A 139,647-nucleotide genomic window follows, 5' to 3' on the forward strand; every position below is an offset into this window, starting at 1 on the left:
GTTCTGAGCATCACAAACAATAAGGCTGTCCCATCCACAGTGCTGGTTAGTCCTCGTTGATGGACATTTCACTGATCTTTTTTTCGTGGACAGTGATGTCTCTGAACCTGCGCCTTTTCAAGTGGCAGGTGGGCTTCCGGACAGACGCACGTGCGAGTGGGCTTTACTTTGAGGTCTGCCTCTGCCGTCCTTCACAGAGTTCGCCTGATACTTGCCCACGCCAGTGGTCAGCTGTTTGTCCCCCACACCCCCCCAACATAACCATGTTAGGAAAGCTTTGCATCTTTGCCAATCTAAGAGCAACCCTGCTCTTCAGAATTCCATTTCTCCTACCATGAGTCAAGTTGAACAGTTTTCATGTATTTTAAAGTTGTGTTTTCCCTTGTTCTGTAACAGCTTTGACTCATTTTTTTACTGGGTGGTTGGATCTTGTCTTATTGATTGGACAGGCTCTTTACCTAGTAAGGCTTTATCCCTAAATACTTACAAACACTTTTCCTCACTTGTTATTTGACTTTTGCTTTATTTATCTGAGTTTTGCCATGTAGGAAATTTTAAATCAAGTGAGGTAAGCAGTCTTTCACGATTTGGGCTTTGTGAACTCGTGGTATGCTCTCTATGCTCCCTTCTAGTACTTTTATGGTTATTTTTAAACATTTACATCTTTGACCCATTTAGAATTTATTTTGGTCCAAGTTAGGGATCTGTGTCAGGGTCCAGTTAGAGACACGTCATCCTGGAATTGGGAAATTTGAGGAGAGCTGAATAAAGGGATTAAGATGTGGTCAGGGTATAGAGCAACTACTCAGGAGAAGTGGGGTCCACCCTAGACCTGAGGGAACCTGAGAAGCCTGCCCAACAGAAGCTGAGACCTGGGAGCGAGGCCTGTGCAGGGAGGGCCGTGGGGCTCCCGGGGGCTCCCTGTTAGCCAGTCCCCACCAACAGCCCACTGGCCCACCTGCAGGTCACCCCGGCCTGGGCAGGTGGGACTGGCTGGACACTGGACAGAGCACAGGACGGTGCACCAATTATTGCGCCATCACACTGACTTGGGAAGGCGTGGTTTGAAGAGCTCCTCGGGGGCCTTGGACAGAGCACCCTAGGGTGCAGGATGGGGTTGGGGCTAGAGGGCTCAGAGACCAAGGGAAAGGTCCGTGTGGAATGAGCTGACCACGAGCTGTACCCACCTGTGATGGCCTTTCCTGCTCGGGGCTCCCGGGTGAACTGGTCTTTGGAGCAGTGGGGGCCTGAGGCTGGTGTGTGAAACTGAACAGAGCAGGGTCTCTTGGGGTGGGGAGGGGTCCCTGTTCCTCCCAGGGGGGCAGTGCCCTGTGCTGCCCCTTGAGTCATACTCTCTTTTGTTCATTTGCTCATTCAGCACACTTGTGTCGAGCCCTTGCCAAAACGTTTTGCTGCTCCTTGACATAAAATTCAACAGGAAAACAACATGAAGCTGCAGTCTGTGTAACAAAGCCCCGAGCCCTGATAGTTTTCCCCAGGGTGACTGTTTGCCGCTTTCTAGGGGGAAAAAAAGCCAAATTCTTAAAGCAATTGTTTTGGCTCTCTGCTTTGATGATTCCCTAAGACTGGCCCTGACTGTTAAAAATTCAGTGTCTAGGCGAGGACCTCATGGGAGGGGCCGTGAGGAGCAGAAGTTGGGGTGGGAGGAGGAGCCTGGGTCCAGTGATGATGACTGATCACTGGCTGATGACTGCACCCTGGTGTCCCGGGGAGGGGGACCCCAGGGCCATTGAAGGTGGCAATGAGCAGAGTGGGGACAACGTGGGATGTGGTGCGCAAAGGAGTGCCCCCCACAGTTCCCGGCTAGGTCAAAGGAGAAGATTCCCTGGGACGCCCGTGGGAAGGGTCCAGGATCCACAGGAGGCCACCAGTGCCCTGGCTGGGGAGGGGACCTGGGGACAGTGTCTGGTCCTGCTGGTGACAGCCGCACTCGGGGAACCAGAAGGCGGCTGAGGGGCTGACCCTGTTTCGCCGGGGCTGTCCGGACACCAGAACACCAGGACTGTGAGGCTCCCTGGGGACAAACCTGTACGAGCTGACCACACACTTTGTGTGTCTGTTCTGATGAGGCTGAGCTGGGTGGTAGCTGCCTACCTGCCCCCGCCCTGTGTCTGAGGGCCTGGGGTCCCCTGCCCCAGACCAAGGGAGCCATAGACACAGAGGGCTGCCTGCTCCCAGGCAAAGTGTCTGCCTCCGTCCTGTGGGCCTACTGCCACTGGGAACCCCCTTGTTCCCGACACAATTGTCTGCACACCCTGGGCCTTAGCTGTCCTCTGATTTCTATGGTGGCCATGGCCCGGTGTTTGGGGCAGGAAGGATGGGTCACCCATGCGTCATTTACCTAGAGTGAGGCTCCTAACTCCTTGCTCTGCATTTTCATGGTGAATTTGTTTTCTGAGTTGCTGTTGAAATTCTGGAAGCAGAGAAAATGCATTTGCTCCATCACTTTCCGGATGTGACAAGTCCTATAAAATCTATTAAAGCCTTTAATGAAATCCCTGCTCAGAGCTGCTCTGTGAATGAATGTGGAATCAGAATTTAAATTAAAATGCTGTTTCTGTAGTCTGGAGGCTTTGCCTGGGAAGAAATTAAAGGGACAGCTCACCTTTCTGCCATCGTTCAGGCTTGATGGGCGCTGTGTTTGGTGGCCCTCTGACCGGATGTTGGGGGCCTTCCTCCCACTCTTCCCACAGAGGGGAAGGTGGGTGCACCTGTCGGCCGGTAGCCACATGGGGCTGGAGATAACACCTCTGCTTCTCAGCCCTGCACTGACAGAATCCAGCATAGGTGTCAATTCCCAGAAAGCAGAGCGGGAGCATTGCCAGGCTGTGGGGTGGGGGTGGGGGGAAGCTAGGAGGGTCAGTCTGGGGTGGGGAGGACAGGGACAGGGGTAGGATTGGGAGTGACTGGACTGTGAGCAGCAGGCACATTCCTTCTCTCCCTGTCAGCTGAGTCCTGCTACCCTGGGGACTCCTAACAGGATCAGCTCCCAGGTCTCTCTCAATCCCCTCCCCACACACCACCCACCTCCGTGTACCCCTGCCTGGGGGGAGAGACACAAACTTGCACAGCCTGCCTCAGGACACCAAAAGGTACTTGTTTTCCTGTTTTCTGTGTGGCAACATTGCCTGTTTCCTTCTATGATGAAAAATTCTAAAAAACACCCAGAACACACGCAGCAGCAGAACCAAAGGGCGATTCTTCCAAGAGGAGGCCCAGGGAGCCTGCCTTGAGGGCAGGGGGCCTGCATGGGGAGGAAGTTCAGGGGTTAGGGTGGAAAGTTTCATGACTGAAGGAAGGAGGGGAGCCCCATCTGAATGTGGATATGCCAAGCGCGAGTGAGTGGATGCTGCGGTGAGAGCCTTGCCCATGTACCTGGGCCACCGGAGGTACCCAGGGTCATTGGCTGCACCCAGCAGCAGGGAGACAGGGTCACTAAAAATGGATTCATTGTGACAAAAAGTGGACCTGAGCAAGAAAACACAAGTGTGGGTTAATGTGTGGGTTAAAATCAACCAGGTCAGCCCTGATACACCTCAAAAATAATACTGAGCAGTAAAAGTAAGTTGCAAAGGATTTTGTTCAGCATGATCATATAAATGTAATCTGCAGGGAATGTTATGCGTTGTTTTTGGTTATGTATGTAGGTGGTAAAACAATGAAAACATGCAGAGAGATGATACAAACCAATTTCAGATACTCTCCCTACGCGGAGGATGGCAGAGGCCTGAGTGTTTATCATCATCTCTGTTTGAATATTTTCATGCTCAAAGAGTATGGGGGATGGGACAAGGAGGCAGCATGCTGAAGGAAGCTGACCCCCAGGTGGTGGAGGGAGTGAGCGGTCAGTGGGGGCTGGGCAGAGGGAGGACTTTGGGGGTTTCAAGCAGAGTTAGGAAGAAAGAAAGCTGAAGAGTCCAGGGCAAAGGCATCTGGAGGAAGTGGAGAGGGCCAGGTGGGTTGTGCTGAGTGGATCACATCCAGGCAGAAAGGGCACTTGGGAACCTGGAGCCCAGGCGGGATGTCACGTAACCAGCACTGGGAGCAGAGGCTACAGGGGCCCTGGGAGGGATCAGTGGCTCTAGTCCAGGCTTTGGAGGTCTGGTACTGCTCAGAACAGGACTGGGCACAGAGAGATGGGTTTGAGAGGGCTGGAGAGCTGAAGAACGATTGCGTTCCGAGGCTAAGAGGGCCCTTAATTATGCATTGTACACAAGACGTTTCACCAAGTAAACAGAGTTTTAAAGGCTGGCTCAATCATGGAGAGCTGTTTCCTGTGGCTCAACAAGTTTATAATAAACACAGTTAAACTTTTATTTATGGCACAGCTGCTAATTGCACCATAAACATTTTTTCATCAAGCAATTGCTGTTTACTCACTTGCCAATCAGCTCCCTCTCCAGCTCCCTCTCTCCGTGTTCCCAATATTCCCACTTTCCGAATCTGCTGTTTGAAATGTCTGTCTCCAGGTCCACTGGCCCCTGGGCCATGCCTCCCCCGCTCCCACCCCCGACCCCCGCCATCCTGGTGGGCAGCCTTGCCCCCGCCCCAGCCCACTCTGTCCTGCCATCCCTGCTCTGAGAGTTTCTCATATCCGTCTGGACCAGGCCCAATGCAGGAGGCCCTACAGAACGGCCATGCTGACCTGTTCTGACATTTCCCCTCTCCTGGTTCCCTAACCTCAGAGCCCCAGGCAGACCTCACCTTTTCTCTGTCCCCACCCCTATCACAGTCTCCCAGCGTGTTGGGGGTCTCCCCATCCACCTCTCTACAAGACCGGGAATGACATAAGCTGACACCTGGGTCCCCAGGGCTCACCATTTCCTTAAGCAGTGACCCTAGTGTTCGGCTCCTGCCTCCATCCCCCCTCCATCCCCTCGGGAGACCTGCTCACACCTCTGTCCCACCCTGACCACCTCCTGTGTCCTGGACAAGCTGAGGACCCTTCTCTAGGCTGGACCCTTAGGGGCTCAGGTCCCCCCTTCCTGTGGCCCCTCCACAGGCTGGCCCCAGGGTGAGCCTGTGTGGTGCTGAAGCAGAGTGGAACTGAGCTATAGACCCTCTGGGTGGCCCAGGCCTCCCCGGCAACATGCAGACATGCTGACCCCTGCCCCCACCAGATAGCCCCGGGCCTCAGTGTCTGAACACTCTGAGTGACCTTCTGGGTGGGGTTTCTAGAGTCCTCTCCAGGCATCTCAGGACAGACACTGGCTGGGTACATCCTGTGTGCAGATCCCCTAGGGCCCCCCTCCATGCTGGGGGCCCAGCAGTGTTGCCAGGCCAAGTTGGGAAGATAGATTTGCATTATTGGAGTCTCTCAGGAGGAAAGGAGTGAACCATTCCCACCCCACCGGCCCCTTCATTTCTTAGATTCCACATGATTGGAGCACCTGGATGGCTGGGGGGGGGTTGTCCAAACTGAAGCTGGCTGGTGGGAAAGGACTCCAGGTCCACTGCCCCCCGCAAGAGGCTCACTCCATTAAAAGGGAAAGAGACAGGGCCTGGAGACCAGTGGGTATATTTAGTGGAGTCATGTGGGGAGCCCCCAGGCTTTGGCTCCATGCTATGCTTAAGCTGATCATAGTCATGACTCCTGGCCCCCCCAGTGGCTGGGGCCGGGTCACAGGGCTGTGCAGGTCCCTAGTTCTACAGCGATGCCTGGTGGCTGTGACTGGGGCAACACCATCTGGGCTGGGGCAGGACTGGCCCTCCCTGGACTGGGCAAGCCCACTGCAGTTTTGGGCAGCTGAGTTCACGTGTCAGAAGAGAGGCTTAGGAAGGAAATCATAGACTTAGTGCTGACAGAGTGTGTGGAGGCTTGCACACTAACTGGGGAAACAAAACCCCAAGCCTGTCTTTGTGCTTTGAGCTGGTGAGGGGTCATTTCCTACCCACTCCCTTTCCCACTCCTGTCCCCGTCCTTTCTTTTGGGCTCCAGGGGACGGTCTGAGGCAAGCTGCTTTTCTTTCTTATTTTAATTTTGGCTGTGCTGGGTCTTCATTGCTGTGTGCAGGCTTTCTCTAGTTGTGCTGAGTTGGATGGGGTTATCACTGCAGTGGATTCTCCTGTCACGGAGCACAGGCTCTGGGGCATGTGGGCTTCAGTTGTTGCTGAACGTGTGTGCATGGACTTAATTGCCCCGTGGTATGTGGAATCTTCCCAGACCAGGGATCAAACCGGTGTCCCCTGCATTGGCAGGTGCATTCTTTTTTTTTTTTTTTTTTAATTTTATTTTATTTTAAACTTTACATAACTGTATTAGTTTTGCCAAATATCAAAATGAATCTGCCACAGGTATACATGTGTTCCCCATCCTGAACCCTCCTCCCTCCTCCCTCCCCATTCCATCCCCCTGGGTCGTCCCAGTGCACCAGCCCCAAGCATCCAGCATCGTGCACCGAACCTGGACTGGCAACTCATTTCATACATGATATTTTACATGTTTCAATGCCATTCTCCCAAATCTTCCCACCCTCTCCCTCTCCCACAGAGTCCATAAGACTGTTCTATACATCAGTGTCTCTTTTGCTGTCTCGTACACAGGGTTATTGTTACCATCTTTCTAAATTCCATATATATGCGTTAGTATACTGTATAGGTGTTTTTCTTTCTGGCTTACTTCACTCTGTATAATAGGCTCCAGTTTCATCCACCTCATTAGAACTGATTCAAATGTATTCTTTTTAATGGCTGAATAATACTCCATTGTGTATATGTACCACAGCTTTCTTATCCATTTATCTGCTGATGGACATCTAGGTTGCTTCCATGTCCTGGCTATTATAAACAAAAATATGGAACGCTTCACGAATTTGCGTGTCATCCTTGCACAGGGGCCATGCTAATCTTCTCTGTATCGTTCCAATTTTAGTATATGTGCTGCCGAAGCAAGCACGGCAGGTGCATTCTTAACCACTGGACCACCAGGGAAGTCCCAAGCTTCTTTTTGGCTCTCCTGATTGGGTGGGGGAGCCGAACGGTCACACAACGCCAAAGTGCCCTAGTGAACAGAGGGCTGAGGGGTCTGAGTGTCCAGGAGCCCTGGTGCTCACCCCTGGGCCTGTGGCTGATGGGTGAGGACTGATGCTTGTCAAGGGATTTGGTGGATGGGGGTTGGGCTGCATGCGACCCCCAGGGCCTGATGTTTCACCTCAAACCTCCTCGTGGATTCTGTATGTGTAAGGACACTGAGTCCTGTCCTGTCCAGTCAGCCTGTCCAGTCCAGGTTTGAGTCTGGCCCCTTCCAATCTGGCAGGGGCTAGGGCTGGGCAGGGGGTCAGGAAACAAAGAGCAGCCCTGGCTGAGGCCCTGGGCAGCTGAGGGGTTTCAGCTTGGCCTGGGGGATGGGCGCTGAATTCTCCAGCCCATCTTTCCTTTCCTTCACCCCCTAGGCTCTGTTTTCAATCAGTTCAATTAGTACAACTTTAAAGCAATTAGGGGGAATCAGCTGAATGAGTCCTGCTCGTCCCCCAGCCCGGCAGCTGCTGCGCCAGCCTGGCCCGTCATCTTCCTTGGAGACTCAGCTCCAGCCTCACATTCTCCAGAGGGTCTGCGGTGGGGTGGGGGTGGGGGCAGACCCTGAGACATGGCCGAGAGTGGGAGTGGGTGGGGGCAAGGAGTAGAAAGGGTCCGCCTTCCCTGGGATCCGGGGCCTGGGCTTGCTAACAGAGGGGCCAGAGTAAGCGTGCTGGTTAGAAGCTCAGCACTTGAGCCAGGATACTGGGTGCAAACTCGGGGCCCCCTCCTCTTGCCTCTCCCGCCTCTTCCTCCCTCCCTTCCTCTCCCTCTTCTCTCTGGCAGTGGGAGGTGGGCACGAGGGAAGGAGAAGGGGGAGGAGGAGAAGGGGGATTAAACCTCTGCTGAGGGTACTGAGTATGTGACATTCGTGGTCATCACAGCTGCTCCCACTTCTGTGTCGCTGGCTGAGGGAAGAGCCTGCAGCAGTTTTCTGAGGAGGGGGGATGTACCAGCCTCTGCCCTGACCCTATGGCCTCCAGGGGTTGCAGCTCAGCACCCCTTGGTGGGGCAGCCTCTGTTCAGGGCCCTGCCCTCTGCCTACAGGGCACTTTTGCCCCTGCATGTGGCAGAGGCCTTCTGGGCTCCGGGGGGCTGCCTGGAGGAGGTGACCCCTCCCTGCTGGGGACACCCTTCGAAGGAGGCCTGTGCCTCCCCTCCAGGGTGTGGGTGGGGGCAGGCCAGGTGCACGGATCTGACTTCACAGAGCCCTTTGTGTTGGTGCCCACCCAACCCTCCCCCCATCTCCTGACCCCACCCCACCCCCAGCCTCTCAGCAAAGGCCTATCTGGGGGGCCTCTGCTGGGAGACCCCCCACCAGCGCAGCCTCCCTCAGCAGTCTACCTTCTGTCTACAGTGTCCTGTCTTCCTTCACCTGTCCACCTGGCCCAAGACTGGGGCAGGCCCGCAGCTGGGCATTGGGTGAAACAGGCCCCTGTTGCCCCCTCTTCCCCTGGGAGCTGGATTCTGGAAGAATGATGACACAATTCTCAGTCATCAGTGATAAAGGACCCCAGGAGGAGGGGCCGGGCCCAGGAGAACACTGCAGGTGCTGACCTAGTCTGGAAGCGCCTAGGAAAGGAGCTGCGTGGGGCAAAGCCTGGCAGGGGAGAGGGAGCTACCTCCTGTATGTGGCCCCACTCCAGGGAGGGTGGGTGGAGGCCTGTGCTTTACCCTGAAGCCCAGGGGCCTGGCGGGTGGTAGATGCTGTTGGCAGGGTGCAGGGAGGTGCTGGGGGTGGGCCAGGAGAGGGATAACCCTCCACCGCGTTCTCCAGCTAAGGAAGGGCTGATAGGGTTCCCTGTGGACACAGGGATGGTTTGGAGATGAAGGCAAGTGGCCCACCCCCAGCTGCTAACCTGACATCTATGTCCATCCTCCCCGTCCTGCTCTGACTCTGCACCCCTGGCACCAGCAGCCTTCTCTGGGCCCCATCAAGCAGGACTGGAACATGTCCTGTGCCCCACAGCTGCCGCTTGAAGAAGGACGTGGCAGCCCAATCCAGCGTTCTTGCCTGAAGAATCCCATGGACAGAGGAGCCTGAAGGCTATGATCCATGGGATGGCAAAGAGTCAGACACGACTGAAGTGACATAGCACACACTGAGGGGGCCCCCCAAAGCAGGGACGCTGAGAGGTGCAGGGGAGCAGAGCTCACAACCCAGCAAAATTCTAGGGAAAAGCTGCGACCACCCGTGGAGCTCCTTTCTGACCTGCTGTGTCTGTTCCAGGGTTTAGGGCTTCCTGGTGGTGAAGGGCTGCTTCCTGTTCTCCTCTCCACTCCTCCAAGCCTCCTGCACACACACAGGAAGGCGGAGGGGTCTCCGGAGATGCCTAATGGCCAGGACATTCTCTCCCAGTGCTGGCTGTCCCCGTTACAAGGTTTTCACTTCCTGATGAAGCAGTTTCCAACATACTGGCCCCAGGTCGCTGGGTGAATGTGAGGAACCATAAGGAGAGGCAAGGAAATGAGACACTTGGGGATATCGTCTGCATAAGGCAGTCAGCTGCAGGCACCTCTGGGCTGGGGCCTTGTATAGCCTCTGCTCAGGTTTGGGGGAGACCCCTCAAGCACAGACAGGCACCCAGCCTGAGCAGAGCAGACCAGACGCCCACCTCGTGTGGCTCCTCACCCAGTGGGCAGTAGAGGCAGTGCAGGGGCCACCCCCAGGGCAGGTGTGGGGCGGGGGCTCTGACTGGTGGCCTCAGGTTTGTGGCCTGTTCCTTGGTGTGGACAACTGTACCTGTCAGGAGGCACAAGGGCTGCTGGGAGCTGAGACCCAGGACACCTTGCTCTGGGAGGAGCTCATGGCCTGTGTGGAGGAAGGCCTCACAGTCTAAGGGGGTTATGTAGGCAACACAATGGGCCCTGGGTTGCAGGCAGTGGGCATCCATGGACCTTGGCCTGAATCTGGGCGCACACCAGTAGATGGCAGCTGATGGGGGCGGGCCCACACGGGGCCCTCCCATGGTGACGGGCTAGACCTGAAGCTTTTGTGCTTGTTTCCAGCCACTCCCCTGCATAGGGGCAGGAATGGTGTGTGCATGCAGGTGTGCATGCACACGCAAATGCACAGATATGCAAACACAGGTGGGCGCACACACATGCACAGATGCTCACACAGTGACTACCCAACAGGAGGCACACACGTAAGTGCACACACACTCATAAATGTGGACTCACCCTTGTGCAAGGTGTGTACACTGTCACATGCCCACCGACGTGCCCAGGCAGAGGTACGCACAGGTGGACATGCACAACTTGTACTCGAATGTCCCGCAGGAAACACACAGGCTCCCAGTTGGAAAACGCGTGAGCACCCTTCTAGGCATGAGGTACATCGGAGGTTGGGCAGGCCCTTTCCAAGGAGGTGCTGGAGGACAGTGGGCCCTGCCTTGTGGAGGGAGGGACATCCCGTGGGACGTGGTCAGGCTGACACACACAGCTGAGGTCACGGGTTGGGGTGACTGGACCAGTGACAGGGCTCTGTGTGGTCTTAGGACTCTGTGTCTGTCTGGCCCCCACCTCCCAAACCCCAGGTGTGCACGGTGTGCACATGAGCATCTGTCTTGCACTCCTGTGCCCCACGGGAGATACTGGGGGATATTGGCATGGTTTTTGACTTTCCAAGGAGCCCATCTCGGCTGAAGCAGGACGGTGCACTGGGCCGTGGTTCCCCCGTCGCTTGATTGCATGACCCTCAGAGAAGCTCTCTGACCTCTGTGAGCCTATAGAGCAGGTCAGATCATTCTTACCTGAAGTACAGTGACATTGCACTGAGTAACTGTGTGGGCATCTGCTGCGGGTGCTTACTGTCGCTGCTCTTCCTCCTGCCTCTGTTGGGCACAATCTCAAATGGGCCCATCGTGGTGTTTTCATGCAGCTGTAGCTTCAAGCTCAGCAGGGATTGCTGTGCCAAGTCACAGCAAGCCCACAGTCCGAGTATCCTGTCCCTCAGCCACAGGGTCTCCAGGCCCAGGGCGGGGACCACAGCCCCTGCTCCTGGGATCCTACTCATCCCTTTTGGGGTGGGGCCTTTGGCCACTCCAAGCATATGGATGTCACCTCAAGGTCTCCAGGGTCTTCCCTGAGGCTGTCCTCCTCCCTAGCACTCCTCCCCCTATGCTCTGCGGGATTTGCATACAGGTGCCCCCGCTTGGTGCAGCTGAGGGGTTGGGGGTTGGGGGTGGAGCCAGCGGCCATGCTGGGAGGCCAGCAGCACGGGAGCACAGGTGGTGGGACAATGGCCCCTCAGAAAGTGGGTTTTATTCCCTCGCTGCCAGCTCGAGCTGCAGCCGGGCCCCGTGCTGTGGGGGGGAGGTGGGCTCTGGTGTTGGTGGGCTCTGAGAGCCTTTCCACATCAGCCACTGTCCGAGCCTCAGCACCTGGTCAAAAATGGGGCAGGGGGATGGGGTACAGCCCACCCGGGCTTGTGTGAACTGTCGGCCTGTGTCTGCTTGCAGATGGACGGGTGTGTGGGGGGGTTCCCTACAGTTGCCGGAGGACCCTTAGCCCAGTCTGCACTTTCACAAAACCTTCCCATGAAGACTTCTGGGGCTCCCCCAGGTGGGGTGGTGCTCAGCCAGGCTGGTGAGCTGGGCAGGTCTGTGGGCGACAGCACCATCTCGTCTGAAACGTGTGTTAACCCAGCACTTATCTCATGAGAAAGCTGACCGTGAACTGGGTGAAATGTGAAGGCAGGTGTCGGCGCACACCCTGAGTTTTGTCACACGGCTTTGGCATTCTCTGTCTTCCTACAGCCTGGAGGCCTCCTGGTTACCACCCGGGGGAAGGATCCAGGTGGCTCCGGGCTCATGGCGCCCCCTCCCAGCAGCCTCTTCTCCATCTCCTACCCCAGCTGTGCTCCTGGGGCTGGGGGTGGCCATGTTTGCCAGCCTGTTCCTCTTGTCTTGCAGACTCAGGGATGCCTGATGTGTGGGGTTCGGGTTGATATTGTCACACGTGCCGCTGGCACTGGGTGGCCTTGCTTGGATGTGTCTCGGGCTCTGGAGGTGTGTGTAGTGGAGTCAGGGTCAGGGAGATAGGGGCACACCGGGGTCTAGGGCCCAGTAGATTGTCACACTGTGGTCCCCAGTGAGATACGTCCCCGTGCCTGAGCTTGCACGTAGCCCTTTCCATTTGTACTGATCTGCACCAGCAAACCTCGTGCTCATCCATCCATCCATTCATACATTTGCTGTCCCCCATCTGTCCATCCATGCATTCACCCACCTACTCACCCATACTTCCATCCATCCACCCACCCACCAACCCATCCACCTACCCATCTATCTATCCGCATACTCACCCACGCACCCACCCACCCTTTCACCCATCCATCCACCCACCCAACCATCATCTACCCACCCACTCACCCACTCATCCATCCATCCACTCACCTCTCCATCCACCCACCCACTCATCTATGCATTCATTCATGCCCTCATAGCAGAAAGGTCAGGGCTATTGATGGACAAATCGAAACCTCATCCAGTAGGTTCTGGGCTCTGCCCTTGTGTGCAGGGGGGGCAGGGAGGACAGTACAGGGTTTGGAAGGTTCCCAATTGCTCTAACCAGTGAGAGTCTCTAACCAGATGGAATGTCTAGAGCGTGAATTTGGTTGGGGCCCAGGGGACGCTGTGGCCCTGGGACCCTGGGCATAGTTGCTAGGCCTGGCTTAGTCTAGACCACCTGGTAAGTTGGGCAGTCCTGGTTCTTGGAGGCCCTGCAGTCCATGGTCCTTGGGGCCGCCCTTGTGGATTTCCTGCCGGTGCCTGCCCAGCCGCCCTTGTGGATTTCCTGCCGGTGCCTGCCCAGCCCCCCTTGGCCATCTCCACTGCCTCCCACCTCCGGCTCTTCTCATGCTCCATCAGATACCTTCTGCTCGCTCCAGGCAGGGACCAGGGTGAGACCTCAACACCACCCACTTTGTCACCCTCTCCTTGCCCCATTCTCCCTTGGGAGCCTAAGGTAGGACCTTCCTCACCCTGAAATTTTCCACAACTTGGAGAAGGGGCCCCCGAGGCCCCTCCTTGTGGGGCCGAAAGCCCAGAATCAGGATTTGGCTCTAGACACTCCTGGGCTCCAGTCTTGGCTCTGCCCTGGGAACAACCAGGTCTGCAAGGGGCCCCCAAACTGTTGGTCCTGCACAGAGCGGGGCTGCATGGCTCCCCCTCCTCATGGGTGTCCTACCTGGCTCCTCAGATGGGATTCCTGTGCCTGTTGGGGTGATGAGGGTGGAGGGAGCTTCCACCAAGATCTGTCCCCTGGTAGCAGTCCAGGAGTCCCTTCTCCTTCTGGGCTCCAGGACCCTGGCCCTAACGCCAGGGCACTGTGTGTAGGGTGGGGCTTTACTTCTCAACTCACCAGGGAAGCCATCCGGTTATACCAGAGTGTGGCGCTGACACCAGCTTGGATTTGGTTTCCAGTTCGGGGTGCAGCTGGAACCACCTGGCATCAGTGTGTCTGGGTCAAGCCCAGGCATCTCAGGGCTGAATCTTGGGGTGGGGGTCCTCAAGCCTCCCAGCCTGTGACCAACCAGTGCCCACTGGTTCCTCCAAGATCCATTCCATTCATGCTGCTGTGGGGGCTGGATGTCCAAGTGAGGGTGTCTCCCCACGGGGGCTCTCTGGAGACTCCCCTCCCCAGAGCCCGTGTTGACATTTGTGGGCCGTGCTCTTGTGGCCGCTAATAAGCAGAGGCCACCGGCTCGGCCTACCATGGCAACCGCCAGGGCCTCGCTCTCGCCCAGGCTCTCTGGCGGCTTTATCTCTGAGGCCATCTGTTCCGAGAGCAGAATTCCAAAGCCTTTTAAACAGAGCCTGCAGCTCTCTGTCCCCCTGCTTGTGTGCACACACATGCACGCGCACATCAGATGAGACACGGCCCCTGCAGGGTGCAAGCCCTCGAGAAGGACAGGATCAGGGGAGGCACCTAGCCCACCCTCACTTTTTCCTGGGGCAGGTGCTGGCCCCGAGCCCTGGGGCCTGTCTCCCACCTACCCCTTTGCAGGCACTGGCCTTCTTGCTTCCCTCATCTCTGTCCATCTGTCTGAGCCCATCTGATTTCTGCCTCCTCTCTCTGCTGCTTCTCTCTTGTGTCCCTGTGTGTCCACCATGGTGCTCATTCCTAACCCTGGACTCCACCCCACACTGCCTCACACTCCTGTTCCCGCATTGTAGCTGTACGTCCTCCTCTCGCCCCTCGGTCCTGGCAGTGCTGAGCCCTCAGAAGGCTGTGGTCCCTGAGCAGCTGGACGTCCTGCAGAGTCCATGGGCCAGTTGCTCGCTCCTTCCCTGGTCTGGGTCCCTCTGTCTCCTCTCTTCTTTCCTCCCTTCCTTCCAGATGGCCTGAGTTGGAGGCGGGGGGGGGGTGGCAGGCGGCTACCAGACTCTGCTGTCAGCTTCCTAGGGCTACACACCTGGGGGTGGGCTTTGAGCTGTAACTACACCCCCTTGCTGTCTGAGCCCCTTGCTCTCTGATGCCCTTACTCTGATCCCCTCACTCTCTGAGGCCCTCACTGTGAGCTGGCAGCCCTCTGATACCAGACTGCAGAGAGGGGACATGAGGCCTCTCTGGGTCCATCTGGACCCGGATGATGGGTTGGGCTGTGTCCCCCACCTCAGTTACCACCCTGGCCTGAGCTGAGTCTACTGAGAGCCCCACAGACCCCAAGACCACTGGGCTCCAGCCTCAATCTAGAGGCCTAAGGGTCCTGCAACCTGCAATCTGGGAATAGCTGCTGTCCTTGGGTCAATACACACAGAATCCAGCCACTTCAGGGCCTGTGTCCCCAGGAGACGGCTCTTGCTAGAGTGCTGCCTCTTCTGCCTCTGAGCAGCAGGCAGGAGTGTTCATGGCTCAAGTCATCACCTCTGAGCCCCCTCCAGCCTGTGGAAGCAGGGCGGTGCCTGGGGCCCTGCAGGTGCTAGCTCTTAGCAGAGCCAGTAAGGGAACCACAGGGCACACCCCCGGGGACATCTGGGCACACACATGAGGGTCTCCTAAAGCATGACCAGAAATGGTGCTGCTGGCCACGGTGCCCACTGCCCTGCCAGCCCACTCACCTTGTGGCCCCAGGAGCCCACACCTGACCCTTGGAGCAGGTCCCTCTCCTGTGTCACTTTGGTCCTTCAGGGCTGTGGCCTGTGTCAGTCTCACTGGGAACATGGCCAAGGAGCCCGAGGGCTTGCCTGGGGTGGAGTGGCTGTGCTCAGCAAGTGACCTGGCTTCTGGTCAAGGGAAGGGAGGAGCTATAAGTGCCCCCACCCAAGAGAGGCTGGGGTGGCTGCCATGCTTGACAGCCCTATGGGCAGGGAGCCCTCCCAGGGGCCATTGCTCTTCAAATGCTAAGGGACCCGCAGGTCCCCTGGGGTCTTGTTGGAATGTGAATTCTGACTCAGTCCTCAGAGTTCACATCTCATTTTGGGACTCCTGTGCTGCTCCCGCTATTCCTGAGCACAGTGAGTTGGGGGAGGCAGAACTAAGGAGTCCAAGGACCTCCTGCAGCCCCCAAGCCTTCAGAAAAGACACTGACTTTGTCTTAGCTGACTCTGCACTTGTCCAAGGGCTTTTGTCATGTGCTGGCTTACAAGGTCATTTGGTTTTATTAAGGGAAACATCACAAGTGTTCCTAGGCTGCTCCCGTTATTACTCTGTCATCAGCCTTACTTAACTCCATTCAAGGATGCATTTCCCCCAAGGTTTGGGAGCCTAGTGGACTCAGAATCGCTCACCGCAGGGACCTGGTCTCTGTGGTGCCAGGAGGGAGCCTTTTGGTCTTCCTGGTGGTCTCCCAGGTTGGCAGGCCGGGGATGGGAGGTGATAAGAAATAATCAGCAACGACTCAGCACCAGCCAACAGGTGTGGCCCCATCTGGGGGCCTGCAGGGCAGTAGGCAGTGTCCCTGATGCCCTTGCTTTACAGGGGAGTCACAGGAGGGTTGGATAACTCGATGGAGGTAACTTCTCTGTAAGCATATCTCTCACTGCAGATGAGGGACCGTGACAGACATGGAGGGGACCTCCCAGCCAGCCCCAGCCTCTCTTCCCTGTTTACCCCTGTTCCCCATGAGCCCCTGTTCACCCATCTGCCCCTGCCCTTCCCCCTCCTCCCCCTCACTAGGCTCTAAGCACATTTTCCCCTCCCCTTGCTGCCCTCTAACTAGGTGATTCACCTTTATTTCTAGTTTTATTTGGCCCTGAGCCTCCGACTGAACCCATGACCTGGGGATAGTAGGGCTTTCAGTTCCCACACGCCTGCTCTCCCTTGTCTGCTCCTTTCATTGCCCCTCCCAGGGCTCAGGCCAAACCCTGGAGTCCCCTGTGTCCCTTGATTGGACCCAACAGACCCTCAAGGAGCCTGGTCCGTCCCCCAGCCTGTATCCTAATGTGCGCAGCTCCCCCTAGGACCACATGCTTGTCCATTTCCTGCCCAGCTGCCCTCACTGGAGGCCTTACAACAGGCATGGAGACAGCTGTTTGCTGGTGGTCACAGGGCTATTGAGGGAACATGGGATAGCCTGGGTTCTGTCCAGATTTCCCTTCTCCTGGCTTCAGGAGAGTGAAGCCCGGCCCCAGCACCCATCTCTCCAGCTTGTGTGGTAGCCTGGGGCCTGTGACTCACCACTCTCGGGCTTCGTAAAGAAGGGTCCACAACCCCAGGGACCAGATTTGAGGCCTCTGCCCTCGAGGAATGTCAGAGGGGCCCTGGGTATCATCTGCCCTTCCCACCTTTACAGGGGATTGTTCTCAGGCCCATCTCCTGGGCCTCCCATGGAACCTGAGTGTGGCCACAGGCTGTATGGGCCTCACCCATCAGGGGCAGACAGCCGCGCACAGACGGCGGAGTACTCAGGCTGAGGGTGGGATGGAGACTTGAGCTGTCACCTGAGGGGTGAGTAGGCGTTTCACCCAGCATCAGGGGAAGCCGGGGGGCTTCAGCCAGGTCTGGTGATGGCTGAACTTGTTGCTCCAAAGACTTCCATGGGCATCAAAGGGTCACGGGCATGGAGTGGGTCATGAGGGGTCACCGCAGAGAGGCCTAACCCACTCCCCACCCACACGTACCCTGACCCCGCCCTGCTTCTGTGGTCCCCCTCCTGACCCTCCATCCCTGAGGGAGCTGGTCCTCTCTTCACCTTCCCTCTGCCCCTCAAGCTTCACACCTGGGTGGTGGGGCATTCATTGTTCAGGGGCTACAAGGGCCTGCCCCCTCATAGTCAATGTTAGTGTTGGGGGAGGTCAAGGCCAATTAGACCTGACCCCTCCCGCTTGTCCTGAGTGGTCTTCAGCCAGGTTTCTGACCTAACTTGGTCTGGGGTGAAGTGGAGGGAGAGGAAAGTGAGAGGAAGAAGAGGGGTAGGGATAGGGGAGAGCGAGGCAGGAAAGTGGGGAGGAGGAGGCTAAGGGGAGCACCTTCAGGACGGCCCCTCCCCTCCCTCACTTATTGGTCCCTTAGTGAGAAGAGGCTGTGTCTCTGCCTCCTCCCACCTGCAGGCAGGGCTCATTGTCTGGGGCCTGGGGCCCCTTTGTGTGGGGAATGGAGCCTCATTGGCAGGGCATCAATTTGTGATTATTTGCTCCCTGGCCCCCGATTGGCTGCACGAGAAGGGAGCTCTCCAGGGCCCTGGACACAGAAGTTTGTGTCACAACTTTTGCAGCATGAAGTGACCGCACAGGACAAGTTTCTGAGTGGAGGTGTGCCCGCTCAGCCAAGATGACACTCTGCGGGACCTTCCTGGGTGCGTACCCCCCACCACCCCCACCCCTGAGTACCCCTCCCCTGGCTTGTTCACAGGTTTCTGCCAAGACGCCAAAGGGACTAATTAGCTGTGTGTCCCCATCAGCTCTCAGTGCTCTTTTCTGGGCAGCTGAGGAGGTGACAGACACACGCTCCCTTCAGAGCAAGGCCAGGGCCCTCAGAGACTGATGGAGGGGCTTGCAGAGCCCGTGGAGGCTGCCCTGTCTGTGGGAGGTGGGGGGAGCAGTGGGTGGGGGTGTGTGTGTGTGTGTGACCTGCCTGTCCACACGGGACTCACTGCAGCAAATGGTTCACTGGGGCCGCTGGTGCTTGTGTTTCCATCACACACAAAGTTACTGTGTGTATGGGAGACTTTAACAATGTGATACTCTCCAGATCAAGTGTGTGTTTGTGTGTGTAAGTGTGCACACAGTGTCAGAGGGTTGGTGTGTTTGCTGTCTCAGCACGAAACACTCACTCTCCATGGTACAGCCAGAGTGTGTGTGAGTGTGTGTGAGTCAGCCCAGGATGCTGGTGAGAGTGTTCTCGGTTTTGTTTGCTCCATCTGCCAGAGCCTGCCTGGGGCAGCGCCCCCCCTCGCCCTCAGCTGTTCGTATACAATATTAATGCTGACCATCGCGGCTCCACACACAACAGCCCTAATTGTCGTCTGCAGCTTTAAGGCGGGCGCCCATCTGCAGGGACGCTTTCAGAGGGAAACAAGAAAACTCTCACCCCCAGCTGGTCACCGGAGAAGGTGGTGCCAATTACAGATGCAGAAAGTTTAGACCAAAATTACTTGAAAGAGTTTTTATGAAGCAAATGAACTGACACTTGGAATGTCTGTGTGCAGATTTGCACAAGTAATTACACTTTATTTGAAATGATCTTACTAGCTAAGCCATCTTTGAGCCTGCCTCCCCAGCTCCCACAAAACACTTCCTAAGCGAGTGCTGCAAGTTTGCTTTTGCAAATCTGCCCATTTTTCTCCCCTGTGGCATTTGAGAACCCTCCAATCAAGCAGAGGTTGCTTCCCTGTGGATCTTCCAAATTTTAAAATTACAAGTGTCCTCCTCACAGATCTTTTATGAAATAAAGCTTAGAGGAACAATGTGCTCCTTGCTTAATTATGGCAAAGGAAATATTTTATGATTAAAAAAAATCCTGATAGTTTCCCCTTGTGTAAGAGGGAAAGTTTTCATGACACCTTGCTGCTGTCACTTACACGCAAGGCTGGGAGACTTGGTTTGGAATCGCCTCTCCCGCCGGGCTCGGGGACTGTCGAGTGCCAGTCCTGACTGCGCGAACAAAGAGCCCTCGGGCGAGGGAGCGCTGTCCAACGTGCTGATCAGATCCAGGCGCGTCTGGACCCTACCACTCAGGCTGACAAAGCTGCGAAACCTTAAAACTTGTGGCTAAGTCCCTTCCTGGCTCCCTTCCTTTGTTCTCTTGGTGGAGTGGGAGGGAGATTTTGAACCTTTACTCATCAAAACCTGTCTTCTGAACCGGCTCTTGCAACGATGACCTCCTGGGGTTGGGGGGGAGGCTCCCAGGGCTTCTCCCCAGGTTCTCGGAACAGGCAGCAATTTGAAGTTGCTGAGCTCGTTGGAACGCTCCCTGAGCAGACTCAGGTGGATACCAGAGGCCGCACTCCGGACCACCAGGATGCCTGCCTAGGGAGCCTGTTGTTCAGTGGGCAGGTGTAAGAGCTGCAGGTTCCTGAGTGTGTGAGCGGATGCAGTCTGTTACCTGCCATCCCAGGTCTTTCTGTCACACACACTGATCTCTCCCTATGTTACCTCTTGCTTGCTGCTGTTTCCTGCGTCTGAGTGTTCCGTGTCTGAATTACATGCTTTCATGAAACACTGGGTATTGTGGGGGAATCGGCTGATTCAGCACTGGCTCTCCCTTGATTCTGTCTCCAGCCTGGAACAACAGCGTGCAGGGCTGTCTGAGCCTGCAGTCTGCCGATAAGAGTTTAATAGAATTTCTGAATGCCAAAGGTTTGGGATGTAAAATATCCCAGTTCTTGCAGTGTGTCCAGAGGAGGCAGGAAATGGCTTTTCAAGAGAGCTCTTAACTGAACGTGTCCTTCTATGCTAATGGGTGTGAGCTTAGGAAAGAATAAAAACAAGGTTAGGCAGTTGTGGCCGGGGCCACAAGCTGTTCTCATCTGGCTGATTAATATTTCATCCTCAGTTTGACCAGTGAGGGCTTGCCTCTATTTCCAATTGCTCAAATTAAGAGATTGCTTTGAGTGCATTTTGTCTTTTATTTGTTGAGAATAATGTGTGTGTAAGAACTGAACATACTTATTTTCAGCATGAATCTCCTTGGTTTACATGCAGTGTGGGAGCAGCTCTGCAAGTTGAAAGTAACTGCTTGTGGAAGGGTTTTCGCTGCCCTTCAAAAACGTTCTCTTAGAGAAAGCTAAATGTTTTGGTTCTGTCTCACTCGTGTTTTTGGTGGCCCGAGCCCTTCAGTGCTGATTGATGTGGGACACACACACATTGTGTTCCCGCATAACATACCAAAAACCGATACTTGCTGTCTGTCGCAATCTCTGCACTGAGTTTCTGGGCCACGGGTCTCTCTGGCCGTCTCACTGGTCTGTGACAGTCCATTCTGTGCCAGTGTCTGGAGTTCGGCATGTGTCGTGTTTCACAGTGCAGTTTCTGACAATTGGATTATGATAATGAACAATTGTTTGCTAGCTTTGTCTGTAAGAAGAGGGACTTCAGATAATAAGCAAGAATTCCCAGCTCCTGGGTACTCTCACTGAGGAAATTCCTACATTTATCCCTAAGTGTGGAAAAAAAAAAATCAAGCCTAACACCCAAGAAAGTAGACAGTTGGATTACTTAAAGAGTGGGTGGGCACTTCCATTGTGTGTGTTATCAATTTTTTCTCTCCTGATTTTCATTGGCTAGCTCCTTGCAGGCAGTTTGAAAAAAAAAAAAAACTCAAAAAGATGGAACTTGAGTGGTGTGCTTCCTTCTGGCTGGGAAAAACTCAGTGGCTTCAAGGTATGGGATACATGTGTCTTCCAGAGTGCTCAGGCTTTCTGTGAGAGCGTTTTATGATTTTCAGACTGGAAACAAAAAGGAAACGTGTAATAAAGGCAAAGTCTCTTTTCCTCACCTGCTCTTTGTGTATATGACTCTTTTTTGGTCTGTGGCCATAAGAACCTTATGCACTTAAACAATATATACATATCCATTTAAGTCACTGATACTTAGATATGCAGATGAACCACTGTGCACCCCTCCTGGCTCATCTGAGTAATAAATTCTGCAGTCCGCTCTTTATGATGGTAGGTCATATTCCTAACCACCAATAAATATTGTAAAGTACTTTCGCTGCAGCCGTGCTAACCCAGGGCATCTGTCATTCCGGTTGCTGCTATTAGGAATTATTGGACTGAACCACTGGTGGAGAAAGCAGAGGGGGGTGAGCCTGGTGGTTGTGACGCGTACTGCCCTTTTGTGTGTTTTGCATAAAAAACTCCAAATCGTGCTGCATATTAATTATGAATCAGTGTGGGCAAACGCGGGCAACTTCTGCTGGCTGAGGCTTGGAGCAGGAGACAGCGGCTCTGAGGGCCTGGGCACCTCTCGCTCCCCGTCAGCAGATCCATCTTTCTGATGCTATACTGTAAATTTATTTCACCTCGGAGAGTAAACAGATATATTGGAGCCCCAAGGGTTCATGGGTAGCGTATTTACAAAGGAGTCTCTCCGCCAGCCCGTGCCACCGCTGCTAATGAGAGCGGTCATTAAGTAAATGAGACGTCGCCTTCAGCTGGCTTAGGAGTTCGCACACTAAAGGGAGAAGATATTTAATTGAAACCCGCACACAGGCTTCCCCACATGTGACCGCTGGAAGCGAGGCAGCCGCCTCGCCTCTCCTCCCGTCCATCCGCACCCCCCATGTAAATTTCATGATTGCTTTCCGTGATGTCATTTTGAAAGAGGACAGACAATAGCTGTGGGGAAAGGTAAGTCAATGTTATGTTCTTTTGCTGACAAAGGCAGATGCCCAGTGCTTGGCTTTTCCCCTCGGGTGGAGATGGGGAGAGGGCGCGCGCAGAGTTAATTTCTAAGATGAAGGCTTTCTTTGCTGGAAGAACAGGTCTGAGGATGGCTTTTTAAAGCCGCTCTGTTGGACCGAGGCTTTCTCCTCCTCCTGGGTCTGCCGGCGGCTGTTTTCCTCCGCGTTCTCTGTCCCTCCTTGGCTTGCTCACGCGCTTGGCTTCTCTGAGAATTTAGTGAACACATTGTGCGTCTGACAGAAAAGACATTGGGGGACCTGGTGTTGAGACGAAAACTTTATGTGCTTTTCTGGAAGAGGAACACAGTTGTATCTGCAGCCAGGGGATCTAGCAGCTGGGTTCCCTGGGAGAACGCTGGCTCCTTAGGCAGAAGACCGCTCTGCAGCGGGGACGCCGTCCGGACCGCGTTTGTGCCCCCACCCAAGACGGAGTAGAGATGGTCATGTGAGCGCCCTGTCTTCGCGTGTCACGTATTTCTAAACTTAAGGGTGCGTGTCTGTGGGATAGACGCACTGTTCCCTTACGCTCCTTTTCTCGCTATGTGATTGGGGTCACGAGTGTGTGTGTTTATGGCGTTAGTAACTGGATTTTTGTATTTAAAACTACAAATCGGGCTTAGCCAAGAAGTCTGGGTGAGCCTTGAAAGATATGATGCCTTTGCCTCTAAGGTGATGTGTTCTGGGCCGTGGACTTTGTCCGCTGGGTTCACTTTCCTCTTTGTGAATCAGGAAGATAAACAAGCCGCCAGCAGCTCCTGGGTTATGGTGTGGTGTGCCCTTGTCGCGAGAGTTGCTCCTTCTAAGTCACAGAGGGCTTCTCTGCTCTCGGCATTACCTTTGCGTCCAGGGACATCGTTGGCTGGTAAAGTTGGGCTTTAATTTCTGAGACAAAACCTCTGAGAGGAGGGTCTGGTAGCAGGGTATGGGCTCGGTCCTGAGCCATCAGACTGTGTCACTTTAATGGCGATAACGGCCGTGATTGTTATCCTTTTGGGAGATGGAGTTGAGAAATTTTGCCCCAGTGGTTAAAAGAAAAAAATCAGAGAGACCTGAGGACTGAGGCCAGTGGCTGAGTGAACAAAAGGCAGGAGAGCTCTGGGGCAAACCTGGAGGAGGCGAACCTCAGTCTCGGGTGAGTGGATGTGCCTGGACTTGGCCTCCTGGCCCAGGGAGGCCGGGCGGGTGCTGGGGAGAGGCCCAGGTTCCTCACCACCAGATATCCCCGCCCTGGCCCTGTGGCTGTGACTCTCACATCTTTCCATATGGCCCTGCTGATTAATGGTAAACAAAAGAACGGGGGAGCAGCAACTGGAGTTTTGTGGTGCTGGTGGGGAGGGCTGGACCGGAGTTGTTGGCTGTGCAGAGGAGGCTTGCTTAGGGTTTATAGGGCAGTTTGTTTGCAAAGAGAAGGAAGTAGCTTCATGACCCCTCTGTCCTGCAGAGCTGGAGATGGGGGCCCCAACCTCCTGGGCACTCACAAGGGTGTCTGCTGATCCAGGGGCTGAGCGGAGCCTCAGAGCTGGCCATGGAGGCCTTTTATTCTGCAACTCCTTGGGTTCTGGCCCTTTTGAATGATGGCCCCAGACACGGGCATGGGAACTCACCCAGGGCAGAGGGGCTACCTAAGTAGGCAGGGCAGGGGGTGATGTAGTGGTCCTTGTGACCTCAGGCATTTCCCACAGGTCTGGAGGCAGCTCCAAATACTGGGAGCTGATGCTCCAGGCTCTCTTGAAAGGTTCTGGCAGGAGCAGTGGTCACCTGTCACCCTAAATGCTTCTGATGCCTGAGGGAGGAGGACCTGATCTGAGATGCCCCCACACAATGGGCAGAGTCTTTGGGGTTGTGAAGAAGCTCTGTCCCTGGGGTCACAGAAGATTGTCCTGGAAAGTTCTGTCTGTGCCCATAGGCGTCAGGGAGAGGCCAGCAGAGAGAATGCTGGCACAGGAGCGTGCTCTGGGCACTCAGACCCCACCAGGGAGCTGACCTACAGCCACCCTTTCTGTGTGAAGCTTGGCCTGTCCCCTGGCCTTGGCTGGGGTGGACGTTCTCTCTGATGCTGCCTAGAGTCAGGGGTCTTCCTCTCCGGACCCCACTGTCCTCTTCTGGTCTGGAGTCACTGAATGTGCCCACAAGGACCCGGGTGACTCTGTGTGATGGAGTGAGGGCACAGGGGGTCTGAGACAACTCTGGTAACTGGCTTGGGGGGCCTGGGGTGTGTGTGTGTGCAGCCCACCCCCCTGCTGGTGGTGCCCAGCCTGGGCGATGGCTGCATGGTTTGGAATGCTGATTAGCATGGCCAAGCATTGGGCAGAGAGGGCAGGATGAGGAACCTGCAGACTGAGAGAGTGTGAGAAGTGCCCCTAGGCCTCCGGCTGCTGCCCTGATGGCTGGTGGGGGCTGAGGCACTTCAGCTCTGGTGAAGAGAGAGTGAGGGAGGGTCTGCTCACACCCTCCCCCTCCTCCAATGGCCTGAGCTAGGGAGGAGGGCCCAAAGCGACCAGAACACCCAGGTCAGCACTAGGCCTGGAGTGGACAGAGAGGTAGGGCCCAGGGCGGCGGCTGGGAGGGCGGGGGCTGCCTTGTCACCTGACCCCCCACTTCTTCGGAGAAGGGGATTGGGCAACCAGTGAGTCTTGGGTGCTAGAGAGAGAAACGCCATCCTGGGCTTGGAAGACCCGTCTAGACACACTTCTTGCTGGCTGTTACCCTGTGGAAAGCTGGGCCTGGGAGCTGAGAGGGGGCCTGGCCAGGGGCCCTCCCCCCACCAGCTCCCAACCCTCCTATCTCCTCCTTCCATGTACGCTCACTCATGAATAAACCAGAAGCTAGTTGTCTACAGAGGTAGTTTAACAGGAATTTTACAGGGACAGTCTTTGGGAGTGGGCGTCATCAGGAGATTGGTCAGCCTGGGTGGAAAACGCCGTTTCTCAGGAGTGGGAGCAGTGCCCTGAGCTGCCCCCATGCCCGCCCTGCTCCCTGGAGACCCCGCCGCCCTCTTGGGCCCCTCCTGAGTGCTGGCCAGGCTTTGGGATCCTCAGTGTACATCCTGTTCTTCACAGATGGCTGAATTTTCCCCAAATGTTGCTTAAAAAACCCTCAAAACAAACCGGGAGGCGTTTTCCACCTGACTTACAAAAGCTTTGCTCTCAGACGAGTTCTGGGCTGGTTCCAGAGAGAGCAGAGTGGAGACTGCTCGCCAGCAGGGAGCACCGTTCTCTTGGTCGGCCTCCCTCTTGTCAGAGCTTGCGTCTAGGTGTCCATCCTCCCTTCCTCTTTCATTTTTATTTATGGTTTGTAAACGCAGTGTTAGTTTAACCAGATGCACTGAAAGTAAGTCCAAGGAGGTGTAACCTGCCTCCATCAGGATTACTCCTGGATGGAAGGCCAGAGCCCTTGCCCGAGTGCTGGCACTCTGAGACCCCAGGACCCCTTCCGCTGCTCAGGCACCTGGAGGGGCCGCGTGGGTCTGTGCGGACATGCCTGATGTGAGGGATTTCTCGGGATGGCAGACTGGGAGCAGGGTCGTGTGCGTGTGGGGCGTGCCAGGGACAGGCCTTAGGCACCGCGGGGTTCAGGGTGGTGGGCAGGGCGCGGCGTGTGTCCATCCGGACGTGCCATCTGGCTGAGTTGCCGCCAGACAAGCCCTCACGCCTGGCTTCACACCTTGATCCCGGTTGACGTGGGTTTGAGGGCTCCAGTGGAAGCCACCTGGGGCCTCTCCTTTTCTCCCGTTTCGTGGCCTAAAAACTCCACACTAAAGCAGCAGCTTGAGAGAGAGCTCCCCAGGGCTCCAAGCTGGATGGGCTGCCCTCCCCTCAGCCTGCATTCAGCACCCCCATCTCTCTCAGCTCAGACTCCAGACCTAGGGCCCTCCTGCCCCTCCAGCTTCTGTCCGAGGGGGCAGGAGCTCACTGCTCTGTTATTCCTCACTCCTGTGCCTGCTTTTCCTGAGCCGGTCAGACACCCTGAGCTGCAGGCCCAGGAGGGACCCAACTTCCCGCACATCAGGCTGAATCTCTTCAGTCTTCACTTGACTACAGGGTATAAAGTGGCTCAGCCACTGTCCTCCCCATGAGCTGCCCAGTGCTTTCTGAGTGAAGGGGCTGCCACGAGGCATCTCACAGACTCAGAGCTGACCTGTGACATAACTGAGGTGCTCGGGGACAGTGACTGTCCTAGGGGTCCCAGACCCAATGGTTCAGAACGGCCTGCTTGCTCACTGGACTCCGCTGAGCAGTAAATTGGTTTGTTAACCAGTGATTTTCACGTGTAATTCTGCAGCGTCTCATATGAATTCCAGACCTGCACGGCCTGACTTCCCAGGACCCTAGACCTCCCAGGAGGCCATCCGGATCACACTGGCCCTCACTGCCCTTCTTGGTGCTTCCCAATTGCCTGGGAGATGTCCTTAGTCTGTCTTCCAACCTGATTTTCCATCCCCCATCCAGGCCATGCTGAGACTCCTGGCCCATCTCCTGTCTCCTTCCACCTCCACTGCTCTTTCAGCCCCAAACGGATGCCATACGGGTCCCTTGGTGTCCCTCCCAGGAGCCAGTCATGCCCTAAGTGTTTAGTTGTTGAAACACCTCTGCTATCACGTTGCATCAGCCTTGCTGGTGTTCCCACCTGCCTTGGAGGGGGGCCTGCAGGCCACCAGGTTTGGGGTGCCCAGTGTGCAGTGCCCCCACACTTGGTTCTGGTCCACACACAGGTACTGGCCTGGGTGCCATTGTAATCTCAGGCCCTGGGCTGTCAGTGCTGGACTAGACACAGCCAGAGAAGCTTATGAATCCAGGTGGGAAGAAGAGCTACCTAAGGGTCCGCTTCTGAGTTTTTCCTCCAGAATCTGAGTGGATATGCTATCAGCCAGGGTGGAAAGTTAGACTCCGCTGTCCAGGCTGAGGGGTGTTTCTTTCTTTATTATTATTATTATTTACCCTTCTTTTTATTATTTTTAATTAATTAATTATTTCTAATTGGAGGATAATTACAATATTATGGTGGTTTTTGCCATACGTCAACGTGAATCAGCCACGGGTATACACGTGTCCCCCCATTCTGAACCCCCCTCTCACCTCCCTCACCTTGGAGGGGGTGTTTCTGTTATTACCTTTTAGTGATCTGGTTGTGCTCTGGCTAAATAACTTAGATTTTTGTGTATCTCCTTTTATTTCACGAAGCCCAGCCCCCAACCCTAGCTTCCCGAGGTCTCATTTTGCACCAGAGCAGGTTAGCTGTGAGGTCCCCTCCCCCAACACACATAGAGCAGCACTTTTCATGATGTGTGAGCGTCGTGAGGAGCTGTGAGTTCACCCGCCTTCCGTCATCCTGAGGCTCTGATGCTTCCGGAAATGCCACTGAAGCCGGCAGAGAAACCCGCGGAGACCTGAAGTCAGTACATCAGCCCAAAGGGAGAGGAAAAAGCGGGTTGGATTTGACCTTGAATTGCAGCTGACAAACTTTTTAGACCCCTCAAAGGCTCCAAAGTGGTGTGTGATGGCACGAGTGAAGACTTCTGGGTCCTGGCTTCACTGAGCCAGCTGCAAGTTACACGTTGCGTCTCTGGGTTCAGAACCTGCTGCCTGGTGTGGGAGGCCTGCGCTCTCATGCTCAGCCTGCACCTCTGGTGTCTGGGGGACCCGGAATGGGCTCTGCTGTGACAGTCAGAGTCCCACTCCTGCCCTGATGCCGTCCCAGAGGGCATTCCGACAGCTCCTGAGCATGCGTGTCAGCGCGAGGGTGCAGGTTGAGGGCACAGGGCCTGGAGGGGCTCTTCCCACCCCACCATGCCCCTTCCTGGTGATGGACCCCTTACTGCCCAGAGCCTTTTGGAGGCAGCTGCCTCTGGTCAGTGTGGTTTGCGTTCTCTTCACATTCTGCCTTGTTGACGTCCTGTGTGCTGTGCGTGCCCATCCAAACTGGGAAGCTAGTGTGTGCAGCCCCCTGATATTTCTCACTTAAAGGCAGGAGAGAGGGGCTGTCCCTGAGCAGTGCAGGAGGCTGATAGGTGGACATCTCTGCTGGCCATGCCTACCCTGAAATCCAGCCACCGTACGGGGGCCACTCCGAGCCCTGGGTCTGGGGCTATGACGTCAGCCCCCCGAGCTTGCTCTCCTCCCCCAGACAGGAGTGCGTCCATGTCCGGAGTTAGAGGGATGGGGGTAGGAGAAGGCGAGTGAACTACTATCAGAAATCCCTCTCTCTGGCTGCGAGGCCCTGGAGCTGCCTGGACCTCCTACCCTCCTTCCTGGTCCCCTCTCTTTCTGAACTGGACATGAGCCAGGGCAGAGACAGGCCTCAAGGGACCCTGGAGAAGCTTGGTTTTATTCTGTTTGTACAATGAGAGCCCGTTCTAGTCGAGTTAACTGCAAGAGCCTAAGTAAAGTGTGTGGTTTCCAGGAAGGGGTAAGTGGCCATTTTCCCTCTCCTGGGCCGGACAGTTCTGACTCCTGCAGGGAAAATTCAGGGGACCATGGGAGCTGTGGGTGGGCACAGGCCATGACTGACACCTTCCCTGGCTCCTCCCCGCCTGCGTCCTGACTTGGTCGATCAGTGGGTCAGGGGAGTGGGGAGAGGCCCCCAGCCCAGCGCCCCCATGCACCGAGTAGCAGTGCTGTGCCTGTTTCCTGGGCTTCTCTAGCCCCCTGTCCTCGTCATTCCTCTTGGCCTCAGGGGTTGAGGGAGGGCAGAGAGCTTCCCATGAGCTGCCTGCCCCTGACTCCTCGTCCGGGGGTGAGGCGTGTGTGCCCAGATGGAGGTTGAGGTCGGGATCCTCGTCCTGACCCCTGGTGTTGAACTCCGTCTGTGTGGGGAGGCTTTCTGAGAAATCCTGTGCGCCTGCCTGGAGCGCACAGCCTGCCGCCCACGCTCCCACTCCCTTGCACCTGCCTGGGCGCCCGAGTCCTGGCTTCCACCATTGTGCCTCTCCCAGGACACTCAGCCCGCCCTGCGGCTGCGAGGGTCCCCACCCCTCATCATCTGGGGGCCCTCCCCTGCTGGCAGGCTCCCTGACAGGCTGCCTGGAGAGCCAGTCCTGTGATGGGGTTTGAAAAGTCATCATTACTGCCCGGCTGTTTAGCTGTTGTTTTTACAGCGTGGGTAAGTTTAAAAGAAATAATAATAATCATATAAGAAAGACTCAGCCACAGTCAGCCTGCAACATGCTATTTGCATTTTTAAGGAAACACTTCTTTGAGACAGCCTGGGTGAAAGGTCACTATTTGCATATAAATGGAAAAGAAAGTGTACGATGCTGGAAGTTACATCTATATTATTTTCTCAGCAGTGAGCTGCTGTTGGAGAGATTAGGGGACGTGGCTTGCGTTTGGCTTTTATTGAATAGAGAAAGCACCAGCGAGGCTGATTTAGAAGCAAAATAATGAGAAACGTGCAGAGCGATGGAACTGCCAACTCCCCTGCCCCCACTTCTCTCCTCTCATTTTCACCTAAACTCAGCAAAAGCAGGTCTGTCTTTGCTCCACTCAGCAAGTCTTCATTTTACTTCTCTCTGAATTCCAGCAAAAAAAAAAAAGAAAAAAGAAGAAAGAAAAGAGCAAAACTTGCCCTCATTTCCCCATCAGTCCTGTTTGCATTTCCTGCCAAAAGCTGATCTGATGGGTGGTACACCAGGGCTGCCTCCAGACCCTGGAAACCAGGTCACAGGCAGGCCTGGAGCAGAGAAGGGGGAGGGGATGGGGGAGGGGGAGGGGCCACCCAGGTCAGCGTTTCTGGGGGCGCCAAGCACCCCAACCTCCTGTTCCCGCCCAGGACCCACAGTGTCCAGGGCAAGAGTGCCACTCCCTTTTGGATTTCCAGGCTTGTCAGATTCCTCCGAGAGCCTGCCCTGCCCTGGCTGTCCCCGGCTCTCCAGCAGGTGCTGGGAAGCCAGCCTTGACCCAGGACATTTCAGCCTTGCTGTCTTCTAGGAACAGTCCTGGGACTTGGGAAGCAGGAGGGCCCTGAGGAGACCCTGGGGCTCAGCTACAAGCTCTCATCACAGATGCCTCCACTGACTGTCTGTTACTGAAATCTCACCCCCAGCCATGTTATTTTAAAAAATATTTATTTATTTACCTGTGCCGAGTCTTAATTGCAGCAAATGGGATCTTTAGTTGTGGCACGTGGGGTCTAGTTCCCTCATCAGGGATCGAACCTGAGCCCCTTGCCTTGGGAGCTCGGAGTCTTAGCTACTGGACCACCAGGGAAGTCCCAAATGTTTTTTGAAACAATCTCAAATTCACAGAAACTTTTCAGATACAAAACAGTTTTTTTCTGACCCACTGGAGGTATATCTGCCAATCTGTGCTCTTTACCCAGAGGGGTTTCCAACAAAGAAGTTCTAAAGAACTTCTTCTCTAGAACCATCCATCACTTGGGTTATCTGGTCCTCGACAGTGTCTCAACAGTGGGCTCAGGACCACATGGTGTGTTGGTCTTGGTCAGACAAGACTTGTCTTGGCGACACCCACTGTAGCGCTTTCCTTGGTTTGGGTGTTGCCATCCCAGTGTCTCTAGCTGCAACAACACTTTCCCCTTTGCGATGAATAAATATTGGGTTGGCCAAAAGTTCATTTGAGTTTTTCCACTAATCCTAACACCTTACAGAAAACCCAAGCAAACTCTTTGGCCAACCCAGTTATTTTGGGGGGAAATGCCGAATTCTTCCTCAAACCACCAATTTATTCATTTTTATTGATGTCTGAATAGACTGACGATTTATTTTATCCAGTGGATTATAATCATTATTTTGATGCTAAGATTGTTCAGTGCTGGCAACTGTGTCCTTCTGATGTGCATGTGATTCTCTGAGCTCTCCCAGACTCGAGCCTGGAGCCACCCCTGGACCTAGTGTGGACGTGCTCCCAGACTTTCAATGCACATGTGTGTGACATGCACACACACCTAGATTTTCTTGAAGACCACAGGTTCATCCTGACAGCTCTGACTCCAGTTCCCCCCAGGATACATTCTAGATTTCTCCCTCTCCACCTGTGTAACTCCTTCCTCACTGCTGTGAGAAATCAGGCTCCTTAATATGCTTATTATTTGATCAGCCTAGTTTCTGTGCTGGGCTGCTCCTTACCCTTCCACATGCACTTGCCGCGTCTGTAGGCTCCGACACTTGCTCTTGAAGGACGCCCTACACTCCACTCCAGGCCGGGCCTTCAGGGACCCCATTTGTCCGGGACTGTAGGTTTATGGGATGTGGGGCAGGACAGACCCAGCAGGACTCACAGCCTCAGGACCAGACTCTTCTGCCGCTGCCAGCTGCCCGCGTGATGCTGAGAATCATCTTTATTCATTTATTTTCATTGCTAGGGCAATCACACACACCAGATTATTTCTCATACAAGCTTTGCTTTTCTTGTAGATAATTTTCCTGTCCCTTGCTAACTTTCTTAGGGTCCAGTGGGAAGCGTGCTTTTGAGACAGTCTGGGAAGGGTTTATACTCTGTTGGGTTGAGATGAAAGTAGGAGAGAATTTTTCCTTTTGAGTGGGAGCTGTGTTTATTTAGTTGTCCTTGGGACTCTACGGGGGATTGGGTTTGGGACCACCCATCCAGGATTCCAAAGTCCATGGATGCTCCAGTCCCTTGTATGGAATGCTGGAGTATTTCCTGTAACCTACATACATTGTCCTTAAATTTCAGACCATCTATCTCTAGGTTACTAATAACACCTGCTACAATGTAAACGTGGGCTTCCCTAGGAGCTCAGGTGGTAAAGAGCCTGTCTGCGATGCGGGAGACCTGGATTTGATCCCTGGGTTGGGAAGATCCCCTGGAAGAGGGCATGGAAACCCACTCCAGTATTCTTGCCTGGAGAATTCCCATAGACAGAGGAGCCTGGCGGGCTACAGTCCATGGGGTCAAAAAGAGTCAGACATGACTGAGCGACTAAGCACAGCACAGCACAGCAGAATGTAAACGCTGTGCAAATTGTCGCAAACCAAGTATTCTTTTTGGAACTCTCTGGAATTTTGGAGGGAGTGTTTTCTATCCATGTTGGTTGACTCTACGGATGCAGACCCTGCAGACATGGGGACAACTGTACTGGATTTCAGGGCCCAGACTTTCCGTGGGTGTGGTCACTTCACGGCTTTAGGGCGGGGTGATGAGCTTCCAAGGGTGCCTGAGGCCTGGTGAGAGCTGAGGAGGCTGGCCTCTCCAGGCCAGACACACAGGTGGGACACAGGGCCTGTCTGCCTGGTTGGCTTGTCGTGGGAGGAGGGTCCTGATGTGGTGGAGGTGGGCTGTGTGCGGTGCTCTGGGCCTTGGTGCAGCTGCTGTGCAGAAGCGCTGGTCTTCTCCTGGCCTGCGTCCCCAGAGTGGTTGTGGGGTGGGGTGGGGTCTGAGACGCCTCTCCCTGCCCCCGATGGCCCATTCCACATCCTCTGCCTATACCCCTGGACGCAGCCCTACCTGGGCTGCAACTGGCTCTCCTGGTTGGCCCCAGATCACAGGCTCACAGAAGCCAGGCTGGGAGAACTAAAGGCAACCCACCAGACCTTCTTCCCTTAGGAAAGTCTCCGGGGGCGTGCGGTGGGTAGGGGGTGGGGAGCGAGGCTCGCTGTCCCTCCCCCGAGACTCCGCACCACTAATCTAATTTCTGTTTCTATGGGTTTGCCATTTCAGGACATTCCGTAACTGAGGAACGGTACAATATGTGATCGTTTTCTCTGACTTCTTCCACTGAGCCTGATGGTGTTGAGGTTCACCCACTTTTTATTGCTAAATAGCACTTGGTCATATTTTATATTGTCCATTCAGCAATCAATGGACATTTGGGTTGCTTCCTTTTTTTTGGCTAGCGTAAATAAACCTGTGATGAAGAGTTGTGTACAGGGCTTTGTGTGGACATGTATTTTCATTTCTCTTGGATCTGTATCTGGGAGTAGAATTGCTGGATTCTGTGGTAAGTCTATGTTTAATATATTGATGGACCACCAGACTGCTTTCCAAATTAGCAGTGCCACTTTATCCTCCTGCCAGCAGGCTACATGGGCTCCAGTGTCTCCACATCCTGCCCAATACTTATTGTCTGTTTTTTCTTTTTTTCATCATAGCCATTTTAGTGGGTGTGCAGTAAGATCATGCTGTGGTTTTGACTTACGTTTCCCTGATGACTAGATGATGAGCAGCTTTTATTGACCATTTATATGTTGTCTTTGGATGAATGACTGTTCAAATCCTTTGCTCACTTTGTTTTTCGGCCACACCCAATGGCTTGAGGGATCTTAGTTCCCCAGAAAGTGCCAAGTCCTAACCATTGGCCTTCCAGGGGATTCCCCTTTGCCCACTTTAAAATTGGGTTAATTTGTTTTATTCTGGAGTAGTATGAGTTCTTTCTATACTCTAAATTTCTTATTGTTGTTTGGTCGCCAAGTCATGTCCGACTCTTTGTGACTCCATAGACTGTAGCACACTAGTCTCCTGTGTCCTCCACTATCTCCAAGAGTTTTCTCAAATTCATGTTCATTGGGTTGGTGATGTTATCTAACCATTTAATCCTCTGTTGTCCCCTTCTCCTCCTGCCCTCAATCTTTCCCAGCATCAGGGTCTTTCCTAATGAATTGGCTCTTCCCAGCAGGTGGCCAAAGTATAGAGCTTCAGCATCAATCCTTCCAATGAATATTCAGGTCTGATTTCCTTTAGGATTGACTGGTTTGGTCTCCTAGCCGTCCAAGGGACTCTCAAGAGTTTTCTCCAGCACCACAATTCAAAAGTATAAATTCTTTGGTGTCCAGCCTTCTTTATGGTCCAACTCTCACATTTGTACATGACTACTGGAAAAACCATAGCTTTGACTATGCAGAGCTTTGTTGGCAAGGCGATGTCTCTGCTTTTTAATACGCTAAGTTTGTCACAGCTTTCTGTCCAAGGAACAAATGTCTTTTAATTTTGTGGCTGCAGTCACCATCCACAGTGATTTCGGAGCCCAAGATCTGTCACTGCTTCCACTTTTTTCCCCTTCTATTTGCCATGAAGTGATGGGACTGGATGTCATGATCTTAGTTTTTTGAATGTTGAATTTTAAGCCAGCTTTTTCACTCTCCTCTTTCACCCTTATCAAGAGGCTCTATATTTCCTCTTCACTTTCTGCCATTAAAGTTATATCATCTGTATATCTGAGATTGTTGATATTTCTCCTGGCAATCTTGATTCTAGTTTGTGATTCATCCAGCCCAGCATTTTGCATGATGTACTCTGCACTGAAGTTAAATAAGCAGGGTGACAATATGCAGCCTTGTGGTACTCCTTTCTCAATTTTGAACCAGTCAGTTGTTCCATGCCCAACTCTGTTGCTTCTTGACCCACATATAGGTTTCTCAGGAGACAAGTAAGGTGGTCTGATATTCCCATCTCTTTAAGAATTTTCCACAGTTAACATAGTCAATGAAGCAGAAGTAGATGTTTTTCTGGAATCCCCTTGCTTTCTTTATGATCCAATGAATGTTAGCAATTTGAACTCTGGTTTCTCTGCCTTTTCTAAACCCAGCTTGTACATGTGGAAGTTCTTGGATCACATACTGTTGAAACCTAGCTTGAAGTATTTTGAGCATTACCTTGCTAGCGTGTGAAATGAGTGCAATTGTACACTAGTTTAAACATTCTTTGGCATTGCCCTTCTTTGGAATTAGAATGAGAACTGACCTTTTCCAGTCCTGTGGCCACTGCTGAGTTTTCAAATTTGCTGACATATTGAGTACAGCACTTTCACAGCATCATCTAGGATTTGAAATAGCTCAGTTGGAATTCCATCGCTTCTACTGGCTTTGTTTGTAGTAATGCTTCCTAAGGCCCACTTGACTTCACACCCCAGGATGTCTGGCTCTAGGTGAGTGACCACACCATCATGGTTGTTCGGTTCATTAAGACCTTTCTTGTATAGTTCTTCTGTGTATTCTTACCACCTCTTCTTAATCTCTTTTATTTCTGTTAGGTCCTTGCAGTTTCTGTCTTTTATCATGCCCATGCTGGCATGAAATGTTCCCTTGATACCTCCACTTTTCTTGAGGAGATCTTTATTCTTTCCCATTCTATTGTTTCCCTCTATTTCTTTGCATTGTTCATTTAAGAAGGCCTTCTTATCCCTCCTAGCCATTCTCTGGAACTCTGCATTCAGTTGGGTGTATCTTTCCCTTTCTCCTTTGCCTTTTGCTTCTCTTCTTTCCTCAGCTATTTGTAAAGCCTTGTCAGACAACCACTTTGCCTTCTGGCATTTCTTTTTTGGGGGATGGTTTTGGTCACTACCTCCTATACAATGTTATGAACCTCTGTCCAGAGTTCTTCAGGCATCTGTCTACTAGGTCTAAGCCCTTGAATCTATTTGTCACCTCCACTGTATAATCATAAGGGATTTGATTTAGGTTGTACCTCAATGGCCTAGTGGCTTTCCCTACTCGATAAAAGCCCCTTATGAGGTATGTGATCGGCAAATGTTTTCTCCCTGTTTGTGGGTTCTTTCTTCACTTGATTGATGGTATTATTTGACTTCCAAAAGTGTTAAACTTTGATGATGTCCAGCTCATACATTTTTTTCTTTTGTTGCTTGTGATTTCTGTGTTGTAGTAAAGAAACCACTCCTAACGCAAAGTCAGGAAGATTTACTCCTGTGCTTTCCAAGAGTATTAACTGGGACGTTTAGATCTCTGATCTATTATGTGAATTTCTACGTATGATATAAGTTGGGTCCAACTTTATTATTTTGGCTTTTCTATGTCCCGTCATCTGCCATATCAATTTTAGAATTAGTTTATCAATTTTTGGACACAAATGAAACAGCCTGAGAGGCCAAAAGTGGTCAGATACTGGTGAAATTCAGAAAATAACAGGCAGAATTCTGGGCCAGGACTAGGAGCCAAAGACTGAGAGCAGGGAGGGGAGGAGTCAGAGGGGGAGGTGATAGGACGGCCAGCCAAGCAGAGGGAGGAGAGGCTGGGGATGGGGCTGGGGCACCCCAGGGGAGGAAGGAGGAACTGGGTGTGGGCGCAGGATGGGCAGGTGACCAGGACTTTACGGAGACCTTCCAAAGGTGCTGCTTTGGTGGAGGGCTGTGAGCTGGCGTGGGGAGTGGGGCCAGAGCCAGATCGCCGGGGGTCACTTAGGAGATCAGATTGTGAAGGGTGTGGAGATGTGGAGCCCGGGGTCTGGGGTGTGGAATCCAGACAGATTGAGCTCTGTGAATGTGGATGCCTCAAGCTTGTTGAAGAGTTGAGAAGCCCCAGGGAAGGGCCAATTAGGGGCATGAGCAAACATTTGAGAGGAAGACAGGCTTTGGTTGCTACTCCGAGGACACTTGTTTATGAAAAAAAGATTTTTTTGTTAACTCTTTGTTGATTGCTCGGTTGGTTGTGTCAGGTCCCAGTCGCAGCACGAAGGGTCCTGTTGTGTCACAGGGATCTGCTCTGGTGCATGGACCCTAGTTGTGGCGTGCTGGCTGAGCCGGCTGAGTTGCTCTGTGGCATGTGCAATCTTAGTTCCCTGACCAGGGATTGAACCTGTGTCCCCTGCACTGCATGGTACATCCTTAACCCCTGGACCACCAGGGATGTCCCTGAGGACACTTTAATTGGCAGTGGGAAGAAGAGCCTGTCAAGCCTGGGGGGAGAGGTGGGCTCAGCCAGGATGGGACAGAGTGGGGAGAGAGGAAGGCAGGGGCTCAGGGTCTGACTGGTCCCACCCGTGAGAGCATGGGAGAGCCAAGATGTGGGCTCCCTCCAAGCAAAGATGCTCCCCCTTTGCTTGTTGGATGAGAGGCAAGTCACCAGAGACATAGAATCTAGTGAAGACCCTGAAGACATCTTGACAGGAGTTTCTCATGAGCCCACAGGGTCTCTATTTCCAGAGCTAAACAGTCCACATGCCAAAGTGGCACGTGTTGGGGATGCCTGATCCGGCCCTGATTGGCCCTGAGCATGGGCGTCCTTTGGGACTCTGGCCCCAAGAGGGAGATGCCCTGCTCTGCAGCTCTGATGAGGCTGCTCATGGGCCCTGGTGGCTTTTCTGAGCTTGTCCGTCTGCCAGAATCCTGTGAAACTGAGTTGGGTGAGGTCAGATGCTGGGACAACATGGAGCAGGTGGTCCTGAAGGGACATCACGGCCAAGGCCACTGTCCTTGCCACACGCTCCCATGCGGCCCCTTTGCTCTGTGTGTCTGGGAGCAGGGGTTCAGAACTCACTAGAGACCTCCTAGCCCAAAGCAAGGGGTCTTAAAGAAAACCCTCCTCACTGCCGACCCCTGATAACGAGGGCAGAGTCAGCCCTCCTCGTGGTCCCTGTGTGTCTGGTGCTCTAAGTCTCTGATGGCTCCTGTGATGGAGACGGTGGCTGGCAGGGCAGGTGCTGGCGTGGGGGCTGCCTCCATGGGCTGAATGTCCGCCGGCAGCATGACTGCTGGATGGGGCACCCGGGTGGCACCCCCTGTTGTGTGCAGGGCCTTCCTTTGGCCTGGGGACTCTGCCGTAGTCTGGGCTTGGTGGGGGGACATCAAGTGCCACCTCTGTGGCAGCCGGGGTGGACTGCGTCTTTGTTCTACTCCACGCGTCTGTACACGAGGGGTCTGGTCTGTGGTGGGGACATATGTGGGCCCAGTGGGAGACCAAGAGGGCCCCCGGTTTCTCCCAGCAAAGGAGAAGCACTGTCACGTTTTACTGTAGTGACTGTGGTTTGCTGTCAGAAGATTCCCAGGAAAAGGAAGGATTGATTGAAGGACTCCGTCAATCATGGATCCTCGTGACATAGTTCTGGTCTTGTGTTGTGTGCCTCCTGCAAATGTCTTCTGCATCCTGGGGCAGTGCTGTTGTGAGGGAGTGGTGCTGGGCAGGTGTCCTTAAGGCCCTTGTGTGAGGCCTGAGCAGGTGTGGGGCTGTGGACACATGACAGACCACAGGGAATGTGGGTGAGGGGGAGAATTCCCTCAACAGGGCTTCTCCCGGGGAGAGAGCAAAGAGGCCCCTGTGAGCAAGCAGAACACAGAGGGCCCTTGGCACAGACTTGGCTCTTCCACTGCTGGGCTTCTCTGAGGTTGGAGCGCTTTTCAGACACGTGCTGGAGATCTGTAAGGAGGGAGCCATCCCTTTCAAAGATCTCAGGTTGCCCCTTCCCTCCAATTCCCAGGGAGGCCTGCCAGGGTTAACCATTGTTTACATATGTCACCATGACGAGGAATTTCACCAGAGCCTCGCAGATCAGCCCAGGGTGCGGGCCTCTCGTGGGAGGCACATGTGGAAAGGGAACCCCACTTGTGGCTGGGGATTCTGGCCTCCGTTGTCACTCTGTCACGAGGGGCAGGGTCCTCGTCTCTGTCTTCAGGTGCAGCACGTACCCCATGACCTGAGCCATCCTTGTTGACTCATCTCCCGAGTTTCCTCCCTTCTCTCCCCTTTGACAGGGCCAACTGCTCCCTCCTCACCACCCTCGCTGTTTGCCACACACCTCTTAGGGATCCAGGGCCCTAGGCAACTCCTGTCACGGTGTGGGTGAGCCTGTTTCCTCTTGCCGTCTGCTAACGACCGCAAGGTACCTGGCCCAAGATGTCCGGTTCCCAGCTCTCAGGCCGAGTTCAGTGCTCGCTTGTTCAGGGCGAGTTCAGGGCCCTGCAGGTGACCCACAGCTCAGTGAGGGTGAGGCGCTCAGTAGGCACACACAGCAGGTGGTTTAACCCCGTCCTCTGAAGGTGATGCATTAGGCTGTTTGCCAACCCATCTGCCTCCCTCTGTTTGTGCTACTGGAGTCCCAGGAGGCCCTTTAATAGATGGAGGCATTTCCAGACAAGAGGACACTGTGGCTGTGGCCACAGGGCTGCCCGGGACAGGACCAGTGAAGTTAGAGGAAAATAGTGTTCGGGAATGCACGTGGGAAACGTGAGAAGAAAGATGAGGGGTGTGACAGCACCCAGCCTGACCTGCCTTCAGCAGATCCAAACTCACCTCCAAGGAGAAGAAAAACGCAGGAACATTCATTTCCTGTTTTTATTGTTGGTTACTTCGTGACCTTCCTTTGAAAGCTGCTGTTGTAGAAAGCTGGTTGTCATGGAAACAGGGAGTGCCGTGCAGGGAATAGGTACACAATGCATTTCTTTGTCCGGTCCAGATGATGCTTTAGCCTCTGCTTTGACGTGTGAATTTATGTGAGGAATTAAATATTAACTGGAGGTACTGCCCTAGAGAGAGGCAGACACAGAAGGAGAGGAAGGATGCTGGCCACCTGGGCAAAGCAGAGGCAAAGCTTTGGGCCTCACCTGACTGGCATAGCCCCCTGTTCGGAGTGGCCATGTTAGAGGAAATGTGCCCCCACTCCCCGACATGCCCCATAAAATAGTGCCACAGCCTATTTGATGATGATTCTGGGTGTGGGCACTAGAAGCCCCTGAGGAATGTCCCAAACTGAGAGTGATTTTCCCCAAAGAGCTCCTGTCTTTTGTCCCTGAAGCAGCCATGGGGCTGTGACCTTGGGTGTCTTTGCGGTACAAGTGCTGTGTACAAGAGTGGGCCCAGTTTCTCTATTTCTCCCCTTGAGCTGGCGTTCATTAGGTTTTCTTTTTCTGACTCTCAGAAAATGAGTTCCGGGGTGAGCTTCTGAGCCAGAGGTGGACACACGGAGACAAGGCCGACAACTGTAGGACCCCGAGACTCTTCCTGGGCGGACGCGGCAAGGTAAGGCACTCGGAGGGCAGCCCAGGGTCTGGGCCCCTGGGTCTTGGCAAGAGTCCTTCTAACTCCTCGGCGTGGAGTGTGGAGGTGACTTTTGGTCTAGTTGTTATCAGTCCAGCTTAGGCGAAGAGTAAGTGGGGGCTAGGACCATCGATGATCTGGACACTTTAACATTAAAGGAAGACAGGTGACTCCAAGTAGGCTAAAACTAAAATGTGACGGCAGGTCCCGTCTGCCAAGTCTCTGCCCTGAGGCCCCATCACACGCGGCTCCCCAGGCACACACTCCCTGCTCTCTGCTCTCCCTGGGCAGCCTTCGCCGCAGGAACTCCTGAGGTCTGCTGGCTTAGTTTACTGCCATCTTCCCAAATGGGGCCTGTGGTGCCCTGCTCATACCTGCCTGGATCTGGCTGGTGGAGGTGGCCTGGAGTCTCCACCTCCCAGTGGTGCTCCAAGCCCAAATATCACATGCTCTTACAGCTGCACCAAGCCTGTAATTCTGGATGTCCTCACTCCCCATGATGTGCTCTGGCAAAACCAGGTCCCCAGGCTCAGGTGACCCTCAAAGATGGAAGTGGGGTGACAACAGGCTTGGTGGGCATCCCTTCCCAGATCTCAGATTCTGACCTCTCGTATACTCTGACATGAACACACTCTCCATCAAGGATCCAAGCCATGACCCAGAGCATGGCCACCAAGAAGTGGCAGTCCAGAGTACAGACGGGCAGGGCTGTGAAGTTTGAAGTGGCAACCTCTTTTGAGGGTGCTTGTATTTTTTCTCTTAAAGCCCAACACTTTCCTCCTGAATCTGGGGACTGAAATGTACAGGGATGGGTCTGTCCTCGCATTGCCTCAGGCTCCTCCGCTCACACTTTTATCCCTGTGTGACCATCAGTGCTTTGCTGAGCCATGTTTGAGTCTGGTGCAAAAGGAAAAGCCAGGAATGCTGGCGCAGTCTTTATTTAAATCGTTGTTCTTTTGTTCCTCATGGAACATTTGCATTGATTTAGATGTTCTAATAAATAAATAAATAATTTTTTTAAATAGATATTTTAAAAAGCAAATGTTTTTAGAAACTATCACAGGCATTTATGTTCACCAATCTACAGAATATTAATTTAGAAGACATCATAATTGGTTACTTTCTCAGTTTTCACTAGAAATTAAGGTTTTTAAGAGTTGAGGACTCTATAATTTAAATATGTAATTAGGGAAGAATTTCAGTATATAGTAGGAAAGTAGGATGTGTGTTTTCAATGAACAAGGTATGAGGAATGGAATTGCATTTTATTAGGGGAAAAGATGGAGAAGGCACGGGCAACCCCCTCCAGTACTCTCGACTGGAAAATCCCATGAATGGAGGAGCCTGGTGGGCTACAGTCCATGGGGTCACGAAGAGTCAGACACGACTGAGCAACTTCACTTTCACTTTTCACTTTCATGCATTGGAGAAGGAAATGGCAACCCACTCCAGTGTTCTTGCCTGGAGAATCCCAGGGACGGCGGAGCTTGGTGGGCTGCCATCTATGGGGTCGCACAGAGTCGGACACGACTGAAGTGATTTAGCAGCAGCAGTAGCGGCAGATGTTCTAAAATGCTGCATTAAATTGTTATCTAACTTGATCACTTAGTTTTGTTTTCCCCTTAAATTTGCATCTGACTGAAAGCGGCACTCACCTCACCCATCCAGCCCCAAGCATTCAGACATCACATGACCAAGAAGCTCCTTGATTTGAGGCCAGGGGCTCTGGGTGCTTTGTCTCCACAGTGGTTGGTGCTGTGGATGTGATGGGTAGGAAGGCTGCACTTGCCTATGGCTCAGGTGTGACAAGATTGCAGGGTGTGGGACCTGCTGGGAAAAAGCTCAGTGGCCCTGCTCAGCTTCTCCCCCAGGGCCAGTGTTTCACAGCTGCTCCATTATGGTCATTTCCTCTAGTTTGGGCAGATAAGGCCCTAGTTACTGCTCTGAGCAGAGAAGCTAAGACCAAGAGTGGGCCAGAGAAGGAGGGACTGTGGGGCTGGAGCCAGGGGCACCGTCTGACTGAGGAGGTGGAGAAGGGGTGGGGGCACAAGAGGGCAGAACACATACAACAGAAGCCTGGCCTGAGAAGGAAGTGGGGAGCTGAGGAGCTCGTGGCTGGAGAAGTCCTACGTGGGAGGCAATCACAGCTGCCTGGACTCTGAGTTCAGCACCAGGCATGTGGACAGCTCATAGGTGGGTCTGGAAGTGGCTGATAGAATTGTGTGCTTGTGAAAGTGCTGGGCATTGGGCTTTTTTTCTTTCTTAACTTAAGGAGAAAAGGGTAGGTATTTGTCAACCCCTTTTTGACCTTGAAGAATGAAGTATTTGGGCCCCAGATTATGGGTGTTCAATGGATGACTAGAGATATGCAACCCAGGAGCATAGTGAATGCATGGGCGCTCAGCAGGGCCTCCTTACTGCCTCCCCTAGTGGACGCTCCTGACAGGGCAAGGGGTAGCACTGGGTGTGCCCTCTGACCAGCCTCATTGGATGTGGCTAGATTGCTACCCCTCAGAAGTTGGCAATTCCATTTATGTTGAAGTTTTAAACAGATGGGCCCAGACAAGGCTGCTTTATTAGGATGTCTATAACATAGCTATAATTTTAATGTAGGGGTTACAGTGAGCCGTGATCTCATGCTTAGAGATCTCATGCTTAGAGATGTCAGGAGAGTCCCTCCCAAGACGGGTATTAAATAATTCTCCATGGGGTGTCCTTTCTACAACCCAAGGAGAGGGCTGGTCTATGCAGCTGCTTATGGATTGAACAATGGGTGGAGTGTCAGAGAATTTCAGATACACACTGGGATGTTCCCAAGGGAGGGACACCGATAGGAACCAGAGGTGCTGTGGCGGTTGTCAGGAGGTGCAGGGGTGTGCCTGTGTGGTTTAGCCTCAGCTGACAGAGAATGGAGAGTAGAATGTGTGCTGAAGGGGAGGTCCCTGAGACAGTAGGACTTCTCGAAGCAGAAGGCAGCTCTACCTGGGCTGGGGGCTGGGGAGGATCCTGCTGGACGGCTTGGGAGAGGGAGCAAGGGACATACTTGACAGCTGCTCTTATGTCCTTAGGGGAGCGTCTCCCCAGATGTGGGAATGTGGATATGCCCAGTATTCTGCCCCCAGGCTGTACAGTGGTGATGTGCCTGCTGGAGGCGCTCTTGGCTGTGCACACGGGACCAGATCATGTCCTCCTCTGCCCCCTCCTCCCCCCACACCCCTTGGTTTCATTCAGTTAGGTATCTCTACCCTCCTCATTGCAAAGTCATCCCTTCCTTCTAGGCAGGTTGCTTGGTCTCAGGAGTCAGCAGAATTCCTTGTTTGGGTCTTCCCAGAGGAAAAAGAACTTTGTCACTCAAATAATCTTGTATGTTTAAAAAGTTGTCCCAAGTTCATTCTAATTCCCCAGCTTTGCAGGCTTTTGGATGTGTTCTAAGTAAAATGGAACATGGCCTGTTTCCTCCAGCCCAGAGCCAGCGTGGGTCCTCTGTGGCCTCAGGGGCCTTGACTCTCCTGCGACTCAGGGCTCTGGTTTCTGCTTTGATGATCTTGGCCACCTCCCCCAGTTCCAAGATCTCAGTAGACGTTTCTGATTGTCCCCATTTGTCTGTCTGTCTGCCTGTTTGTCTGACCTTACATAATACACCCTGAGCAGTGAATGAGGTCTCTGCAGGGAGACACTGACCTCAAAAACATGAACCAGTGAGCTTATTTCAGATGGAGATGAGCAGGCACAGAAGGAGAGTGAGAGAGGGGGTGTGAAGAGGGAGGACACAGGCCTGACCCCCCAGAGGTGCTGGCCACACAGTGGTGCACCTTCTCTGTGGGTCAGAGGTACTTACTTCCTGAGGCCTCCCTGCCTGAAATGTCCTCAGGTCATCACTGATCCATGGGGCCTCCCCACCCCTGCCCGGGCTCATGGCTGAGCAGCTCCTTTCTCTTGACATTGCCCCTTCCCTGGAGTGAGACACCCACTGCCTCAGGTCCCATAGCTGGTGCTGTTTAGGCCAGGGCCCCCTGCAGGGACCGGAGAGGCAGGTGATGTCCAGGGCCACACAGGGCCAGGCTCCAGCATGGAGTCTGTCGTCCAGCCCTTAGCTGTGTGCAGATGGGCAGGGACATGGTTCAGGGTGGAGAGATGGGAAGCTCTTCAGTTGTGAAGGCCTGGGAAGAACCAGGAAGAAAAGAGATTGGAAAAGAGAGAGTCAGAGAGAGACAGACAGACAGACAGACAGAGGGATGGGGGATGCACCCCTCTAGAAACCACCACCAGGTCCCTGAACTAGGCAGGGGGTGGGCAGACCCTCTGGGGAAAAGGTGAAGTTCGGTGCAAAGCCCGCTGGGCCTGACTGGATGTTCCTGGGGGAGAGCCCACTCTGTCCTGTGTGTTCCTGGAGTCCTCACAATCACAGCCCAAGAAGCTGCTGGTTCAAGGTCACTCAACACGACCTTGGTCCCAGAGTGTGTAAACATCCAGCTTGGGGAACTCAGGTTTGGCAAGGGTGCCACGGGACAGGTCTTAAAGGGGCTGGTCATGTGAGAGCTGTTTACATGTAAGAAGAGCTTACGTGATTTACTAAAAAATACAAAGCAAGGGACTTCCCTGGTGGTCCAGTGGTTAAGACTTCAGGCTTCCACTGCAGGGGGTGCAGGTTTGATCCCCACTTGGGGAACTAAGATCCCAGGTGCCACGTGGCACAGCCAAAAAAAATTAAAAATAAGAAAACAGACAAACAAACAGAACTAAGCATCGCCACTCTCTTGAGTGAGACCATCTCGTGACACAATAAGGCAGGTTCAGAGGAAGGACAAAGAAACCGTTCTTGCTGGCCAAGAGATGTGGCTAGTGTAGTGTTTGCAGATTGTTCTGTAGTTTTCCTACTGAAGCCAGAATGACTGAAGTATTAACCAGAGCAAAGAGTGGGTTTGGGGAGCACAGGGCAGCTGTGGACAGGCAGCCGGTGGCAGACAGCGCAGACCTGTCCTTGAGAGGCCTCTGGCCCCTTGTGGGGGACGTTAAGGCTGCTTGGCTGGGACAGGGGCCTTTCACCCTCCAGGCAGTAGGCCCTTAGCTACATGAGGGCTTTTCAGATACAGGCATGGTTGGTTTGTTCTTGGAACAGGGGAAGAATTTTCAAAAATAAATCAGTGAAAAATTGGGAAGTGTTTCATTGTCTTAGCCTATCTTCCCGTGGTGGCAGAGGTGGTGCAGCCAGCAGGCCAAGCAGTGCTGCCCACCGACATGTGGGCCCATGGGTGCTGCGGGCCAGAGGACATGGACAGCCGCCCTTGGAGGAGGAAAGCAGGGTAAGTCCAGTGGAGCTAGTCAGAGTTCAGAAATCGAGGTTTACCTGCTTGCGCGTCGATGTGGTTTCCGGTTCTTACAGCTGATGCTTATGTTGAAAGGCTAACCCTAGTTCTTCCTCCCTTAGTTCAGTTTTTTTTTCCCTTTTACATCAAAACTCTGTGCACTGAGGAGAACTTCTCGCTTATTGACCATTTGATGCAGATAAATTGCAAATGGAAAGGTGCTCGGCAGAATGAATGGTACAGCTGTCAGCTCGTCGACGTGAGCTCCCAGTGTGAGAGCAGCCCGCACGCATCCTGCAGCCCTCTCCATTTTGTGCTCTTTGAATAATTTATCTGCAGGAAATCCAAATTGCCAAGGCCTGCTTTAACCCAGCAGAATGCTTGCCAATTTCCTTGGGAAAACTGACAAAAAAAAGAGGTGTAGATTGCATTTCGGCTGAGAGTGGCTGGGCAATCAGAGCTCGGCCCCTTTGTGCTGCTGCATCGGAAGCCACTGCGCCGGGCTCGTGCAGACGACATTTGAAGGCTCATAAATGTAATGAAGTCCCTTTGACACCTGCTCCTCTCTTCACTTTAAATGTGAGCCATTGGTCCATGGGGAACCTCCGCTTTAAAAATAGAAATTATAGTAATTGTCTTCCGTGCTGTCGGGAGGCTGTAAATGCATGGCTCTCAGCTCTACTGCCTGCAATCGACGGCTGCAAGGATTACCCCAAGTCGTGATTTTTCGTCCTTAACAAATCACATGTACGCTCGTGCTGCTTGGGGGTAGGGGGGCTCACTTTGCAATTTCCAACTTATGAACTGGGGGGTCCATGGGAAGGGTCCCTCTCTTCCTTCCTGGGTGGGACCTTAGATGCTGGACCTGTGCTGGTTTCTGGGGGACAAAGCCCCCCCTCTGCTGCTCCTTTCTGGGCATCTGGCTTTGCTCTGATGGCCATGCAGTGGCAGGAGGGTGGGAGTGGCTTCCTCCCCTTCCTGGCCACAGGGCACACCTGCTGGGTAAAGGCCCCTCCTACCTCCTGCCCAGACCCAGGCTGAGGATTCTCTGTGATGACCTGTGCCCCTGGGGGCATCCCTCCCCTCCCAGGGTTCTGCCTCCACTCCTTGAAGGACAGTGTGGGCAGCATTCCCATGGAAGTGGGTCTGGGGCAGAGAATGGGGGGCGGGAGCTCTGATTGGCTCGGGTAGGTGGTTGGGTGACACCAGGGTCTGGATTATGTTGGGCACCAGCCCCCCTCGCGGGCTCCACTCACTCTTTCCTGGGGGAATTGGCATCTCTGGGAGGGTGACCTGCAGGTTGGGTCCAGATGACCCCTCAGCCTGCACTCCTACCCCAGCCTGGCTCTCACCCCTGACTCCTTCCCACCCCCAGAGCCAGCGCCGTGGCACATGGTTGATCAAACTCAGATGAGCTGTGAGTCCAGGAGATGTGCAGGATCTCTAAGAGTTTGCACTAAACAAAAATCCTAGTCATAATTTTTTCTATTGATACTGTTGAAATGATAATGTTTTGGGTAGATCGGGCTAAGTAAGGTTTAAAATCAATCGCACCCATTTCTTTTTATGCTTTTAAGGTGGCTTTTAGAAAAGTTTAAATGATATGGGTGACTGACACTCTATTCCACTGGGCAGTGTTGCCTGAAAACCCCTGGCTGTGGGGAGCACCCCATCTCATGTAGGAGTGGCCAGGTCCCCAAACTCAGGCTGTGTCCCTGGGATCTCCCTGGACGGCACCCAGTAGAGAGTGGGAGCCGTCCACTCGAAGCTTCGTGGAGTTCCGCTCAGGTCCCAGGCGCCTGTTTCTAACAAGACAGCCCTTGTGTGCCAGGATCAACTGTGGGTGGAAGCCGGGTTCTCAGCACGGTGGGGTGGCTCCCGGCAGTGGGGTCAGAGTCTGTGGCGGGCACTGTCACCAGGAGACCGTGCGTTATGACATCGTGACGGTAACAAAGGTTTAGTGGGCAAGGATTCCTCCTCAGGCATGAACCTGGGGTCAGGGGGTAGGGGCATGCTTGGGCGCAGGGTCTCCTCCCAGAAGCACCGTGCCTCACCTGCTGCTCCTGGTTCTCAGCTCGTTCCTGCCCTGTGAGCCGTTCCTTGTCTCCTGGGTCAGATTCACAGGCACCAGAGACGCTGGAGCCAGACGATGGCGTAGGCCACACTGCAGACACAGGGGTGGTTCTACTGGGTCCTGTTAACAGCATGGTTGTTTTTACTTGCAGATGAGCTTAGAAAATGATGAAAAGAGAGCTCGTACAAGATCCAAGGCCCTCCGAGGTGAGTGCTGCCCTCCCCTCCCAGCTGACTCTGGCCAAGAGTCCCGGGTCCTGAAGCTATAAATGCCACTCCCAGCAGCTGTCCTCAGGAGAATAGAGTCCTGGAGCAGTGCCTCAGCCCTGGGATGCACCTCCCCTGCTCTGGGCACCTGGGGCTTCAGGTACCTGGTGGCTTCAGGGCTCCTCAGCCTTGGGCTGCCTAAGAGGGCTACCAGGGAGGCTTTAGGCCCAGAGGCACCTGTGGGGGTGGAAATGAGGAGCAGACCTAGCTCTCCAGAGGGGGAAGCAAAGCTGCGTTAGACCTGCTCTGTTTGGAAAGGAAAGGCCGCCAGCCTTGCATCACCAGTCTCTCTGCTCCCAGGATATTAGTCTTGGTGCTGGAGGGGGTGGGGATGTCATTGGTTGAACTGACAGCAGGGTGGGGAGAGGGGCTGAGGCCCTTCTTGCTCTGCAGGGATCAAGCCCTGACCCCTTGGCCAGCCTCACCTCCCCAACACCACAGGGTACATGCTGCTCCTGTATATGGGTGGCCCTCAAGGAGGGGCTGGGCGCCCTGAGCTTTCTGTGTCTGCCAGTCGAACTCCTGAAGTTTTTGCCCAGTGGCCCATCCCTGAGGGACCAGTTTCTTGGGCCACCTTCTCTTCTTTGTCCAGCTTTATCTGCTGGGGGGTTTCTGACCAGACACTAACTTCTACATGCAATTAGGAAAGAGACCCTGTCCTGCCTGGATGGCCCACAGAGTCTGTCTTATGTGGGGCCTCTGTCTGAGTCTGTAAATCCAGGAGCCCCCAGGGAGGGTCTGGCAGGGGCACCAGCTTGGGGGACCGTGGATTCACCAGACCCCAGAGGATATTCCAGGGGTCCGGGGAACGTGGGGTTCAGGTCTCAGGGGAATTGCCTCCACGCTTCAGCCCACTTGTGCTGCAGGACAATGTGCCTTTTTCAATTCTACTTGCACACAAGTTCCCTGTTTCTCCTTCTCTCACTCAGCTCCCCTGGAGCCCACAGGAGCCGACCTCAGGTAAGATGTGGTGCTTGCCAGTGACCCCCTTTGTCCTAAATGGCCTGCCAGGCACTTCGAATTGCCCAGTTGCCCCTGAGCCCCCTGCTTTCTGTGACAAGGTAGCTCCCCTCCTGGCCTGTGTCCAGCCGTCCTCGCCTGCCTTGTCCTCTCGCCCCGTGTCCTGGTGCCACCATGCAGCCAGCCTTGCACGGGGGCACAGAGGTGCTGACAGCGGGTCCCCAGGACCTCCTGGCACCGTGGTCCTCAGCCAGCAACAAGGTGCTGTCTTAGTGGTTCCTTGACCAGAGACAAGGGTCCAGGTGTCCCACGCCCAAGTCTTCCACTGCACTGAGAACAGCAGTGGCCTGTGTGTCGGCTGAGCTCTGTGACTTTCCAGATCCCAGGCTGGTCTCTCGGGGCACATCCTGAGCAGGAGGGAGACAGATGCACAGGGCTTTGCTGGTTGAAGCAGGAGGGGCCGGCCCTCTTCCTTGGAGGTAGACTTCCCTGTCTGCAGACATCTGTCCTGGGCTTGGCTAAAGGCTTTGTGTGTGGGGTGTGGGGAGGGGCTTAGGGAGGCCAGAGAGACCCCACCCCACCCCCCGCAGTGTCTGCATGTCAGGTCACCCAGCACCACCCACTTGGCCTTTGGACCGGAGGCTCTGTGGATCTAGGCTCTTCCTTGGGTCTCCCCGCCAGCCCTGGGCTGTTTTGCCCAAGCAGAGCTCCAGTGAACAGTGTCCAGTGAGTGGCCAATAATACCAGCCTCCCATACCCCGCCTTTTCTGAAGAGGGGTCGTGGTGACGCATCTGGGTCAGAGCACTAGAGAAGGAAGGGAGGACCCCTGTGTACCTGGTCCAATTTTATAAACATCCTGGGAGCTGGGGCCAGACTTCAACTTGTGACTGAGGTAACCTGCCCAAGGCCACTTGGAGGGATGGAGGGATTCTGAGTGCTCCCTCCTGCCCCTGGGGCTGCTCTGCCCATGCAGTGGGGTCAGGCGTGACACCCACACCCTGATGGCAGGTCTGTGGGCTTCCAGACTGGTGGCTGGAGACAGACAGAGCTTTCTAGACACTGAGGGAGGGGCTGCTCTTCTGTGGGGCCACTGCCCCTGCCTGGAGTGACTCCACAGAGCTGCGTGGGCCTAGGGCATCGGCCACATCCATATTCTCAGAGGTGAAGTCTCTCACTGGACAGTGAGCACAGCTGGGGCTGGCCCATCTTATTCTTAACCAGGCAGTAGTCAAGTGGTTGGCCTTTGCCAGTCAGGAATATGAGGACCCCTAACATGCCAGCATGTCTCTAGCCTCTGAGGCTGTAACATGGAGGCGGGAGGGCAGAGGGCCTGGGGGTGTTCAGAGCCCCACGGGTGGCAGGTGCTGCGGTGGCTGCACCGTGCCGTCTGAGCTCAGGGACTCTCATGGAAGCACCGGCTGGGGGTGGTGTGGCCCCACGTGTGAAGTGCAGAAACTGAGGCTCAGAGTATAACAGCTCATGCAGTCAGAAGAGTTGAATCACACACCCTCCTACACAAAGACTGGTTGTGGTTGCACGGCTGGAGGGTGGGGTGGGTGGGGACAGAAGCCAAGCCAGGCCCCTGGGAGCTGCCTGGAGGGTTGGGGCCTGTGGGTGAGCCCCTGGAGGGACCCTGGTGCTCGGAGCAGCACAGGCTGGAGAGCAGGTCTCCCAGAGGACGCGCTGCTCCCCTGGGGCCATGTGATGTTCACCTGAGGACCTCCTGGGGACAGCAAGGGGGAGGAGGCTGTGCACAGGACTTGAGCTTCAGTAACAGTGTTACTTTTAGCAACAGATACAGTAAGGGAGGAAGTTGGAAAGGCAAACCAAAGGGCTAGGTTTCTCTAGAAACTTTGAAGCCAAAGTGACCCCAAAATAGATTTGTTTTGAAATCTGTGTACACAACCAGCGTAAGGGATTGTGTGACCATCCAGGTTTTGTCCACTTTTGTTGATCTCGTGGTCTCACCCTGTTTACTTGGTAAGGGTGAGACCTGTATGCAATCTGATGCGGAAACTGGGGAGAAATGTTCTAGTGACAAATGTTCTCATCAATCCTTCCCGTTTCGAAGAATCGATGCTCAGAGGAAAATGGCTCCTCTGTGCTAAGGAGCCATATGTGGTCCACCTGGAACTTGCCTCTCAGGCCTGAGCAATGCACTGAGATTGTGTGTTCAGCCCGTGGGCAGGGACAGGTGCTGCAAGCCGGACTCCTCCTCTGGGCACACCAGGTTCTGTGGTGGGAGAAGCAGATGAGCCCCCATTCTGGCGGAGCCTTTGTGGTGGGGCCTTCATGGTGGATGCTGGCACAGGGAGAATGACCCGTGGAACAGACTTGCCCCTGGGACGGCAAAGGAATGCTTTTGGAATCACCTGATGGGAGGATGGGTCATGGGGAAGCTGTCCCCATGCGACTCACTTTGTGGACAAGGGACTTGAACCTGTGGACCCAGAACCTGTGGGGCTCCCTCCCCCACCACAGTGGCCCCCTCCTCTGCTCAAGCAGAGACCCTGGGAGCAGCTTGCTCTCGTATTGTGGTTGCTAGGACACAAGCCAGGACTGAGCAGGACTCTCAGCTGCCTCCTCCCACCCGTAGCCGATCAGTTCTTGCTCTGATTTGAGGCAAGTCCCTGAGAGAAGATGAGAGGTCTGTTGGCCTTTCCCTTTGTGCCAGTGGAGAACGAGTAGACCCTGTCCCTTGTCTCCATGGACTCATCTGCTGTCCCACAGCTGCAGGAGGCGGGGTAGGAGGGAAGGAAGTGGGCAGGCCCCTCTCGGTGCACCCTTGGGGCGTCTCCCTCTTCCATGAGAGATGCCTATCTGTCCTGCCTGCACCCTGGTTCCCAGCCCGCTTGTCCCCACCGGAGGGCCTTCTCCTTGAGCCACCAGCCAGCTCCCACTAAGGGGACAGAGAGGAGTAGGAAGCCCTCTACCTGCCTCCAGGGGCCGGAGGGAATCCAGTCCCTTACAGGGCTTCTGATGGGATGGGCTCCTCTGCCTTGGCCTGAGACCTACTGTTTATGTTCAGAGCCCCCTGGGCCGTTGCCTGACCCTACTCAGTGCTAACTGAGGGCAGGCCCTCCGGGAGCGCCTCTGCCACACTTGGAGCCAGGTTGGGAAGTCAGGGGAGGGCTCAGGAGGATCCCCCATGCTGGGGGGCTAGGCTCCAGAGGCCTGGACCAGAGCTGGTGCTTCACCCCGCCCTCTGGCCCCAAGCACATGGAGGGACGCTACAAGCACAGGGTGCTCACAGGTGGCCTGCTGGCACTGCACCCTGGGGCCCTGACTGGCCTCACGTCACTTTCCACGGGTGCTCTCTTGGCTGCCACGTAGGGAGCGGTTTCTTCCGCTTCCTCTCCTAGAGTGCCCCTTGGCAGCTCAGCACATGTGGGCGCACGCCTGGCCTGCTGCCCTGGGAGGAGCTGGCCCTCGGGGCTGGAAGCCAGGCGCCTCTGAACTGGGGGGCGGAGGTGTGGCTTGGAGCAGGTGATGTGTTTGGGGGTAGTGCCAGTACCACAGCAGCTGGCACCTAATTGCCTGATTAACTCTGATTAATCGACTAATTGGGACCTCAGCTTCAAATCCCCAATAACAAGGAGCTTTTGTGGAGTCTTAACGCTAGTACTTGAGAAAGTGGCAGCAAGTGTGGGGCATGGATTTAAGAATGAGAGGCCGTGGGCGGCAGAAGTCCTCTGGGTCTGGAAAGGAAATCACAGTGACGTCTGCATGCTCCCCTCCCCCCTCCCCTTTCCTCTTCCTCTCCACCCTGTCTCCTTTCATCTCTCCTTTTAAATGCCAGGAGATCAGCCTCAGTGGCGCCATCATGGGGGGCTCCAGGGTGCCCTGCAGAGACCCTGGCTCTCCCAAAGGCTGCCGATGAGCTGGGGGACAGGGCTCTGCTTGAACAGACCGTTCTGTTTCTCGCTGGTCCATCAGCCAGGGTGGCCTGCCAGCTGGTGGGGCCCCATAGTCCTCTGTAGTCAAGTGGGTGATCAGTCAGTGTGTCTGGACAGAGGCCACAGTGGTGTACTCTTCTGGAGCCTACAGGTGTCATTGGCCACAGAACTTTCCTTCCTTGGCTCCGGGAGAGCCTGATCGGAGATGGGGGCTCAGACCTGGTGATGACAAGTTTGTCCATCCTTGGATGGGGGGCACCTTGGAGTGACCCCTCCCAGGAGGAGCTCGGGCTCCCCCTCCTCCCACCACGGCCTCTCCATCTCGCCAGCATCCATCTGCTGCTCCACAACAAGGGTGATGTCAGCTCCTTGCTGTCCCGGTTCCTTGCACATGCCCCCAAGCCCACAGGACACTGGCCTTGAGCGCCTCGCAGTCCTGGGGAGCTGACTCGCAGGGAAATGGGTGGGGCGGGCCGAGCCCTGATGAGCGGTTCCCAGAGTCTGGTGGGTGGAGAGGCGGAAGTTGTGGAAGGAGCAGGACTCCTGGGCTCTTGCCTCTGTCCCCGGGGTGTGAGCTGCTAGAGGCCAGGCATCATCCTCCCAGCCCCCCGCCCCTGAGGTCTCATGGCAGCTCCTGGGTCATCCGCCCTCATGGCTTCACCTCCCTTGCAGCAGGCTGCAGGCTCTGGAGTGGGGTCTTTGCCACCACACCGCGCCTACCTCCATCAGGATCCTGTGACCTAGGTCAAGGCTGCGCGTTGTGGAGTTGTTCTGTCCGTGGGCGCCGCCTCAGTGAGACAACACAGGGCAGCCTTGGCCGGGCCTCACAGCCTCGTGAAGGCCACTGAGAATCCCATGTTTGTGCTTTGCCCGTGGGCCAGACTCGGGTGCTGGTTCCAGGAGCACCTCGAGGGCCCTGCTCCCCAGCCCCCTGAAAACCTGGTGGCGGCTTGCCTGCAGTGGGGAGACTCATCGTGGACAAAGGAATCCTGCCTTGATCTCATACACACAGAGCTTTAATTAAACACACTCATGAAACTGTAATGAGCCATTCATTTATTTAAATGGGGTGAGTTATTTCATTAATTTTTTGCGAACTGCAAGCAGCCGTCCTAAGATGAACTGTTTGGAGACAATCTTCTACTCCTTGGGGGGACGGTCTGGGGTGGGCCTTGAGATTCTGACCCTGTCCCCATGCCACACGGGGCCGCCCCCAGGTGACTGCTCCTGCTTGTCTCCTCCCAGCTGTCCCACCCCCGGATGCACAGGCTCGGGGCATGTCCGTGGCAAGTACTCCAGGCACCGAAGGTGAGGAGCTGGCGGGCCCTCAACAGGTTCCTGGGAAAAAGGTTGGGCTGTGGGGGGTGGAGCTCCTCTCCTGCTCTGAGACCCTCTAGAACTGTAGGGGTCTAGAACTGTCCCCCTCTGCTCTGGACTGATGAGCTCCGGTGACCTCTTGTGCAACCCCGAGCCTTTCTGGGTGTCTCCCCAGTGGGGCTGCTCTGAGGCCGGAGGAGGCCTTGTGGGCAAACCCAGAACAGAGCCAGCACATGGTGGGGTGACCGTTTTCACTGCTGTCCTCCTGGGGGTCCCAGGGTCCCACTGGACCTCAGGGGCCTCTGATTGTGGTGCCCAGTTCAGGGGGTGGATGAGGGTGGGAAGGGTCTGGAGGTGGGAAAGGAAGGTCTGGGTGCTCCTGGAGGCGGTGGGCACGGGGCAGAGTAGCCTGGGCCAGCCCCCATCCCCAGCCATCCCAGAGCGGGTGACTCTGGTGTGGACAGGGCCCCCCGAGGTTAGGGGTCCCCAGACAAGCAGGAAGTGAAATTTAAAACACAATCTGGTGCTTTTTAATGTGGACACTTACTGTAAAATTTCGAACACATCGATATGCCAGTCTCGCTTTTGGATTTTGGTGGAGGGAGGTGATGAGAGGCAAAGAGAACTTTTCAGGATAGGGGAAGTGCTGCAGAGGGTGAAGGGTCGGGGGACCGGGAGATGCTGATGTGGGGGGGCCCGGCCTCCTCCCTCCCAGTTTGCAGAGCTGCCCTCTGGCCAAGAAGAGGAAGCTAGAGGGCCCCGAGGCCGAGCACCTGGGGTCCAAGCGGAAGGCACCCCCGCTGAAGCTGGCTCTGGACGAGGGCTACGGCGTGGACAGCGACGGCAGCGAGGACACTGAGGTGAAGGACGCCTCTGTTTCTGATGAATCGGAAGGAACTGTGGAGGAGGATGAGGCCGAGGCGTCGGGACAGGAGGAGATTCATCGCCCCGAGCCAGCTGAAGGTGCTTTGTTGCTCTGTCTCCCCTGAATAAAGGCGCTTAGTGTGGCCCCGGAGAATCGCAGCCTGTGGGCGGGCAGGGCTCCCGCGAGCCAGGAAGCCCTGCTGAGAACAAGTGCCTCTTGTCCAACATTTGGGACTTCCTGGGGAGGGGCCGGCTCTGGGGGCTCAGGGTCTGTGTGTGAACACTGTGCATTTGGATGTGTGTCTGTCTGCGTGTGTGACAGAAGGACGGACAGATGGATGTGGCTGTGGGTCTGTATGGGGTGGTCTTGGACAGACCCGCCCCACTTGGCCTCAAAAGAGCCACCTGGTTGGGGGGCAGGGGTCTGCTTGGCATTAAGGGAGGTGGTGGAGGTGTCCAGGGAAGCTGGGCTGGGCAGTGAGAACTGAGGGGTCTCCTTGCTGTCACCTTCTTCCCTGTATGGCCCCCAGTTCTTGGGAATCACTAGTGTGAAGGTGGGGCATGTCTGTGTCCTGAGACCCTGGCAGACTTGTGGGGTCCTGAGGGTGTGGCAGAGGCCAGAGGCCCAAACCCTCCCCTCCAATACATCCATGTTTCTGGTGTTCTCCCCTTTTGGGATCTGAGGTGGATTCTTACTTCACTTTAGAGCCACTGTAGGGAGAGTTCTTGCAACCCACCTCCCTGCTGGGGACCTGGCTGTGCCCGAGAGGGTGCCGGGTCAGGGACTTGGCCTCCTGGCTTCCTTACACAGGAGGGAGCTCTGTGCTCTGGCTCAGCCCTCCTGAAGCGGGAGCAGGCGGGCTGGCTCTCACATTCTGGGGTCCTTATCCACCACCCAGGAGGCCCGGGTGTGGTGAGCACCCACTGCATCTTAGCCACGGCGATGAAATGACTTAACCTTTAAAAACAGCTTTTACTGCTTCTCAATTATGAAACAGTGTTAAAAGATCTTATGCATTCTGTAGGCTCCATTTTATGAAACACAGATTTGCCTGATTTTAAAAAGTGCACATAACAGGGAGGACTGTTAATCAAAACTATCATTGTAAATCTTAGTTTCAAAAGTACAGCAGTGGTGTCTCCAAGCAGACAAAAACGGCTACATCGATCCTGTTTCTGGGGTCTGGTGTCCTCTGGCTGTGGCAGAGTGGGGTGAAGGAACTGGAGCCAGTGGCCTGGAGACACACTCCAGGTGACTCTTAGCCACCCCCCCCACCCCCGTTCCCATGTGCCTCCCATATGGTTTCTGATTTTGTGTAGGAAGGAGCCCAGTAAAGGCACATTTCGCATCCAATCCCATCAGCAGCCCCTCGGGCTCCTCCAAGGGCAGCTACAGCAGCTATCAGGAAATCATTGCAACTTCTCTCCTAAATTTGGGCCAAATCGCTGAAGAGACCCTAGTTGGCGGAGACTCAGGCCAGGTGGCCACACCAGGCCTAGTTCAGGAGGCTGAGGAGGAAGCCACCAGTGACGAGGGGGAGAAGGAGGACTTCATCCAGCCAGAGGACGTGGAGGAGGTGATTGAAGTCACCAGTGAGCGCTCCCAGGAGCCGGGTCCCCAGTCTCTGGAGAGTGTGGCCAGTGAGGTATCCAGTAAGCAGAAAGTGATCCTGGGCAACGAGGAGGAAGAGGAGGAGGAGGAGGAAGATGATGAGGAGGAGGAAGATGACGAGGAGGACGAGGAGGACGAGGAGGAGGCCCCTCCCGATGTAATCTGCCAGGAGGATGCCCCCCACGTCCCTGTCCCGAAGAGCCCTCAACCCCGGGGCCTGGTGCCTCCCAGCCCCAAGCCCGGGTACTCCGTCCTAGTGGAGGTGCGGTCCGACGACGGCAAAGACGAGGACTCGCGCTCCCAGAAGTCTGCGGTCACAGACGAGTCGGAGATGTACGACATGATGACCCGTGGCAACCTGGGCCTCCTGGAGCAGGCCATTGCCCTGAAGGCCGAGCAGGTGCGGGCTGTCTGTGAGCCGGGATGCTCACCTGCCGAGCAAGGCCCACTGGGCCCGGGCGAGCCGGGGAAGGCAGCGAGACCCCTGGACGCTGCCCGGAAGAGCTACTGCAGCAAAGGTAGGCTGGGCTCCCAGGGATGCCCGGGACCTGTGGACATGCCCTGAGGATTTCACTGGCTGGGGGTCATGGGAGGTGGGGGGTGTTGGCCAGACAGACACAGACTGTGGTTGGTGAGGCAGGAGGCAGGGCTGGGAGCACCATAAGGGCATTGGCACTGGTCCTCAGGGATCCTGATGCTGAGACACAGGTGCCCACGAGCCCTAGAGGGGCTAGAGGCCAGTGCTAGAGCCCTAGAGGCCGGTGGCAGCGAACTCAGGAGGGCGGTGCCTGGGAGAGGCTTATGAGCCCCTTAGGGTGCCTCTGCCTGCCTGGGGGTCAAAGGACAACCTCCTCCCATTTGAATCAGGCAGAGCTCCCAGGGGCCCTGCCCTCCCTGGGGGTGGGCATTCTGAGCATGGTCTGTGATTTCTGTGTTCTATCAAAGGGGATGATAGCTGCATTGGAAGTTTCCCTGGGTCACTGGCTATGCCCTGGGGACCATGTGCGTCCTGAGAGGTCTTCCCTTCTGCCCCCAGACTTACAGTGACCTCTCTGGCCTGTAAAGGCTTAATGAGGTCAGTAGCTGAGATTTGGGGTTAAGTTTCTTCCTAAGCCTTTATTAGCTGCTTTGATTCCCTGGTAGCTCAGACCTTAAAGAGTCTGCCTGCAAGGTGGGAGACCTGGGTTCGATTACCGGGTTGGGAAGATCCTCTGGAGAAGGAAATGGCAACCCACTCCAGTATTCTTGCCTGGAAAATTCCATGGACAGAGGAGCCTCGCGGGCTACAGTCCATGAGGTCTCAAAAAAGTTGGACACTACTGAGCAACTTCATTTTGGGTGAGTTACTTAGCTTCTGTCTCCCCCTTTTGTGTCAACATGAAGGACGAGTCCTGGCAGGGGTGTTGCTGCACAGCTTCACTTCTCTGTGGAGGCCTGGGGCTGCGCAGGACATTAGCAGGACAGGACAGAGGGCACCAGCCACCATCCAGGTGGTCTTCCTCAAAGGGCTGCAGTCCCACTGTTTGTGGGTTTTCGCCATCTGTGGGCTTTTCCACTTAAACACCCTGGACAGTCCCTCTAGTATCCCCTTGCTGTCCAGCCCTGGTGCCTTTAGGGCTCTTGGGCGGTCTGGTCATCCTCCTCTCTGGATAGCCAGAGTGAAGGCTTGTGAGCTGCACTACCCCCTCCCTGCTCACCACTACCCCCCAACTTCCTGGCTGCTCTCTGACCCAGAGGCCCTGTGTGTTTAGATCCCTCAAGAAGTGAAAAACGTGAGATCAAGTGTCCGACACCAGGCTGTGATGGCACCGGCCATGTCACTGGGCTGTACCCACACCACCGCAGCCTGTCTGGCTGTCCCCACAAGGACAGGATCCCCCCGGAGAGTGAGTAGCTCTGCATGGTTCAGGCTGCCTCTGGTGTTTGGATAGTGCCCACTTTGGGGAATGGCCACACAGAGCCCTGTCCCTCTGAACCGGCATGTCCTGAAGCCCATACTTGAGCCCTACAAGCATGGGGACGTGGAGGGTCCGGTGATTCACCTGGAGATGGCAGACTGGGTCAGGGTCCCAGGAAGCTGGCCATGGACACGGGCACGCAGGAGGGGAGGCTGGGCTCTGGAGCTGGGGAGGGACCACTTTCTATGTGCTGGGGTCTCAGAAGGAGGAAGGCTGTCCTTACTTCTGTGTGAGGGGCAGTAAGTTGAGAGGAGGGACGTTGTAAGGCTGAACTGGTTTCTGCCCTAGAGAGCCAGGGCCACCGTGGGAGGGGTTCTCTGACTGAGCTGAGCCTGGGGCTCCTGGATGCTCCATGGAGGGAGGTGCTCACTGGCTCCCCCCGGTTGTCTTGCAGTCCTGGCCATGCACGAGAACGTGCTCAAGTGCCCCACTCCTGGCTGCACAGGCCAGGGCCATGTGAACAGCAACCGTAACACGCACAGAAGGTATGGGGCTGGACTGGGCATGGTGAGGGTGGTGGCGGGGGCATGCTGTGGGTGCCCCAACCTGGCACATGTCTCAGGCTTGCCCTGTCCCTCTGTGTGCTGCTCTTTGGGGTGAGTGCAAGGTCAGGACAGACCTTTGGTGGGCGCAGAGCAGCACCTGGAGGGGTGGTCACTGGTGCCACTCTGAGGGGGTCCTGAGACACCAGAGTGCACCTGGAGGAATGGGTGCCTGCAGCCTGGGTAGAGCCGGGTGGGGACCCTGCCCTGTGGAGATTCGGGAAGCCTCTGGACACTAGCTCTTGCTTAGGGCACAGCCTCAGCATCCGGGCCTAAGCCTGGTTGCTCAGTGGGGTGCTGAGACCCTGGTGCTTCCATTGTCTGCCGTCTTCTGGCCACTGCTTCCCCGAGCCCTGGGCAGCTGTGGCTGTGGCAGCAGGTGCCTTTGCTCCAGTGAGTGATGCTCAGCTGAAAGGACGGCCAGAGTCTTTGAGGTCCAATCACTGAGAAGAGGCTGAACTCCCCAGCACTGCTGTGATGATGTCACGTCCTCTGGTCGATCAGCTTCTTAGTTCGAACAGTCGAAGCCGTATCCATGGTGTCTCGGATTAGGTGCTTTCCTGGGAAGGACCTGTGCCCTTCTGCTGTGACCCTGGTGGTCCGTGTCCTCCAGGGTCAGCACCCAGTTCATGGCCTGTGGGTGACAGAATTTTAGCAGCTCTGGTTGATGGTGAGGCAAGAGGAGCAGGGTGAGAGGCAGGCCCATCCCCCAGATCCATCCAGAGGAGAGGCCTTTGTCTAGAGCCTTGAAGAACTTTAGGATGCATTGTCTCTGTGTGTCTTGGCTTAGAATTTCCAAAAACAGAAACTGAGTGAGCAGCAGGTGCTTTGAGGGCTGAGGACAGAGCTGGGGAAAAGCCCCCTCTATAGGAACGACAGCCTTCCCTCGGCGCCTGCTGGTGTCTGGCTCCTGGCTTAGATGGGTGGGGCCTGGGGAAGGGCTCAGCTGTCCTCCTATCCTGTCTCTAGTTTGTCTGGGTGTCCCATTGCTGCTGCCGAAAAATTAGCCAAATCTCATGAGAAGCAACAGCCACAGCCGGGAGAGCCTTCCAAGAATAGCTCCAATTCGGATCGGATCCTCAGGTGAGTGACATGAACCACAGACCTGGAGGGGTGTTCTTGGACCCAGGTTCGTCTACCCGACATATAGTGAGGCCAAACAAACCAAAACTGGGTTGGCGTTTGGAGCAGAGGAAAGTTTATTACAAAAACCATGGAAGGAGAATGGGTGGCTGGTGCTCAGAACATTCGACTTCCCATTGGCTTTCTGGTGAGGTCTTTACAGACAGTGTGAGGGAAGAGGGTTTGAGATGCATAATAGTTTGTGGACCTTCTTCTGATCGGCTGACGGTGAGGTGGTAGGTGATGTTTCAAGAATCTCAACCTTACGATTCCAACAGTCTGGGGTCCACAGGCTTGTGGTTGGCATGTCGTCACCACTGGGCAAGTGTCTTAGTTTCTGCAGAGTGACTCAGATATGTGTCAGATTGTTCCCTCTGTCTCTTCCAGAGGAACTAGGAGCCCTGTTGTGACTCTGTTGTCCTCTTAACTGACTGACTTGCTCTTTGGAACCTGGAAGGTTGAGGGGGCTTACAGCTTTTTTCCTACAAATGAGAAATGAGGACCAGAGGGGCTTTTGTCCCAGGAAGGCCCTGTAAGGCGCAGCCATTAAGTTTAGGCCTCATCTTCCCTTGAGGGTAGCTGAGAGCTCGCCAGCAACTTCTCAGCTGCATTGGCCAGTCCAGAGTGGAGGAGGAGAGCCTGCTCGTGCTCTGGTGGCCTCGCTTTCCCAAGGCCCTTCAGAGCTGGCCTTATCGTGGTTCCAGGGTCTTCTTGGCAACAGGCTCCTCTTTTCGGGTCATGCTCAAATTCTTACAGTGCCTGGCACCTCGGGGCCTCTCCATTGGTCCTTCTTAATTCCACCCTTTCCAGAGTGAAGTCACTGCTTGGCTCTAGACGCCTCCTCTGCTTTCCTTCTCTCTGAGCCCCTCACTGGAATGGTACAGACGCCATGGCCTTTCTCTTCTGCTGGTCTTGCTCCTGCCCCGGCCCCTGGGCTGCGGAGGCTGGTGTCTCCACACCATCTCTTGTACATTTAAAAATCTGAGCTCTTTCAGAGCTCTAGTAACAGTGACTGAATGCTTGCAGCAGTGCTTTCATGCCTGTCCTTAACTGGGCAGCAGCCCTTCCAGGGGCATCTTAAGCAACTTTAAGCAGAGGACAGGGGAGGGCTAGGCCACTCCCTTCAAAAAGTGGAGCTGCTGTGCCCTGAGGCTGATTCTCAGAAACACCCCCATATCCCCTCCAGGTGCTCCAGCTCCCTCCTGTCTGGGGACTTGTATTAACAAGTTATTCCACCACCAGAATTCCACTTTGACTGCCCACCACCCTAAAGATGCTCCTCTGGGGCTCCCAGCCAAGGGCTCAGAAACCAGCTCTCCTTTTCCCCTCCTCTGGCTGATGCTGTCTGCAAGGGGATACGTGCTGTTACTTCAAGTCTCCTAGTGCTTCTTCCCCATGGCAGTTCTTCCTGCACATCCCACAGGCAACCTGTAGCGGCGGGCAGGGGAGGGCCTGCCTGGGTCTCAGTCCACACTGGCCTCTGAGGGATGGCTGGGCTAGGCCATGGCAGAGGGTGCTGGGTTGAATAGCACAGGGTCCTTGTGTCCTGTCTTCATGTTTCTCATCTCCATCCTGCACCCCAGGCCCATGTGCTTCGTGAAGCAGCTTGAGGTCCCTCCCTATGGAAGCTACCGGCCCAGCGTGGCCCCCACCACACCCAGGGCCAACCTGGCCAAGGAGCTGGAGAAGTTCTCCAAGGTCACCTTTGACTACGCAAGTTTTGATGCTCAGGTTTTTGGTAAGCGCATGCTTGCCCCAAAGATTCAGACCAGCGAAACCTCACCGAAAGCCTTTAAATGTAAGTTGGGGAAACTGCTCTGGGAGGTGTAGGGTCTGAGGGGCAGAGGAGGAGGAACCCTTCCCCAGGAGCATGTAGGGACTCTCCATCTGGGGCCCCAGCTGTCCCAGTCTACCGTGGTGACTTTCTCAGAGTCTGGGTCTCACCCACATTGTGGCCTTCACGTTCAGCATCAAACTGGATGTGTCTCCTCACTACACATTGAAACAAAAACAAGTGTGTTATGGTGTGCACGTCCAAAGAGTTAAGCCCAACATCGCTGACATGGTTTACCCTGTGAGTGTGCCCTCCCCCGGCTGTCCTTTCCCAGGCGGTTTATTCCAGCTCAAGGGTGGAGGTCTAGGAAGAGCCACTGTGCTGAGCCTGGATACCCAACAGATGCTCAGACAGGGACCATCTTGCTGGATACAGTGTGCCATTTGTAATATTAGCAACAAAATTTCTGGGTGCTTGCACTAACAGAATTCATTCCTACAAACCTTTGAGAACAAGCTCTCCTGTCTTTCTAAAAAATTATTCCTATACTTGGGTTGCACTGGGCCTTTGTTGCTGTGCAGGCTTTCTCGAGTTGTGGCGAGCGGGGGCTACTCTGTTGCAGTGCACGGGCGTCTCACTTGGTGGCTTTTGTTGCGGAGCACAGGCTCTAGGGGTGCGGGTTTCCGTAGTTGCAGCTTAGAGCATGTGCTCAGTAGCTGTGGCACCAGCTTAGCTGCTCCTCAGCATGTGGAATCTTTGATCCCCCAGACTAGGGATCAAACCCATGTCTCCTGCACCGGCACTAGACTCTCAACCACTGGACCACAAAGGAAGTCCCCTGTCTTTTTTTGGTCACGTATTACACTAATTTGTGAGTTGCAAGCCAATTAGCTTGCGTAATACCTACAAAATGGAAAACTGCCCCAGTGTACATAAGGTTGGAGCTGTCAGCTCATGATGGATGTTCAGATGCCAAAATCAGCAATGATGAGTTTCCTATGAGTTCATACTAGAAACACTGATCAATACAATGGCCAGCTGGAGTGCAGGTATCTCTCCAACTTGTTAGGAGAGGGCTTCATGCAAGGCACCCACTTATGCTGGGGCACTGGAAATTTGCTGGTGATATCGTGATTACTCAGAAATCATACGTGAGAGTGATCTTATGGTTATGACACAGTTATTAGAAAAGATGACATTTTATGCCTTCATGTTTCATGTTCTGTTGTTGTTCAGTAGCTAAGGCCTGTCCAACTCTTTGCAATCCCATGGACTGCAGCATGCCAGGCTCCTCTGTCCTCCACTAACTCCCAAGTTTGTTCAGATTCATGTCCGTTGAGTCGGTGATCCTATCTAAATCTTATCTTCTGCTGCCCCCTTCTCCTTTTGCCTTCAGTCTTTCCCAGCATGAGGGTCTTTTCCAGTGAGTCAACTCTTCGCATCATTATATTTGAGCAACAATGTTATTTACTAAAGCTGTGGCTGTTGAGGAGGTGACACCAAAATCATCCTTTTGAGATATTGTGACAAAATTTGCCTACTTGAATGACACTGTAGACACTCTTCCTATTTACAGACTTTAGTCTTTCAATAAGCATTCACCAATAGATAACTTGTTTTGTTTGCAATATCAGGGAAGCTAGCCTGTCTTTGCCCTTTCTGCCCAAGTTATGGTCAAGACAGAAGTGGCCTTCTCAGTACGCGACCAGGATGGGGGCAGATTGGGGTATGCAAGCTCACAGCAGTGGGTGGGTGACCCAGCCCCGGGCCCACCTCCACGTAGCTGTGCTCAAAGCTCCCAGCCACCTAAAACTCCCCTGTGTGTCTTTTTGGCCGCCTCCCGTTCGCGTTGTATATCAGCCTGCTGTTGTTCCCTTTTTGCAGCCAAACCTTTCCCAAAGGCCTCTCCCCCCAGGCCCAGCCCCTGCACCTCATCCTCTTCTGCAGGCTTCGACTACGCCCACGACGCAGAGGCCGCGCACATGGCCGCCACTGCCATCCTGAACCTCTCCACGCGCTGCTGGGAGATGCCTGAGAACCTCAGCACGAAGCCACAGGACCTGCCCAGCAAGGTGGGCGAGGCCCCTGCTGGGAGCTCCTTCTGAGGCAGAGAAGGCGGGTGGGGTTTGCAGTCAGGACTATATGCAGCCTGCACAAAGCAGGCTCAGCAAACCCAGCATCTATGAGGGGAGTACCACTCTTTCCTTTTCTCCCTCCTGACCACTGACCCTGCTGGCCAAAGACATTGGATGGGTCTACCTCCCTGAGCACCACGCACTGTGCCTAAGGGCGCCAAGTGGCTGTACACACCTGTTCCCGCGTCTACCGGGATGCGGGCTTCCACTGGCTTCCACGTGTTCCTGTGCCCACACAGGTGGCCATGTGCAGGGGCTGGTTTTATGGGCTGGAGGCCTTGAGGCAGTGGGTAGAGTGAGTCCACTCAGTCAGCTTCAGGATACTTTCTTCTCAGAGGCTCCTCTCTTCTTTTTGGCCCTGTTCCCTTTGGAGGGAAAATAAGGCACCTGTGGGAAGGGATTGTGTCTAATCTAGATGTCGCCTTTGCAATGCAGGCCGTGGACATTGAGGTGGATGAGAATGGAACCCTGGACTTGAGCATGCACAAGCACCGCAGGCGGGAGAACACTTTCCCCAGCGGGAGCAGCAGCAGCAGCAGCCCTGGCGTGAAGTCACCTGAGGCCTGCCAGCGCCAGAGCAGTACCAGCGCCCCCAGCAGCTCCCTGACCTCACCCCCGTCTAGCCACGCCTCCCGCCAGGATGAGTGGGACCGGCCTCTGGACTACACCAAGCCCAGCCGCCCACGAGAGGAGGAGCCTGAGGAGGTGGGTGCTGTCCAGGTGGGAGGTCCAGAGCTGTTGGATGGTTGGAGGAGAAGGGGTTGAGCAGGTGCTGGCGGTCAGCTTGCCTTACCCAAGGGTTGGCATAAACACGCTGGAATCTCCAGGCAGAGGCTCTGTGGGTCCTACTGCTTTCCACACAGGGTTCTGCCTGCTCCGGGCAGCTAAGTCCACCTTCCTGGAGGTGTTTTCACCATTGGCTCAGTTTGTGGCCTTGTCCCCTCCAAAAGGGAGGTGGTCTTCTCACCTCTGGAGAATTAGTGGTCAGCGGCAGTGTGGCTCTCCAAGAGTGTGGAGAGGACAGGGGCGGTTCGGGGGATGATTTCGGGAATGGCCTCAAATTCCCTGGTTTCGTGGGCCTCCCACCAGCCTGCTGTCCAGATGAGGGACACCCTGAACTCTCGTGGCAGCCTCTCCTCACCATCCCCAGGACACTGCAGGCCCCTGGTTCCCTGGACAGAGGCAGGAGAAAACGCCTGGCCTCTGGCAGCCAGTGGTCTGAGTCCCAGAGCAGTACTGCCTGCTAAGGAGCGGCAAGCCAGGCCTCAGTGTTGACCCATCCATAGCCTGGGGGCTGGTGGAACATTCCCTTCCTGGTGACTCCACCCACTCGAGGTGGGGCTGACTGGGGGCTTCCAGAAAGCAGAACTCCTCTCTGAGGGTGCAACTCCAGGCGGACTCTGCATAGTGTGGACAGGCCTGAGGGGTCCCTCCCAGCCCTCCCCTGCCTGCCAGCCCCACTTCCAGGAGGGCAAAGGGGCCAGGTCCCTGCGTATGTGCTAAGTCGTGTCTGATTCTTTGTGAGCCCGTTGACTATAGCCCTCCAGGCTCCTCTGTCCATGGGATTCTCCAGGCAAGAATACTGGAGTGGGTTGCCAGTGCCCTTCTCTGGGGGATCTTCCTGACCCAGGGATTGAACCCGAGTCTTTTGCGTCTCCTGCATTGGCAGGGAGTTCTTTACCACTAGGGACACTGAAGCAGAACCAGGAAGCCTCTGGAATGGTTGTGTCTGGGCAGGGCCAGCCCGGTGGGGAGCAGGGCGGTGTGTGGGTGGAGCCAGCCCCTTGGCAGGCGGGGCTGGGGGCAGATCCCTGAGGAGGAGGAGCAGCGGTGGTGAGGATTCTACTGTGAGAACCCACCCCCTCTACAGTTTCATCTTCAGGGGTGGCCAGGTTCCTCCATCTACCGGCCTCACATGCACCCCTACTTTATAGAGGAGCCGCCTGGTCCAGGTCTAGGTCATCTGGCTCAGTCACATGGCAGCAACTCAATGTCAGGGCTCAGAAGAGGGATACTTCTCTCAGAGTGAGCCCCTGGGGTAGGGAGGCTGGCTGAGGGTCAGTGGGGGCTGGCAGGAGGGCTTCTCTCTGCTAGTGGGGCCAAGTCTGAGGCCCGGTGGGGCCCTTCTATTCCTGTTGGGGTCACCAGGCTATGTCCCCACATCCGCTGTCACCCTTGTTCAGTTCTGTGCCTGTGACTTGTCTCCCCTCCACCCCTCCAGTGGTCCTTCCCCTTTCCTTGGCCCCCAGCTAAGGCTGGTCTCTCTGGCCACTTCCCTCTGCCACCCGCCCGGCCCCGCCCCACCTTCCCATGCCCTCTGAGCATCCTCACCCCTTTCCAGGACAGTTGTGTCATCTGTAGGTGACCTGGGTCTCAGAGGTCCTGGGGAACCTGGCCACAGAAGCCTGCTGCGATGCTCCATCGTCAACCATCCACTTCCTGGCAGGAAGCCTCAGTTAACCCCCAGGCCCTTCCTTTCCTCCCCTGTGCCCTGGGCACGGGTGCCCCTGTTTTATTGGGTCACCCCCTGGATCAGGCCTTCCCAGTCCGTCTACTGTGGTCTGGACTCCCCGTTCAGACCCTCCTTCTAGCTCTGCCCAAGGCTCCTTGACCATCTTGCCCCAGCCTTTAGCATCACCTCCCACCCAACTCTGGCAGCAGTGCCCCCTCATGTCCCCAAACAGCCCTGGCCCCTATGTCTGTGGGCCTCTGGGATGTGCTTCATGCTCTGGAGCTGCCTCTGCCCCTGTGAGTCTGGGAGGCCCTTGTTTCTCCTGAAGGCTGGACTCAAGTTGAGGCTCTTCGTCCACACAGCTATGCCTTGTTCAGTATTAACAGTAGCAACAGCATCGCATGGTGCCACGGGCCTTTCTTCATCTCAGCCCCAGACATCCTGGGAGGGCCTGCTACTGTTTCCAGCTTAAAAGTGTGGCACCCAGGAGGTTGGACAATGTGCCTGGGACATACAGCAAGTCCTGAGACTTGAATCGTGATCCACCGCTGGGGCTAATGGTCCGTTACAGACTGACCTGTAGGGTACTGACCTTCCTGACTCTTGTGGACATCTTCCCTGCCCTGGATGGAGGGAATGTCCTTGTTCACCACCGCGTTCATAGTGCCCTGTTCTTGGGTGGCAACTGAACATTTCCAGACCCTGCATTTGAGGTCAAAGTGCTTATTAAAGTGCTGGTTGCAGTCAGGTCATCGTGCCGGCTGGGCCCACAGGGCCAGAAGGCCCTACGGTTGCTGTGATTATTTCTGTCATACTTTGTACATTGTTCCACTCATCCTCATAGCATGTCAACAGACATACCCTCAGTGGTAGCGGCCCCAAAGGAGCTGCACTCTGTGCACTCTGGTGTGCAGGAGGTGACCCAGGGCGGGTGGCCGGAGGTGACATACAGGCCAGAGGCCATTGAGGGTGTCAGAGCAGCTGCCCTGGGTGGCATCCGTGTCTCCCCGTTCCTGGGTCAGCTCGGGCGCAGCAGCTGAGGTGAGGGAGCACCCCAGCCCTTCTGGGGGCTGCTTCCTGCATCTTGGGAGTATGTCTTACTCCTGCATGCATAAGACAGGAGACTCCAGAAAACGCCTCTGTGGACCCTGTTCTGAAAGGCCCCTCTCCCTCAGCCCCGGGCTGGGCGCCCGGCCCCCGCCAGCTGGTTAAAACATCTCCCTGCTGGTCTTTTGCAGTCAGAGCCAGCAGCCCATTCTTTTGCTTCTTCTGAAGCAGATGACCAGGAAGTGTCGGAGGAGAATTTTGAGGAGCGGAAGTACCCCGGGGAGGTCACCCTGGCCAACTTTAAGCTGAAGTTTCTCTCCAAGGACATAAAGAAGGAGCTGCTCACGTAAGTCCCCACCTTGAACGACAGGACCCCCCAGGGGACCTCTATAGTCTGGAAACGAGAACACCCTAGTGGGAGCCTGTGATGACCAGGCCGGCCCCTGCGCAGCCCTGTGTTGACTATCCTCCTGCCCTGGCCACCTTGGTGGGCAGAGGCTGAGCTGCCTGTACTAGGACCTTCCTGGGCCAGACAGCAGGGGAGGTTCCCCTCACCCCTGTACCATGCTGGCCTCTAACCTGCTCCTTCAGGGTGATAAAGAGTGAGGATGAGCCTTCATCTGGCCCACAGAGCAGACAAGGGCTGAGGGGGGTGGACACCTCCTGAGCCCCCACTGAGTGCCAGTACTCGGCGAGCTCTGCCTCAGAGTCGGTGCCCTCAGCCCTGGCAGCCAGAGCTAGTTTAACCAGACGCCACTGGAGGGGGGATAGCTCCTGGCTAACTGCCACTGAACACCATCTCCCCTAGGGGACAGTGAGAAGCCTGACACCTGCCCCGCAGGTGATCCAGCCCTCACCTCTGCTCAGAGTTTGTCCCTGGGATTCCTCTTCGTGCCCCCAACCCCACCAGCTTCCTCCTGCCCTGTAGCTGGCTCTGGCTGGGGCCTTTTCCTCGGGGAAGGCCCCGCCACATCACGAAGGCACCCCCCGCCCGCCTGTCCACAAGCGTGGACACGTGTGCGTGCACAGTGCGAGGGCTTCAGAGCATCTCGACTTTAAGTTGAGCTTCACTTTGGTTCCCTTTTCCTTCTTGAGCTGAGTGGTATGGGAGAAACTTGCAGTCATAGAGGCGGAAGCGAAGGGTCTGCTCCGAGACGGGTAGGGAGCAGGTGCCACCGCCCTCCCTGAGTGGACTCAGCCCCGGGGCGGGTCTGGCAGGGTGCCTCGCTGTCTGATCTGACGCTCTGTTTCCTTTGTCCAGCTGCCCCACCCCTGGCTGTGACGGCAGTGGCCACATCACTGGGAACTATGCCTCCCACCGCAGGTTCGTCCCCCGCTTGGGTCCGCCTGGCCTGGGTGCTGTGTGGTGGGTCTTCTCCCTCTGCTGCTCTGCTCCCCCTCTTTGGCTCATCCCAATATCCCATCTCTTCTCTTTCAGCCTCTCTGGTTGCCCTCTTGCTGACAAGAGCCTCAGAAACCTCATGGCTGCCCATTCTGCTGACCTCAAGTATGTCTGCCCTCCTGGCCTCCCATCTCTGGGGTGGCTTCCTTGCTCTGCTCACTCCTTTCATGAGGCTCCAGCCCAAATCAGCCTTCTCGAGGGCTCTGGCACCAGGCCGGCCCTAGCCAGAGGCGCAGGGCCGTGGGGCAGAGAGGCAGGGCCATGGACGGGCTGATTCTGCTTGGCTGGGATTCTCGCCACTCTGCCTGTCTCTCTCTGCTCTGAGCTCTGCTGTCTGCCTGTCCCCTTAGGCCCAGGACTGCTACGGGGTCCTGTGCTCCCCTCGGCCCTGCCAGCCTTTCTGAGGGCTGAGGGTCGGGAGGGCCAAAAGGACGTAGGACCTGCCTCTGGCTCCTGGTGGCCCGGCTCATTCTCTCCCTCTCCTGAGGACCCCTGATGGGCTGCTGTCTGGGCCTGCTTTACCCTGCTGTGGTGATCTGGGAGAAGTCCCGGACTGGCCATGGCTTGTAAGTCTCGTTGTGGCTTAGAGGGCTGCAGGCTGTGTAGCTCTTGCTAAGCGGACTGGATGCTGGTGATGGCCGAGAAACTCTGTGCTTGTCCCTCCTCCTGCACCCCTTCCAGCTGCTTCTGTCTTGGCCCCTGGTGCCCACCCCCGCCCACGCCTCACCTCTATGCTCGCCCCTCCTTTTTGCTGTGCCTGCTCTCTGCTTCTGCTCCTCCTGTCCCTGACACCCGGGCAGGGCAGCCCAGTGGCACCAGCCACTCTGACTGACAGTCTTGTTCAAGCGAGGAGCACGCACCCAGAGGTTTCCTGGCTCTCAGCGTCCTTCTGGGGCTGGAGTTGGGGATTGTAATGGCCTTTGATTTCATGCCTTTAGTTGAGCTGTGACATCGTGGCTGGTGTGGCCCTGAGCCACATAATGCTGACCCTGTGCTCCTAGGCTGAACCGAGGTTGTGGAAGGAGGGCCCTCTCTTGGCCCCTCAGGTCACTCCCTCTCCAGGGGATTTCTCCCACTCTGGGCCTCTGTGTTGGGGGCCTTCCATCCAGGCCAGGTTTCACTGGCTCAGCCTGATCTGGGACTCTGGTGCCTTTAAGATGAGGAGCTATGGCCGCCGGAAGCTTCCACGGACCTGCACTGACTTAGATCGGGCAGGAAGCTCCAGGTCTGTCTGAGCAGAGGGTCCTGCCAGCCTCACTTCTGTGGCTCTGGGGAGCCTGTCTGGTCCTAGTAGCCAGGAAAAGCGTATCGTTACCTGTTTTACCAATGCGGTCTTCCAGTGCCACAGGTGAGGCTGGGCAGAGTTCATGACCAGAAGCATGTTTCCAGGAGTTTATCAGCTTTGACACTAGCATGTTCTGAGGCAGGTTCACACATGCACTCGCTGACCCCAAGTGTCCAACTCCGGAAATGCAATGAGACCCTCAGGCCTGTGGGCTTGGAATGCTCTTCCCCACCCTCCTCTTCCCTCTTTCCTTCCTCTCTTCTTCTGCCGTCTTTCTCACGATCCTTTCTCCTGTTTTCTTTTCCAGTTCAACTTACTTTTCTAACTGATCAGTTTTCTGTGATTTTCCAGCTTGAGGGTGGTGGAATTCTAGAAGGGACCGCATGCCCTCAGTAGCCCTTTACCTGCAGAGCAGTTGGTCAGGGTTCCTGGAACTGACACATGGACTTGGCCCTTGGTCTGGGTCCAGAAATGTGGCCAGTAGGGAGGGTCAGAGCCCTTCTGAGATGGACAGCCTGTGAAGAACTGTAACCCAAACTTGTTTGGAAGTTGGCGATGGAAAGTGTTCCTTGTACGAAAAAAATCACCCCCGACTCCCTCTGAAGTGTCCTCCTGTGGAGGCTACTCCTCCCCTGCTTCAGGTCACAGCGTGGATGTGGCCTGACTCCCCCATGTCCTTCTCTCCTTCCCCTGCCCAGTGGGCGTCTGGCACCTTGATCAGCTTTGTGGCAGTGTCGGGTGAAGGTAACCCATCCACAGAGGGGCAAAGGCACCCATGCCATGCCTCGCAAATGTCTTCTTTGGTGGCCCCCACCAACACTTGAGTGCAGTGACAATCTCAGACTAAGTGTTTTCTGTGTTTTGATCACATTCCAAGGGCATTTATTCTTCCCTTCCAAGTGTCCCATGTGGTCAGGATCTGGGGACTTGGGTGCCTCGGGCCACATGGGCTACTCCCTGTGTGGGGCTTATGAGCACAGCCACACACCCTGCTGGACTGTGATAGGGGAGCTCTGTGCAGGTTGGGGATAGCCCCTGCCTCGGCTACGGGACATGGATAGAGGCAGGGTGAGGTCTGGTGTGAGCCATGCTGCCTAGCTTCATCCTCTGGCCCAGACAACACACTCAGAAGAGATGGTGGCCGGCGCTGCCAGTGGCCAGTGCAGACACTTGCTTCTCCAGCCACATGACATCATCTTCGCTTGGACATGACTCTTAGGGAAAAGCCATGACATCAGGCTGGCAAGGAAGGTGGGGGGGATCCTGCCTTTCTGGAATGGGAGTGCCCCCATGTGTGTGTTCTTACCGAGTCTCTCCCCTGACCAAGACCCCCTCCCAGGCACTGCCAGAGGCTGCACGTTGCAAGGGTGTCACTCACAGACAAGCGTCTTGCTCACAGCCACAGAGGCTGGGGGCTGCTCTGAACCCACCACCCTGGCCACTGCCTACAGTGCTGAGCCCTGTGTTCTACAGCTGAGAAGGAGCAGGGAGAAGGACTGTCCTAGCAGAGGGTGTCACAGGGCCTGGGCCTCAGTGCAGAGGGCCGTGCAAAGGACTCCCTGGTCCTCACAGTGTAGTCCAGAGGACCTTCTTGAGCAGCTGGAGCCTGAGGACCTGAGGCCACATGGAGATGCAGAATGTCAGAGCAGGCGGTCCCGGCAGCTGGGGTTCATTTGAACGGGTGATGCTTACCTGGATGGAGGTGGTGGGTGATTTCCATTAAAACACAGAAGCCTCCTTGCCCGAGATGTGGGTTGAAATGTGACCACACATGACTGAGGTGGGGGGCATCATAATCTTATTGGGGTCTAAGTCACCCCAAAGCCCGACAGGAGGGAGATTGAGCCTCCTGCCAACTGCCAGGCCAGGGAAGCCTCGATGGGTGGCCCTTGGGGCAGGGACAAAGAGGGTACCTCAAGAAAGTCTGAGGGGCTAGGAAGGAGGCTCCCGGGCATCTAGCCCCTCCATGTTGCCATGCTAGCCTAATGGGGGCGGCAGTGTCGGCCCGTGGACATCTGGGAGGAGGATGGAGAGGAGGGGCCTTGGACGTGCCAGAGCCTGGGTGTGAGGCAGCCTCCACTGATTGACAGGCCAACTTCAGTGTCCGTATCCTGCCCCAGCTGGCGCTCTGCCCTGCCACCCTCTGGGGCCAGTTTTGTGCTGAGGAATGGCCTTGGCTCCACAGCTCTCTCTCTCTGTGAGGATGAAGCCAGAAATGGCAGATAAGCACCAGGGTCCTGCTGGGTCACACAGGATGGAACTGGGCCCTCACGAGGGACAAGGTGTGAGCGGCAGGCCCATCCTGGAGGAGGCATCCCGAGGACCACCTGCAGGGCTGGGAACCAGTGCTCTGATGCCAGCAGAAACCGATCCGTGTTTTGTCACTGGACAATCAGGGAAAAATAGCTCAAGCTGGTGTATTAAAGGGGATTTCTACCTTCGACATAATATATTCACCAAACATTTTGGACTTTTGCATTCTGTGCCTCCCCAGCTCCCTTCCACTGGTGCCAGCCACCTCTTGAAAACCCTGGGCACTTGCCAAGCGGGGGTGATGCCCCAACATTGCTAGGGCTGGGGGTGGTGCGTCTCATGCTCGGTACAGCTGTCTGTGAGCACAGGCAGTCCTTTTCCAGCAGCCTCAAGCAGGATGAGCCGGTCCTTGGTGCTGGGTTTGCATCCAGAGAGCACCCTTAAAGGCCCACAGGTGTTCTGGAGCCTTCTCATCCAGCCTGGTCCTTTGCAGGAGGCCAAGTTGGGAGCCCACCATCCTGCAGAGGAATGTGCTGTCTCCCCTGGTCCTCCTGGTTCCCCCAGAGAGACTGGGTGCCAAGTTCTGAGGCCTGGAGGTCATGACTATGTGAGACCTCAGTGGTGGGGCTGTCGAGGGCCACGTATGGTCTGCGGCCGAGTGAGTTCTGCAGCCCTGGTCTCAGCTACGCTGTCCTCCACAGGTGCCCCACACCCGGCTGCGATGGCTCAGGCCACATAACAGGGAACTACGCGTCGCACCGGAGGTGAGCCTGCCCCAGTGCTCTGGGCACCGGGCCAGCAGAGTGGGGGGTCTCCTCAGGCTGATGAGGTTCAAGGCTCCAAGTGACACATTAATGCCACTGCACCCCAGCCTGTTTCTTCCCTCAAGTCTGAATTGTCGATGTTCTCAGAGCTGATCAGGATACCCTCTGGCCAGAGCTGGGGGCCGCTTCCTGGACATGGCCTTGCTGCCCACAGAACCTGACGGGTGGAGGGAGGCAGGTGGGTTGAGAAGTTGCTGTCCTTAAACCACTGTGACATTTTTTCCTCTTGTAAAACCAGCTTGTCAGGCTGCCCTCGTGCCAAGAAAAGTGGAGCCAAGGCCACACCTGCGAAGGACGACAAGGAAGACCCTGAGCTGATGAAGTGAGTGGGGGTCCTGCTGGCAGCCTGGCTGCTGTGCAGACTTGGGGTTTCCCTGTATTTTATAATTTTAAAAGCTCCTTCTAGACTCTATTTGCTTTAATACAGCTGTGACAATGCCCATTTTTACGGATGTGCTCAGGCCATGCACAGGGACACCCTTGCAGGTGGGAGCTGTATGCGTTATGTGGAGGATACCTGCGTGCATGGGCTCCTGTCTGGACTTCTCAGGTCTGTGGTGTTTGATGGGACGAGAGAGGCAGAGTGCCCTGCCGCCCGTGCACCCAGGGCATCTGGGCCTGGGCCTCAGGGCATGGGCCACCCCGGGCACTCACGGGCACTACAGCCTGCATGGCTTCTGGTCTGGTGGGAGGGGTCAGTGTAGGAGTCAAGGAGGAAAGGGTGGTTAGAAAGACAGGGAGCCTTTGAATTGTGTGCATCTGTGTGTCCCCACGCCTTTGCAGGGAGCTGATGAGCGGTGGGGGGGCCTGGGAGGATCACTCTGAACTGGGAGTCGATGGTCCTCTTGGGAGGAGAGAGACACCTTGAGCCTTAAGTGGACAGTGTCTCTGACCTCTACTGACCTTCTCCCTGGGGGTTGCTGCCCTGTCATGAACCCTGACCCGGACTTACCTGGTGGGGCTGGTATCACGGCAAACTTGTCCTTCCAGGAGGGACCCTGCCCCTCAAGCTCCCCACGTGCAGGTGCCACAGATGCAAGCAGGGTGACCCACCACCCAATTTGCCCAGGACTCTCAGAGCTGCCATTGGGTAGAGCAGGCAGGTGAGGACTGGAAGAGAATGACTCTGGCTGCCTGGTGCCCAGGGACTCGAGTAGCTTGGCTGGGCAGGTCCACGGGAAGCAGGTCTGCCATGACAGCTGGCTCTCACCTCTGCAGAGGGGCTCGACCTGGCCGGAGTTGTGCTGGCTTCTCCAGGGAGATCAGCCCAGCTGTGGCCCAAACATCTGCTTGGCCACAGAGAAGGGGCCAAATTGACCAGTGTTATGCCCTTCAAGGAGGACAGCCCCACCAGCTGTTTGCTGTAATAAGGCAGACTTGTTTATTTAATTTATACAGTAAAACTGTAATGAATACTAAATCAAAAATGCAAAATACTGGTTGTTGGTATTGTGAATGCTGCCTACCAAATGAGAGGGTGGATAAAGAATATTTTTTTCTTCCTAGAATCTGGGAATTTTCCTGTGATCATATAAATGCATGGCTGTTATGGATTTAGCAGGGATCCTGCTGGTGTGATAAGTGAATTGTGCTGCATTTGCAAAGGATTAAAATCAAGATCAGCATTTTTCACATTAACTGGCAAAAATGGTTTTCCTCTTCCTGATGTGCTGTCAACTTTCCTTTTTAAAAAAAAAAACTCGAGAATTTGCAGCCAAGTGGAGAATGTGACTTCTAGAAATAGTTCAGCATTTATAGGATGGATGAAGTTTCTAATGGCTCCATGGCAAGGTGAAGAGGCCACCCATGTAGCGCCTCTGTTTTATAGGACCTCCTCCCTAGCCATAAACTTTACCCATATTTATAATTGATGAGCGTCTTTACACAAGTGCAGACGGCAGCAGAAACTTTAATCAATGCTCCAGTTCCTACTGCTTGAAGTGACGTGGCTGGCAGGCACTGGCTGTGATGTGTAGGGGCTGGTGGAGGCAGGGTCCCTTTTATGACATCTTGTGTCTGCAGCTTTTGAGATTAAGTCGGGTCAGCGCTTTGTGGTAAATCCCTTTGGCCACAAGTAGATAACTGACCATTAAAGTCTATGGAGGTTGCGATGTGGAGGTTGGGAGCTGCATGTCCATCACCTTGGAGAGGCCCCACTGTCCCCAGCTGCACTGGCACTTGACCAAAGAGCTGTGCCTCTGACCAGGGGTCCCCTGGGTGGGCTACACGACTTAACGAGAGGTCACCTGACACTGAAGATTTGGACCCAGGGTGTGGAGGGAGAGACCAGCAGTGTTACTGCAGCCGTGTCATGAGTGTACTTCCTGGGGGCGCCTGCGGCCCCTCCTGAGATAAAAGCCAGGGTTCTGCAAAGAGAGTGGGAAAGCAGAGCCTGGGTTCATCTGTGTAGTGACTTGAAGAGGCGCCTCTCACTTGGCTTTTTGATCCTGTGACATCAGCCTCACAGGCGCCTCAGAGGGGCCCAGCCCAGGAGTCCTCTGGAACCGCACAGTTGGGAGGTGTCCAAGTGTGGGGGGTGGACATAGAATGGAACCTCCCCAAGCCCCCTGCAGGGGCCCCTGCTAGTGACTCTGTTCTGGACTGGGGCTCCGGTGGTCTTGGACCAGCTTATTGGACAGCCCTCATGTCTGGGCCCATGTGGCTGGGCTAGATAAGAAGAGCCAAGAGAGGGGACAGGTGAGGATGGTCCCAGCCGAGGAGGCCACTTCTGAGACTGAAAGGTTGCTGCTGCCAGCCATGAATGACGCCGGGATTCTTGGCTTCCAGAGGAGAGGAATTCGATCAGTGGCCAGAGACGAGGCTTGATCACTCGGAGCTTTTGTGTAGCAGAGTTTTATTAAAGTATAAAATGGATAGAGAAAGTGGCTGACACAGACATCAAAGGGGACAGAAAGAGTGCCCCCTTGCTAGTTTTTAGTAAGGCATTGTATACCTGTTGGCAAGCTGCTAATCAGATAAAAGAAATGCCTCAAGACTGAGAGTTGCACCAGGGCCTCTCCCACAACATGCATTTTGAGATAGAATGGCACAAGGGGAGTCATCTCTGGCCATAAAACAATTGACATGAATCTTGAAGAAAAGCAGATTTCCAAGCAAATACATAATTTAATTAACATAGCTTAAGAAAACATTTCCATAAGAAAAACACATTGGTTAGCTCAAGGTTTGAGATAAAGTTCAGTTCAGGTGGAACCAGGTGTTGCCATGACAACACAGGATTAGAAGAGAAAAGAGAAGAAAAAACATCTGCCACTTGAAGTTTATTTCCTCCTGCTGCTTGGGGACCTCTAGCCTTCCTACCCAGGCTGTTAACCCTCTCAAGATGAGGGCAGAGTGTGGGGGTCACCAGGCAGTGCACCACCCCCTGCCTTGCCACCTCTGGGGGCTTCCTGCCTCTGACTTGTCTGTATCCCAGGGACCTCTCTGTGAACTGGGTCCTCTCTGACTTTCGGGTCTGCGGCTGTAGAAAGCGTTGACAAGGGCTGGTGCTCAGAGCAAGCTCCCAGCAAGTGGTCTCTGGGGTGATACAGAGTGATGCTGGCACCAAGGTCTAGGTGTGGACCAGGAGGCCACCAAGAGTCAGCTCCAGGCCCCCCGGGGTCACTGCTGCTGAGGGACAGGGAGAGAAGGTGGCTGCTGGCCCCCAGGCCACACAGGGGATGTGAGGCTGAGGCTGAAGAGGGAGTGCAAGCCCTCTGCTAGTTTGTCCAGGGGACCCCAGCATGTCTCAGGGTCTGGCTTGGCGGGGTCTCTGGGCTCCTCTTCCAGCTCCAGCACCCAGTGTTCACCTCTGACCTCTCTGTGCCCAGGTGCCCGGTTCCAGGCTGTGTGGGGCTTGGTCACATCAGCGGCAAGTATGCCTCTCACAGAAGCGCGTCGGGCTGCCCACTGGCAGCTCGGAGGCAGAAAGAGGGTTCCCTCAATGGCTCGTCTTTCTCCTGGAAGTCCCTGAAGAATGAGGGGCCCGCCTGCCCCACCCCGGGCTGCGACGGCTCCGGTCACGCCAATGGGAGCTTCCTCACCCACCGCAGGTGATTGTCCCCACCCCCACCCTTCTGTCACCCAGGACAGACCCCAGCTGTGGGACTGTGGCCAGGCTCCCAGGGATGTGCCAGACCAGGGCGCAGGTGAGAACAGTAGTTTCTTGAGGAAAAAGACCCAAATTGATAGCCACCTGGGGGAAGCCATGGAAACCTGCTGGGACCACGTGACGGCCTGTGTGACGTGTCACCCAGGTGTCTACTGTCCTAAGACCCCTTTATACATCCCATGGAGTCCCTCTGGCAAGAGAGAGCGGAGCCCCCCTGTGTCTGTGACACACTTTCTTAAACAGGCTGAGGCTTTTCCTGAAAAGCAGCACAGCTCACGCCCTGTCCCTCCTACTGGGGTTTTGTCTTTGAACTTGGCACCCAGGCCTTTCCTTGCTCTACAAGGGACCCCTCCATGCCTGGGCAGTGGGCCTGGGCAGCACTGGCCAGCTCTGACCTGCCCTGATACTGCCCCTGGTGCTGAGGGTCTTGCCCCACCAGCCCTTTTCCTCTCTGTGCTGGGAAGCCACACGAGTCACTGCTTGGTCCTGTCAGAAACCTTTTTTCTATGTTATTTTTTTGTCCTCACCTCTCCACCTTTAAGATTAATTAACTCATTCATTCCACAAGCCGTTGCTAAAAGCACATCAAATATCAGTCTCTGGAGAACAAGATGACAACCAGCTCTCCTGGAGCTGAGTGGTCAGGGCAGGTGCAGAGACAGACTGCATACCAACAAATATGTTATTAGTTTGGTGAAGAATGCTGTGGGGAAGATAGAGCAGGCAGGGGTGAGGAGGTCTTTTCTGAGAGGTGGTGCTTGCCCTGAGCCTCTGGGGACAAACCTTCAGAGCAGGGGCCTGAGCTGGGAATGGCCCGTGCTGTTGGAGGAGTGAGGAAGTGGGGGGCCGGGAGCCAGGACCGGGACACCAGGGATGAGTGGCAACGCTCCAGACAGGATAGTCCTCCAACAGCCCAGCTCCCACTGGGACCTGTGACCTTAGACTGGCTTGTGAGGCATGACCTTGGATTGGTCTTCATGCATGACCTTTGCTTCCAGCTTGTCTGGCTGTCCCAGAGCGACCTTTGCAGGAAAGAAGGGAAAGCTCTCAGGGGATGAGGTTCTTGGCACGAAATTCAAGACGAGTGATGGTGAGGCTGCCCCCTGTAACCCCTGCATGTGGTCTTGGGACCTAAGTGGGCGGGTGGTTTAGGCAAGAGATGGGTCGGGAGGCAAAGCCCCTCCTGGAGTGAGTCGTGGTGGAGACAGAACCCTTGAGCTGAGCTTCCAGGGCCCCTCACCTCGGCTCAGAACCTCTGGCTGCCCTGTGCCCAGCATGGCCATCATAGCTTTAGCCTGGGGCTTGGTGAGCCCTATTGGCAGCACCAGAAGCCGTGTTCTCAGGGTGTGTGGACCTGTGTTCTCAGGCTTCGTGAGAGGGAAGCGGAGGAAACCAGCACCATCTGGAAAAGCTTCCATTTTTAACTTAGCAATTAACGCTTGCCCAGAAGGTATCTGTTTTCCCACCAAGACCAGGGCCTGGAGGCACACAGCTGACACGTGGCCACTTTCCCAGTCTGAGATGTGGGCCACAAGTCACTGGGGCTTCTACTCCGAAAGGGCTCCCCAGGCCCATCTAGAAAGCAGGCCTTGACTGACCCCCTCCCCCCATTGTGAGAGCCACAACTGAGGTTTCTCTCTGGGGTAGTGCTGGACAACGACGAGGAGATCAAGCAGCTGAACCAGGAGATTCGAGACCTAAACGAGTCCAACTCTGAGATGGAGGCTGCCATGCTGCAGCTGCAGTCCCAGGTGGGTGGTGCTGCCCTGCCCTGCCCCCACCGGCCCTAAAACCCAGGATGTCCTTCCTGTCCAGCCCTTTCTCTTCTGGGGTGGGGGTGGGGGTAGGTGGGGGCCCAGCCCCTCATCAAGGTTCTGCTCAGCACGCGCTCGGCCCATCAGGAGTCCTGAGGTGCTGGTAGCCACCATCCTGTTGGTTAGTAGGAGCAGAACCGCAGCGTTCCAATCAGAACCTGACTGGAGCTGGGTTCCAGCCCAGCAGGGCCATACACCAGCTAAATGACCTGGTGGACCTCTTATTCCGAGTATGCCTTGACGTCCTCCCAGGCAGATGAGGACAATAGGAGAGTCTGCCCTATTCGGTTGTCGTGAGATGAATGCATTTCAAGGAAAGCAATTCGCACAGGGTCTGACCCAGAAGAACTGCTGTGCTGAGGGACAGGGTTACAGATTGCCTTGAGTCTGTGTCCTATCCCTGAGTTCCCCAAAATGAACACACACACAAAAAAAAACAAAAACATCAAACCAAAAAACAGTGAAATTCTTATTTTGAAAAGAACATGCCCTTCCTTGGCTGCTGAGTGGGGTCTGGAACAGAGATAGGGGCACAGAGGAGCAGTCATGCATGGCCATGTCCCCAAGGACAAGGAGGTGACCTGGCCCTATGGGGTTGGAGGGCGGAGGGGACTGGGAAAGTGTGAGATGCTGGAGTCCTTGTGTCTTCTGTGGCCCCTCCTTTCTCTGGCAGACGGGCTTTTATGCCGACCTCCTCTTACCCAGAAGCCGGTGTAAAAATAGCACCAGCTGATGAGGATCAGCAGGGATTTCTGTCCTGCCGTGCAGCGTCCCTCCAGTTCAGAGGCAGTGGAAGTGGCGAGGGGGTACAGGGGCCATCTCTGGGCACCAAGACGCCCTTCTGGGTGGCTTTCCCCGCATTCTTCCCTGCTGTTTTCCTTCTCGAAGTCCAAGGCATCTCCCAGTATCAGCACCCTTGGAAAGCACCTCTGGTTTCTCTTTACTGGCCAGCATCCACCTACTTATAGAGAGATTATTCACTGAGTCCTTTTGGAAGGACTCAGAGTCCCCTTTCCCCTCCAGGGAGTTTTGCATTATGTGCCCTGCTGCAGAGCTCGGGCAGGGGAAGGCAGGCTCAGGACCTCTGCTCAAACCTTTTAAAGCCAAAGGCTTGTCACTGTGTAGGGAGAATGTGATGCTCCTCCCCAGCCCCTCCTAAAAGGGCTCCTGCACCCCAAGGATGGCCTGAGGCGCCGTCCACACTGATGAGCTTGCCTCTGCCCTGAGTGAGGCTGGGGGCTGCCCTCCCAAGCATGTCTGCTCCAGGCCAGGCCCGGGGTGTGCTTCTTGCCCACCTTGCCCACAGGGCTCTGACACTCTGAGACTCATGTGGTGCCTGCAGCACCCAAAGCAGGTGAGACTGCCCATGGCCGTCAGCCCAGTGGAGTTGTCCTCTGTCCTCTGCTGTTGCATGTGGAAGCCTTGGAGCCCCTGGAGAACTCTCGGACTCCCTCCTGGTGCCCTGTTGGGTCCAGAGAAGACATGTTTGTGCTGGAAACCCCAGGATGGTCGTTGATGTGCTGGTCCACTCAGCTGAGAGTGGCAGTGGTCTGCTCTGCTGCCTTCATGGTTTTGATGAGGCACTTGGTTGGTCTTTCTGGTGGGGATGTTCCACCAGGTGGGAGCAGTGTTTCCACCACAGAGGAAGAGCAGGAAGCCAGTGGTGGGCTGGGACATGAACCCAGTGTCTTCTTCTGTGCTCCTCTCTGCCCCACAGGACAGCTGGGCTCAGAAAGCCATGGCCCCCAGCCCCTAGCTCAGGTCATCGTGTCCCCCCCTCCACCCAGGGACCAGGGCACTGCGAACCCTCACTGTGGCAGGGCTCCTGCCTCTTTGCCCTCTCCTGGAGGGACATGAGACGGCCCAGCGGGCATGCCCGGCCTGCTCCCCGGAGGACACTCCAGGCAGCAGCTCCCGTCTGTCTGGCAGATCTCGTCCATGGAGAAAAGCCTGAAGAACATCGAGGAGGAGAACAAACTCATCGAGGAGCAGAACGAAGCCCTGTTTCTGGAGCTGTCGGGCCTGAGCCAGGCCCTCATCCAAAGTCTTGCCAACATCCGCCTTCCGCACATGGTAAGCAGTTAGCAGCCCTGTGGCCTCCCCAGCTGAGTTGGCACCTGTATCCTGGGGCTTCGGGGAGGGCAGGCACCCCTCTGCTTCTGGAAGGGCCCCACCCCGGGCAGATTGCTGCCCACGGCGGCTGTCGCATCCTGGGTAGCCTGTGCCATGGTGGTCTCAGCCCGAGTGCTGCCTGTGGTGGGTCTGTGCGCTCATCTCTGGCGGCGTGGGCTTCCTGGGTCTGAGGCTCCCTCATCCACTCCCATTGCTTCTGGAAACCCTGGGGCCCCTGCATGGATGGGCCTTGCTAAACCAGTTGTGTTCTCCAGGAGCCGATATGTGAGCAGAATTTTGACGCCTATGTCAGCACCCTCACCGACATGTACTCCAACCAGGAGTGCTACCAGAACCCAGAGAACAAGGACCTCCTCGAGAGCATCAAGCAGGCCGTGAGGGGCATCCAGGTCTAGGCCTCCTTGTGTGAGGAGCCACCATGCTGACTCGGGGCGCCCAGGGCACCCCGACTCACCTCTATCTTTTACCTCCCTAGCCCTGCCCTCCCAGTGGAGATTCCCACTCACAGCGACTTCTCGTTGGCAGCCCAGGGCGGCCTCGGCGAGGGGGTGGGAGTGTTTAGCCGGAGGAGTGCCTGGAAATCCTCATCTCCCTCGATGTGACTCACGCGCCGGGCCAGAGGCCTTGACCTCTCAATGTGAGTGCGGGGCGTGAAGTATTACAAAGTGATTTATTTTTGCTTCTGAAAGCTCGAAGTCTCCAATGGAAACTCACGGACAAGGTTCTCAGGGAAGTTTTGGAGCTGCAACCACAGTATTCCTTTGTCTGTCAAGGCCGAGAGGGCAGCCTGGCCGGGCGGGTGGTGCGTGTGACGAGTCAGCCTGGAGTGGCCAGTGCGCCCACGCGGTGAGGCCGCTGTGACAAGTGTGTTTCCTGTTGTCCTTTAATTCACTTTTATGTTAAGCGTGGAAGAGAGCAGCGTTCCAGAGGGTAGGTTAGGAACAGGCCTGGAGGAAGCTGGCCCGGGAACCCCTGAAGACAGCGCTGGTTCCACAGGGAAGCACCTCTGGTGGAGCCCGCAGACCCTGTGCTCAGGGTCAGGCTCCCTCAAGGCTGCAGCCTTTAGACCCAGGTCGGGGTCAAGGTCAGGACCTCTGGCTGTCTGTGTGCCCACCTGGCCTGTGACCCACCACTGCCTGTCACCGGGTCATGGCTGAGCTTTACCGAGGTGGGGGAAGTGACAGCAAGGTCAGGCGATAAATTCCTGACTGGAGACCACCAAGGTGTCACTTCTTTTTAGATCCATTTGAGATTCAAAAGAAGATAAATTTTGATTTAATGTGTTAAAAACACAATGTTCCTAACATGTAAATAGAGTCCAAGCCAACTGTGACTGCGATTCCAAGTTAGTATTTAAAAGTAGAGAAATTGCACTTCCTGGAAGAAATGAGAAAGTAGTTAGTTTAATTATTCTGTAAATTATTTAATTTTGTCAAAATGTAAGTATTTATATTCACAACCTCTTATGTTAATGTTGGCTATTTATTTAACATTTTTATTTATTAATTTTATACTATTTAACCCAGACCCCACACCAGGACATATGAGAGGGAAGTAAATGAAATCAAAGCAAACTTAACTATTTGACTATGAGAAGGGCCACAAAAAATCTTGCTGTAACCTCCAGTTATGATTTTGATGCAACTGAGTTATTTTTTATATATTTTGTTATTTATTCTTTTAATAATGGAGTTTTTAAAAAGTATTTTGTAACTGAGGAATTTTGATAATTTGGGGATATTTCCCCTTTGGTCCAATGGCAAGAAAGACTGTTTGGTTCTCTTCATCCCTTTGGCTCCTTTTGTTTCAGGCACGGACGACAGCAAATGGCATTCTGTGCTTATTGTTTATTTAAGTGTAGTGCAGCTGTGTGCTCTGGCGTGTCTCTTGTGTTGCGTCTGTGTGCCGGTTCTTGATGGCTGAGTCCTATCGCTGTGAGGGGCGCTGGCTGCAGGCCGCCCTGAGCAGCTCCCGCTCTAGGCTCCTGTCCTCTGACAGCTCTGATACTGTGATCCTCCTTCCTCAGGAAACGCTGACCCCACAGCACAGCACTTCTCAGTGTGTTTGCAGGGTGATTTCCTAATAAAAGTCCACTCTGACTGTGAGTGGGAGCCGTGTCTGTGGTGGGGACGCCGACACTGTCCGGGAGCTCTGGGGGTCACCTTCCTGGAGAGAGGGCGGTGGGTGGGTCCTCCGCCATGCACACGCGGGAGCCACGTTTCCTTTGCGGAACCGCCCTCCCTGGAGGTCTGAGTCACAGACCGCGCGTGTGTGAATCACGGTTTTCTCTTAGGGTCAGAAGAAGTCTTCCTGCTGGCGTTGTTGGCCTGGGGGGTGTGAAATGAGGGCTGCCCCAGACCACCTCTCCTGGCTTCAGGAGGAAGCCGTGTGCAGGGGAGCGTTTGGACATCCCGGAGGCAGGCAGAGTTGACAGGAGGGGAGAGACAAGTGGAAGTGGGAGGGAGAGGCAGAGAGACCTCTCTGGTGGCCTTTTCAGAGCTCCTGCATTCAGCCCTATGTTGCGGCGGCTATGACTGCAGAGGCTCCTCACTGCTTTACACTTCTGTGTCAGCTGTGGCTCTCCCAGGTGAGACTCGGGTTTGGGGCTGCTAGTCAACATTCACTCTGAACTGTCAACATGCTTTGACCTCCCTGGGCATCTAGCTCTTGAGGGCAACCTGGAGCTCCCCACCTGACCTGTGAATAAAGGGAGACTTTTAGGAATTCTAGGCCTTACTCCCAAGCCCTGTCCAAGTCGGATGGTTGAGGATCTGGAGGGCTCCAGCTGCAGGGTGTGGAGACCAGAGAAGGTGGCAGCATGGAGGGGAGTGTGAAACCTGTGCAGCCTCGAGGAGGGGCTCCTGGAGGGCACGGAGGATTGGTGGTCCAGGTCGTACCCATCCATGTCAGCACCCATCCGTGGGTGCTGGGGTGACAGCATTCTGGGGCCATGAAAGTTGGCTGCCTGATGGCAGGTGACGAGCAGAGGCCAGGACTGTGGAGGAATGGGCGGATGGCCACGTCCATCCTGCATCATCCTGCTCCCACCCTCTCCCAGGGCTCCGCCTGCTCCCTGCCAAGTGTCTAGCCGGCTGCTTAGCCTCCTCACTCTGAAATGTTGCACTTCAGGGGACCCACCTCCCTGCCCCCAACCCTGCACCAGTTTAGCCAGAAGCTCTCCCCAGCGCCACGGGGCGTGGCCTCAGCGCGTGCTTCCGAGGCCTCCAGCACCTGAGAAGCACTGATGCCTGTGGAGGCGGCAGTGTGTGGGCACAGGTGTGCTTGCCATGCTGGCCCCCAGCCAGCTTCATCGTGGGGTGCTCTGTCGGTGGGCTCTGCGAAGCCTGATTGGTCTGAAGACCCAGGAAGACAGCATGACTGGGAAGAGGGCCCCGGAGGTCAGCCTCCAGAGCAGGTGAGTGTACATATGTAGGGGGACCAAGGGGCTGTGGGGGGTGGGGACAGGGCTGGAGCAGGACTCTCTCCACTAGCCGCATCTCAGCAAAGACTTCTGTGCGTAGTTGGGGACAGGTGGGCCATGGTGAGAGGGCAGCCGGGGAGAGATCAGTTCCAAACCAGCCCGGGATGGGCCCTGGGCCTGGGCTCCAGCCAGGATGGACTCAACTTTGCCCTTCAGGGCTGCTCTGGGCCACGGCTGGCTGGGTGCACCAAGGGTGTGCCCCTGGAACGTGGGTGGCACCCCCTGCTGTGGGATCCTGGAAGACCTCTCAGAGAAGCTGTGTGTGGGATGTGGCTGGTGGGTCGGAGGAAGGGCTTGCTGGAGAGGGAGCATTGAGCACCTTGAGCGTGGATGTTGGTGCGTAGGACCCTGATATTGAAGACCTATGGCACAGAGGGGCTGCTTGGTCCTGTAAGACCTGTAGCTTTTCCCAACTCTGTTTCAGTTGCCAGAGTTCTGGGATGTACTAGGGAGCCTGGTCTCGGGGTTCTGGGTCCTCAATATCTTTCCTTTGGAAGCTCTCGGCTTCTATCCAGCATGATGTCCTGGGCTTCTGAGGGTTTGTCCACTGTGGGGTCAGCAGGCTGAGCTTGAATGGGGCTCTGCCTTCACCCACTGGTGTCTGTGCCTGATGCTGTGGGCAGAGGGACCACAGTAGCCCCCCTGGCTTCAAGCAGAGGCAGCATTACCATGATGCTAGGAGGTTGTATAGTTCTGCAGTCTGATGATGACATTAGCTGTTCACCCCCCAAAAGCTGCTTCCACCTCTTGCTTGAAGGGTCTACCTCCAGAGTTGGAGGAGGGTCTTGGTGTCATTGGCATATGCTGCTCAGGACTTATTTTTGGTATGGGGACCTCATCCATAGCCAGACCTCCTCTCCCAGCCTGCAGCCCTTTCTTTTACATTTTCCAGAGAGTACAACTCAAGGCTTTATCCGGAGGGAGGGGAACATTCCCCAGAGCCAGTCATCTTTGTTACAGGCCCCCTCTTCCTTCTTCAGTATCACCTGAATCTGCCAGTTCTGGCTTCCTGAGGAGTGGACTGGCTCGGTCCTGAACTTCCCACACTCTGGCTATAATCCAGCCTTTGGGTCTAGAAGTCATTCGCTACACGTTTGTGTGTTTCGGCTTCTAAATCACATTGTTGTCCCCTCTTCCATCTTCCCATTCCTGCCAGTTTATACCTTAAAAGTTGTCAGTTTAGCCAGGTCTTGAGAGGGTGCCAAGGTAGATAGGTGAGTCTACCTGCCCTCCTTACCTGGACCCACAGGTGGAGAACACCTGGCTGTGTGTGGAGGCTGCCTGATTGCAGGAGCGACTTTCTTCCTTTCACCACTGTGCCCCTAAGGCTCATGGCTCTGTAGAGGCTGTTACAGCTGTGGGTGTGGAGGGTTCCTAACATGGGGCAATATAGGTCCAAACTTGCCATACAGGTCAGCCAGTGTTACAGACGCTTCCTTTCTCTTTGCTCCTCCTTCGAAATGGTACATGGCTTCTCCGACAGAACTCCAGTCCCCACATCAGACAAGCGCCTGTCAGATTAAACCACACAGAGGGCCAGGTGACCCGTGACTGTAGGCATCCTATGAGTGCTGGCAGCTGGCCTTTGGGAGAGGCCCTGCGGTCTCCTCTGTCCCCAGCCCTCTGCCCCCACTAGCCTTGCCTCTTTCGCTGTCCCCTCATGTGGGCTGCTGAAGTCTGGCCTCTCCTCTCCCGACACCTTTTATGGCTCCCCATCCCTCGGTCTCTGGGCCCTCCTCCAACCTGTCCCCTTGCACCCTGCAGAGGTGGCCCTGGGTCACCCCCTGGCCTCTGCCCTCTCTTTCTCACCCTCCCTACAGCAGTGTGCCATGTGCAGAGAATGCCTGCGCTGTTCCCTGAGGCTGCCTTTCCCAGCCTAGCACTTTCTGGGTCTCCACTTGAATGTTCCACCTGTTGCAGGAGGGCTGATCAGGGTGCCCATTGTCAGGCCAGACTGGGCAGGGGGATGGCTGCACTGGGCAGGAGGAGGGCCCAGGGCCCAAACTGTGAATTAGGAAGATCCAGCTGTGCCCCTGGACACCTTGGCTAGGGGCAGCTCAAAGGTGGGAGCCATGCCTGGCAGAAGCCCCAGGGTTAAGAAGTCTCCAGACCTGCTTGGAGCATCAAGCAAGAGACCCTGAGCCTAACCCTCCTGATAGGGGACTCCAGGGTGAACTCCAGCCTCAGCCCCCTGCCTTCTGGTCCCTCCTTCCAGATGCTGAGGGCCTGAGAGGAAAGCAATCAGTGCTTCTGATTTGTAAATAGCATTGGTTTAAAATGTGAAGGCGGCTTCCCTGGTGGCTCAGATGGTAAAGAATCCACCTGCAATGCGGGAAACCCGGGTTCGATCCCTGAGTTGGGAAGATGCCCCTGGAGGAGGGCATGGCAACCCACTCCAGTATTCTTGCCTGGAGAATCCCCATGGACAGAGGAGCCTGGTGACCTACAGTCCATGGGGTCGCAAAGACTCGGACACGACTGAGCGAGAGTGGCCACAAAGAGACAGTGTTTGTCTCCCTTCACCTTGAGCTCATAACAGATTGAGTCTTTTTTCTCAGGATGAGGAGAAGGCTCATTACAGATCAGCATGTCTGTAGTGTGGCCTGAGGCACCTGGATGCCCAGGGCAGTGTGGGAAAAGCCAGGTGGAAGCTGACCTCTATGTCTTGGACAAAGATGGTGATGTAGCCTCAGGTGGCCCTGCCTGGACATAGAGGGTCTGCAGCTTTATTTCTAGGCTCACACAGTCCATGTCCTCCGAAGGGAGGAGGGCAGACCAGCCACATGTTCTGATCTGCTCTCGGGATCCTCCTGGAGAGGGTCCACCTTCGCTGTAAGCTGGGAATGGTGGCGGCCACCAGACAGCTCACATCTGCTGCCGGAGTGGCCTCATGAACAGGAAGGCCCAGAGGCCCCTCTTCTGTTCTTGAGTGAGGATTCACTGTCACTGGAGTGACCAGAGGTTTCCCACAGAGTGGCCAGGCTTGTCCATGAGGTGGTCTCCTCCAATGCACACATTTTTGGTCATAAGCAGAGAGGAGTAAGACATGGTCCTTGCCCTGGGACCACATTTTCCAGAACTTTCCTGATTATTCCAGAACTGCCTCCACACTGTACCCTCCCCGGAGGCCCCTCCACATTCACGTTATTCTTGGAGGGTATGGTGGGCTCCTGGCCTCATCCCCTATGCTGACCCTGGGGTGAGGAGAAGGTCTGTCCTGCGTGATTCCCACCAAACTCAGGTCTGGGATCATGACTAGACCTACAGACACGTTTCCTTTGTGAAGTGCTGAGTACTGGGGCCTTTTAGAGTCCAGAGCAACTTGAAATTGAGAAATGACATGTGCATGTGCAGGGGTTTCTTTACCTGGTCCATGGCCCTCTCCAGATTCTTCAGTGCAGCGGGGACACGTCCCCACGTGTCCTGTGATTATGGCACTAGGGCAGTCCAGACCCTGGACAAGTCACCCCCTCTGTCTGGCAGTTTCCTTGTCAGTTCGGGGGGCGTACAGGCTGAGACATGAGTTCACTGCAGTGGCGACCAGGCCGTTCTGAAACATCTGGATGCCCCAGCCCTTCTATTGCAGGTCCCTGGGAAGCCAGCTCAGAGGCATCTGTGAGAGAGGCTAATAATGGTGGTGGTCTGCTCCAGGTCTCAAAGCTCACCCCTGGCCCACGGAGCTTTGCTCCAGAGCCATCCACACTCCTCACTCTTGCTGGAGGTGCCCTGGGGGCACTTTCCACAAGGCTTATGCACCCCTGGGTAACCAGTGGTGTTGGGGCAGGGGATTCTATTGCCCCCGCCCCCACCAACACCTTGCCGTGTGTTGGAGCCGTGGGTCAGAACTGGTGACCTTCAAACATTGTTCAGTCACTTGAACCCTTTAAATGGAGTGTCACCTGGAGCCTCTGAGGGTCAGGACTGGTGCGGTCATGCGGAGCCAAGCACAGACTTCATGCTCAGTGGGTTTGAGGAGGGCCCAGGAATCATATCTGGACAGGTGCAAGGAGCAACACATGGAGGTGAGTTAGGAGTGTTGGGTGAGACCCCCTCATGAGGGCTCCTGGTTTCTGATATGGTTATGTCATGATTTCGCATAACATCTTATGAAAAACCCAAACCAACTTTTTACATTACACAGGTGTCAGCTCTCAGGGTGTGAGTTCAGGCCCACCTCACACCTGGGGACCTTGAGCAGGATACTTTCGGCCTCTATGCCTCAGCTTCCTTCTTTATAAATCGGTTCATGGCACATGCTGCTGAAGAGGTGTGGGAGGGAGTGATGGGAGCCCAGACCCTGGGCCACAAACAACTTCTGACACTCTGTGAACACCTCTAGCCCACCTCCCCTTCCTGCAACCCCATCAGCACCAGCCACCATTCCTGGCTCCAAGGTCAGACCCCTGCTGCCTGATCACCATGGCCAGCTAAGCTCAGGGCTTGCGGGTGCCACCCAGGGCAGTGCTGTGCCACCCACCTGGTGACCACAGGTTGAAGCTGTCTGCTGCTGCCGCCCTTCCCTAGTACCTGGTTTTGTCCACCAACAGCTGCAGCCAGAGGTTCTGGAGTTTGCTCTCTCCAGACCAGCCCGTGACTCTAAGGCTGTTACTTACTCATTCTCTCCCCTCAAGCTTTCCCTCTCATGAGTCACAAAACATAGTGTGGGGTGGCTAAGGGGCTGGATAAGGGGGAGGGGACCCTTGAACCTGGGAAAAGCATCCTAAGAAATGGGGGTGTCAGCTTCTTGGCGGGGGGGGGGGGTGCTTCCACCCCAGGGGTCCTGCAGACAGCCTTCTGGACCTGGTCTGGCATCCCTTCTGTGGAAGGACCCAGTTCTAAGGTTCTCCAGAGAAACAGAACCAAGAGGTAATGTTTGTATCAGCTGTGTCTCTTTCTGTAAGCCTACATTTATATCTGTGTATCAAGAGAGATGTGTTTTCAGGAACTGGCTCACATAGTGTGGGGGTGTAAGTCTGAAATCTGCAGAGCAGGCCAGCAATCTGGAGACCTGGGAAAAGGTGATGTTTGGAGGCGGAATCCCTTCTTCCATGGCCCCAGGAGCAGGGGATGGGGGGTGGGGATGGGAGTGGAGGGGTGGGGAGGGATCTCCGTCTTTGCTCTTAGGGCCCCAGATACATGGATGAGGCCTTCCTACATTTTGACAGATAATTTGCTTTATTCAAAATTAACTGATTTAAATGTTAACCATTTTAAAAATACCCTCACAACAATACCTAACTTGTATTTGACAAAATATCCAAGCACCATAACTTAGTCAAGTGGACACATAAAAGTAATCATTGCAGATTCCTTCCCTGTGCCCAGGCATTTCTAACCTTTTTTTAAGGTGGTTTAAGATGAGACGTTATTTTTAAGAATCTCTTTCCAGTTTTTCTACATACGTGAATACGTGTAAGTTCACCAGTATTTTCAGATCAAAATTAAAATGTGGTCACCTTATAGGACAAATAGCAGAGAAGCTTTGACTCATGTCTAAAACCGTGGTTAATTTCACTGCTGCTGCTGCTAAGTCGCTCAGTCGTGTCCGACTCTGTGCAACCCCAGAGACGGCAGCCCACCAGGCTCCGCCGTCCCTGGGATTCTCCAGGCAAGAACACTGGAGTGGGTTGCCATTTCCTTCTCCAATGCATGAAAGTGAAAAGAGAAAGGGAAGTCGCTCAGTCGTGTCCGACTCCTAGCGACCCCATGGACTGCAGCCCACCAGACTTCTCCATCCATGGGATTTTCCAGGCAAGAGTACTGGAGTGGGGTGCCATTGCCTTCTCCAGGTTAATTTCACTACAAATGGCTTAAAATGAGGAAGATTAAAAATTTTTTTCTCTTCACACAACCTACTTTGGATGCTTTCAGCACACAGTGGCGACGCCTTGTGGTCAGTTTTGCATGTTGTCATTGCTGTGGCCTGAAACCAGGGTTTTGCCCCATCCTGGCTCACTTCTCTGACCACCAGATGGTCCAGGTGTAACAGTGTTCATTTGGGCTGTGGTCCCCACCTTGACCACCCACCCACCCCCTGCAGTGAAGTTTGATGCATCTGTGGGCAGTAAACTCACTTAAAGGCCCAAGATGCCAAGAGTAGGTGAGAGCCCTTCCTTCACCTGGGGAGATATCAGAAGTGAGGCTGGTGGCTGGGGGGTGAAGAGTGGGAGGCGTGTTTTAGTTACTGTAATTGCAAAAGCAATTCTATCCCATAGTAAAAACAGACAACACCGCAGTAAGTAAAGTAAGAGGTGACACCCTTATCCAGGACTCAGGTGCACTAAGAAAATAATCTTACATATTTACCCCCATAAGTATCATTTCTAGAGCTCTTCATTCTTTTGTGTAGATCTGTGTTTCCATCTCTTATTGCTTTCGGTATGAAAAACTAGCTTTATCATTTTCTGTGTGGGTCTGCTGCTTCTAGCTTTTGTATTGCTAAAAAAAAAAAATTGTCTCCTTTTAAAAAAAAAAACAACAAACTAATATACTTCATTTTTGAGAGTAGTTTTAGGTTTACAGAAATATTGAGGGGGTAGTACAGAGACTTCTCATATATCCTTTCTTCCCTGCAAACAGTTTCCCCTATTATTAACATCTTGCATTTATGTGGTACATTGTTACAACTGATATACCAATACTGATACACTATTAAAGTCCACGATTTACGTTAAGGTCACTCATGGTGTTGTACATTCTACGAGTTCTGACAATGCACATGCCCTATGGCCACCACTACGGTATCACACAGAATAGCTTCACTGCCCTAAAAACCCTGCGTGCTCTGTTTATTTATCCCCCTTCCCCCTACCCCACAAAGGCTTCCCTTGTGGCTCAGCTGGTAAAGAATCTGCCTACGGTACGATACAGGAGACCTGGGTTTGATCCCTGGGTTGGGGAGATCCCCTGGAGAAGGGAAAGGCTACCCACTCCAGTATTCTGGCCTGGAGAATTTCATGGACTGTATAGTCCATGGGGTTGCAAAGAGTCAGATACAACTGAACGACTTTCACTTTCACTTTCCCCCTACCCCATCCCTGGAAACCACTAATCTTTTTACTGTTTCTACAGTTTTGCTCTTTCTAAAATGTCATGTTATACAGTATGTATGGAACCACACAATCTGTAGCCTTTTAAGACTGGTTTCTTTCATTTAGAAATAAGCATATAAGGTTTCTCCCTGTCTCTCCATGGCCTGGTAACTCATTTCATTTTAGTGCTGAATAATATTCCACTGTTGCGATGTACCACGGTTGTGTACGAAAACCGGCAATTATGAATAAATTGCTATAAACATTCCTGTGCAGATTTCTGTGTGTACACAGGTTTTCAGCTCCTTTGGGTAAATACCAAGGAAACCGCCGTATCTAATGATAAGACTGGTTTGCTTTGTAAGAAACTGCCAAAGTGTATTTCAAAGAGGCTGTACTATTTTGTATTCCTACCAGAGATGAATTGAGAGTTCCCAGTACTCTATTCTAATTAGCGTTTGGTGTTGTCAGTGTTTTGGGTTTTAGCCATTGTAACAGGTGTGGAGTATAGCTCATTATTTTAATTTGCATTTCCTGATGACATAGGATGTTGAACATCTTTCTGTATGCTTATTTGCCATCTGTATATCTTTTTTTGCTGAGGTGTCTGTTCAGGTCTTTGGCCCATCTTTTAATTGGGTTATTTAGTTTTTGTTGCTGTTGAGTTTTAAGAGTTCTTTATATATTTTGGATATAAGTCCTTTATCAGTTATGTGTTCGGCAAATAGTTTCTGTCTGTGACTTATCCTTTCATTCTCTTAATAGTGTCTTTCACAGAGCAGAAGTTTTGAATTTTAATGAAATCCACTTTATCGGTTTTTTCTTTCATGAATCACGTCATTAATACCATATATAAAATATCATTGCCAAGCCGAAGGTCTCCCCGATTTTCTTCCAGAACTTTAAGGTGATGACTGTGAGGTTTGTGTGCAGATCCCCTTCTGTGTGTGTTTCAGCTGTTCTAGGACCATTTGTTGAAAAGACTGCCCTTTCTCCATTGAGTTGATTTGCTCCTTTCTCAAAGAACAGTTGACTGTATTTGTATAGGTCTTTTACTGAGCCCTCTATTCTGTTTTATTGACCCATTTGTCTATTCTTTGATCAATACCACAACTGTCTTCATTACTCATTACTGTAACTTCAAAGTAAGTCTTAAAGTCAAGCAGTGTCAGTCCTCTAATTTTATTCTACTCCTTCAATATTGTGTTGGATATTCTCTTTTTTTCCCTTACCACATAAACTTTAAATCGGTTTGTTGATATCCACAAAATAGTGTGCTGGGATTTTGATTGGATTGCATTGGATCTACAGATCAAAGTGGGAAGAATTGACATTTTGACAACATTGAGTCTTCCTACCTGTAAATATGGAATCTCTATTCAGTTATTTAGGTTTTCTTTATTTAATCAGAGTATTATAGTTTATCTCTTATCCATCTTGTACTTTTTTGGGTAAGATTTATACCTAAGGGTTTTTTTTTTTTTTTTTTTGGTGCTAATGTAAATGGTATCATGTTTATTATTTCAAATTCCAATTGTCCATTGCTGGTAAATAGGAAAGAGAGATTTTTTTTTAAAGACTTATTCATTTATTTTATTTTTGGCTGTACTGGGTCTTCATTGCTGCTTGTGGGCTTTCTCTAGTTGTGGCAAGCAGGAGATACTCTAGTTTTGGTGTGAAGGCTTCTCACTGTGGTGGCTTCTTTTGTTGCAGAGCACAGGCTCTCGGCGGCTTGTGGGCTTCAGTAGTGGCAGTGCATGGGCTTAGTAGTTCCAAGGCATGTGGGATCTTCCCAGACCAGGCATTGAACCCATGTCCCCTGCACTGGCAGTTGGATTCTTAACCACTGGACCACTAGGGACATTTCAAAGACAGATATTTGTCTATTAAAATTGTATTCTGGAACCTTGCTACAATCATTTATGACTTTAGGAGGCTTTTATTTGCTTATATTTAATAGATTTTGGTGTACATTCTATGTAGACAATCTTGTCATCTATAAACAAAGACAATTATTTCTTCCTTCCAAATCTGTATACTTTTTTCTCCTTTTCCTGTCTTACTGGATTATCTAGAGCTCACAGTACAAGTGGTGTGAACATTCTTGCCTTACTACCCATTTTATGGGAAAGTATCTTTTCACCAATAAGTATGATGTTGGCTGTGGTTTCTTGTAGATGTTCTTTATCAAGTTGAGGAAGTTTCCCTCTAATTCTAGTTTGCTTAGAGTCTTTATAGTGAATGGGTATTGGATTGGTCAGATGTTTTTCTGTGTCTATTGATATGATCCTAAGACTTTTTCTTCTGTAGCCTATTGATGTAACGGATTACACTGAAATGTTAAACTAGCTTTGCATCCCTGGCATAAACTTTACTTGGTTATAGTGTGTAATTCATTATATACATATTGGATTACATTTATATACATTTGATTTTTATGTCTATGTTCTTGAGAGATATTGGTTTGTGCTTTCTGTTTCTTGTAATGTCTTTGTCTAGTTTTAGTATTAGGGCAATTCTGCTCTCCTAGAAAGAGTTAGGAAGTGTTACCTAGCTTCTATTCCCCAGAAGAGATCATATAGCTGATATCATTCCTTCCTTAAGTATTTGGTAGAATTCACCAGTATACCCATCTGTGCCCAGTACTTTCTGTTTTGAAAGGTTATTAATTATTGACTTAATAGATGTAGGACTACTCAGATGATCTATATATCCTTGTAAGAGTTCGTTAACTATTGTCTTAAAAGGAACTGGTTCATTTTTTAATTATCACATTTGCAAGCTAGAGTTGTTCACAATATTCTTCTATTATCCTCTTCATGTTAATAGGAATCATGGTGATGATCCTTATTTTGTTTCTGATAATTAATAATTTGTATCTTTTTTTCTTGATTAGCCTGGCTAGAGGCTTTTCAATTTTATCAATCTTTTCAGAGAACCACCTGTGATTTCACTCATTTCCTCAGTTGATTTGCTTTCAGTTTCATTTATTTCTGTTCTGATTTGTATTGTTTCTTTTCTTCTGCTCACTTTGGATTTAATTCACTCTGACGTGTCATCCCCAGCCTATTGATGGTAATGATCTCAGCTAGGAATGCCTTAGAACTTTCTGGGTGTGTATTACTTGTAGTGAGCCCCAGAGACATCCCCTCTACTCCTGCTGCTGGGGCAATTGTGGCTGGACTGCCCGTTGTGGTTCGTATATGATCACTGGATGCACTTCAGCAAAAACCATGAGGAAATTCTGAGGAACAAGATTTATCACTCACAGGTCCTGGAGGGTACATAACAAACCTCAGGGTCACACAGCAAGGTCAGAGTGGGAGAGGGAGAGCCTGGGGCTCTGTTTTACTAGGGTCTGAGAGTGGAGTGTCTGGGATTTCACGGGGTCACTCCCTATGGTGTGCACCCCAACCCCTGGGACCAAGAATAATCCCAGCTTACCCAACTACTGATGTGTCTGGTAGCCTTGGCAGGGCACTGACATTTCTTTTATAGATGGGGAAACTGCATGGGCTGGATGCCATCAGGAAGCAGGGGCATCTAAACCAGTGATACCGGTGAGTGGCAGGGCAGAGGGAAGCTCAGTTGTGCTGACAGAGGAGCGGGGCTCACTGCTGTGGGGCGGGAGAGGGCATGCTGGTGGCACAGGGACCTGGTCTTGGCCTGTGCCTGGACACGATTGTGACATGGCCTTTATCACAGTGCAGCTCCTCCGCCAGGTGTCCATGTCCAGGAGGACAACCACAGGGCCTTGCAGTGAGTTAGGCCAACTCCCGCCATCCGGGCTGCTCCTCTCCTTCCTGGAGGGCATGCTGGTATCCACTGCAAGGAAATAAGCTCTGTAAAGTGCTCAGCATGACGCTCTACAAAGACTAATACTGATGGTACGTTATCTGTCATATATATTAGGAAGACCACTGGACAGAGCCCAGGGAAGGCTGTGAGATGTGAGGTGGGAGGCCAGTGAAGAGGCCTCAGTAGGAGACATGAGGGAAGCAAGGCCAAAACAGGCTGGGGTGTATGGAGGGGGTATCTGCTCACAGCAGGGAGAGGTCAAGGATGGCTTCAGGGCCTCTGTTGCAGACAATCACAGGCACTTGGGGAGGAAAGGGTCAGAGAGCTAGCGTGACTGTCACAATGTTGGCAGCAACCTCAGGGTCGCTGCCACCAAGGGAAGCAGGCCTTCCCTGGAACCATGGAAAGTGGTGAAAACTATGCTCTGAGTGGAGCTCAAGTCTGGGGAGGAAAGTGGGGGCAGGAGGGGCCCAGGCAGCAACGCCTGTAGCCGTAGAAAAACAGGTAAAATACAGGGCTGTGTCTAAACAAAGGGTTCTGTTGCCAAAAACTAGTTGGAAAACCTATGTGAGGTTTGTGCTGAGCAAAAGTAGGATTGAGGCAGATCTCACAGAGTCTACTGGGAGGGCCAGGCAGGTAGCCCACAACAGTGGGTGGCATCAGGAGGCAGAAGGCCCCAGGGCTGCATGGGTGGCTGGGGGAGGTAACCTGGAGGATCTGCCAGTGGGCCAGGACGCTGGGCAGGCGACTTCTGAGACGCAGAAAGATCCTGACTGACGCCGGGACAACTCTCCCAGGAAGGGCTGATCAAGATGCGGCGCGGGTGAAGGCGGCAGTGACGCCCGTGAGGGTGGGTGAGCAGGTATGGGAGTGGACCCCTAGCAGGGGTGGGCACGCCAGGGGCTCCTGGCCACTTCAGCTCTCCCTGGCCTGAAGCCACTGGACTTCTCTTGGCACAGCTGGATGCTTCTTGTCTTGCAGATCTTCGCTCGAATGTCCCTTCCGGGTCACTCAAGCCACAGTAGCCACTACCGTACCAGTTACTGTCCATCGCCTCTGTTTTCATTTCTTCCTCACCTGTCGGCCCCCTCCTGGAAGGTCAATTCCACAGGTGTGAGCCCTGCCGGTCGAGCTCACAGCTGGGTCTTGGCCCGTGCTGGGGCCTGGAAGTGACAGCGTTCACTTGCGGCTGCCCTTTGACCTCAGCATTCGAGCAGCTCGCTGGGCGGGTAGAAACCTCAGGATGCAGCTCCAGCTGCGCGGTTGCCCCTTTGGGCGCTTGGCCGCGGCGCACGCGCATTAGGGCCGTTACGCGCGCAGGCGCAGTGGGGCGGCGGATGTTTACAGCGGCAGAGGTCGGCGCTGCGAATCGGCTGGCGGCGGGCCGAGGGGCTCCCGGGAGAGGGGCGGCGGAGGAGCTGCAGGTGCGGTTCGGCTGAGGCGGGAGGTAGAGCCGCTGCGGCGGGTCTCGGCCCGGCCTGCGCGGGTAGCGGGGCGGTGTGTCCCCTCGGCCTCTTCTCCCTTCCTGCCTCCTCTCCATACCTTTCCTCCCGCTGGGCGCGGGCTCCAGGTCCCTCCCCCGGGGGCGCTTCCTCCTCTCCGCGTCTTCTGGTCCTTTTCCGCTGCCCTCTCGCCCCTACCCCAGCATGAACGCCCCTCCTTATCCCAAGCGGCTCCCCTCCACCCTCCCGCCCTCTCGGGGGTCAGCCGGCGCGGGTTCCCGGGGCTCCCGAGGTCTGTCTCCGTGCGCAGTGCTCACACCCCTTGGGTTGACTTAATTCTCCAGACGCGCAGCTGGTCCCTAAATTACTAAGTAGGAAACATTTGCCGTTAGCGCGGCACGTGAAGAGTTACCGAGGTTTGAAACAGGTTGTGCCTTTTCAGAAAGTCTGTTAAGGGAGAGTTGACCCTTCCAGCCTTGGGGACTTGGTTTCAGGCAAGACCTGGAAGAGGTCTTCAGTTGGGAAGGGAGCTCTCCTGGCTGTTGTGCCTTTTCAGAAAGTCTGTTAAGGGAGAGTTGACCCTTCCAGCCTTGGGGACTTGGCTTCAGGCAAGACCTGGAAGAGGTCTTCAGTTGGGAAGGGAGCTCTCCTGGCTGTGGTGCCTGTGTTTTGTGTTTGCCAGGGCTTGTCTCTCCCAGGTTGATGTTTGCACCTCAAAAAAGGCCTTTCTCTAAATCCCCACTTGGTTTATGTGCCTGCTGACGTTTTCTGCGTCTTTTTGGCCAGGGAGGGGCTGAAGTAAGGGACTGCATTTTTAGTGTTTGGTAGACCGGCAGGTTCCTATAACTCAAGTCCGGACTTGCCTCTCTTGTGTGGGAAAACGCTTGAGGCTCCTGAGACCAGCGCCTGGCCTCTCTACGCTTGCACTTGGCCGGGAGAGACTCCTTGTTCTGACAGTGTGTCTGTATTTCCAGCCTCGATTTTAGAAAGCTGTCTTGTGTGTTAAGTAGAAATTCTCTCCATCCAATATGTGTCCCACTGCTCTGGTTTTTTCAGGCCCATGAATAGTGTGTATATGGCAGACTTTCAAGTATTTGAAAACAAATCCTTTGCATTCCTTGTAGGAGTTCTGGTTTTCACAATGAGAAACGTCTCCATTTCTTCCCTTATTCCTCCGGCAGGAGGTGTGATTTTGCTTTCTTCTCCCCAACTTATCTTCCACCTGAGTTACTTTGTCCATGTTGCCCTTACTAAGTAGCTGGATGAGTGTAGACTTGAATCTTGGCCCCCTTATCAGAGCTTCATTCTGTGTTAACTGGCCCCTGTGACAGCCTCTTGGGCTACCAGTCTGAGACCTTCCTACTCCTGCTCAGCCACCTCCTCCCTGTGCCCTTGGTGTTGGTTTTGGAAGGAGCAGCCTGAGAGTAAGGTGTCCTGCTGGGCAGTGCCCAGTTACATGAAGTGTTGAATTAAGGGTTGCAAAGTATAACCAGTCAAGTATCCAGAAAATGATATGCCATCACTTTGAAAACTTGGATTAGAGTGGATTGTAAGTCTAGATTTGGTTTGTCAAAGCCATCTCTGAGGTTGTTGTTGGTGTTTTTGGTGGCATGAGAGCTGATCACATTGATGGTTCGTAATAAACAATGATTGTTTTCAGTGTGAGGAAGTGTTAGGTTGCCAGGCAAAGTTAATAATAAATATCAGATCCTACGAATGGTCACGTGCAGCCCACTAGTGGCAGCAGATAAGGTTACCACATAGTTATTTAGCCTGTTGTTTTGGATAGGGATACCAGTGTGTTCAAAGTTAAAGAATATTGCTCCCTTGAGAATTTTTCAAAGCAGTATTTGGTGTAGGGTAAAAAACACAGGCCTGTGTTTGAATGCCAGCTCTCCTTACAGACTGGTGTGTGATCATGAGCAAAGTAACTTTTCAGTCCCAAGTTGCCTCACAATGTTGTGAAGCCAAAATGAGGTCGTGACTGGCAGGTGGTGCCTGTAAAAAGATTGTAGTTATTTTTACTAAAAAGCTAGCCTTTGCATGTGGATTAAACTCTTAAAATGAGGCAAAGTTGAAAATAAGGGATAAATACTTGGTAGACAGTGAAACATACCCATCATATACTTGGTGTTTGCTTTCTGAGGATAGAACATTATACTCTGGGGGCTTCTGGGTGAAGAGGTGGCTTTCACCTCCACCCTGGAGGATGTGTGAGAGCTAGACCTTTCCCTGAAGCAACCAAACAGGACTCCACTTTTAACCAGTGACCCAAATCTTAAGATGATTGTCCTAGCCTAGGGGTATAGGCATTAGCCTCAGAACTAAGTAGTTCATCCAGGATTGAATTTGATCTCGTTAACACTTGATCCTCTCTGGCTGAGTTAGTCGGTGGTGGTCTGTAACCACCAAGGGCTCTGAAACAACTTAAAAACAGGGTGAGAATCAAATAACTGGGCCATCCTAGTGACTTGAGAAGTCTCATATTCTGCTTTAAAATCTTGACGATGAAGATGAATTGCTCCAGTCATAAAATGGAAGAGTGCTTGTGTTAAGCCCCCACCTTTCACACACTTTGTGTCCTTGTGAGAAGCAGAAGATTGATGCATGTGGTCAGTAACTTTCATTCCTGGGGCATGCTCTCCCACCGCAGTTGCTAGTTTTGTGTGTGTGGTGTGTGTATGGAATTTTTCTTGAGGCAGTATTTGTGATTCTCATTCTGCTGTTAGAAGTCCTCAGGATTGTGAGGGAGAAGCAAGCATAAACTTTGTAATAATAAAAATGTAACATTATGGACATCATCCTGATTCAGAAAACATATCAGCCTTTGTGATGTCAGTTTTTTTTCTTTTGTCCCCCCCAGCAGTTAATATCAAGTGTTTTGTAAAACATTTACCATTTTATGTGAAGTGAAAGTTGCCTGTGGTGAGTATAAAATCGGGGTTGTTCAGGAAGAGTAAAACCTCTACAGATGCAGGATCATTTTTCCCTAGGAATCAGATGAGAATACATTGTACTTTAGTAGTTGGCTCAGAGAGAAGCATGTATTGATACACTGCACTTTAGTAGTTAACTCAGAGAGGAGGACATGTTACTTTTTCTTGAAGGCAGTTTGGAAGAGAGCAAAAATGTCCTTTGTATTGTTGAAGAGGTGAAATGGTGGTATGGTAGCTACTTCTCAGGAGTTGAGGGAATTCTAGGAGTCTCCTGCTCCTGAGCTGCAGTCTTGAGACAGTTCTGTATTTGTTAAAATGAGGTGTTTGTCATAGTATGTTCCAGGGGGAAGAGAGTTTTGTGGATGTTGTTTTGGCCTGAAGTTTTACATCAGAACATCCAAATCAAAGATTGAATGGTTTGCTTGACTTGATATTTATGGGCATGTGGGACCATGCATTGAAGGAAATGGCAACCCACTCCAGTGTTCTTGCCTGGAGAATCCCAGGGATGGGGGAGCCTGGTGGGCTGCCGTCTATGGGGTCGCACAGAGTCGGACACGACTGAAGCGACTTAGCAGCAGCAGCAGGCAAAATATAAGACAACAGTTGAATTTGAATTTCAAAGTAACAATGAATACCTTTTTAATGTTTATTGACCTGAATTAAAATTTTTTTTTTGCTTTTAAAGATTTATTTACAAAAGATCTATAGCACTTGAAATATTCAAAAAAGATCCCTCTTAGAATGATTTTTTAGTAAATATATCTGCCCTCTTTTCATGTTTACATTCAGTTATTTTTCCATATGTGGAAATATCCTTGTTAAGAGATGTATAAGCAAGATATTTTTAATCCTAATTGCTTGACTTCCCAGAATGATGACTTTTAGTAAAGTCTTGAATTCTTTAATGATGTTTTTAAGTTGTCAGCTGTGTGTTAGGTATCACATGTTCATTTGTATTCAGTTGATATTATAAGTTACAACTTATTTTTGGATGAATATAATTAAATTTGAAATTTAACTTTTTTTTTTGTTCTGTGTCTGGCATCCTTGGACGTGGAGGGAGGTAGTGTAAGGGGCTGGGTGTTGAGTAAGTATATTCCATCTGTATTATTTTTAGACTTCAGAATCTGAAATTGGTGTGTGTTTAGGACTTTTATTGTTCTGCTCTAACCTTTAATGTGAATAGCTCTTTTGAAAATTCTAGAACTGCAGCTTTGCCTGAGCGTGATCTCAAGGATGGGAGGCGCGGTGAGTGCTGGTGAGGACAACGACGAGCTGATAGACAATCTGAAGGAGGCGCAGTACATCCGCTCTGAGCTGGTGGAGCAGGCTTTCCGAGCTATTGACCGTGCAGACTATTACCTCGAAGAGTTTAAAGAGAACGCATATAAAGATTTAGCGTGGAAGCATGGCAACATCCACCTCTCTGCTCCGTGCATCTACTCGGAGGTGATGGAGGCCCTGGACCTGCAGCCTGGTCTCTCATTCTTGAACCTGGGCAGTGGCACTGGCTACCTCAGCTCCATGGTGGGGCTCATCCTCGGTGAGTCTGGCTCTGTCTCACGTGCAGGAGGGAGAGCCTGCTGGCAGTTTGTCCTTAGTGGGGGCCGAGTTGTAACTGCCCTTGGCCTGCCCAGCCATCATGGTATCCACACATGGGTTCGAGGGTGATGGTATTAATGGAGAAATTGCCGTAATGAACAGAAGAGTCCCTCTGGAGCCTTCCTGTTGCCCCACCTGTACCTCCAGCATCTGACCAGCACAGCTTCCTCTTGGACAGCAGAGGACCTAGAGATTGTATAAATCTGGACCTTTTGGTGATTTCTCGATTAATATAATCACTCGGCGTGCCTGTCATTGTCTCTAAACTGGAATAATTAACTTTAAAGTCCCTGGCAGTTAAAGTTCTTCCAAGCAGTTTTTGTTTTTTGTTGTTTTAATACTAAAGGAGTTAATACTTGTAAGTTATTTTCAAATGTATTCCAGGGGTAGGAAAGATTTCACAAGTTATGGTATTTGAAGCCATTTAGCCTGTTTTCTCAAACAAATAAGTTGTGAGATTATACATGGAAGCTGACCATTTTAATACTGAAACATCATTATCTGATTACTGAAGATTTTAAAGATTCCTACCTCATGTTAAATGCGGCAGTAGGGGACAGGTGTCTGTTTTCACTCAAGAGTCGGGTGAACAGTTCTGCGAGAGGAAGGCCAGGAGCCGCTCTGTGCTTTAGGAAAGGGCACTGCGGAGGAAGTGGGCTGGTGCCCCTGGGTGGAGGAAGACATGGCTGGCCCGAGGCTGCTGGGGTCGTGGTACTCGTGGATGTTGGAACTGACAAGGTTTGCTAAATATCTTAAGTTTTTGGCTTAGGTATCTTAACATTGTTATCAAGTCAGTGTAAGATTCTGAATATTGGTGATTTCAAGTAATAACAGCTTAAAAGTCAAGTGCAGTCATTAGCAGTACATTACAACATTGTTTCTCTGTGGTTATTACAGGCACTTTAGAAAGTCTTAGTAGTCACAGTTGCTTTTGTGGGTATGGAATGAAATTTTTGGTTGCTTTATAAGTTCATATACTTCAGAATTTGGTAAAGTTTTGAGATTCTGATCATCTCACTTTGGGCTATAAAATATAAATTTGGGCTATATCCTCGGATTATTAAATGTGTAGTTTTTTGTTTTCTTGTTTTTTTTTAGGCTAAATGCTTTTTGAACTTGTCTTGGATTGAGACTGCTTTGCAAAGAGAGCTCAGGTTTTTCATCATTCTGGAATTAGTGAATTGTAATTCCCGCTATTGGAGCTGAAAATTGGAGGAGCTAAGGATAAGGTGGTATTTGGGGGGAGGTGGAGGGTTATCAAACTGATTAGATTGGAAATGCTATTAAAAATGAAATGCTTAGGAAAGGATGACTTAAAGTCATCTTCAACCGACCTGGTGCATTTGACATTCTCTAAAAGTCATAAAGAAACAGCTCATGACGGATGTTGTTACTTGTCTTTTCTGAGCCCCCACTTTCTCTTTTCTGGGGGTTTTGCTGGATGACAGGGAGGAGAGTTGTGAAGGAAGGAAAGCTGTGTTTTTGGTCGTAATGGACACTGCGTGCTGCTTTGATGTATTTGAAGGCGGTAACTTGAGAGTCTGATTTCACGGGTGGAGTCTCGGATCTGCAGGGAGGAGGACACAGGCACTGGACCGTTTTCCCCCTGCGTGTCGTAGGCCTCCCTCTGTGGTTTATTCAGCTTCATGCTGCTCACTGCGAGGTGAAGACTTTGCTGGTCTCCCAGGGCCTGCAGTCTTTCATGTGACTTAAGGTGGCTTGCGGGCCTTACTCTCTCTGCCCTGCTGCCTCTCTGCCACTCTGCTGTGCTTACGTTGCAACTCCTTTCCTTGCTGAGGGTGCTCCTTTCTCGAGGTTCCAGTTGGCAGGACGGTGGGGGGGCAGGGGGAGATACAGCAGTTGTGAGCTTAACCTGATGTTGTTGTGTGACATGGGAGCTGCTCTGCTTGGGGGGCCTTGTGGGACCAGCTTCAGGGTTGTGTCCTTGGTACCACCATTCTTACCTGTCCCGTACTTCCTCCTCTTTCAATCATCTTTTTACTGGAGTGGGTAAGGGGATATGTGTCGTTACTTTGTTTGGTGTGAAGCTTCTTGTCCTCAGTAAGAGTCTAACAGAGCTGAGGGGCTAATGAGAATATGATGAGGGGGAAGTAAATGCATGTTTTCTTGATCTCTGGCAAGTGACCAAGAGAGCAGTGGGATTGGACAGGAAGTAATGTGGATGTGGTGTCATAAACAGTGGAAATGTGACTTCTCCAGTAGGCTGTGTTTTGATGAGAGGCGGTTTTAGCAGCCACTCTGTGTGGGAGGTGTTGAGAAAGGAGGGCGGGTGAGTCGTCCAATAGAGGCAGGGAAGCCTGCACTTGGGGGAGCTCCTGCACTGGGAAGGGGCCAGGTGAACAGTGGAAGCAGAGAAGTGTGTGCAGTGCACAGATGGCTGCATTTACCAGTATTTCTGTTGGATGTAGGGTTGAGTGTTACACTGTGACTTTATATGTATGTCTTCTAAATAAAGCCCTACATGCCGTGTTCATTTTCTCATGCAGATTTTTTAAAAATCAAGGTATAACATCCATAGTAACTTGACAGAGTTGCATGAAGCATGTATGAATGTAGTATGAAGTGTGAAGCTTGGTAACTTTTTACATCCTCCTCCATGTAAGCACCACCCAGAACAAGATGCAGAGTAGAATCTGTGCCCCAGAGATTCCCATGGCCACCCCTCCAATAGTAGGACCCCACCCCCTCCAGGGGAAGTATACTCACCTCCATCACACAGATAAGTGTTGCCTGTTTTGACCTTCATACAAATGGATTCTTAAAACCCAGAGATTCAATGAAGCTGTTTTGTGTCAGTAGTTCTCACTGAGATTTAACCCAGAGGCATTTGTATGTGGAGGAAGCACTTTTATTATTAAGTGGGCTCCTAACTTTTCTCATAACTTTAGTTCCAGTTATTGATAAATGTCTTTCTTTTCTTTCATCATTCATTTATCTGGCTGTGCTGGGTGTTAGTTGCGGCATACGGGATCTAGTTTCCTGAATAGGGATGGAACCTGGCCCCTTGCATTGGGAGTGTGAAGTCTTAGCCCCTGGACCACCAGGGAAGTCCCTGATAAGTTTATTTTGATTAAAAAATACTTCATTGTGACTTTGGAATTACAGTTTTATTTTGATGATTAAAACTATTTTGTGAGGATTAAATACCACATCTGAGTGTTTGGGGAGACCTTTGTTGGAAAAAAGACCTGTGTCCATTTTCTTTTGCAAAGACACGTTTCTTCTTTAATTCATTGTGTTGTTCAGTTGCCAAGTTGTGTCCGACTCTGTGTGACCCCGTGGACTGCAGCACACCAGGCTTCCGTGTCCTTCACTATCTCCCAGAGTTTGCTCAAACTCGTGTTCATTGAGTTGGTGATGCCATCGAACCATCTCATCCTCTGTTGTCCCCTTCTCCTCCAGCCTTCAGTCTTTCCCAGCATCAGGGTCTTTTCCAGTGAGTTGGCTCTTTGCATCAGGGGGCCACAGTATTGGAGTTTTAGCTTCAACATCAGTCGTTCTAGTGAATATTCAGGGTTGATTTCCTTTAGGATTCACTGGTTTAGTGGCACTTGTAACTCTTGGTTTCAGACCTTGGCCGTTTTGCCTTTTCAGATGATTCTTTAAAAGTTTGAGGACACGACGGTCAAGGCTCTAGGAAGCTGTGAGTTGGTAGTGCCATGTAAGGAGTGTTGATGATGTGGTGAGCAGATGCTAGTCTGCATATTTAAAGAATGGATTGGGTGATTTCGGCCCAATAAATGTGAATTTCTGTAATTATACATGTCCAGTCAAATGTGTTGCAGTCAATGAAATAGAAATAAAGAGTAGGGGTTCTTGTCCTGTTTCTATATGTTTTCTTATTCTGAAACCTTTTAGGCCCTTTTGGAGTGAACCACGGGGTAGAACTCCATTCAGATGTGACAGAGTATGCGAAGCAGAAGCTGGACTTCTTCATCAGGACAAGCGACAGCTTTGACAAGTAAGACCAAAACTGTCCATGGGTCTGGGTGTCAGTTATAACTTAAACTTTGGATTAAGTGGAAAGAAATCAGTCCACTACTGTTCATGTTCTGGCAGTTGTGATTAAACTGTGGCAGGTGAGTCAGTGATATGTGTGTATATGTTCTAGTTATTTTAAAAATATTTTGTGTTTTTAAGGACCTTAAGTTTTTTTTTTTTTAATTATGACACCTAAATAAAGGTAATTTATCACCAGTGTAAGAGAAGGAAATAGAATGTTCATTTTTTCTTAATTTTCATGTTTCCAATAGAGGCAGCATTTTTATCATGTACTTGTTTCTGAAATGGAATTGTTGCAATTGTCTTTAAATGTACCGTGCAACTAGCTCTTGCCATTTTAAAACAAGGCATTTAAGTCCTTATTTTAGGGATTAAAATTTTTAGAAAAACCAAGTATATTTTTTTCTCTTTTTACTCTGTTAGTAGATCTTGAATAAGATATAAAAGCAAGATAGGATAGTAGAAGATAATGAAGATGAAAGATAATAAGATAATCATAACAGCAAAGATAGTGATATGCCTGGAGCTTGGGTGACTTAAGCTTGGATTGTGTTTATGATACTGAGTTTCATGATATTTTCTTTGGAATTTCTAGAGTTCTGTTTATTACTCATGTAGTTCTTTCGGAAGTCTGATATCCCAGCTTCTGACTCTTAATTTTATTACATCGCTGTGGGATTGTACAGTGAAAACATAACCTATCTTTAACGTAGATTTACTATATAGACTTGTTATGACATGATATATTTAGTTGTGGAAAACATCTTTTGCTTTCAGGTTTGACTTCTGTGAACCATCCTTTGTTACTGGCAATTGCCTGGAGATTTCTCCAGATTGTTCTCAGTATGACCGGGTGTACTGCGGGGCAGGTGTGCAGAAGGAACACGAGGAGTACATGAAGAGCCTCCTCAAGGTCGGGGGCATCCTGGTCATGCCGCTGGAAGAGAAGGTCAGGTCCTCTTGTAACCGGCGGTTTTGTGCACTCAGCTGTTTACTGAGGTCTGTTCCGGGGAGTTGACAGGCATTTTTCCTTGTAACTCTTGTTACAAATCCCTTCATCTTGCAGATGAGGAAACAGGCTAGACAGATGGCCAAGGTGGGGCGGGTCCTGAGGACTTGCCTAGGTTCTGATTTGATTTATTTTGGAAGAGAAAGGACACCTGAATACTTGCCAGTGGTTACAGAGTCCTTCCTTGTTTAAGATCTTGGCTGTTCTTTCTTTCTGATGCCAGCAGTGTGACTGGCCCTGATCCGTTGTTTTGTTAAGGGCCGTAGAATGATACCTCCTCGTTCTGTCATTTCTCTTCATTTAGTAGCCAGAATACACGGGGGGAGAGAAACACCCTCGTTAGTTATTTGTTTACCCTGAGGTATATTTTATAAAAGGAGGTGCAGGATAAATCTGATTCTTATTAACCTTTGTTTGTCAGTTTTTCTCAATAATTGGTTTTCTGGCATCTGCCAAAGATAGTGACCAGTGAGGTTTTGCTTGATTTTTTTAGCAAAATGAATTCATGCAAAATTGTGACCCTTATCAGAGTTCAGACTGTCTCACTTTGGCCATGGCTGCCTCTCCACATTGGCTCTTGGGCTCTGCAGCCTCAAGAATCTTTGATAGTTTTGTTAATTTCTGGTAAGAAGACGTTCCAGACTTTGTGTACATTTTTTTTTAACCACAAACTTGGAATTAACTCTTTCTGAAAATGAATAATCCCAGTTCGTTTTCAGTTTGGTGGGAATTGGTGTTTAGACACCACAGTTGGGATCTTGAAGGCGATCGTGGATCCGTGTTCGTTTTTGTGATGGACCACTAATGCTTGGGAGTCAACTGCCACCCACAGCCCCAACACACACACATTTTTTTTTTTTTTGCTTTGATGTTTTGGAGAGAAAAGACACCATAAATTCATATCAATACTTCCAAATCAAGATCAGGACCAGGGTTTTTTTCCCCTCACATTTTAGTGTTATATCAGTAGCACTTTTTTATCAAACCAAAAGTCCTGATCCCCAACCACCTGGCTTACTGTTTATCTGCAGTGCATGGTGTCATCAGCAGCAATCTTGATTTCTGAAACTAGAGCACGATTTTTCTTGTTTTGTCAGGGAGTGGCTTGGGGACCCCACTGTATTATCCTTATATTCCACTAGAGATGTTAAATTACTGTGTTTTAAGTTACTGGGAATTACACCTCTGTGTGAAGTTATGGCGCCAGCCCCAAAGAACTGCTCGTTTGTTTTCTTTTCTTTCAGTTTTGAGAGGTTCCCATTTTGGGGATCACAACTTTGTCAAAGAGATTCCAAAGTCTAAGCAAGGAATACTCAGAATTTTATTCTGTGTATGTCCCCTCTTCTCTGCTCCCTTCACCTATAGGTGACTTGTTTTTTGTTTGTTTTGGTTTATCTTTCCTTAAAAAAGTAGAAGCTAAAAAAATTTTCAGTGAGGGTACACACTTTTTTACACTCCACCCACCCGTTCATACATAGAGTTGATAAGTTTTATACATCATTTATTTTTTAAAAAAGTGATGTTCCTTATAGCTAAATAGTCTTTTTTATCTCTGTTTTGTTCATTAAAATTTTTGTTGGTGTATAAGAATGTGGCTGTTTCAGATAGAGATGTATAAGGCTGCAGCTGTTTCAGATGGGGTGTATAAGGCTGTGGCTGTATCGGATAGGGGTGTGTAAGGCTGTTGCTATTTTGGATAGGGGTGTATAAGGCTTTGGCTGTTTTGGATAGGGGTGTGTAAGGCTCTTGCTATTTTGGATGGGGGTGTATAAGGCTGTGGCTGTTTTGGATAGGGGTGTGTAAGGCTGTTGCTATTTCGGATGGGGGTGTATAAGGCTGTGGCTGTTTAGAATAGGGGTGTGTAAGGGTGTGGCTGTTTTGGATAGGGGTGTATAAGGCTGTGGCTGTTTCGAATAGGGGTGTGTAAGACTGTGGCTGTTTCGGATAGGCATTTGAATTCTTTCTAGCCTTTCACTGTTAGAAACAGTGCTGCTGTGAAGAGCCTGCACAGACATTACCTTGGTTTTGTCTGAATTTGTGACCTCCTGCAGGAGTACGTGACCAGAGGCTGTTTAACCTTGGCGATTTCAGAGGCAGGTCGCCAGGATCCGGTTCTTATTGCTGTTTTAGTAGTTTGCAGGATAGGGCCAGACGTCCCTGTGTTTGCTTTTCTTTCTCAGAGTATTGTTTTAAATATGTATTTACTTATACGGATGAGTTTAGAAGTCTGTGTTGTGTTGCAGAAATACCTTGTGTTAACATCTAGATGAATGAGGGATTGAAGGCATCTTTTCAGTATTCATGCAGCTGAATACTTCAACATGAAATAGGGATTTATAGTTTTGTTTACAGGTTTACACATAGTTTACTGATTATATTCAAATATTTCATGTTCATTATAACTACACATTCTCCTTTTAAAAAATTTTTGAAAAAAGATTTTGCTGGTATAAAGGAATGTGGTAAGTTGTTGATGTTTGTCTGGTACGTGGGTACTTAGTTCTTTTAGTTCTGAGATCCAGGACACAGAGTCTTAGTTTTTAGAGGATTCGCTAGCTTAGATATTTTTAGATGAGAGCGCCATCATCGTGGCTTGTCAAAGCTGACCAGAAATCCTACTGTGAGCTGTTCAGGCCCTTCAGAACCTGGCACAGTCATGGAGCACGTGCGTGGCCGTGTTGTCCAGTCTCGTTCTCATGGTGCTCCTTGTACTGTGGTTCACAGGAGCCATCTGGCTGACCTACACTGCCGCATGTCAGCCAGACAGCCCTGTGTCCCATGGGGGCTGCATCCCTGGAAGCACTTCAGACACATCAGTGTGCGCCTCCGAGAGTGAGGCCAGGTACCCACATCCAGGGTGGCCCACTCACCTGTGAGGAAGCAGTGCTGATTTGTGATGGTAGCTGCTGTCCGGTGGGGGCGAGATGGCCTCTTCCTGTAGCTCCCATCCCCACGGACAGCAGCCAGGACTCAGTCTAGGTTGAAGGTTGCAGGTGGTTGTGTCTTTAATGACTTCTACTTTAGGATCACCCTGGTCTCCCTACGTTTCCCCTACAACAGTGACTTCTTTGGAGAGTCTATAAGAAGCTTGTCTTATCACATTCTCCACATTCCTTCTCTTGTTGTTTCCTTAACTTCTGTACTAGGAACTGGAGCACCTTTGCAAGAATATTGCTAAGTTAGGTGTCGTTCTGGTCACGTCACATCAGAGGCCTGTGTTGTCGGGTGTTTTCATCTTTAGTGTCTGTGCTTTTTTAGATGTATATAGGAGTGATTATATTTAAATATAAACTGAAAGTGAAAGTGAAGTGAAGTCGCTCAGTCGTGTCCGACTCTTTGCGACCCCATAGACTATAGCCTACCAGGCTCCTCTGTCCATGGGATTTTCCAGGCAATAGTACTGGAGTGGGGTGCCATTTCCTTCTCCAAGGGATCTTCCCAACCCAGGGCTCGAACCCAGGTCTCCTGCATTGTAGACAGACACTTTACTGTCTGAGCCAACAGGGAAGTCCAGGTATAAACTACCAGTAGTCAAATGTTTTGAATATTCTCATTTTAACCTCTGGGACAGCTGACTAAGATAACTCGCACTGGCCCTTCTGCTTGGGAAACCAAGAAGATTCTGGCTGTCTCCTTTGCTCCGCTGATCCAGCCCTGCCAGTCCGAGTCCGGGAAGTCGAGGCTTGTCCAGTTACGTGAGTGCAGAGATTCTTCCTTACCTTTTAAATCTTTTTACTCTTTCTAGAATTTGAGAGAAACAAAATTCATCAGGAACCTTTTAATATTAAAGAGCATTTTTCCATTCACTGAAGCCTTCAAGTTTTACAAGTGGTTTTTTAAAAATCACTTGAAATCATTTAAAAATTATAATCGGTTTTTAGCTTATTTTGAGTTATTTTAGGTCATTTGTGCTTAATATTCAAGGGTGAAAAGACACTCTCTAGAAAGAGAAGAAATAGAAGAGAAGCATGAGCTGAGGCAGGTGACTCAGCTGGAGGACCTGATGTGGGCAGTCAGGTGGTGGGAGGCACTGGGTGGGCAGGTGCTTAGACCTGAGTTCATCATGTAGGTGGTGGAGCCTGTCCCGTATTTTAAATAGAAGATGTGGCACCTCTGGACTCCCTGGTGGTCAGGGGAAGATGACTTTATTGAGTGCTTGCTTCCCTGAAAATGCCTTCAGAACAAGTAGGCAGATGTGACGTGCAGTGGGGAGGGCACTGCTGTCCAGAGCCTCTGCAGAGTTTTGGCAGGTGAGGGCTCAGGCCGGACCTGAGACCAGCGTCTTGGTCACGCTTGGACAGAATCATGATGGGGTGGAGGGCACCGGAGATGCAGGGTTTAGGGCCAGGGCTTCAAAGCAAATGAGGCCCAGTGAACAACTATGATGCTATTTAGGGCTCCTGAAGTGAACATTCCAGTTATTTGTAACTTTATCTCCTGGGCCAGAGGTTCCTAGACTAGTAGAGTCACGTTGATGAGGGTCAGCTTTTGGATGGATCAGACTGCACGCAGGAGCCAGTCAGGAGACCCTTGGGATTTTCCAGGCAGGAGATAAAGACCAAAGCTAAGACGCTGGGCTTCAGAGCGTCAGGGACTCAGGAGGCACGCAGGGCCTTTCTGAGGAAGGATGTGGGAGTCAGAGCTGGCTGGCATGTTGTGAAGGTGGGTGTGTGGGACGCTCTGACCCCAGTCAGGCCTGGATTGGAACCCAGGGAGCCTTTGGCTGCTCTGTGTTACTTGAGGCCATGGGGTGGATGTCAAACCAGGGATCAGTAGGCATAAGCAGAGGGGAACCTCTTTAGGGAACATGCCAGGATGTGGAAGAGGAAGAGGCAGCAGGAGAGGCTGGGGCCAGGGGGAAGAGGTGGCTTCCACCAGTGGCACGTTGGGGTGACTGGAGGGCAGAGCTGGCTGTCAGGAGGTCTGAGAAGGCATCCTCGGGGGTCACGGCAGGAGGAATGCCGAGTGACATTGGAGCAGGATGCTGTGGTGGGGTGTCTAGGAGCAGGTGAGTGCCAGGGCCCCTCCCGTGTGTTGACAGAGGAGCCTGGGGTCCCTGTGGGGCAGCGAGTGCAGAGCCAATTTTGTGAGGGCCTCTGTGGTTTGGATGAGAGATACTGCAGGCAACTGGAGCCCTCTCTATAGTGTGGGTTATTATTTTTTGGAGAAGTTAGGTGCGGGGGGTAGAAAGTGAAGCTCATTTTCAGTTTAACGTATTTAAAACATAATCGTTAATAATTCTTCTCCCCTCAGAAAAACCCTTATATTGCCATGTAATTTAATTACCAGATTTTATTTTTCCTTGATGTGCTTTGGGAATTTTGTTCCTAAAAATGTTTTGGAACTGCTTGTTCTCTACTTTAATAAAAAAGGAACAAATACTTAAATTTCTGAAATACTGTGAAAATACTAAAATAGATAAAAGAATGCTGGAGCCCCGTGGTCACTGTATTTCTGCTAGATAAGAGAATGCATCAGTGAACACAGCAAATAGAGAAATGAAGCCAGATGCCAAAGGACCAAACCCTATAACCCTGGTTCTGATTCTTCCACTGATTGATTATCCGAGCAGTGCTGCTTCCTTTTATCTGATTTAAGGGCCAGTTTATTTGAAAATATGTTGTGAAAAATACCATATGAATGCAAATTAGAGCACAGATAACATTTGCCTCCAGCCCTCTCCTGTTCTTGTCATGTGTTTGTAAATATGCCAGTGAATGAAAATGAGGTTAGAGTTTTCTCAGCTGTCTAGACCTTGTGATCACGAAGGTGAGGCTGAGTCTTGTTCTTTGCTCGCAGCACCGCTGGCGGTTCGCAGCCTCCAGGACCTGGCACGCATCGCCATCCGGGGCACCATTAAGAAGGTCATTCACCAGGAAGCAGTGAATAAAAACGGAAATGGACTGAAGAACACTCCCAGGTTTAAACGAAGGAGAGTTCGCCGCCGCCGAATGGAAACGATTGTCTTTTTGGACAAAGAGGTCTTTGCCAGTCGGATCTCCAACCCCTCTGATGACAACAGCTCTGGAGACCTGGAGGAGGAGCGGCGGGAAGAAGAGGCGACCACCCTGCCGGATGCCAAGCCTGAGCCCCCGGTGAACTTCCTGCGTGAGAAGGTCCTGAGCCTCCCTCTGCCAGATCCCCTGAAGTACTACCTGCTTTATTACAGAGAAAAGTAGGTCTGTGGTTCAGGGGAGGACACCCAGTCTGCCTGGGGGGCCACCGGAGCAGGCGCACTGGGGAACGAGGGGCTCCTCTCCACAGCTCGTCTGTCCTTGACTCTCCTCTAGAGCGCTCGTCCCTCCGTCTGACTTCTGTGAACACAGTCCACAAGTTAAGAATGTTTTCTCAGAAGGGCAAGAGTCCCCTGGAGGAGGTGCTGACTTCCCGCTCTCAGGAATCACTGAGATCTGTGTGTGGAGGCTGCTGGGAGACTGTTCCTTACATGAGATACACTGCATCAAAAAGGAAAACTGAAGTTGAAATTAACCCGTGTTGCTTATAAAATGTGAGACAGAAAGCACAAATTTTTAACTGTATATAATCTTTTCTGAGTTGGACATGCCTGTGCCTAAGTTTGAATTTTATAGTATCAACCTTTTAATTATTGGCACTGAGTTTCACTAAATAAGTGAAACGGAGTGAAAGTTTCACTAAATCTTTCAGTTATCTGGAGTGGGGAGACACTGAAAAAAGCCTTCCCTTATTTTAAGTAAATTAATGAAATCTTATGTGAGTTGTCACTTGTAATTTAGAAAAAGAAAAATTGTGATGCGGGGAGGAATGAAAGTATGAAATTGCCAGGTGTCTTTGTGGAATTGCAGAAGATTTCCAGGGAATTTTTTGTGATAGCCTTTCTTACCTTTAAACGAACCGGTGTTGAGTAATACCATCAAAGAATATCCTGAAGAAGGAAATCAGTGTCGTGTTAAGAAAGAAGCTGCATTGCTTGTGCCGCAGTGACAGAGATGATCATTGATTCGGCTTGGAGGTGACAGTTTCTGAGGCTCTGTCCTCAGAGCACATGGAAGGTACTGGCTACAGAGAGTGGACTGGGGATGACGTGGACAGCCGTGGATTTTTCTTCTGTTGGCTATTTTTCTGTAATCACATTACAGTACTGACTCATAGATTTTATCTTTTATAATTCTGGAGAAAAAGATTGGTTAGTTTTGTAATTTTTTTTAAGAACAAACATAAGTGATCAGTAGCTGTTGCAGTAGAGTGGCTTCACTCAGCAGTGACACGTGCAGTCTGTCTTCTCCAGGCCTGTGTGTCGAGAGCTTCCTGTCTTCTCACGTCCCGGGTCTTGAAGCAGAGGCCGTCCTGGTAGTCAGGTGGCAGGATGTTTACAGGTGACACTGCTTCTTCCAAAACATTGGTTCTTGTCAGACTTTGCAATTTTATCCAAAGACTAGTATAAAATCTTAATAGTAAATCCAAAATCATAGTGCTGATGGAAGATTGATCATCCAGATTTTATGATTAATTTTATCCCTTAGCTTCTCAAATGTTGTTGGAGTTCAATGCCTTTGTGGTTTCACTAGCTTCACTGAGTTCTCTCTTTTTTTTAATTTATGTTTTTAAAAAAAAAAAAATTGAATCATTTTATCATAGAATATTGTGTGCACGCATAGCTGGGGAAATGTGTACAGTGCCCTAAATTGGTAGTTAAGCTATTATAAAGAAGGCTTCTTCATTGCTGTGCTTACCTGCCTTTCACTGGAAGTCAAGCCTCATTCTTTCAGAGACAGAAGCATGAGTCATGTTTACTTGCTAAGGCTTCTGTTTTCAGATCTTGTTGACGTTCTTCTAATTGATTTGTAGAGACCTCTGCAGCACATGGACATTTTTGGACATAATGTTAAATAAGTGATATCTGAAATCTGGTGGTGGTGGGTGGCTTGACTGAATTTTTTTCTATCATTGTGTATGGATTTCCCTGTTTTTTCAACCACATTTGCCTTCATGCTGGATTGTAAAAACTCTTTGCAATACGTAAGACATTATTTTCCCCTATATATGTTAAACCCTTCCTAACATTTTGTATCTACATGTTGGTTTGTGACTTTTACACCAGAATTTGGTTAAAAACAATAGATAGATAGATAGATAGATAGATAGATAGATAGATAGATACTGAGTATATGTGAAATAATTTGGTGTTGATCTATATTATAAACATAAAAGAGAGTCATCCGTGAGCTTCCCCATGTATCAGCACCTTTCTCTAGAGTTCAGTATGAGTGCTTTCTGTTTTCAAAAACAGATGAATTATATATAGTCTGTGTTGTCTGCAAGCTTTGCATTGTAAACCATAGACATTGGCGGACTTTTATGTTTTGAGTAGTCTGTATTTTTATATGTGACTTTTGTCTTGAAAGTAGTAAAGCCATAGACATGTGCAAAACAAATAATAAATTTATATATATTAAGTATGTTGTATGGAAATCGGCTGTGTACTTAATATTTTTGCCAGTCTGGAGCTTTCAGGGGATTAATGCAAGAAATAGGAAACAAAGACTTTAATGAGCTGATATTCAGAAGATTCCAATAAAGGTCATTAAGACACTTTAGCCTTCTTGGAATTGCTTTTGTTTCCTGTGTGGAATTAAAATTCTTGGCTACTTTTTTTTTCAAAAAATCTTTTAAAGTAAGCTTTAAAAAGTTAGGATCATGTGTTTCTTTCACTGTATTATTGCTGAATTCTGTACCATTTTAGCACTCTTGGGGGGGCCTGATTTGTAATTAAACACAGGAAGTTGGAATAGACAAAGTCAGACTATGTGAACATAGGTGTCTGTAGAGTGTCTGGTTAGTTTTTTGGGATGATTTTCCCATATCGTGAAAATATTAAAGATAATCGGACAATGGCAGCATATCTTATAGGGCCATAGGGGTGAGGGTGGGGTTTAGGTGTAGGGTTGGCTGGGGGTCAGGCCAGGGCCATGGTCCAGATTGAAGGTCGGGTCCGAGGGTTGTGGTCCAGTATGTTTCAGTTACCAGCATCTTCGTGGTTGAGAAAAGGACTTCCCCTCGCAGCCTTGTGGCCTGCCAGGAGAGACATTAATACTCTAAACATTTGTGTGTCCCCCTTCACATCAACCATCCAGCGCTCTGTGGCCCTGCAGTCCTTTGGCCTCCCAGTTGTTACAGACTTTTGACACTCATTAAAGACTCAAAGTTATGGGAGCAACTGGGCCTCTCCAGGGGAGGTTCACACTGCAGTTTGCTGGTCTTAGGGAGCCACATGCACCCATGTGGGCTCTGAGAGCTGCCAATCCTGGATTCCATGAAATGGAGTACCCTTGAGCCTCCCACGGCGTCACTGAGCAAGAATTTCCTTACCACCCTAGCATGTAGTCTCTGCTCTTTGTAAAGTAGGGAGGAGACTGGATAAATGAGCAATATTGTTCTTGGGGCCTGGGTGAGGAATGCAGCCGGGGGCAGGTGTGCCTCCTGCACCCCCACCACCAGGGACATGAGTGAGGTCTGTGGCTTTTGCAAGTGAAGGGCTTCTTGCTCTTGTGGGAGGACCGCAAGGGCATTGGACAGGTGGTTGCAGCTCCCGACTCAAGTCAACCTTCCTTGGCCTTCATGTCCCACGGCTGTGCTGTAGGCGGTCAGTGAATGGAACATGCTGTTTCCCCCAAGCCAGCATCTGTCTCAAGCCAAAGCCCAGAACCTCAGCTTTCCTTTTGGAACTTTATCATTGAATTGTTTAAGCAAGAGTAGGCTTGTGAGTGGTGATGTTAATTCAGATTATGTGATTTTTGATAATCAGGTTAGTGGTATTATTGGCCAAAATCTTGGCCTTCTCTCCCCACTGAAGTTGAGACAGAGTTTGGAGGAAGTAGAAAGGAGGCTTTAATTCTCAGCTGGCAGAGAGGGCAACAGTAGGCTTGTGCCTCAAGAATGGTGGCACCCCATGAAGAGTCTAGGCGCTTATATAAGGCAAGGGCTCACAGTCAGGAGTTGGTGATGAGAAACAAAGGTGATAGGATCTTTATTTCTTCCTCTTGCATTTTTTCAAAGACAGTCATAAACTGGCTTCAGTAACACAGAAGGTGAGTCTGGCAGTTCAGTGGCTCTGCAGCCTTCTTTCTGATATGTAACTACAAGGGGAAGGGTGTTGTAAGGGTGAACACCAGATAGGGGATGTATTTAGCATAGAGTCCAAGGAAAAAATGTGAATTGTAGCTCCTGCAGAGTTAGGGGGCAGAAAAGCAAACTCAGTTACACGCATTCAGAGTTAGGAACTAGGAATGTTCAGGCCTGCTCACTGTTCTCTTTATCTTCTTTGTGCTCAGGAAAGGAAAGGAGAAAAATGCATTGCTCTTTTTTTCCTTTTCACTGATACTGCAGCAGTATGAGCATGATTGGGATAATAATTTTTAGCACTGGAGCAGATGAAGATTTTGTATAGTCAGTGCCATATGTATTTGATGCTGTAATTGAAGAGATAATCCAAGTGCTGTTTCACAGGCTGCTTTGTGGTCAAGAATCCACCTGCAATACAGGAGACGTGGGTTTGATCCTTGAGTGGGGAAGATTCTCTGGAGAAGGAAATGGCAACCCACTCCAGTGTTCTTGCCTGGGAAATCCCATGGACAGAGAAGCCTGGCAGGCCGCAGTCAACAGGGTTGTAAAAGAGTCACATATGACTTAGTGACTAAAACAACAACGACAACCACCACCTCCTGCGTACAGGTTGCTAACAAGTAAAACTGAGTTACTCCCGGAAATGTCCAAAGCCATCACCTTAAATAATATCTTCAGCTGAAAACAGAAGAAAGGCATTGGGAGGTGAAGTATGGCAGGTTATGCAAAACACAGTTAAGAAGGGTATGATTGTTTGCAGATTTAAGTTGGGACCTCTCCACTGATTAGAGTTACTTGAGTTTTAATTATCCTTGTATTTTTGATGCAAAGAGGGATAGCCCTTAAATATGGAGATTTCTGTGTTGAAAATGTCCTTCATAAAAGGGAAATTGCTACTTAGTTTTCTGAGATTTTTTTTTTTTTCCGAAGCTGACTTAGAAATCCTTACACCAGAGAGGCATATTTTGGGGTGGCATATTCTGTTTGGGTTCCCCTCTGTAGCTCAGCTGGTAAAGAATCTGCCTACAATATAGGAGACCCAGATTTGATCCCTGGGTGTGGAAGATCCCCTGGAGAAGAGAATGGCAACCCACTCCAGTATTCTTGCCTGGATAAGTGCATCAACGAAGGAGACTGGGGGGCTACAGTCCATGGGATTGCAGAGTCGGACACAACTGAGTGACTAACACTTACATTCTACTTGCCTTGCTGCTGCTGCTAAGTCATTTCAGTCGTGTCCGACTCTGTGCGACCCCATAGATGGCAGCCCACCAGGCTTCCCCATCCCTGGGATTCTCCAGGCAAGAACATTGGAGTGGGTTGCCATTTCCTTCTCCAATGCATGAAAGTGAAAAGTGAAAGTGAAGTCGCTCAGTTGTGTCCGACTCCTGGCAACCCCATGGACTGCAGCCCACCAGGCTCCTCCATCCATGGGATTCTCCAGGCAAGAGTACTGGAGTAGGGTGCCATTGCCTTCTCTACTTGCCTTGACATGCCCCAATTTGCTTATGCACTCATCTGTTGAAGAATATCCTGATTTCTTCAAGTTTTTAACTATTTTGAATAGTGCTGCTATGCATAAGTCCATCTTGTTTGCATTTGGGCATGGACTTTCAAAGCTGTTTTCTAAATACTGAAAGCACTACTGTTGATCTCCTGCAAGGAGATCAAACCAGTCAATCGTAAAGGAAATCAGTCCTGAATATTCATTGAAAGGGCTGATGCAGAAGCTGAAACTCCAATACTTTGGCCACCTGATGCGAAGAACTGACTCATTGGAAAAGACCCTGATGCTGGGAATGATTGAAGGTAGGAGAAGGGGACGACAGAGGATGAGATGGTTGGATGGCATCACGGACTTGATGGACATGAGTTTGGGCAAGCTCCGGGAGTTGGTGATGGACATGGAAGCCTGTGTGCTGCAGTCCATGGGGTTGCAATGAGTCAGACACGATTGAGCAACTGAACTGAACTGAACTTTTGTTGAATCCCAAAGTGAGGCTTGTTTAGCTTTGGAGAAAACTGCACAACTGTGTTACAAAGTGGCTGTGCATGTGTCCCACCAGCAGTGAGGGAGAGTTCCTGTTGTTCCTCACTTTGCAGCAGTTGATATTGTCATATATATGGAGTTTAGCGGTCCAAATTGGTGTAGTGTGGTATCTCTTAATTTGTAATCCCCTAGTGTTATGATATTTTTATCTAATTTTTATGTGATATTTACTATCTGTATATATCTTTTGGTCAGGAGTCTGTTCAGATCCTTACCCATTTTTTATGGGGTTGTTTATTATGTTTTTTATGGTCTTTGTCTATTTTGAGTCTAAATCCTTTATTAGATATGTGCTTTACAAATATTTTTCTCCCAGTTTGTGGCTTGTCTTTAGACTTTCAGAATAAGGTCTTTCAGAGTAGAATAATTTGATAGAGTCTGTAAGGCAAGTTCAAGGAGCCTGGGCAGAGCTGGGTCAGAGGACCCCTGCTCGAGACCAGAAGGGGGTGTCTGGATTTTTAGAGGGGGATTTGGGCAGTCGACTTTCCAATGTCCCTTTATGTCACAGCTGGGACACAGACCTGGAAGGGGCCTTGGCTTTAGGCATGAGCGGGCCCAATGACCTTCTTTGCCAAATTTGAAGTAAGGCCCAGGTGGCTTCCTGTCTTTGTTGGTTGATGGAGGCTTGGAGCCATGTAGAGCAGTGGCTAAAAGGTGGTGTTTGGCCTGATCTCGTTTGGCCTTCTCTAGCTTTGCCTGTTCTTCCCTGTTGTTTAAAACCTTAAAGGCTAAATTTAAAAGGTCTTGTTGAAGGGTTTGAGGGCCTTCTTCTGCCTTTTTTAGCTGGATATCAGGGGACAACTGAGAGATAAAATGTGTGTTAAGGACAGTGGTACCCTCTGCTGAAGTGGGGTCTAATCTTGTATATTTTTGTAGGGCTTCTGTTAACCTGGCTAGAATTTGTGCCGGGTTTTTGTCTAGTCCTTGAGTTACTAGCTTATCAAGGATGCTGGCTTTATGTCCTGCCTTTTGAAGGCTCACAGTGAGGCAAGCAACCATGTGATTACGGGCTTCCCACCCAGGTATCTCTGCCTGATAATCTCAGTTGGGATCATCTCTGGGGACATGTGTATCTCATCAGCATGTGCCTGAGAGGCTTACCATACTCTTCTGGGAGAAGAGTGGAGAAAAGTATGATGTAAATGTCATGGCAGGTTAAGTCACAAGACTGGATAAGATACCTGAATTCTTTTAGATAATTATCTGGTATCTGAGGAGAAGGAGCCAAGATGCTTTTTGATTTGAGATAGGTCGATGAGGGAGAATGGGGCATGAACCCGAACAAAACGCCTTCTGGTAAAGGGAGGAGAAGAGCAGGGAAGAGTGGGGTCCTGCTGTGAAGTTTCCTGCTTTAAAGCTGGTATGGGGAGGGGACATAGGGAGGTCAGGGTAGAAACTAGGGACCCTTGGGGTTGAGGGTAGGGCTGAAGTCTCAGAGTTTGCCTCCAGCACAGGCAGGGGAGGGGGCTTTGGGAGCTGCAGCTGCTGTGGCCTATGCTTGAAAAGGAGAGGGAGGAAGGAGGGGCATAAGGTGGAAGTTGTGGAACTGGATCTAGAGCAGCTGCAACGGGATTGGGAGCGATAGAGGGAGCTCCCTTGAGAAGGGTGAGCTGTGGTCGGAAGGGTTGAAGGAAGAAGAAAAGTCTGAACAGGGATTGGGAGACATTGTATTAGGAGGATATGGCCCAGAGTGGGCTAAGAGTATTTGAGAGGTAGAACAGGATTCACAGAGGGAGGATCGAGAGCGAAGAACCAAGAAAGCCTAAACATAAGGGATCTCTGACCACTTGCCTTTGCGGTTGCAGAAGTTACTGAGATCCCGTAGAGTATTATAATAGAGAGTTCCGTTTTTCTGGCCATTGGGACCTATTATTAAGTCTGTATTGTGGCCAGACAGTGTTAGAATGGTAAATAAGTCTTTTTGGTCTTAACTCCCCTTGGAAGCCCAAGGCTTTTAGGTTTTGGAGAAGGCATCCTAGAGGAGTAGATTTTGAGGGCTGGGATTGAGAATTTCCCATTGCGGCTGAATAGGGTAGACAGGGGTGAGAAAGCGAGGAGAAAGGTCCGAGAGAAAAGCAAGAGGTGAGAGAGAGAGAGAGAGTGAGTGTGAGAGTGAGAGTGAGAGTGAGTCCAGCAAGTGAAGTGGAGAGTCCTGTCCTGGGGCTCGTCTCAGTTTCTTGGCAAGGTCCAAGGGAGGGGACCACCAGAGGTGGGCTTGTGAGAGGAGCCCACCCAGCTGCGGTGGATCTTCCCTCCTGGCACCAGAATCTAAGACAAGTGCAGAGAAAAAGAGAGTGAGCCGGGCAGTCAGGCAAGAAAAGGAAATTTATTAGAGGGAAATGAGAGGGTAACTGGCCCTTGATTAGAACCCTTTCTGACGGGGTCTTTCTTATACCCTGCCAATGAAAAATTCTCCGAAGGGAAAGTTAATTTTTAGCCTGTAGTTAGGTCCTGTGGTCACGCAGCTGGAGGTCTGGAATCTGGTGGTCTACTAGCCTTGAGAAGGTAGGCACCATCGGGAAAACAGAATGTCGTTTGGGCAATTTGGTCAGTCTCAAGGGTCACTGTGATTTTATTCTTTGTTTGCGAGGTCAACATAATGAGCCATTTTAACCATGAGCCCCCATGTAGGCCCTGTCAAAGTCCACAGTATTTTTTTCTTCTGCATACTGGCCTTTTGTGTGTTAAAACTCAGAACTCATGATCTGCAGAGCAAAGCCAAGGTCATGTAGATTTTCTTCTGTGTTTCTGTGTAATTTTGATAATTTTGCATTTTAAATGTCTGTTAGTAAATTTGAGTGAATTTGGTATAAGTTTTACAGTTTGTGTTCACAGTCATTTCATTTCATATGGTTTCCAGTTAATTGTTCTGTAACTTTTGGAGAAATCATGAGATATTTGTCTCTATTTCAGTTTGGATTTCTACCATTTGCTGTAGAACCACCCTCGGGGCAGGGCCTGACCTGTGAGGGAGGCCGCATCTGCACTCTCCCATTGGCTGTCAGGGAAGGCAGAGCTCACCTCCCTGAGCCAGGGTGGGAAAGCGCGCTGTGCCCATGGGTGTAGCTCTGCCCTCAGCTGACGGGATCCCCATCTCCTCAGGACCTGCTGGGGCTTCGGCTTGTGGAATGCTGGGGTCTGAGTCCTTGCTGACAGCCTGGGCTTCAAGACAGCCCGGGGGTGAGGCCATGCTGGTGGGAGCCTGCTCTCCTCAGGACCCACTGGGGATTCAGCCTTAGGACCTTGTGGCGTCCAGTTCACATGGACAGGAGCTCGGTCTCCTCGGGACCTGCCAGGAGGTAGTGGAAGGAAAAGGTGAGGAAAAGTGGGGAGGAGAGTTCTGGTGTGTGACTGACTGCCGAGGGTGTCTGCCTTCAGAGGACCCAGGAGAGGAAGGGCTTGAGGTGGAAAACTGGATTTTTGTGTGTGGTGTAGACGGAGCACCGTGTTCTTTGGTGTGTGGCACGGTTTATTGACTGGACTGCCCTTTGCCTGGTGTGTGTTCTTGGCTCCTTTCCTGCGACTTAACTGATCGTCTGCCTGTAGGGTTATTTTTGGTCTCTGTTCTGTTCCTGTGCTCTGTGTGCCCGTTTTTGGGCCAATTCCACACTTTTTTGGTGAATTAGCTACATCACATAGGGTGAAGTCTGGGAGGGAGATGTTCTCTTTTATTCTCAGCCTGTTCTCTTTTCTCAGAGCGTTTTCTTTTCTCAGCCTGTTCTCTTTTATTCAGAGGCCTTGGTGTTTCCACATAAATGTTCAGAATGTATGTTCTGATTCTGTGGAAAACGCCATTGAAATCTGACCAGGTTTGTTTTGCCTTTGAATGTTGCTTTGGGTAGAATGGACACTGTAACCATGTTCTTTGTGTCCCTGAGCGCAGGGTGGCTTTCCGTTTATCTGGGTCTGTTCGCTGTGCTTTCACAGCCTTAGTTAAATTTACACCTAGGTATTATTTGGGATTGCTGTCTTCATTTCTCTTTGTTGCTTTGCCCGTGCTTTCTCTAATTGCGGTGAGCCGGATTTGGGGGCCTACTCTTTAGTTGAGGAGCGTGGGTTCTAAAGCACAGGCCTTAGTAGTTGTGGCTCACGGGCTTAATTGGCCCCTGGTATGTGGAATCTTCCTGGATAAGGGATAGAACCCATGTCCCTGGATTGGCAGGTGCATTCTCAACCACTGAACAACCAGGGAAGTGCTTAATTTTTCTTTCTAATGGCACATTATTGGTATATAGAAAGGCAACTGATTTTTGTACCTGGCAGTGTTACTGAATTCATTTATTCTAACAGTTTTTTGGCGGCTTGATGTGGAAAACTAGAATACAGATGTCTCACTATTTCTACTACATCGAAGTCTTCGACAGCACCCAAGACTTAGTGGCCCCTGTTATAATCTTCCCGCCACGCCTCTTGATAACACGTGGACTCCTGTTAAGAGCAGTTAGCATCCCCACTTTGGGTAAACTGAATCTGGTTAAGGCTTGGCCTCTGTAATGAAGTTTAATGCCTTCTCTGCTGTTTTTTAAGCATGGTTTTGACGTGGTTCTTTTGAAAAGTAGTTTACCTTCCAGTCATTTCAAGTGTATAAAAAAGTGTAAGTAGCAGTACAAAGTACTCCCATGTGCCAGGTCACATATACTACTCCAGCGTGTTTTACCCCATATTGGGATACCCTACCAGAGAAGCAGCACAGAAACCCCCAAAGAGGAAATTTCATGGTTCCACCTTTCAATCCTATCCGCAGGCCCTTTCAGCCTTCACCCTTGCCCCAGCTATACGGAAGTCTTTTCCCATCTGTTCAGTTTTCTTCTTCTGCAACTACTGGTGACATTTTTCCTCCTTTTCAAAACCTTTGTGGATTTAAAGCACGCAGGATGATTAGGACCTGGGTGGCCTTTTGTGTATAACTTACTTAATGTCTTCAATATTCATCCAAGTTGTATCCTGTATCATAACTGCTTCATTCATCTTTTCATTGCAATTAGAAATGTATAACATTGAGCATTAAAACCATTTCAATACACAGCCTATAGCATTAACTACCCTCACTTTGTTGTACACATATTCTCACCACCATCTCCACAACTTATTCATTTGCCCATGAGAAACTATTCAATTTCTCTACATTTTTGCCAACATTTTGTTATTTTTAGTTTTCTTGATTTTGGGTCCTCTGGTATTGGAGGATATGGTATTATGGTGTTAATTTGCATTTACATCATGGCTAATGATGTTTAACATCTTTTCACGTGTTTGTTGACCATTTGTATGTCTTATCTGGAGAAGACATACAAAAAGGACTATTCAAGTCCTTTTTCCATTTAAAAACTTGTGTTGTTTGCAGAGGCTAGCAGCGCACCCAGGCCCAAGTCAGGTCTGCCAGACAGTCCTCTTGGCTGCACTGGTCTCAGTGAGTCCAGCTTGGTGTGGTCTCTGTGCAGAGGAAGTTCGGGCACTGGGGCATCGCTGGCGGCTTTACAGGGGCGCCACTTCCTCCCTGGCCTTTGCAGGAGAGGGGACCCCAGGCTGCAGATGCCCTGGCGCTGGAGAGCAAGGAATCTGCAGCTCCACGTGGACGCGGTCTTGGTGTGGCAGGACTTGCTCGGCACTGCCTCCTGAGAAACCTGCGTGCAGGTCAAGAACAGACTGGTTCCAACTTGAGAAAGGAATACGTCAAGGCTGTATATTGTCACCCTGCTTATTTAACTTATATGCAGAGTACATCATGTGAAATGCTGGGATGGATGAAGCACAAGCTGGAATCAAGATTTCCGGGAGAAATATCAATAACCTCAGATACTCAGATGACACCACCCTTATGGCAGAAAGCGAAGAGAACTAAAGAGCATCTTGATGAAAGTGAAAGAGGAGAGTGAAAAAGTTGGCTTAAAACTCAGCATTCAAAAAACTAAGATCATGGCATCTGGTTCCATCACTTTATGGCAAACAGATGGGGAAACTGAGAGACTTTATTTTGGGGGGCTCGAAAATCACTGCAGATGGTGACTGCAGCCATGAAATTAAAAGATGCTTGCTTCTTGGAAGAAAAATTATGGCCAGCCTAGACAGCATATTAAAAAGCAGAGACATTACTTTGCCCACAAAGGTCTGTCTAGTCAAAGCTGTGAAGGCAGGAGAAGGTGATGACTCCTCCTCCCTTTGTCTTTGCTGTTTAAAATCAAGCCACTCTGTCCAGGTGGGTAAGTTGAGCTGTGAACTTTGTCCCCACTTCTCCACTCTTTGGCCCCTGAATAAAGTCTGTGCTGAGTTGGTCTCAGCTTTGGTTTCATAATTACCTACTTGAACCTGAATGGAAAAAGGAAACCTTCCCTGTTGAAGGCAGAGAGCCTCGGCCAAGCTAGGGCCCGAGCAGGGTCCATAGGACTAACTTGGAAAAAAATCTGTAGGGGGACTGTGGTCTCTGCCTGTGGGGTGGGTGGAGAGCGCACCTACAGCCGCAGCACCGGCTCCGTGGACAGGCAGCCCCTCCTGGGCCTGGACTCTGTGCTCTCGTCCCCACACCCCGACACCACCTGACAGTCTGATTCGGTGACACTGGCTGCCGGGCGTCCAGTCAGGAGGGACCCAGAAGCAGCACTTGGAGCCAGATGAGACGTGCCACCTTTCCACGGGCTGTGGATGTACTGGGTATTAGGACTTTGCGTGTAGAAAACAGACAGAGCCGCTAGAAGCTCATGTGTGCTGTGGATTTGAAACCTACATGCAGGGCAAGAGTTCCCACTGGCCCCTGGGTTGGAAGCTTCTGCACAGGTGAGGGCCACCATAGTGCTTCCTTGCCAAGTTCTCCAGGCCTCCCTGGTGGCACAGCTGGACCCACACCCCACGGGCTCCCTGACCCAGAGCCTGAAAAGCTAATGCTGGCAGGGCCTGGGGGCAAGAGTGGTCACTCCACCAACCACCAAAACCAAGCCCATCCCAGGCTCTGCTACAAGTCTGCTCACATTTGCTCTCCAAATCCTGAAGACACCTGCCGGCAGCAGGGGCCATGAGTCCCATATTGATGGTGTTCTGTGGAATTTCCATGAGACCCCTTTCTGCCCTGTTTTGAGCAAATGACTAGTCAGTCCATGCTACCATCACCCCCACAAGCAGCCTGAGAGGCTGAGGCTCCAAGAAACCAAGTAACCCACTCAGAAGGACAGATGGGCAGCCATGGAGTGGGGTCTGTGCCCGCCACCTGCCCAGGGTGACTGCTCATTCATAGCACGTTCACATCTGCCTCTTTCACCCTCTCCTGGGGCAGCAGCTCAGAGAGCCTCATCCTAGGGGGACTCATTCACCTTCTTTTACCAGGACTCTTGTCTCACAGTCATGTTTCTGGGCTCATCCAAAAGCCCTGTCACTCTGAAGTGGATTCAGTCTCACATCACCAGGGTCGCTTTCCTAGATCACACTTACCACCTGCTCGTCCACTCCCAGCTCAGACCAGAAAGGCCCCCTCAGGCCCCGAGTTCCATGGCTCTGCCTGGGCGCCTACTCCCCTCCGGCCTGGTCCTTCTCACGTCCCCTGAAGGGCCACCAGGAGCTCCCACTGCCCGGGGCAGGCTGTTTGCTCTGTCCTGGGGAGGTCTCCATGGTTGTCAGGTGCAAGAGCCAAGAGGTACCTGTGGGGCCTCCCACACACAGCATAGCGGCCAGCACCCGCCTACTGCCCTCTTCACTCTGGATGGGCCCAGGGTGGGTTCAAGGGCCCCACTGTGTGTCCTGGTACTCAATCTCATCCCAGTGCTGCCTGTGGGGAAGTTGCTAAGCTACTCTGTGCCTGCTGCACAGAGTGTGCTCGTTCACACACCCCTCCCAGGAGCACAGGGTTCTGGTGGGCAGGCTCCTCCAAAATTGGATTAAAGATTTACTGAGCATGGCCCTGCCCATCAGAACAAGACCCAGTTTCCCCTTCGGTCAGTGTCTCCCATCAGGAAGCTTCCACAGGCCTCTTAGCCTTCTCCATCAGAGGGCAGACAGAATGAAAACCACAATCACAGAAAACTAACCAATCTGATCACATGGGCCACAGCCTTGTCTAACTCAATGAAACTATGAGCTATGCCGTGTAGGGCCACCCAAAATGAACAGGTCATGGTGCAGACTTCTGACAAAACATGGTCCATTGGAGAAGGGAATGGCAAACCTCTTCAGTATTCTTGCCTTGAGAACCCTATGAACAGTATGAAAAGGCAAAAAGATAGGACACTGAAGGATGAACTCCCCAGGTGCCCATTATGCTACTGGAGATCAATGGAGAAATAACTCCAGAAAGAATGAAGAGACGGAGCCAAAGCAAAAACAATACCCAGCTGTGGATGTGACTGGTGGTGGAAGTAAAGTCCAATGCTGTAAAAAGCAATATTGCATAGGAACCTGGAACGTTAGGTCCATGAATCAAGGCAAATTGTAAGTGGTCAAACGAGATGGCAAGAGTGAACATTGACATTTTAGGAATCAGTGAACTAAAATGGATTGGAATGGGTGAATTTAACTCAGATGACCATTATATCTACTACTGTGGGCAAGAATCCCTTAGAAGAAATGGAGTAGCCATCATAGTCAACAAAAGAGTCTGAAATGCAGTACTTGGATGCAATCTCAAAAATGACAAAATGATCTCTGTTTGTTTCCAACACAAACCATTCAATATCACAGTAATCCAAGTCTATTCCCTGACCAGTAATGCTGAAGAAGCTGAAGCTGAATGGTTCAATGAAGACCTACAAGACCTTCTAGAACTAACACCCAAAATAGATGTCCTTTTCATTATAGGGGACTGGAATGCAAAAGTAGGAGGTTAAGAGATACCTGGAGTAACAGGCAAATTTGCCCTTGGAGTGCAGAATGAAGCAGGGCAAAGGCTCACAGAGTTTTGCCAAGAGAATGCACTGCTCGTAGCAAACACCCTCTTACAAAAACACAAGACATGTGTCTTTACACATGGACATCACCAGATGGTCAATACCAAAATCAGATTGATTATATTCTTTGCAGCCAAAGATGGAGAAGCTCTATACAGTCAGCAAAAACAAGACTGGGAGCTGACTGTGGCTCAGATCATGAACTCCTTATTGCCAAATTCAGACTTAAATTTGCCAAATTCAGACTTAAATTGAAGAAAGTGGGAAAAACCACTAGGCCATTCAGGTATGACCTAAATCAAATCTCTTAGGATTATACAGTGGAAGTGACAAGTAAATTTCAGGGGATTAGATCTGATAGAGTGCCTAAAGAAATATGGACAGAGGTTTGTGATATTGTACAGGAGGCAGTGATCAAGATCATTCCCAAGAAAAAGAAATACAAAAAGGCAAAATGGTTGTCTGAGGAGGCCTTACAAATGGCTGAGAAAAGAAGAGAAGTGAAAGGCAGAGGAGAAAAGGAAAGATATACTCATCTGAATGCAGAGTTCCAAAGAATAGCAAGGAGAGATAAGAAAGCCTTCCTCAGTGATCCTGGCAAAGAAATAGAGGAAGACAATAGAATGGAAAAGACCAGAGATCTCTTCAAGAAAATGAGAGATACCAAGGGAACATTTCATGCAAAGATGGGCACAATAAAGGACAGAAATGGTATGGACCTAACAAAAGCAGAAGCTTTAAGAAGAGGTGGCAAGAATACACAGAAGAACTATACAAAAAAGATCTTCATGACCCAGATAAGCATGATGGTGTGATCACTCACCTAGAGCCAGACATCCTGGAATGTGAAGTCAGGTGGGCCTTAGGAAGCATCACTATGAACAAAGCTAATGGAGGTGATGGAATTCCAGTTGAGCTATTTCAAATGCTAAAAGATGATGCTGTGAAAGTGCTGCACTCAATATGCCAGCAAATTTGGGAGACTCAGCAGTGGCCACAGGACTGGAAAAGGTTAGTTTTCATTGCTATCCCAAAGAAAGCAATGCCAAAGAATATTTAAGCTACTGCACAATTGCACTCATTTCACATGCTAGCTGGAGAAGGCAATGGCAACCCACTCTAGTACTCTTGCCTGGAAAATCCCATGGACAGAGGAGCCTGGTAGGCTGCAGTCCATGGGTCGCGAAATGTCAGACACGACTGAGCGACTTCACTTTCACTTTCCTGCATTGGAGAAGGAAATGGCAACTGACTCCAGTGTTCTTGCCTGGAGAATCCCAGGAATGGTGGAGCCTGGTGGGCTGCCGTCTATGGGGTCGCAGAGAGTCGGACACGACTGAAGCAACTTAGCAGCAGCAGCAGCAGCAGCAGCACATGCTAGCAAAGTAACACTCAAAATTCTCCAAGCCAGGCTTCAAGAGTACATGAACCGTGAACTACCATATGTTCAAGCTGGATTTAGAAAAGGCAGAGGAACCAGAGATCAAATTGCCAACATCCGCTGGATCATCAAAAAAGCAAGAGAGTTCCAGAAAAACAACTACTTCTGCTTTATTGACTACGTCAAAGCCTTTGACTACGTGGATCACAACAAACTGTGGAAAATTCTTCAAGAGATGAGAATACTGGACCACTTGACCTGCATCCTGAGAAATCTGTATGCAGGTCAAGAAGCAACAGTTAAAACTGGACATGAAACAACAGACTGGTTCCAAATTGGGAAAGGAGTACGTCAAGGCTGTATATTGTCACTCTGCTTATTTAACTATGCAGAGTATATCATGAGAAATTCTGGACTGGGTGAAGCACAAGCTGAAATGAAGATTGCTGGGAGAAATATCAATAACCTCAGATAGGCAGATGACACCACCCTTACGGCAGAAAGCGAAGAAGGACTAAAGAGCCTCATGATGAAAATGAAAGAGAAGTATGATAGGGTTGCTTAAAACTCAAGATTCAGAAAACCAAGATCATGGCATCTGGTCCCATCACTTCATGACAAATAGATGGGGAAACACTGGAAACAGTGAGAGACTTTATTTTTGGGGCTCCAAAATCACTGCAGATGGTGACTGCAGTCATGAAATTAAAAGACACTTGCTTTTTGGAAGAAAAGCTATGGCCAACCTAGACAGCATATTAAAAAGCAGAGACATTGCTTTGCCAACAAAGGTCCATCTAGTCAAAGCTACGGTTTTTCCAGTAGTAATGTATGGATGTGAGAGCTGGACTATAAAGAAAGGTGAGTACTGAAGAATTGATGCTTTTGAACTGTGATGTTGGAGAAGACTGTTGAGAGTACCTTGGACTGCAAGGAGATCCAACCAGTCCATCCTAAAGGAAATCAGTCCTGAATATTCATTGGAAGGACTGATGCTGAAGCTGAAACTCCAATACTTTGGCCACCTGATATAAAGAATTGACTGATTTGAAAAGACCCTGATGCTGAAAAAGATTGAAGGCGGGAAGAGAAGGGGACGACAGAGGATGAGATGGTTGGATGGCATCACTGACTCAATGGACATGAGTTTGAGTAAACTCCGGGAGTTGGTGATGGACAGGGGGGCCTGTCGTGTTGCAGTCCATGGGGTCGCAAAGAGTCGGACACGACTGATTGACTGAACTGAACTGAATAAATAGTGATGTTGACATCTTTTCTTGTGATTATTTTAAAGGGTGTGAGTTATACTTATTTCTTGAAATTGGCTTCATTAATGGCTGCCTTGTTTTGAAATCTTTTCCAATGACCACCCCTAAGGCGTTTCTCCCTGCCTAGGAGGGCAGGTGTTTTTACTTTGTGAAATGAAGATATCCCCTGCCATATTAATAAACAGGAAAAGTCACAGCCACCAGCGATTTCTCGCCTCCAAATGTCAGTGAGGGCTCCCACATAAAGCAAGATCCTCTGTGACCCGCCTCCTAGAGTAACGGAAACAAAAACAAAAGTAAATAAATGGGACCTGATTAAACTTAAAAGCTTTTGCACAGCAAAGGAAACTATAAGCAAGGTGAAAAGACAACCCTTAGAATGGGAGAAAATAATAGCAAATGAAACAACTGACAAAGGATTAACTTCCAAAATATATGAGTAGCTTGTACAACTCAATATCAGAAAAACAAACAACCCAATCAAAAAGTGGGAAAAAGACCTAAACAGACATTTCTCCAAGAAGACTTACAGATGGCTAACAAACAAGTGAAAAGGTGCTTAACATTGCTCATTATTAGAGAAATGCAAATCAAAACTACAATGAGATATCATCTCACACCAGTCAGAATAGCCATCATCAAAAAGTCTACAAACAATAAACGCTGGAGAGGGTGTGGAGAAAAGGGAACACTCTTGCACTGTTGGTGGGAATGTAAATTGATACAGCCACTATGGAATGTGGTATGGAGATTCCTTAAAAAACTAAGAATAAAACCACCATATGACCTAACAATCCCACTCCTAGGCATATACCCTGAGGAAACCAAAATTGAAAAAAAAAATACATGTATCCCATTGTTCATTGCAGCACTATTTACAATAGCTAGAACATGAAAGCAACCTAGATGTACATTGACAGATGAATGGAAAAAGAAGTTGTGGTACATATACACAATGGAATATTACTCTGCCATAAAAAGGAATGCATTTGAGTCAGTTCTAATGAGGTGGATGAACCTAGACCCTGTTACACAGAGTGAAGTAAGTCTGAAAGAGAAAGATAAATATCATATTCTAACGCATATATACTGAATCTAGAAAAATGGTACTGAAGAATTTATTTACAGGGCAGTAATGGAGATACAAACATAGAGAATAGAATTATGGACATGGGGAGAGGGGAGGAGAGGGTGAGATGTATGCGAAGAGTAACTTGGAAACTTATATTATTATATGTAAAATAGATAGCCAACGGGAATTTGCTGTATGGCTCAGGAAACTCAAACAGGGGCTCTGTATCAACCTATAAGGGTAGGATGGGGAGGGAGATGGGAGGGAGGTTCAAAAGGGAGGGGATATATGTGTACCTATGGTTTACGTGGGGGGCTTCCCTGGTGGCTCAGAGGGTAAAGCGTCTGCCTGTAATGCGGGAGATCTGGGTTTGATCCCTGGGTCGGGAAGATCCCTTGGAGAAGGAAAAGGCGACCCACTCTGGTACCTTTGCCTGGAAAATCCCATGGATGGAGAAGCCTGGTAGGCTACAGTCCATAGGGTGGCAAAGAGTTGGATATGACTGAGCGACTTCACTTTCACGGTTGATTCATGTTGAGGTTTGACATAAAACAAAAGTCTGTAAAGCAGTTATCCTTCAATTAAAAAATAAATTAAAAAAAGAGGGCTCCCAAAACTGAGATCCAGGGGATGCTGCCACCACGCACCCCCCAACCCCCATGGTGATTGCTGAGGAGCCGGGAATGAAAGAAGCAAGGTGAAGAAAGAAACAGGATTGGCCTTAGATAGTTGAGGTGCGTAAGAAAGGAATGAATGCAGTGAGCCTAGAGGTTTGCATCTTCCCATACACAGAATCAGAGAAGGCAATGGCACCCCACTCCAGTACTCTTGCCTGGAAAACCCCATGGACGGAGGAGCCTGGTGGGTTGCAGTCCATGGGGTCGCTAAGAGTCGGATACGACTGAGCGACTTCACTTTCACTTTTCACTTTCATGCATTGGAGAAGGAAACATCAACCCACTCCAGTGTTCTTGCCTGGAGAATCCCAGGGACGGGGGAGCCTGGTGGGCTGCCGTCTATGGGGTTGCACAGAGTCGGACATGACTGAAGTGACTTAACAGCATACACAGAATGCTAAATTCCTTAACTTGATATCTGATCTTTGCTGTTCAGACTGCATGCTCCCTTTGTTGCAGACTTGTATATAGCCTGATTCCCCCTCCTGCCTCCTTGGAGCAGTTTTCTCAGAGCTACTGAGATGCTGTCTCCCAGGCTTGGAGTTGTAAATATTCCCACCAAGTAAAACAGCTTTCTACTTTCAGGTGTGACTATATTTTTCAGTTGACAACTAACTTACAGACGTGGAATCCTTGTGAATGTGCCCAGCGGCGCAGCTCTTCATGGTGTTGTTACAGAAAATGGCCACAAGGCGGCAGCACTTCTTCATGCCGCACTTTTTTTTAAACTAATTTCCTTGTTATCGTCTACTGGAATATAATTGATTTCTAATGTTGTGCTTGTTTCAGATGTACGGGAACTTGATTCAGTTATATTAATACATAGACGTTTATCTATTCTCTTTTAGTTTCATTTTCACTTACAGATGATCGCAGTGTGTTCAATAAACTTCTCTATGCTATTCAGTAAGTACTTTTTGATCATCTATTTGATATATATTAATGTGTATATGTTAATTCCCATACCTTAAATTATCCCACGTGTATCTGGAGCGCAGCAGGCACTCCAGATTCACTGTGGGAGCACACGGCCGGCCACGTGCTCCCAGCTCCCTCAGCCCCAGGACACTCCAGCCTTGGGACCCAAGCTAATCAGGCTCCAGGGATGACACCAGCCCAGGTCACTATGTCCTCAGGGAAATAGAGTCAGCATTTCCTTTTTGCTTTTGCTGTTTTTATCTCATCCTAGGTGAATTACAGTCTTGTGGGTGGTTTTTTTCCCCTTCTATCACAACTAATTTCACTTCTATTAATACATATTGAGTTTTTTTCCATATAGGTTATTACAGAGTGTGGAGTAAGTGTCCTTGTGTTATACAGTGGGTCCTGGCCATTTATTTTATAACTAATAGTGTGCATATATTAGTCTGAAGCAACTCATTTCTTCATGCCCCACATCTTTATATCTTGGTGATTAGACGTTTCTTTTCTAAGTCTGTGAGGCTCTGTCTCTGGGCAAGAAGTTCCATGGTATCCATCTTTAGATTACACCTAGAGGTGATATCATATGATACTGATACTTGTCTCTTTCTGTGTCCCTTATTTCACACGGAATGATCATCTCTACTTTCTTTCCTGTGCCAGCCTTGGCATTATTTCCTACTTTCTTTGTGGTTGAGAAATACTGCATTATGTACATGTACCGCATAGTCTGTATCAGTTTAACTGCGCTTCTACAATTAGCTTGATTCCCAGTCTTAGCTGTTTTACCTTACGGGGTCAAAATCACAGGGTTACCCATCTTTTTTTTTTAATAGTTTGGCTGTATTCTCAACCCCACCCCAGTTCAAACATGAGACACAAGCCGGCTCAGGCTCCAGGGATGGGATAGCAGCCCAAATCAAGGAGGCTGCAGGGAATAAATTAGGCATTGATTTTTTTCTTTTTGTTTTCTTTAATCTCATGCTGAAGCTATGTCAGAGTACAGTCAATTTTCAGTTTTGTGCTTGCTATTAGTGTACAGCTGCCTGATTCAGTTATGACATATATATATATATATATATATATATATATATACAGCCTATCTGTTCCTTTTTGAATTCTTTTGCTATAGAGATTATTGCAGAAGCTCAAGCAAAGTTGCACTTGCTGAACATCAGGTCCTTCTTGAGCATCTATGACAGCTACCGTTTTCTGTGTAAATATGGAAGGAAGGAAAGAGAATCCTTTTGGATTATCTATTACAGCTACAGATTTCTGTGTATATGTAAGTCCCTACCTCTGAATTCATCCCTGCCCTTTCTTTATTTTTTTTTTACAGGAACCCTCTGTGTTTGAATTCTCAGTCTCTTTTTGGGTTGTAACTTAGTTCCTTTGTGTCTCTTTTAAAATTTTTCCTACAAGGGACATCAAAGGCTGTTGTCTTCCTTTCAGGAATCAGTCTGGCTGAGTTCACTTAGCGTACGATCCTTCAAGGTTCCATCCTCCTAGCAAACAGTGGCATAATTCCATAATTTCAGTGGTGCTTCTTCATGGCTGAGTAACGGTCCATTGTCCATATGTAACACCTTCTTTAACCTTTAATCTGTCAGTGGACATTTTGCTGTTCTGCTTTTGGCTGCTGCAAGTAGAGCTGCAGTGAGTGTTGGGCTGCACGTGATTTTATTGAATGATGACTTTCTCGGGATATTGGCCCAGGTGTGGGGATGTCTGATCCTAGTGAAGGAGGAAACAGACAGAACAGGCTCCATCTTGAAAGCAGGACTCCATCTTGGGCTGGACTGTGGACTTTGAACTATATGCCCAGTATCTATGGAAACGACATACCAACTGGAAAACCAGACCCCCGGATGGAAGACCTCCAGGGCTCGTACCTAGACCGTCACCTAAAAGAATACCCTAATTATCTGTGTAACTGAATAGAATCATAAATTCTATTATGCTTATTGGGATATGACCATAGGCCTATTGATAATTGTCCACAGTTATAGGCTTAAGGCGTATGAATCATGGGTTGGTTAACTTGGATTGTATCTTTCTTTTCCTTTGTTCAGACTATTTTCAGAGAATCTGGGGAGGTGGGTTTGAGCACATACAATTAGGGTGTATAAGGTTTTCACAAAAACCGGTAGGGCTCCTTGGCTAAGAGGAAACTCTGCCTTGGGCCGCCGTGTGATAACCTGCACTCCGCTGTCTGCACCGTCCTCTGAGTGAGTTTGTTTCCCGGAACGCGTGGCTACGGCACTAGGATTGGCGCTCTTAAGAGATTTTTTTTCCTTGACATTTGGAGGCTGTGCTTTCTAGTGGCTGTTGTCAGTGTCTGTTTCGACTGAACATGTAGTGGGTCACCTCACATGCCAGCTCCCTCCTGCCTTTATTGTTTGTAGACTTGTGAGGATGGCAGTCTGACTGGTGGGGTTTGATTTCGCATTGTTGTTTTGATTGGCGTTCCTGCAGCAGTTAGGGATGCTGTGCATCTATTCCTGTGGTGGGGGTTTGCTTTTTTAATTTTTTTTATTGTTTCCTTTACATTAAAGGGTGTGAGGAAAATTTATTGGCTTCTTGAAACTCTGTTGTGTTTGGAATTTATTTCTGCAACCCCCCACCCTGGGAGTTTTCCTGAGGGCAGCTGTCATTAACAGAAACCCCAGGCCTTTAGAATTAGAGGTGCTGGTCAGCCTCTTTGATCCAATTGTAGCTACAGGAAATGTTTATAGGTGACTGCACTTTTTAAAGCACATCTCTGGTTCCTGGGAAAGTCAGCATCCTGGGCTGTGGATTAGAGTGAATTGTACCTGAGCAAACACCTAAGGGTTTGTGTTCACTATTTTTCCCCCGTAAAGCATTACACACACACACACCCCGGACTAGTTCCTACTGGGTCCACAGAACACTGCTGAGTGTGCTCAGGTGCCTAGGAGGCTGCACTCCAGAAAGGCTTGAGCTGGAATGCCCAGCACCAGGGCATGTGCAGGGTTCGTAATATTTGTTCCCAAGTCCCTGGAGGCCTGGATCCTGCTGGGGAGTCTGGTCCGAGCCAGAACATAGCAGACAGTAGATGTTTAAAAAAGGTTCAGCGAAGGGCACCCTGTCAGGTTGCGTCAAACTCCCCCCAGTCCAGCAGTGGGATGTAAGCCTGACAGGGAAGTCGGGGGGAATAAAGAAGGCACCGCTTCTTTTTCCTTCTCTCTAATATCATGCCGATGTTATGTTGCAGTATAGTTGATTTGAAATGTTCTGATTGTTGTCATATATAGCCGCCTGATTCAGGTATAACATATCTATGAGATAAGCCTACTTTTTTGTGTGTTTTTTTGCCACAGAAGGTCAAACAGAGTAGTGAGCATCAGGTCCTGGTAGATTATGTATGTCAGATACAGTTTTCTGTGTATACAAAGAGGGAAGGTAGGAGGTAATTCCTGTGGCTTCTCTCCTAGAGATACAGATTTCCGTGTATAGGTTAGAGGTACAGATTCGCATGTATATTGGGAAAGGAAGAAGGAAGGGAGAAAGGAAGAGGATAATCCTTGGGGATTATTGATTACACACACAGGAATATTATCTACAGCCCTTGAGGAACATAGTCCTTGACTTTGTTTGATTGCTAAGTTATTGTTTTGTCTTCTTTGACAGTTTTCCTTTCTTTCTGCATGTTCTCACTTCTCTTGTTGAATGTACTCTTTGGAACTCAGATACAGACAGGAGGCAGACAGAGGACAGGCTATGTTTTCGCTTAAAATTTGAATATTTTTTGGATTAATGAATTAATCAATGCGTTGTAGGATCTTCTCATCTTGTTTTATTCCCACCTCTTCCCAGGAAGGTCAACAGTGATTAAAGGACATGGTAGGGACTTCCCTGGTGGTCTAGTGGCTAACAGTCTGCACTTACAATGCAGGAGATCCAGGTTCATTCCCTGATCAGAGAACTAGATCCCACATGCCACACCTAGAATATCCCTTGTGCTAGACTGGCACCAGCCAGATATTATGACAAATAAATTACAAATATAAAAGCCAAAATTTTTTAATTAAAAATAAAATATTTGGTAAAACCCACGTGTATCCATTCTTGCAAGTCCTTATTCAGAGAACACATGGCCATGCTACGTGTCTGCAGACAGGATCCCGTGACAGAGAGATGTCACCAGACAGGCCATGCCTCTGATACCAGAACTACGAGGCAGTGTTCTTGCTAAAAGGCAGGATTTGTGATTGCTGAATTCATTCACTTGTTTTAATCTTTCCTTGAATGTATGTCTGTGCTTGAAACAGAGCAGGACCCTGTCGTCCTAGGCCCCCCTCTGCCACCATATCCTCCGCCTGCCTTTTGTCTGTGGAAAGTTTCCGTCAAAAAGTAAGTTTAATCGGAGAAATGAGAAATGCTGAAACAAAGGAAAACAAAGAAGACTAAACAATAACATCATCATTAGGCATCGTCAAGGACCTTTAGTTCTTTCTCTAGGTCTGTAGATAATATTCTGAGCCACATCCTGAGAGCTGTCTTATAGATACCAAAACATCAGGTGGAGAAGTTAACTGCATGATGACCAGACTGCACCCAGGACGTGAGCTGCCACAATTCAGAGAACTGGCCACAAAGAAATGCGAACAAGCTGACCTGGAACTGAAGATTGTACTTACAGCAAGATGACGCTGGTCAGACCCTGATGACCAATTTCAAGATGACTGTCAGAGCTGACTGTGCTGTTTCTGCATGTAGCCCGTCTCCCCCATTCCCAACCCCCACCCACCCTGTGTCTATAAAAGCTCTCACCCCCCGTATGTCAGTGGTGGGAATGGCCTTTGGACAGACGTCCACCACTCCGCTCCTCGCAGTTGCCAGCATCTAAAATAAAGCACACTTTCCTTTCTGCCAACCAGGCCTGTTTATTGGCTTTAGAGCAGCAAGCAGCTAGACCTCATGTATACTCTTTCAGTAACATGCTGATGAACAATTGTTTTAATAAATAAATAGGTATTGGTTTATTTTACTGTTAACTATCAGTGGGCTTACACATTCTGATATAAGCTTTATGCAAGCAGAAAAATTTCTTGTTACTAATATGAACAGTATTGCTTCCATTAGTTAATAAATTCAGTTCAGTTCAATCAGTCGTGTCCAACTCTTTGTGACCCCCATGGACTGCAACACACCAGGCCTCCCTGTCCATCACCAACTCCTGGAGTTTACTTAAACTCATGTCCATTGAGTCAGTGATGCCATTTAACCATCTCATCCTCTGTTATCCCCTTCTTCTCCCACCTTCAATCTTTCCCAGCATCAGGGTCTCTTCAAATGAGTCAGTTCTTCACATCAGGTGGCCAAAGTATTGGAGCTTCAGCTTCAGCATCAGTCCTTCCAATGAATATTCAGGACTGATTTCCTTTAGGATTGACTGGTTGGATCTCCTTGCAGTCCAAGGGACTCTCAAGAGTCTTCTCCAACACCACGGTTCAAAAGCATCAATTCTTCGGTGCTCAGCTTTCCTGATGGTCCAACTCTCACATCCATACATGACTACTGGAAAAACCATAGCTTTGACTGGATGGACCTTTGTTGGCAAAGTAATGTCTCTGCTTTTTAATATGCTGTCTAGGTTGGTCGTAACTTTTCTTCCAAGGAGCAAGCGTCTTTTAATTTCATGACTGCAGTCACAATCTGAAGTGATTTTGGAGCCCCCCAAGATAGAATCTGTCACTGTTTCCGTTGTTTCCCCATCTATCTGCCATGAAGTGATGGGACTGCATGCCATGATCTTAGTTTTTTCAGTGTTGAGTTTCAAGCCAGCTTTTTCACTTTCCTCTTTCCCTTTTATCAAGAGGCTCTTTAGATCCTCTTTGCTTTCTGCCGTAAGGGTGGTGTCATCTGCATATCTGAGGTTATTGATATTTCTCACGGCAATCTTGATTTCTGCTTGTGCTTCCTTCAGCCTGGCATGTAAGTTCAATAAGCAGCATGACAATATATGGCCTCACTGAGGTGCATGTCTTTTTGAATTACGTTTTTCTCCAGATATATGCCCAGGAGTGGGATTCTGAATCATATGGCAACTCTGTACTTAGTTTTTAAAGAAACCTCCATACTGTTCTCCACAGTGGCTGTACCTACTGACATCCCCATCAACAGTGTAGGACGGTCCCCTTTCTCCAGTCTCTCCAGCATTTATTGTTTGTAGACTTTTTGATGGTGGCTCTTCTGATTCGTGTGAAATAATACCTCAATGTAGTATTTCTGCATCTCTAACAGTGGAGTGGAGCATCCTTTCATGTGCTTTTTGGTCATCTGTAGGTATTCTTTAGAGAAAAGTCTATTTAGATCTTACACTCGTTTTTTGATTGGGTTGTTTGTATTTTGATACTGAGCTCCTTAAGCTGTTTGAATATTTTGGAGATTAATCCCTTGTCAGGTGTATCATTTCCCAATATTGTCCCTATTCTGTGGGTTTTCTTTTGTCTTGTTTAAGAATACCTGTGCTGTGCAGAAACTTTTAAGTTTAATCAGATCCCATTTGCTTATTTTTGTTTTTATCATATTACTCTTAAGAGCTGGGTCAAAAAGATACTGCTGTGATTTATGTCAGAGAGTGTTCTGCCTATGTTAAGAGTTTTGTAGGGTCTGTCCATATATTTAGGTCTTTAATCCATTTGGAGTTTATTGTTTGTATGGTGTTAGGGAGCATTCTAATTTCATTGTTATGCATGGAGCTGTCCAGTTTTATCAGCACCACTTAGATCAGATCAGATCAGTCACTCAGTCGTGTCCGACTCTTTGCAACCCCATGAATCGCAGCACGCCAGGCCTCCCTGTCCATCACCAACTCCCGGAGTTCACCCAGACTCACGTCCATCGAGTTAGTGATGCCATCCAGCCATCTCATCCTCTGTCGTCCCCTTCTCCTCTTGGCCCCAATCCCTCCCAGCATCAGTCTTTTCCAATGAGTCAACTCTTCGCATGAGGTGGCCAAAGTACTGGAGTTTCAGCTTTAGCATCATTCCTCCCAAAGAAATCCCAGGGCTGATCTCCTTCAGAATGGACTGGTTGGATCTCCTTGCAGTCCAAGGGATTCTCAAGAGTCTTCTCCAATACCACAGTTCAAAAGCATCAATTCTTCGGCGCTCAGCCTTCTTCACAGTCCAACTCTCACATCCATACATGACCACAGGAAAAACCATAGCCTTGACTAGACGGACCTTTGTTGGCAAAATAATGTCTCTGCTTTTGAATATGCTATCTAGGTTGGTCATAACTTTCCTTTCAAGGAGTAAGCGTCTTTTAATTTCATGGCTGCAGTCACCATCTCCAAGGCAAATTGGAAGT

General features: G+C 51.3%; 3 protein-coding genes, 1 long non-coding RNA gene and 1 other non-coding gene across 10 annotated transcripts in view; 3 read left to right on the forward strand and 2 right to left on the reverse strand.

The window, feature by feature from the left end:
* Positions 1-6,809: 6,809 nt before the first annotated feature.
* LOC112578977 lies at positions 6,810-6,916 on the reverse strand. The gene has a single exon (XR_003103412.3). It is a non-coding gene; the product is annotated as a U6 spliceosomal RNA (small nuclear RNA).
* Positions 6,917-21,288: 14,372 nt separating this feature from the next.
* MYT1 (myelin transcription factor 1) lies at positions 21,289-82,752 on the forward strand. 4 transcript variants are annotated; one of them, XM_025263922.3, is made up of 23 exons: positions 21,289-21,772; positions 39,381-39,481; positions 47,031-47,085; positions 48,075-48,105; positions 53,248-53,310; positions 54,035-54,282; positions 55,504-56,313; positions 57,547-57,681; positions 58,148-58,238; positions 59,265-59,378; positions 61,001-61,215; positions 63,076-63,263; positions 63,762-64,031; positions 67,017-67,171; positions 68,087-68,149; positions 68,264-68,332; positions 72,467-72,529; positions 72,828-72,911; positions 76,420-76,641; positions 77,699-77,790; positions 78,348-78,451; positions 80,444-80,587; positions 80,902-82,752. In XM_025263922.3, the coding sequence occupies exons 3-23, from the start codon at positions 47,031-47,033 to the stop codon at positions 81,040-81,042; spliced, it is 3,357 nt and encodes a 1,118-aa protein (XP_025119707.1). In that variant the 5' UTR covers positions 21,289-21,772; positions 39,381-39,481; the 3' UTR covers positions 81,043-82,752. The 4 variants fall into 4 exon arrangements, with proteins under 4 accessions (XP_025119707.1, XP_025119709.1, XP_025119710.1 ...); XM_025263924.3 differs by having other exon boundaries at positions 21,290-21,772; positions 63,139-63,263; XM_025263923.3 differs by lacking the exon at positions 21,289-21,772 and adding an exon at positions 21,790-22,314.
* Positions 82,753-94,153: 11,401 nt separating this feature from the next.
* LOC112578777 lies at positions 94,154-96,221 on the reverse strand. The gene is made up of 2 exons (XM_025263927.3): positions 95,666-96,221; positions 94,154-94,984 (listed from the first exon to the last, which is right to left on the reverse strand). Exons 1-2 carry the CDS (start codon positions 96,021-96,023, stop codon positions 94,686-94,688), a joined length of 657 nt encoding a protein of 218 aa, XP_025119712.1. The 5' UTR covers positions 96,024-96,221; the 3' UTR covers positions 94,154-94,685.
* Positions 96,222-96,237: 16 nt separating this feature from the next.
* On the forward strand, positions 96,238-114,548 carry PCMTD2 (protein-L-isoaspartate (D-aspartate) O-methyltransferase domain containing 2). 3 transcript variants are annotated; one of them, XM_025263926.2, is made up of 6 exons: positions 96,238-96,381; positions 100,543-100,881; positions 104,820-104,922; positions 105,741-105,912; positions 109,544-109,662; positions 111,772-111,859. In XM_025263926.2, exons 2-6 carry the CDS (start codon positions 100,575-100,577, stop codon positions 111,830-111,832), a joined length of 762 nt encoding a protein of 253 aa, XP_025119711.1. In that variant the 5' UTR covers positions 96,238-96,381; positions 100,543-100,574; the 3' UTR covers positions 111,833-111,859. The 3 variants fall into 3 exon arrangements, with proteins under 3 accessions (XP_025119711.1, XP_006045497.1, XP_044783374.1); XM_006045435.4 differs by having other exon boundaries at positions 96,239-96,381; positions 109,544-109,667; positions 111,772-114,548; XM_044927439.2 differs by having other exon boundaries at positions 96,289-96,381; positions 100,525-100,881; positions 109,544-109,667; positions 111,772-114,548.
* A 3,381-nt stretch (positions 114,549-117,929) lies between these two features.
* Positions 117,930-139,647, forward strand: part of LOC112578778 — a 27,978-nt gene continuing 6,260 nt past the window's right edge. The window contains exon 1 of the long non-coding RNA XR_003103112.3: positions 117,930-121,438. This is a non-coding gene — a long non-coding RNA (uncharacterized LOC112578778). The remainder of the gene's footprint in view (positions 121,439-139,647) is intronic.

This window comes from Bubalus bubalis, chromosome 14 (genome assembly GCF_019923935.1).
Source record: "Bubalus bubalis isolate 160015118507 breed Murrah chromosome 14, NDDB_SH_1, whole genome shotgun sequence".
Lineage (NCBI taxonomy): Eukaryota > Metazoa > Chordata > Mammalia > Artiodactyla > Bovidae > Bubalus > Bubalus bubalis.

Excerpts from the sequence above, each read along its gene's own strand:
- PCMTD2 (XM_006045435.4), top strand. The coding sequence starts at position 100,575 with ATGGGAGGCGCGGTGAGTGCTGGTGAGGACAACGACGAGCTGATAGAC. Across the intron at positions 105,913-109,543 it reads TCATGCCGCTGGAAGAGAAG|CTGACTAAGATAACTCGCAC; the intron begins GTCAGGTCCTCT and ends CCTCTGGGACAG. Across the intron at positions 109,668-111,771 it reads GTCGAGGCTTGTCCAGTTAC|CACCGCTGGCGGTTCGCAGC; the intron begins GTGAGTGCAGAG and ends CTTTGCTCGCAG.
- LOC112578777 (XM_025263927.3), bottom strand. The coding sequence starts at position 96,023 with ATGAAAACAGAGGCGATGGACAGTAACTGGTACGGTAGTGGCTACTGT. Across the intron at positions 94,985-95,665 it reads CCCACTGGCAGATCCTCCAG|TGGATACCAGCATGCCCTCC; the intron begins GTTACCTCCCCC and ends ATTTCCTTGCAG.
- MYT1 (XM_025263922.3), top strand. The coding sequence starts at position 47,031 with ATGAGCTTAGAAAATGATGAAAAGAGAGCTCGTACAAGATCCAAGGCC. Across the intron at positions 61,216-63,075 it reads CTCACCGAAAGCCTTTAAAT|CCAAACCTTTCCCAAAGGCC; the intron begins GTAAGTTGGGGA and ends CCCTTTTTGCAG. Across the intron at positions 67,172-68,086 it reads ATAAAGAAGGAGCTGCTCAC|CTGCCCCACCCCTGGCTGTG; the intron begins GTAAGTCCCCAC and ends TCCTTTGTCCAG.